A 144179-nucleotide genomic window follows, 5' to 3' on the forward strand; every position below is an offset into this window, starting at 1 on the left:
GACTAAGGCAAGAAGATTATGAGTTCAAGGCCAGCTTGTGCTACACAAGGAGTTTAAGTCTAACCTGCGCTTCATAATGCTATGTCTTAGAAAAAAAGATGAACTGAATATGGTGGCTTATTCTTATAATCCTACGTGCTCAGGAGGCAAGAGAATGGGAAGATGGAAGTCACCCTAAGCAAGTTATTAGAAAATGAAAATAGGGACCTTGTGGCATGTACTTGTCATTCAGCTAAGAAATAGGCATAAATAAAAGAATTGAAGTCTGAGCTAGAGTGAGCAAAGAGTGAGATCTTATACCAAAACTAACAAAATCAAGAAGGGTATGGCTCAATTGGTAGAGTGCCTGCTTAGGAAGTACAAAGATCTGAGTTCAAACTTCAGTAACACCAAAAAAGAAGACTGTAAAATGTGTGTGTGTGTGTGTGTGTGTGTGTGTGTGTGTGTGTGTGTGTGTGTGTTTACACAAGGGTCCATGTTTGTTCTAGACTCGGGGTCTTGGGGCTTCCCCTGAGCATTTTGCTCAAGGCTAACTGTCTGCCACTTCAACTACAGTGCCACTTCCAGTTTTCTGGTGGTTAACTGGAGATGAGAGTCTCACAGACTTTCTTGTTCAGGCTGCCTTTGAGCTGTGATTCTCACTTGTCAGGTTCCTGAGTAGCTAGGGAGAACAGGCATGAGCTACCAGTGCCTGGAAAATTTATATGTATTTTACTGCAGAAGTAAAAATTAAATTAAGTGTATAAAAGAAATTCAAAGAGTTATTGCTTTTCTAAACAAGTAGTGGTTTAGACTTTTGATTGTGTCACATAAAATGTATAAATTTTAAATTCTCTTTGAAGTAGTTGCAGGAAGGATTGATAATGCTGACTGTGAATACAATACATCTCAATCAGGTCACCCCTTTCAGCATTCTCATCCATTGCTCCTAACTCACCCTTCGCCTCACTTTTCTTAATTTCCTAGGATATACATTGGATTCTTCACTGCATTCTCCCCTCTTCTCTTCATTGTCCTACCCTTTCCCCTTGATCCCACCCCACTCCTTACAAGTTCCCATTGCTAATATTTATTTTGTTGAACTTTGACTTTGCCCTTTTAAGAGATTATACTAATTTAGGTCTCTCTTGAATCTACCATTTTTCAGTTAATACACATGTTTTCACTTGCATACTACCTTATGCACTTATTTAATGTATTTACTTAAAAGTTTATGTAAATTCTAGCTTCCATTCTAGCTTCCCAAAACATGCAACCTTTGTCTCTCTGGGGGTAACTTATTTCACTTAAAATTTTCCCCAGGTCTTTCCATTTCTTTTCTCTTTTTTGTGGGTTATGGGGCTTGAACTCAACCCGGGCACTGTCCCTGAGCTCTTCAGCTCAAGGCTACCACTCTATCCCTGAGCCTGGGTAATGTGCCTGAGCTCTTCACCTGAAGGCTACCACTCTACCCTTGGGCCAAGCCCTACTTTCCTGTTTTCTAGAGGTTAAATGGAGATAAGAGTCTCAGGTCCTTTTGTGCCCGGGCTGGCTTTGAACCTCGATCCTCAGATCTCAACCTCCTGAGTAGTTAGTATTACAGGCGTGAGCCACAGCACCGCTCAGCTTTTCCATTTCTTTTCAAATGATATGATATTATTCTCTCTAATGGACAATTAAAATTATAGTTACCTTTCAAAGGGAGAACATTAAAGGCATGTATTTTCCAGAGCACACAGGTTTTCCTTCTAGCCTCCTGCAAAATCTCACTGTATAATTTTATAACAATTAACCTTTTGGATTATAGTGGGAAGGAATGTACACAATGATTGACTTGCCTTTATGCCTTAGACATACAAAAGATGCATATATAAAGTAGATGTGTGTCTTGGATTACCACTCCTGATTTAATTGGATTTGGTATTCTAGTGTAATTATACTAACTTACTCTTCCACTCTCAACTGAGACAGTGTGTATGATAAATTCTTGATCATTTCCTCTGCAGAGAATATGAATACTGCTTTGAGGTTGTTTTTCCTACCATCATGTATCTGCTATGTGCCCCTTCAAGGAGCACTGTGGATTCTTATGACTATTATGCCTTCAAAGTGTTTAATTTGTACCTTCCTAAAAATGAGAGGAAAATAGGTTTAAGATCTGTTAAAGGTCTTGAGATAGAATGATGTATTAAAATCTGGCTGTTTGTTTTAAATCATTTTTAAATCAGTACAACCTTTCTTTCCAATAGTAATGGTTGTTGAATTCATTTTCATTTGCATTAGTTATTTTGGCACAGAAGGTAATTAGAGACATCCTTCAGCATATGCATCAGAAAATCCACACTAGATTTACTGGAGAACTAGCTGAAATGACTAACCGATGTTCCATAACTCACTTATTTCTGTGCAAAATGTGATGACATCGCCAAAGAGAGCAAGATTCCAGCCCCTTTCTTCTTTGCCAGGGAGATACATGATGCAGAGCAAGTTCATTGTTTACTGGTTACCAACTTGTCTGAGTCTGACAAAACAGAACCCACTAATATTTAAGAAATTAACCAGAGAATGTTCTGTTACTTACAGGAAGACAGCAAGAGACAAAACAAGTCATTTCCATCACATCCAAGAGACCCCAAAAGACAGTTTCCCCACCCCTTTGTATAGAGTAGGGTCTATAGAACTTCAAACTACATTGTGGTTCCAATGAAGAGTGGCCTGGGTGGTCTAGACAGTTCCTTTTTATTCCAGAACGTCGCATTTTAGCATATCCTATAGTTATTCTTGAGAACTCCAATTTTGAAGTGGGAAGGACTGGACTGGTTTGAAGTCATCTGAACAACTGTCCCACATGTAGATTATTGTAAAGCTGGTCATTCTAAAACCAAGTTTCTACTGAAATGTTCAGACAGCTGTCTTTCTGTATTGAACTCAAATAATAGCAATTATAGTTTGGAAGGGGAACTGGTTTTTAAGGGTGCCTTCTGAAATGAAATTAAGTTGAGTAACTAAAGCTTGTTCATGAAAACAAATTCAGTGGTTAGCTGTTGAAAATAAAGGTGTAAGCCTGGCCCAGTTGCTCGGCCTGTAATCCTAGCTATTCAGGAGGCTGAGATCTGAGGATCAAGGTTCAAAGCCAGCTTGGGCACAAAAAGACCTGAGACTTTTATCTCCAGTTAAAGTCTAGAAAACAAGAAGTGGGGCTTGGATCAAGGGTAGGACAGTAGCCTAGGGCTGAAGAGTTCAGGGACAATGCCCGGGCCAGAGTTTAAGCCCCATGACCCATACTCCCCCCCAAAACACCCCAAAAGAAACAAACAAACAACACACACACACACACACACACACACACACACACGCACGCACACACACAAACAAAGGCTCGGCGTGTAGCTCAAGTAAAAAGGTTCCAGCAAAGTCAGAATGTCGTCAATTTAAGCATCAGAATTCCTTGATAGAATATGTGAAGTCAATTCCATCTGTGCCTACACTGTATTCATGTGTGAATCCTGTGCGTCTCATGTATTAACTCCTTGGTAACAAATGATACAATCCGTGTGTGTGTGTGTGTGTGTGTGTGTGTGTGTGTGTGTGTGTGTGTGTGTTAGGTTCTTTTTCTGGAACCAACTGGAATTAAAAGAGGGAGGTGATTGTGCTGGTGCTTGGTTCAGCCAGCCACAGAGAGAGGGTGGAGCCTGGAAAAGTCCCAAAGAAAACCGTCCCCCACCCCCACCCCGGCCCTGCCGCTGCTGTGTGGAGCCCTATACAGGTCTGCTGCAGGAACCATGAGGATGCACTGAGGTGAAAAAGATCTGATTACTTTAGGGCGGTGTAAAAGCTCCTGGAGAGTTGAGGCCCGGAAGAAGTCCTTGGCAAGGCTTTGACAAGATTAACGGATTTTAGCAGGGTTTTGACAGATTAACCGCTTGGAGACAAGCCCCGCCCAGTTGGGGGCCGGGCCGCTCTTGCGTACGCGCTTGCGCCCGCCCTCTCGGCTCTGTGGGCCTGCCTCTTCCGGTCACTTTTTAGGGAGGCGGAGCAGCACCGATATCATGGCGTCTCCGGATGTGATGTTTCTTGGGAAACTCAGGTAAACCCCGCGTGAGCTAGTGAGACTAAGGGACAGAGCTGATCGAGCCTGTCCGGAGAGGTCGAGCTAGGAGGAACGAAAGGAGCGAAGGGGGGCAGGACCTGGACTAAGTGAGAGAGCGATCGCTGACTCCAGAACCCTGACCCTTTCCAGGGTGTGTCCTGGACCGCCTCAGGCATCCGCGGACTTCGGAATGTGAGGCAAGGAACAGGTGGCCGATTGGAGAAGACCTGCTATTTTATTTGAGTGTAGACAGATGAGGTGGTAGGAGTTGTCCTTACCGTGCGGGAGGCGAGGTTTCTCTGCCGGGCACCCCAGCGATTTCCTTGCTCTCAGGGGCACGGATAGGGCTGAGGTGGGGTGCGCCAAGCGCGCTATCAGTGATACTACCGTGTGGACTTTTCACTCTTTCAGCCACAAAAAGCATAGGGCCATCCTGAAGAAGGAGAAACGAAAGAAACGTCGGCAGGAACTCGCTCGATTGAGAGATGCAGGTAACAGATCGACGCCTCACCCTGATTTCTGTTGGGAAGTAGGTTCCCTTAACTCCTGCTCAAACTTGATGTCTTCTTGACGTCACAAGGAACTCCGTTCCTTTATCGGCTACATTGCCTGGCTGCTATGTTTCCAGTGTCAGAAACATGGGGTGCGAAGAGGAGCGGTGAATTATTATGTGTGTTTATAATGTATTACAGTAGTTAACTAGACCTTGTATACTGTGGTATGTTTTAATTTTGCAACAAGAATGCAGGGCTTAAATTTTTTGACAGATTTCCCCTAAAATTTAGTAACGTATGAAGCATTCTAACTTAGGCTGCTGCTAGAATCCGGGAGTTAGTTGCAACAGACTTCTCCAGGAGGCAGACATCAGGATATATTTGCAGGCTAGCTAGCCTTTGCAAGATAAAAAAGTTCCTAAGACTATTTCAGCTAACGAAACAGCTGTACAGAAGGCACAGATAGAGAATCGCGTCTAAAGCTATTATCAAGGCAAAAGCACAGGATACTGATTTGAACAAAAAAGTAAAAAAAAAAAAAACGCTGCAAGTGTGTCTCGATTGATAGAGCATCTTGGTAGGCAGACATGAGGCTCCAAGTTCAAGCCCCAATAATGACAGAGACTGAGACCGGATCCTTATTGTCTCAAACTATTTACTAGTAAGCTAGTTATTTGAGTTCTGAAACTTAACTTGATTATGAAATAATACACTTCAAATTAGAAAGCCATAGGAAATTACATGTGAGTACAATGCAAGTGTATGTTAATGATTTTCACAACATGGGAGTTTGGAATGCCTCTATTACTGTTGCACTTGAGTTTGGAATTTCCCCCCATTAAACTACAGGAGAATTGTCATTTGTACACCTGGCCATAATGTCATTTGGCCTTCATATGAAAGAATCTATTTTTTATGCTATGTAACTGCTTAATACAATAGAATTCCCACTTAGTTATACAATTACATGTAGTTATAAATGCAGATGAGAGCACTGAAAAAGTCCAGACACTGGATTCAAGTACTAATCAGGAACCTTGAAAAGTATAGCCACAGAATTTTCATGTGCTATTGGAATTCCCAGGTGACTAATTTACTAGCAGCATTTGAAATATTTAGCATGTGTGTTACCTGCAACCTGTATTAGTACCTCTCTTTTAGTAGTTTAAAATAGTTCCTCCATGAAAGGACCTCCAGGATATAGAAACAAAAGCCATATAATGCGTGGTTGTTGTCTTTAATGTACTATGTTATCTCTCATCTCTTTTGCTGTCCCTTGGTTATTTCATATTGTTACAGTATTTCACCTGGTTATCTGATATATTGGATATATGCATATTTTGTTATTTGAAGTCGGATAGGGAAGGGAGGAAAACAAGATGAGGGGTGAGGGTGGGGGGGGAAATGGGGCCCAAGACATGAGAAAGGGTATCAATGTATGTGAAGTAATGCACCTTCTATCTGGTGAATATAATGTAACTCTTGTATTAATTACAATAAAATATATGAAAAAAATAGTCCTCCACTAGAGGCAAGACTTAGAGTTGGGTATGAGAGGAAACACAAAGGTAGGCTGGATTTACTGATGCTACTATAATTCTTGAAGTTCTCAGCTGTTTTACTTTGTTCACTTAATCTTTTATTTTAACATACCATTTTTTTGCCAGTCCTGGGCTTGAGCTCAGGGCTTGTACTCTGTCCTTGGACTTCATCAAGGCTACAGCTCTACCACTTGAGTCTCAGCACTACTTCCAGCTTTTTTCTATGTATGTGGTACCAAGGAATCGAACCCGGGTCTTGGTGCATGCTACACAAACACTCTACCACTAGGCCAAACTCCCGGCCCAACATATCCTTTTTTTTTAACCAACAATCTCTTCTCTTTTTTTTCCGTTCCTTGTTTTAAATCCTCTAGCAGCCTATATTTGTGTTGTGTTGATTTTTTTTTAACTTTAGAAAGTCATTTTAGAAGTGTCATGGAAAGTTAGGTAGATAGTATTCCTTAGCAATATATCCAACAGAAGGATCTAGGTCCCTGTCTACTTAAGATTATATAGTGAATGGTAGATCTAAGACTCGTCACCTTTCCTTAGTGGTGCTTCATGAACACTGTGAACTATGACTGTAGCACACACTGTATTTATAAACATTACCCCGAAAGTTACAAAATTGATTGCTGATATAATAGTACATGTTACTCTAACCCTCATGATTTTTTTTGTCACTCTTGAGGCTTGAACTCAGGGCCTGGGCACTGTCCTTGAGCAAGTTTGCTAAAAGCTAGTGTTCTGCCACATGAGCCACAGCACCACTTCCAGCTTTTTCTGTGTACGTGGTACTGAGGAATTGAACCCAGGGTTTCGTGTATGCTAGGCAAGCACTCAACCACTGGGCCACATTCCTGGACCCCTCATTGTTTCTTTCTAATCACTTGGTATCAATTTTGGATGATTAGTCATTATTAATTGAAAGAATTAATATTGTACTGTTTTTCCTCCTTATTTTTATTGACCAAGGATTTACAATACTCAGTTTAATAATACATTTGAATTCCTTTAGGCATTTCACAGGAAGATAAAGAAGATACTTTTATTGAAGAACAAGAGGAAGAAGAAAAGATGTTGGAGAAAGAAAGGTCAATGTTAACTGAAATAGTTAAAGCAAACTCGTATATTTATTTATTTTAAAAATAGCATCAGCCTTTGCTAACTAGTACACGTTTTCTCTCTTTTTTGCCAGTGTTGGGGCTTGAACTCAGGGCCTGAGCACTGTCCTTGGGATTTCTCAAGGCTAGCACTCTACCATTTGAGCCACAGCACCACTTCTGGCTTTTTCTATGTTTGTGGTACCAAGGAATTGAACCCGGGTCTTTGTGCATGCTAGGCCATCACTCTACCAATAGGTCACACTCCTGGCCCTAGTACAAGTTTTCTATATAAAACTTTGTAGAAAATATGTCTTACCTCATATGAACTATTTAAGTCTTTAGCTGACAGGCTAACATCTGATGTTATCTTTTGTTAGTGGAAGTATTTTTCGTGGTCTTTGCTAAATGCTGTTTTTCTAGAAATCAAATTACTTAGCAAGTACAAAAAAAATGACAAGATCTTCAATAAATGTAGCACTACCAAACTTATTCATTGTTAAGAAAGTAAAAACGTCAGCCCGGTGCAGTGGCTCATGCCTATAATCCTAGTTACTCATGCCTATCCTAGATATTCAGGGCACTGAGATCTGAGGATCAAGGTTCAAAGCCAACCTGGGCACAAAAGGACCTGAGACTCTTATCTTCAATTACTTCAGTTAACCTCTAGAAAACAGGAAATGGGGATTGGCTTAAGGGGTAGGGCTGTAGCCTTGAGCTGAAGAGCTCAGGGACAGCAGTACCCAGGCCCAGATTTCAAGCTCCCTGACTGACAAAAAAAATGTCCTGTGCCCATATATTTCAATAATCTGATATTCATTTTACAAGTTTTTAATAGATTGCTTTTTTAAAAAATGTTGATAATACTGGGGTTTGAATTCAAGGCTCTGTACTTATTCAGCTTTCATGCTACCACTTGAACTATTTCTCCCCTTCCCTGCTTTTTGCTGGCTATTTTGGAGATGGAATTTAGTGAACTTCTTTTATCTGGATTGGCTTTGAACCATTATCCTGCAGATCCATCTTCTGAGTTTACAGAGAAGTAAACACCCAAACAATGCATTGTTTTCTTACTAAGCAAATAGTAGTTGGTGTGGATATAGAGCTCTAATTCAATTATTTATCCATAATGAATAGTTTTCTACTGATTGCTCTCAGGTTATAATGGCTTTTTACTGTTACATAAGAAGTTACATAAAACATGTACATGTCTTTGGCAATTAACCTATCATAGCATTAGGAAAAAACAAGAAAGCCTATAGAATAGGAAGAATAATGCTCTCAGAATGTGAAAAGTGAAGTTTCTTTTGAAACTTGTCATGTGCCTTTTTGGCAAATGAGAATCACTGTGATCACTTTCATGAGAAGGTGGTATACTTATTTTCTTATGTGATGGCTATGATAGCTATTTCCACCAGTGAAATTAGAAATAACTCACTATTTTCTAAGAAGAGAGTTGCCTTTTCACAATCTGTTGTTAAGGACTGGAGATACAATATAGCTCAGTGTTCATATGTCCTAGTTCCTCCCCACACTTAATGATACTTTTACCTCTATATGACTGTATGTGTGTTGAGGGTGAGAGGATCTTTTCTGATGTTTAATCAGTCCAAAAGCATGTCATTTTTGGTTTTGTTTGCTGTCTTATCTGTGTGTGTGTTTGTACTGTTTATGTATGTGTATGTGTGTACATCAATTTCTATTTCTTCTTGTTGATTGCTTTTTATATTAATAGGCAAAAATTACATGAGCAGTGGTTGCTGCGGGAGCAAAAGGCACAAGAAGAATTCAAAATAAAAAAGGAAAAGGAAGAAGCAGCCAGAAAATATCAGGAAGAGCAAGAGGTAAATTATTAATCCAATAACCAGTGAACTAGTTAGTAATTAACCAAAATAGCACCATATTCAAAGTATATCATCATATATATGCATGAAAATGTCATGATAAAGTCCATTATTTTAATTCAAGGAGTTTCCAATTTTTAAGTATAATTTCTTATTTTGTAGGTGTTGTAAAGAAAGTAATGAGTATAATTCATGTTATGTAATGAGTATAATTCTTTTTGGACATTGTTACCCCTTTCTTTGCTTTCCTCCAGTTTCTCCCTCCAATTCCTGCCCCTAAGTTGCACAGTTCATTTCCATATAGTATATACTGAATACCAGTGACTGCAGTTACTCACCCTTCATCAATGTCATCCTCCCTGTACTCACCTACTGTTTTTCACTCCATTGATCTTCTCCCTCCCCTAATCATCTACCCCTCTCGGGTAATGCTAATTTTAGCCTTCTAGTATTCATTCTGTTAACTGTCTGTAATTGTTCAAAACGGTGGCACCAGGGAAACTGTGTATACCATAATTGAGTTAGTTTGATTACGTATTATAAAGGCCATTATTTTATACAATTAATTTATAGTGACAAAAAATGTTAGACAAAGTAAAATGGATTCATGAGTGTTAAAAATGTTACACATTTTTAGGGGCAGGAGTTTGGCCTAGTGGTAGAGTGCTTGCCTGGCATTCACGAAGATCCAGGTTCAATTCCTTGATACCACATACATAGAAGTGGTGCTGAGGCTCAAGTGGTAGAACTCTAGCCTTGAGAAAGTCCAAGGACAGTGTTCAGACTCTGAGCTCAAGCCCAGGACTGGCCAAAAAAATGTTACATACCTTTAACTTTAAAAAGCAACATTTGCCAGTGTGGTGGCTCACACCTGTAATCCTAGGTACCCAGGAGGCTAAGATCTGAGGATGGTGGTTCAAAGCCAGCCCGGGCACTAAAGAATGTGAGAGTCTTATCTCCAGTTAAACACTAGAAAACAGGACATGGTGCTATGGCTCAAGGGGTAAGGCAGTAGCCTTGAGCTGAAGAGCTCAGGGACAGCGTCCAGGCCCAGAGTTCAAGCCCCATGACCAACCAAAAAAAAGCAACCATTTTAGCAATATTTTTTTCCATTCCTGGGACTTGAATTCAGGGCCTGGGCACTGTCCCTTAGCTTCTTTTTGCTGAAGGCTAGAACTCTACCACCTAAGCCACAGCATTACTTCTTTTTTTTTCTCCTTCCCCCGAGTGGTCTATTGGGGATAAGAGTCTTATGGACTTTTCTGCCTGAGCTGGTTTTGAATTATAATTCTCAGATCTCAACCTCCTGAGTAGCTAGGATTACAGGCATGAGCCACTGGTGCCCAGATTTACCAATATTTTCTTTTCAGTTTTTAGAAACTTCAAATTTTATTGCACAGTGCTATCAAGATATACTTTGTAGTCACAGATTCCCATAAATTGATGAAGCAAGCATACCAGTATCATGGTTTAATAAGATGTATAACAAAACAGATAGTAGATGAACATAGGGCATTTCCTCTCAAACCTAATTATAATAACACTTGGTGGACTTGAAGATAGAATAAGGAACATCCAAGAATCTGGAAGTAAAATGGTATGAAGCTAAAATCATTTCACAGGTTTGTATTTGTATGATGAGAATTTTACCTGTATTTTTAAAGTTTTCATTTATTTTCTCTGTTTATTCAATGATTTTAAAAAGCGTGTCTGAGAGTGAGGATGTAGCTAATTGTTAAAATGCTTGCCTTGCAAAGGTAAGTCCCTGAGTTTGATCTCAGGCACTATAAAAAGGAAAGAAGAGCCAGCCGCAGTAGCTCACACCTGTCCTAGCTAATCAGAGGCTGAGATCTGAGGATCACTGGTTCACAGTCAGCCCTGGGGTGAGATCTGATGATCCCAGTTCATAGTCAGCCCAGGCACTGAAGACTATGAGACTCTTATCTCCAATTAATCACTAGAAAACCGGAAGTGGAGCTGTGGCTCAAGGGCATGGTAATAGCCTTGAGCTGAAGAGCTCAGGGAGAGGGCCCAGGCTCAGAGTTCAAGCCTCGTGACTGATTAAAAAAGAAAAGGAAAAGAAATGAGTCTGAAAAATAATTATTCTCTCTTTTTAATCTTTTAAGAGAAAATTAAAGGAAAAATGGGAAGAACAACAGAGAAAAGAGAAAGAGGAGGAGGAACAGAAACTTCAGGAGAAGAGAGAAAAAGAGGTGATTCCTGTCGTGGGAGGATAGACACACCGCATGTCTTCTTGATGTGCACATTGCTGTATAATGGGTTTGCAGAAGCAGCTGGGTTATATCAGGGGCTTTTGGTTTCTTTTCTGTTTTCTTTTTGTTTTGTTTGTTTGGAAGGTCCTATGTTTAGTCTAGATATACATTAGTTTTCTTACATTATTCTTCTTTGGATCTGTGTAGTGACAGATGCCTTCAAAGTTTTCTTCAGTTTTACTCAATTTACCCTTTATACTAGTCATTGGTAAGTTTTTATATTTAAAGGGCAAGACAGGAACTACTTTAGGCTTTGGTGTTTCTGCAGCCTGTGTCACAAATGTCCAGCTCATACGGTGTACCAGAAGGCAGTAATAGATGTAGATAAAATATAAATGGCAGTGGTTGTAGTCCAGTTAAACATTTCTACAAAGCAGCCAGTCAGCCCCAGCTTTACACTGTACTTTTCTGAGATTTTGCTGATATGGTTGATTCCTGTAAAAGTTATTTTATGTAGTTCCACATTTATTTAGTTAATTAGGAATCGAATGGCTTATTACATATCGGGAAGAATTAATTGGTTTAAGGAAATTAGGAGCTCACATGTTGTGGAACAAAATCTTTTGTTGTTATTAAAGTTTGACTTATCTAATTTGGGCTATGAAGGCCAAATTAGTTGGTTATTTTAAATAATGTGTATATGTGTATCTTCTCTCTCTTCCAGGCTTTTGAAAAGGTTCATTTGATTTGTTTTGCTGCTACTCCTTACCAATGCATGTATTTAAAAGATAAAACAGATCTCATCTTTCTCTGGCTGATTCATCAGGATGTATTATTTTTAGAATATTTCTAAATTGGAATAGCATACAAGTAGATAATTGCCTGATTGTTGGGTGAAATACATTTGTTTCTATCTTAGTCATGATAGGGAACATCAGTCTCCATGACCTTTGTTGTCTATCAAGCATGTGTTCCCAGGCAGATCCTTGGCATACTTTGAGTAGTACCTAACATCATGCTAGATTTTTAGGGACACAAACACTATTTGAAACTTGTCATATTTTACAGAGAGGAATCAATTCCTATTTTAATGTAAAATATTCTTCATCAGTGATCTTGAGGGGACAAGCTCAGTCTAAAGCTAAGCCTTTTTTGTATGCTTTTATTCCGAAGGAAACCTTGTGAGTCACTAAGGAATGAATTGCTTCTGAGCATATATATAAGGGACTGTGTAGTGTGTGTTTCTGCTCTGTGCTCATAGATGGAGATAGACTAGTGAGAAGCCCCCAGCTAATATTGTTAGTGAACTACTTTTCCAGATCTGATGGGTGTTAGGGTACTGGTGGGAGATGCTAGATAATCAAAAGAAATAATTTAAAGTACAGTAAGATATGCTGGACACCAGTGGCTTATACCTGTATTCCTAGCTGAGATCTGAACATTGCCATTTAAAGTCAACCCAAACAGGAAAGTATGTGAGACTCTTATCTCCAGTTAACTAGCGCAAATCTGGAAGAGGAGCTATGGCTCAAGTGGTAGAGCACTGGCCTTGAGCAAAACAAAAGACCTCAGAGATAGTACCCAATACCCAGGCCCCAAGTGCACGCGTGCGCGCGCGCGCGCACACACACACACACACACACACACACACACACACACACACACACACGATAATGTTAAGTTCTATAAAGAAATGAAGCAGAGTTATGGAATAAAGGGGTACTTATTTAGACGATCTGATCAAGGAATTCTCTGAAGATGTAATATTTGAGATGATGTCCAAGTATAGAGATGTTGAGGAGAAGAGACTTGGCAGTTAAAAGATTGGCTGGGTACTTAACAGGAGTATTGGAAGAAGTGAGGACAGGAAGAGTCAGATTATGAAGGTTGTTTTGGATTTGAAGGAAGTTTGAATTTTATGGTTAAATGTAAAGGGAAGCCATTGAACAGTTTTTAAGCTAAAAGTGACCTTATACCATTTATATTGTTACTTCCACTAGAACTACAGTAGAGTTACAAGACTGTCACTCTGGATAGGAGATGATGGTAGTTTGGATAATGGTGGAGCTTATAAAAGATAAGTACACACATTTGAGCTATGTCCTAGGGCAGCATTAACAGGACCGTATGTGGTGGATTGAATGGAAGCAAGAAGGAAAGGGAAAAGAATGTAAGCTCACATTTTTAAAGTTGTTTTGTTTCAACAAATGGGCGAACAGCAGCATAGTTTACTGAGAAGTTTAGGTGGTAGGCAAGGGTACATAGAGGAGAACAAGAGTTCTGCTTGAGGGATTATGTAATGTTTAGTGGCAAGGTACATCCTAAGCACATATAAGGAACTGTGGTTGATCCCTAGCTCCATAAATAAATGAATGAATGAAAAGAAAGATGTCTGAAATTTGTTATGTTACCAAGACTCTTAGGTGACCAGTACAGTTATTAAGTAAATAGCTAGATATGAGTTATTTATTTCTTTGAGGACCTAGGGAAGAGAATTCTGTAGAACACACTAAAAATGTCATTAAATGTGAAACAGTAGAAATTTTGTGGAAACATTGTAGGACTTCCTTTGCCTTAATGAAAGTTTGATATTTGTCCTAAATCTTAATTTCTACTGATGATGTCATCCTTTAACTTCTGTTACATATTTGTGATGTTTAACCTAGCATTCTTTCCTAATGTTCATTAATATCTTAAAAAAACAAGATAATGGTATGTATGTTCAAATATACTAAATATTATTGTTACTGAGCTTTTATAAGATTTATTTAAACATTTTGTAATGTGTTCTATTCAATTTTCTATTTGAATAAAAATTCTAAGATACATATCCTTTGAAAGCTTTCAGAAGATCTGTGCTTAGAAAGAATATCAGAACCTGAAGCTTGTGTGTGTGTGTGTGTGTGTGTGTGTGTGTGTGTGAGAGAGAGAGAGAGAGAGAGAGAGAGAGAAAGAATTTGTGTGTGTGTATATATATATATGCATATATATGCATGTGTGTTTTCATTGCTCCACATGAGATTCTAACCACAGAAACCAGATATGATTTACCTGATTTTTGGGTTTTCATTAGTCCTGTGTTTGCCCCATTTGTAGGAAGCCATGCAGAAGATGCTGAATCAGGCTGGAAATGAGGTATTTTTAAAACCTTTCATTAAGAATTCTTAAGACTAGTACTGTGTCATTAGAACGATAAGTATGGTAGTGTTCCTTATGTAGTAGGCCTTGTAGATCACATCTGAATATCTGGACTCATTTTTGTGCCTCTTCAGTTTGTTAGAACATGAAAGTTTATTGATGAACAGAAATAAATGGAATTGAAAAACCCCACAGACTATACTTTTTTTTAAAGAATGCCTTAAAGTTTTGTAAGCCACATCACATCCTGTTAGCTTCATGTGTCACCTTGATTCAGAGTAACATCTCCATTTCACAGTGGTAGCCCCCTAAGTCTTGGGACAGAAGAGAAACAGAGGTGACTGGCCCTGGTGGCAGTACTAATGACTGATCAAGGAAAGTGACTGGGAAAGAGAAATAGAGCTTTTATCTCTGGACAATTTGCTTGTCAAGTTTTAATTGCCTGTTATAACTGCAATGTCAGTGTTTTAAAATGAAACCATCTTTGCTTTTGATGAAAATATTTGGATGTTATAAAATCAGTCTTTCATGGGCTTTTTTTATCACCAGTAAAGTTGTGGTTATTTTCAACAGTTGGACAGTATTGTCACCTGGCAGAACCCAGAACCACCCACGGATTTAAGAGTAGCGGAGAAAGATCGAGCCAGTTGTCCATTCTACACTAAAACAGGAGCATGCAGATTTGGAGATCGGTAACTAATTTTGCTTTTTTATGTCTGAATGAAGTGATTCAGAATGGTGAGGGATTTTAAGTTCTCTTTTTAGGCGGAATGGGTTTCAGTTTATAATGTTGCTCATAATGCATCTACTTCTCCATCTCCTCAGCTCTGTTCATCCTCTCCTTTCTCCAGCCTACCCCCTAGGTGGGCTTAGCTAAGAGTCTTCTTTGCATTCTGTAACCTTAGGAAAACTTTCTTGCCTGTTGGTTTCTTCCTGAAAAACAGTACGTACACTCAGATTCAAGAACACACCTAGATGCAAGAGCACATTTCTAGGTTCAAAAATTGGCATTAATGCTGAGTGTGATAGTCACCTAAACTCTCGATTTTAACTCCATCTGTGAGATGGGGAGGAAGTATAGTATTATCTGATGGGAACTGTGAGACTAGAATGAGTGAGGGCATGACAAGTACTGTGTGACCACTGATATTCCCTTATTACTACTGTCACTTAATCTCTGAAACATTCTTGATCTCTGTCCTTTCCCTGTTTTTAATAAGATATGTGGAAATCTGTTGATTTTTTTCAGTCAATAACCAAATATTTGAACACCTACTATATAACAATGGGGATTTTTTTCATAATTTGGTTAATTTATGAATGAACAAATCAAAGTAGATAAATATTGCCTACTAGTAAGTGATCTATCTGAGGCAAAATGATATTATTACTACATTTTATCATGAAAGAGAAGATCTAACCTGGATATTAGTGTTTTATTAATCCTAAAAGGGATATGAGCGGTGTGACTCATGGAAACTATATTTCATTTTCCAGGTTGAATCTATTCATTAATGAGTTATGCCATTAATGTTATTTCCTTTAAAAGTGTAGCTGCGTGCTCAGTGGCTAACACGTGTAAACTTACTACTCAAGAGGCTTAGTTCTACAGGATAGAAATTCAAGGCCAGCCCAAGCAGAAAGGTTCATTAGATTTCATCTTCACAATAACTAGCAAAAAGCAGGACTGGAGGCATAATTCGAAGTAGTAGAGCACTAGCTAAACAAGCACAAAGCCCTGAGTACAAACCTACTACTAAAGAACAAAAGGAAGAGCTATGTACAAAGGAAGAGCCATGTATGGTGGCTTACTACTGTAATCCTAGCTACTTAGGAGGCTGAGATCTGAGGATCACTGTTCAAAGCCAGCCAGTCTATGAGACGCTTATCTCCAATGAACCACCAGAAAACCAGAAGTGGCGCTGTGGCTCCAGGGGTAGGATAATAGCCTTGAGCTGAAGAGCTCAGGGATAGTACCCAGGTCCAGATTTCAAGTCCTACCACTGAAAAAAAAAAGAACGAAAGGAAGAAAGAGAGAAAAAGAAAAAAGGAGAAAAAGAAAGAGAAAAAAAGGAAGAGAAAAGGAAGGAGGAGAGACTGAGAGGAGGACGAGAGATAGGAATGCTCTCTGGCTTTCTTTTTCTTTTCTAATTAAAGCTTTCATGCATTTTTTTTGCCAGTCCTGGGGCTTGAGCTCAGGGCGTGGGTGTTGTCTTTGAGACTCTTTGTGCTCAAAGCTAACTCTCTACCACTTGAGCCACAGCACCACATCCAGTCTTTTCTGGGTAGTTTATTGGCGATAAGGGTCTCATGTCTGGCTTCAAGCCAAAATCCTCAGATCCCAGCCTCTTGAGTAGCTAGGATTGCAGGTGCCACTGGTGCCAACTACAATTTTTCTTTATTTTGTTCAGGTACTGTGTTTTTGATTCTGAATTTCAGCTTACTTATTCATGGTGGGTGTTCTACCAATTTAGCCATGCTTCCAGCCCTGTTTTTTGCCCGTTCATTGGAGCTAGAGTCTCATGAACTTTCCTTACCTGGCTTCAAACTTTACTCCACTGAGTGTTAGTCTCCTGAATAGTTAAGATTACAGACAAGAGCCACCAGTACCCAGAAAAATTTCTTTATATATTTTTTTCTTTCATTTCTCTCTCTCTCTCTTTTTTTGCTTAATATGTGGCTTAAACCCAAGACCTTGCACTCTTTGCCTTGGTTGCTTGGCTAGCACATACTATTAATTATACCTCCACTCCCCATTTTCATGTTTTAAGGAATAATTTGAGGGTAGAAGTATGGCCCAAGTGATAGTGCCATGAAGCACAAGGCCCTGTGTTCAAACTTGAGTATAGGCCAAAAAGAAAGAAAAAGAAAGGAAGAGAGGGAGGGAGGAAGGAAGAAAGAAAGAAAGAAAGGAAGGGAGGAAGAACAAACATGGCAATACATGCCTGTAATTCCAACTACTGAGGAAGTAGACATAGTGACATTATGGTTCTGGGCAGAAGTATGAGAACCTACTTGCAGAAAGGTAACTAAAGCAGCCAGGTGCGGGCACGGTGGCTCACACCTGTAATCCTAGCTACTCAGGACGCTGGGATCTGAGATCAAGATTCAGAGTGAACCTGGCACAAAAGGACTTGAGACTCTTATTGGCTACATGAAATAAAATAAAATTGAAATTAAGGAAGGGAGGAGAAATCAAATTATTGTGAACATATGATGCTTCTGACTAAATTATTTTCTTAATGATTTTTTTCTTTCAAAGTTATTCTTCCTTTACAGAGTTGTTTAGCCATCTTTGTTCCATTGTTTATGCATATAATTTTGAAAATAAGCTAATGTATATCAACAACAATTTCTGTATTATTTTAGTTGGAATTGCATTAAATCTACTATAGAGGATTTTAATGTACCCTAGGCAAAATTTAAACCATATTAGTTTTTATTAAAAAGAAATAAAAATGAATGGTAGGTGTCTTTGGAGAGACAAAGATTTTCCTGGCACCTCATTCTAAGTGTGTTTACCATGGTATCTTGGATAAAACACAGGAAGATGAACCCTAACGTTGATAGTTGGTTTATAACAGCTGATTTGCAACTTTCATGCAAATGTTCCTTAAAAAATGATCTTTCGTAAAGGAAACCTGACTTTAGTGTGAAAGAAGTGTTCTATGGAGGACAAAGGTAGTGAGGATGGGAGGTGCTCCCTTGAGTTAAGACAAAATGAGAATACAAACAGTGGAGCAAAATGGGGATCCAGGAAGAGGCCAGTAGTCACTTGACATTGACGAGGCACAGCAAGAGGCAGGTACAGTTCCCAGGACAGAAGGAACTGAGGAAGAATAGTTTGTACCTGAAGGGTCATTTAGATTCCCTGGACATTTCTCTATGTACATGGCCTTAGGGATGTTCAGTGATGTGTGTTTTCTGACCATTTGATAGTCCCATCAGAGTGATTGGTGACTACTGTGTCCTAAGTCACTGGTTCCCAAACATGGCTGACCATGTAATTGTAAGCACCACACAGGCTTGGCACCATAGCTTTAGATGACCTTTTAACATACAAATTTCTCCTAGCTGACTTTTTCCACACAACCATGAGGCTGGCCTTGTGAAGAAACTCAAATCATAAGAAACTCAAGTTACAATGCTTCCAGCTAAGTGACAATGATTCTGCCAGAGAGGGACTTTGGCTCTCTTCTGATCTTAAGAATCCTCATAAATAGAAACTAGAGCCAAGTCTGTTCAGATCTGAGTATCCTGTGAACAGATTCTTAAACTTGTTAAATTAGTTCCTTGTTTAATTCTGTAGTTGCGTCATACTTACATAATACAATTGTTACACAGTTTGAATCCTTTTTCTTTGTTCTTTCAATACTAATACTTTAGGGAATAAGTATAATTACCGTGTCTCTAATTCAGTTATCCAGAAGGTCATTTGGAAATAGAAAAATTCACATTAATGAATTTTTGAGCTGGGCCCAGTATGTGCTGGCCCCTGTATAGGTGCATAAATGTATTCCATTTCAGACATGGAAACTGAGTATGAGTAAACATTTGGTCACTTTAGAGCCATTATTTATTTTCCCAGTTCTTGCCATATTCTTTAACTTTCTTTATTCCTAAGTTATTTTTTTCTTTAAGAAAATCATTTTACTAATCTTTTTGGCTGTGTTGGGGTTTGAATTCAGGGCTTTACACTTAATAGGTAATCGACTGCTTGAGTCATGACTCCAGTCTTTTTGCTCTCATTATTTTTGAGGTAGGGTCTTACTTTTTGCCTGGACCATCATTCTCTTGTTTATGCTTTTTGCTATAGCTGGGGTGAAAAGCATGTACTATGTCACTTAGCTATTGGTTGAGATGGGGAATCTCACAAACTTGCTCAGGCTGGCCTTAAACCCTGAGCCTCCTGATTGATCTCTGCCTCCTGAGTAGCTAGGATTATAGATATGAACCCCTAGCTCCCAACTTATTTTACAGATTAACTGAGATCCTAACCAGGAAAATGTTTGGTTACTTAGAACTTGGACTAAGTATTAGGAGAAGGGAATAAGTAAACAAACTCATATAAAGGATTAAAAATAATTACTTGGGGTGCTGGGAGCTTGGCCTAGTGGTAGAATGCCTCTCTAGCATGCACTAAGACCTGGGTTCAATTCCTCGGTACCAAATACATAGAAAAGCCAGAAGTGGTGCTGTGGCTCAAGTTGCAGAGCGCTAGCCTTGAGGAAAAAGTCAAAGGCTGATGCTCAGGCCCTGAGTTCAAGCCCCAGGAATGGCAAAAAATAAAAATGATTACTCAGGCACAGTCTGGTCACCTTAGTTTTAGTCTGTGAAAAGAAACTTGTTAGAAACCTTCATAAAAAATAAATTAAGTTCAAGTCATTAGTAATGTTATGACCAGGCGTCAGATTAACTCATCAGGTTAACTCAGATCTACTGGGGCTATATGGCTTGATTAGTTGTATTTTCTAGGTTCCATTTCCTTCTCTGCAAAGTAGGGTTCTAGCACCAATAAAATAATCCTAGCAGGTTGTAAGGCTCAGAGGGAATAAAATGCTTTATCTTCCTGTGTATATAGGTGAGATTACAATACTTCCTTAATGGGAAATTCACCAGGAATACATTGTTCTCACATTCCTTTTGAGGGCCATGTTGTCATTTCATGTCTGCCATAATCTATCACTGCAATAAGTCTTCTTTTTCCCTATCATTCAGCATATAGAAATCTTTCCAAATGTTACTTAGAGACTCCAGAATGACATAGAACTTGGAAGTCATTCCTAATCTTACATTTTTTTTTGTGGGTCATGGGACTTGGACTCTGGGCCTGGGCCCTGTCCCTGAGCTCTTCAGCTCAAGGCTACCCCCTACCCCTTGAGCTATAGCCCCACTTCCCTGTTTTCTAGTGATTAATAGGAGATAAGAGTTTCATGGTCTGTAGTGCTGGGGCTGGCCTTGAACCAAGATCCTCCAGTCTCAGCCTCCTGAGTAGCTAGGATTACAGGCATGCGCCACCGCACCCAGCTCTAATTTTACATTTTAATGAAAAACTACTATCTTAGTCAGTGATAGAAGAATTTTCCCTTATGCTGAATTATGGCATCTGAGTAGACTTTTTTATCTTTCAGTTAAGTAAACAACAAAAACAACAGCAACAATAACTGTAGTGAGTCTGTCTCTTAAAATTTTAAGGCAAGGAGCCAGAAGTTTGGCCTAGTGGTAGAGTGCTTGCCTAGCATGCATGAAGACCCAGGTTCAATTCCTCAGTACCATATACATAGAAAAAGCTGGAAGTGGTACAGTGGCTCCAGTGGTGGAATGCTAGCCTTGAGAAAACCGTGCTCAGGCCCTGAGTTCAAGCCACAGGACTGGCAAAAAAATCTACACTTTCACGTTTGTTTTTAAGTATTAGACTAATGAATTTGCTTTTTTTCATATGTAGGTGCTCACGTAAACATAACTTCCCCACATCAAGTCCCACCCTTCTTATTAAAAGCATGTTTACAACGTTTGGAATGGAGCAATGCAGGAGAGATGACTATGACACTGATGCAAGCCTGGAGTACAGCGAAGAGGAAATCTACCAGCAGTTCCTAGACTTCTATGATGATGTGTTGCCCGAGTTTAGGAACGTGGGGAAAGTGATTCAGTTCAAGGTGGGCATGGGTGTGAGGAGGGGACTGGTGCACTTGACCCTGAAGTTCTCCATGCACCAGAGAGCTGGGGCCTATGCTCGTCACGTGGGTGGAGCTCTGTACTAATAAGTGCCTGGTCCCAGATCAGGCGTGCAGGTACTTTGGTCAATCAGTGTCACTTCATTCTTTCTCCCTTCCACTCCCACTCTGGGTGGTTCTATAGAGATACTACATGAAAGCATGTGATAAGCATGTATGAGCATGCTAGTTTTCCAAACACTAGGGGCAAGGTTGCAAGAGAACCTTCATTCCTTTAGTAACTTTGGACTATAGCTCGTTCTGGCATTTGAATTCTCTGTATCAGATAGTCTGTATGCTGCCATGTACGTCTTTGCTTAGACGACAGCGTGCCCCATCCTACCTCTTATGTACTTCACATGTACATATACTATGACTCAGCTCCACTCAGTGAGTATTTTAGCACATTGTGCTGATGGGGGTCTGTTTTTTCCTTCTGCTCAAAGTTCATTCTTTCTTCTGAAGCTACGTAAGACATAGAGAACTTGATTCCCTTTTTTCTTTTCTTAAAAACATTTTTATTCATCATCTACTGTCTACATAGAAGATAATGTTCTTAAACCATGGTTTGGGATAAAATATGCTAAGTGAAAAAAGAGGCATTCAAATAGCATATAATTACTGAAAAATATTCCATAAGACTCCTGCTTCTCCTGGAAATAATGAGATAAATTGTAACACAGAAAGACCTCATTCCTTGTCCATCATTTGGTCAGATCTGAAACTGAGTGACTTATAGTAGGTCAAGGAAAATATTCCATACTTTGGAGAAGAATACAAGGAAGTGGATTTTTTTTTTGCTCTGCTATAAGAAATGAAAGTAGAGAGTGTGGAAGAGACAAGTGACAGAGATATTCCTGAAATTCAAGGCCATTCTTTCATTTCAAAGTTTTAGCAGGCATTTACTATGCCAGGAGAAAGTAGGGGAAATGGAGGCAAAACAAGGGGAAAACATTTCCTCTTCTCCAAATGGAAATAAGAGGAAAGAACTCTGAAGGCTATACTTCTAGCAACTACTTTCAAGATTTTAAAATATTCTTGAAAAGATTTTTCCCTTTCAAACTTTATTTCTGTTGGATGCCCCTCCCTGCCTTTTTACTCAACAGAAGCAGTAACCACTAAAATGGAAGTATTTGCTCATGCATACACAAAACCATATTGAAGCAAGCAGTGGCCATAGAAGTAATGTGCTTTGACTAGCCCTGGGTGCTTCACCATGCCACTTTACCACACAGAGTGAAATTGACCTAATGCTAATATTTCTCCTGAATCATACTGAGTGTATCATACAGCGCTGGTGTTGCTTTCGGAATTTATCGACATCCAGAATGCAGTTCAGTGGTAGATTACTTACTATACACAAGGTTGTGGGTTCCATTCCTAGCACCACCAAAGAAATAAAATTAAATAAAAATATTTATTTGTGTGTGTGCTGGTAGTGAGGCTTGAACTCAAGGTTTCACGCTTTTTGCTGTACCATTTGAGCCATAACCTCCACTTCCAAATTCAAGAGAAATTATTAAAATATGAAAAGAAGAAAAACTGGTTAATGGAAAATCGTATCTGAAGTAGTTAACAGACACTAACCATATTTTTTTCCTTTTGATTAGAAACCTGGTAAGATGGCTTAGTTTATACTAATCACATTGGCATTTATAAGTGGAAAGCTATTTAGTATATTTAGAGTAGAAAATATTTCAGAACATCAAAGTAATGATCAAAAACTAATAATAGATCTTTGAGAGCCACTGGATTAAATATTTTTAAGCTTTCTGACACAGTTGATTGACATGGATTGCTGAGATTCTTTAAAAAAAATTCTTCCTTTGAAGGATAATGTTGCAAACTGCTCCCTTTTGGATGCTGTAATAATAGTACTCTGAAACAAATGTATAAACTTAGAGATTCATTTTAATGATTAAAAACTAAGCATTAGTTGGAATTTTTGAGGATATTTTCATAAAATTTGTCATTTTTAAAGACATATGATGAAATAGTCAATCTTACCAGTAATAGGGACAGTATATGTGAAAATGAGCGATTCACACTTGCCTGCTAAGCATGCATACAGTGTGTTAATCTTGAGAGTAGGTAAAGAGTGTATGTTAGTAAAGTCACTTCAGAGAACAGTTTGGCACTATGCAATGATGTGGAAACCCACAAATCAGAATGTTCCCGATTATGCAGACTGGAGAAGTCCTTAGATCCATAGCGACACATTCAAGGATGTCACTGTAGCCAGGCATTGGTGGCTTACTCCTGTAATCCTAGCTACTAAGGAGGCTGAGATCTGAGGATTGTGGTTCAAAACCAACCCAGGCACTAAAGAATATGAGACTCTTATCTCCAATGAACCACCAGAAAACTAGAAGTGACGCTGTGACTCAAGTGGTAGAGCTGCCTTGAGCTGCAGAGCTTAGGGATTGCACCCAGGCCCAGAGTCCAAGCCCCAGGATCGACAAGAAAAAAGAAATAGAAAATACAAATATATATCACCGTAGTACTGTTCTCAGATGAAAAAGTTGAAGCACCTTGAACAGCCATAGCTAGAAGAGTAGATGTTTCTAAAAAGTTGGCAGGAGTTCAGTCAATAAGTTTGCATGGTTTTGTCTTAGGAAAATATAGGATGATATTTATATACAATTTAAAAATGTGCTAAGCAATACTTTGCTATTGATGCATATACATGTTCCTTTGCATATGTATACATAACTGTGTATATTGTGTTATATAACATATATGTGCATGTGATACATATTTCTGGCATGCATATTGATGTATATATGCCCATATATGTACACGTGTATAATTGTATCTGTAGATCTACACATGAATATGAATGTTTACATGTGCAGTGTGAAAGCTACATGCAGCCACTCTTTAATGCTTACTTAAGTTATAAAGGAGCCAGAATAGGATGGGAAGATTTCATTTGGGTCACTAAGGTTTTACTTATTCCAACACTTTCAGTCAACTTGGAAAAAGTGTTAAGTCTGGGTTGTACATCTCTGAACTTTAGAATAGTCTCTATTTTTATGCACATGTGAGACATTTCATATCTATGGACAAAGCAATCCAGACCTAGATCAGTAGGGATCAAATCAATGGGACAAGTACGCCTAATGCAGTCAACAGAATTGCAGTAGTAACTGATTTGATATTAGATCCATAACTACTTTTAGAAATGTTAGCCTGGGGGCCGGGAGTTTGGCCTAGTGGTTAAAGTGCTTGCCTAGCATGCATGAAGACCTGGGTTCGGTTCCTCGATACCAAATATAGAAAAAAAAAGCCGGAAGTGGTGCTGAGGCTCAAGTGGTAGAGCTCTAGCCTTGAGAAAGTCCAAGGACAGTGCTCAGGCCCTGAGCTCAAGCCCAGGACTGGCAAAAAAAAGAAAAAAAGAAATGTTAGCCTGGACAAAATACATATGATGACAAGATGTTTTCTTTCATTTCTTATGATCACATGCCTCATTGTTCCCACAGGTTAGCTGCAACATGGAACCTCATCTGAGAGGCAATGTCTATGTTCAGTATCAGACGTAAGTATTTTCAATGTACCTGTCTTTGTGTTTTATCATAGAAGTTATGTTGATTCTGTTGGTGTCTGAGATTTTCTCACTGGATATCTAGCCTTTAGATACATGGCATCTTCCAAAATGTAAATATTAAGAGCAGATAGGAGGCACTTGAAAAATAATACATTTGATTTTATTCTTTGTATAATTAAATATTTTGAATCTTTTATATTATATCACATATATATTTTAAATTATTCATTCTTTCATTCCTTCATTGGGGCTTGAACTCAGGGCCTGGGTGCTATCCTTGAACTCCTTTGCTTAAGGCAAGCAAAATTACCACTTTGAGCCACAGTTCCACTTCTAGTTTTCTGGTGGTTAATTTGTGATAAGTGTCTCAAAGACTTTCCTGCAGGCTGACTTTGTTTTCAGTAGTATTTTATTGTCAGGGTGATGTATAGAGGGGTTACAGTTTCATTTGTCAGGTAGTGGGTACATTACTTCTTGAACATTGATGCCCCTTCCTATGTTTTTTCTCCTAGCCCAGGCTGGCTTTGAACCATGATCCTCAGATCTCAGTCTCCAAAGTAGCTAAGATTACAGGCATGAGCCTTCAGCACCTGGCTATTATTATATATTTTAATAATGAAAATGCAGACTGAAAAAAGATAACTAGGATAGAGAATATAAAATATAAAACTTAAAAAGCCAGACCTCAAAGACCCAAATAGTCAGTATACATTTGGTCATCTAAGAGAGTAGCTACGGTGTATGTATGTATGTATGTATGTATGTATGTATGTATGTATGTATGTATATATATTCTCTTGCCATTTGCCTAGATGGCACCATGGCTATCAGTTAACCATTGAAATGAGATGAACAGCAGTGTTAGATGAGAAAGCATAGGCTCTAACAATGTAAAACACTTCTGTTTTAACGGTGCAGTCTTTTGGTTTAAGAGGCTTTTACTGAAGCCAATTTCCATGCATCAGGGCCTGGTGCTAGTGGCTCACGCCTGTAATCCTAGTTACTCAGGAGGCTGAGATCTGAGAATCACAGTGCAAAGCCAACCTAGGTAAAAGAAAGTCCCTACAAGACTCTATCTCCAATTGAGCACTCAAAAACTAGAAGTGGCTCAAAGTGGTAGAGTGCTAGCATGAGCAAAAGAGCTTAGGGACAGCACCCAGGCTCTATCTTTAAGCCCTATGGCTGACAAAAAGTAAAAGACGACCATCTCTCACAGGGTAAAAAGTTTCCTGAAAATTGTGAGCTGCAGGGAGCTGACTGCTTTAATTAGGATGACTCCTGAGGCAGTAGAAAAACTGTGAACCTGGTGGTCCAATAATACATGAGTAAAATGGTTAATTCACAGTGGGTTTCAGCTGCCTGTTAGAATTATTATAAAGCACATCCTCTGGTTTTTGGTTCAAAGGGAAGAAGAATGCCAGTCAGCACTTGCTTTGTTTAATGGACGATGGTATGCAGGACGACAGCTTCAGTGTGAATTCTGCCCTGTTACCCGGTGGAAAATGGCAATTTGTGGTAAAAACAATCTATATGGTGATTTTGTCCCAATTGTCTCACTCCATACAAATTTATTCCTGAGGGGAAGGGATGAAGCCTAGCTTGCCTCCTACAGTAGATGAGCAGCGCTGTTACAAATGTAAGGCTGCTGCCGTTTCCACATGGAACAGATTTTGGAGGTCACTATGCATTAGGTAGCCGAGGTTACAATGTGTCCATTACAGAGTTGGGATAAGAATTTTAGGTTTCTGCTCCTCAGTCCAGGGCTGTGTGCCTGACAATCCAGGAAGCCTGAGGAGTGTGTGTGAAGACAACTAAGTTGTCCTTGTCAGTTTCAGAGGTGTTTTCCATTCTTTGGTGCTCTTCTCTGGAGCTGTGCATTTCTATCTTTATTCCTAAGGAATCTTCCATCATCTTTGCCGTCACAAACATTATATACCAATAGCATTTCCTGCCTTGCCTGAAAGCATGGTCTTGTGAATGAGAGACCACCGGTGTAGGACTAGGATCAGAAGTTCTGTGTCCAGTGCATTCAGTTAGAGGGATTCATTGGAGAGTAGAAGCAAGCCAGGAAGCGATTTAGCATTATGTAACCAGTAGCTTAGAAGGCCTAGTCATTTTCTCATTTCTAAAATTAGGAAACTCATGCCAATGTGAAAGTTCCCCAGGTGAAAAGACACAAGGCTTTAATGCCTCAGGGGTGTACCATCTGCTTCTTTTCACCTGCATTTCTTGCTCTGTGTTCTCATCTGCTTAAAGCTTGTGAGTAAAAGGTACATGAGTCTTTAGCAGCCTTGTCTTAATGAATACCGTTATTGAAATACTTCATGGGCTGGGTATGGCGGCCCATTCTTGTAGTCCTAGCTACTCAGGAGACTGAGATCTGAAGATCATGCTTCAAAGCCAACCAAGGGCAGGAAAGCCCTGTTCTCCAGTTAACTACCAAAAGAAAAAAACCCTAGAAGCGGATATGTAGCTCAAAGTTGTAGGGTGTTAGCTTAAGCACAATAGCTCAGGGACACAGCCCAGAGGACCGAGGTTCAAGCTCTAGGATTGGCACTAAAACCAAACAACAACAACAAATAAACAAAGCCCAAAACAACAAAAAAGTCTTCATGGTACGCTACTGCAGGAAAATAACAAATTTGAAGCCAGGGGAGTTTATGTAATGAGATCCTGTTTCCATAAACCAACAAATGATTAATCAACCATTTATGAAGTGGGGAGGATTTCAGAATTCCTGGCTTCTGAGTTGCAGATGAGACCTTATGCTCTAAGTTTTTAGACTGGTGATGGAGAAGATGAAATTATTTTCTTCTTTAAGGCAGGTGCTTCTGCCAGTTTCTGGGATTGCAGTGTAATTTCAGTGAGGAGTTTTGAGTGTGGCTTTGACCTCTCCAAATTAGTGTTTAAAAAAGGTCATAGCTTTGTTGTTTTCTCAGTGACTAGCAGTGTTAAACTTCTAGTGTGCTCATTATTGACCATTGTTATTTTGGGAGAGATATATGTTGTTTAATCATGGGGCTATTTTTTTTTAAAGATAAGCCTGGACAGTTTATTTGAAAGCAAAAGAAAGGCAGCAAAAGAAAGTAGCAGAAACTCTACATCAGGAGAGGGAGCTAAAGAGGAGTTCCAGGTCCATTTTTAATTAGGATATTTACCTTTTTAATACTGAATCAGAAAAGGTCTTGATATATTTTAGTATAAGGACCAACCACAAATGTTTTCTCCCATTCCATAGGTTTCTTTTTTACTTGTAGTTTCAAAAGTAGTATTTTAACTTTGATTAAGTCTAGCATTATTTTTCTTTCTTTTTGGTTTGTGCTTTTTAGGATCCTATCTAGAACCCCTTTGCATACCTTAGGTCACTTTATTTGCGTATGTTAAGTCACTTCATTTGAATAGTTCAAATAGACTTAATTTTTAACATCATCAAATAGTTTAAAAAAGGTTTTAAAGCATATATTAATGGTACAAGGGTTTCATTAGGGTAGTTCCATAGTCAAATTGCTTTAATTAAGAAGAATCTTTGGTAATAAAAGCGCTTGACAAATTCATGCCATTTGATCAGTGAATATTATTCCTTTTCTCTCTCTCTCTCTTTTTTTGTTGGTCATGGGGATTGAACTCTGGGCCTGGGCGTTGTCTCTGAGCTCTTCAGCTCAAGTCTACTGCCCTACCCCTGGGCCTGGGCGTTGTCTCTGAGCTCTTCAGCTCAAGTCTACTGCCCTACCCCTGGGCCTGGGCGTTGTCTCTGAGCTCTTCAATTCAAGGCTACCACACTACCCCTTGAGCCACAGCATCACTTTCCATTTTCTACTGGTTGGAGATAAGAGTCTCATGGACTTTAGTGCCCGGGCTGGCTTTGAACTGAGATCCTCAGATCTCAGTAGGTAGGATTACAGGTGTGAGCCACTGCGCCTGGCCCTTTTCTCTTTAAGTAGAAACAATTCCTTACCTGTCACAGGCCATCTTTTTTTGTGGTGCTTATCCTGGGGCTTGAACTAAGAGCCTGGTGCTGTCCTTCACTTTGTTTTGCTCAAAGCTAGCCCTCTACCATTTCAGCCACTCAGCCACTTACAGATTTTTTCTGAGTAGTTTATTGGAGATAAGAGTTTCATGGACTTTTCTTTCCGGGCTGGCTTTGAACCACCCTTCTGAGTGGATAGGATTGTAGGCATTGATTGCATCATCTAGTTGTTTTTTTTTATGTGTAATGGTCTATTTTTTTATTAAAGGATTTAACATTGATTTTTACATCATATTTCAAATGACATATTTAACAAACAAGTATTCAAGAAGGGAATCTCTATATACAATCACTGGCAGATTTTAGAACATAATTGAAATTAGGCTGAGGGTTTGTATGTCATATTACTCTGTATTAAAACGTCTAGAGTCACAAATTTTTATGTCTATGTAGTTGTGTTTATATTTCCAGTACCATGTCCATAGCATTGGGTACACAATTATTGAGTCCTCGCTTTTGTACTGTTTGGATCTAATAGCCACATATTAAGGATACCATGCGCCTTTTGTTCCTTTGCTCTTGACTTGTCTCACTCAACATGATTCGCTCTAGATTCATCCACTTCCCTGCGAATGCCATTATTTTATCTTGTCTATTGGCTATGTAGAATTCCATTGTGTATATATACCACATTTTCTGTATCCATTCATCTGCAGTAGGGCATCTGGATTGTTTCCATCACCTGGCTATTGTGAATAGTGCAGAGATGAACATAGCTGAGCAGGTGTCAGGATAGATGCCCAGGAGTGGTATGATGGGATTGGCCATAATATAATTTTATTGTTATTAAGGTGTTACACAGAGGGGTTATTGGAGGGGTTTGGACAATATCACCCCTCCCTTTTGCTTTCCCCCAGTTTCCCATCCCATCCCTGCCCGCAAATTGTGTAGTCCATTTTCCACATAGTTGTATAATGAACTCCATGACCAAATTTTTGCTCCCTCCCTTGGCTCCCCTCAAAAGCTAGATAAACGAACAAAACAAAAAGCAATAAAAACACAAAGCAAAAGCCATTGTTGCCATGGCCAGAAACATCAAAACAGAACAAACACTTCCAAGTTTCCATTTCCTGGAATTTGTTTGGATAAATAGTATTTTCAGTGTTCACAGGTGATATGCCTTTGGGATCTTCTACTAGGGGGATCCTCCTTTAGTCTGGTCGGGTGTGAGAAGCCATCCATTTTAACCAGTGATTTGCCCTGCCACAACCATGCCCCTTTGCATGCTGCATGTGGTAGGGATCCTAAGGCCTGGCCATTCACCGTGAATTAGGAATCTTAATTAGTGCATGGTAAAATCTTGAGGAAGGTAACGTGGTCACCATTTGTTCAGTTGCATTCTGATGATACACTCTTCTAGTTAATTAAAATGTCTGGCTTGCTTCCACTTCCTTTTGGTAAGAATATTTATAATCTATAGTATTTATAAGACCACGTTTGTAAACGTGGGAACCAAACTGTAACCCAAACCTATGTTGTTCCCTTTTAAGTAGCACAGAGTTCAAGCCCCTCCAGACCTCAGAAATGTATCTTCTGAATAAGGTAACGTGCCCAGCTCATAAAGCATAGTATAAACTGTGGTTTTCTCATCCTGAAGGTTTATTTGAGATCCAACAATGTCCAAGAGGGAAACACTGCAACTTTCTTCATGTGTTCAGAAATCCCAACAATGAATTTTGGGAGGCTAACAGGGACCTCTTGTGTCCAGATCAGACTGGCAGTTCCTTTGGTAAGAACTTGGAAAGGAGAGAGAAGGGGGGTCACCACGAAGAATATTATAGCAGGTCAAGAAGAAGAAGAAGCCCTAGTGAAGACAACACCTACAAGAGAAATGGGGAGTCTACAACTAGAAAGAGGAGTAGTCACCGGGGGAAGAAACCTCACAAACACTCAGCAAAGAGTCATGGGAGGCACAGTTCACGAAGTAGAGGAAGGAAGAAGGACAATAGTCGTAGCCCAAGCAACCAGAGCCACAGCCGCAGAAGCCACAACCACCATAGGAGCCACAACCACCACAGGAGCCACAATCACCACAGCAGTAAACACCACCAGAGCCAGAGCACGAGCCAGAGCCAGAACCGCAGGAACCGTCAGAGCCGGAGCCGGAGCCAGAGCCAGAGGAGCCAGAGTCGGAGTCGAAGCCCAAGTCAAAGCCAAAGCTCATCTCCATGCAGGGATTAGGGTGGGGAGGTCAAAACCATTTAGAGACCCAACTCCAAATAAAATGTTTATTCTTTAATGATGTCTATCACTATTACTATTACTATTAGTATGTAACTGGATAGTGGGCAGTGAGTGCACATCCGTTTGCAAGAATATGCAGTCTTACCTCTGAGACCAACAGTTGAATAAAATGTAGTCGTTTTTCAAAAGAAGTATAAGCCAGTCACCGGTGGCTCACACTTGTAGTGCTAGCTATTCAGTAGGCTGAGATCTGAGGATGAGGGATTTGAATCCAGCATGGACAGGAAAGTCCATGAGATTCCAATTATCAAAAAGCCAGAAGTGGAGCTGTGACTCAAGTGGTAGTGTGCCAGCCTTGAGCAATAAAGCTCAGGGACAGCACCTGAGTTAAAGCCCTGGTGTCAATGTGTACACCTGTGTGCATGGGCACACACACACACACACACACACACACACACACACACACACACACACACACAATTAGGGATTGGACCTATATGCTTCACTCTACATTCACACTAACTAGGCCCTATCCCTTCTGCTATTTTTTTTAGGTCAGTTGTGAGGCTTGAGCTCAAGGTTTGGGTACTGTCCCTGACTCAATGTGCTCAAGAATAGCGATCTACCACTTGAGCCACAATACCACTTCCCTTTTTTTGCTTTTTGTTCCAGACTGGGTATCCCTAATGTCCAAGATGGCCTCAAACTTACAGGCCTCCAGCCCCACACTGCCAGAAGGGCTATAAACTACAGGCAGGCATTTCTACACCTGGCTGACGATTTCTAAGTTTGATCAAGAATCTTAGAATAATACTGGGAGATGAAGAAAAAGCTGATAATATTATCTGCTCCCCATGCGGGAAATGGGAGTAATAAACTCCAGTGTTGGTTGCTGTTTATAACCTTTAATACTTTGGGAGCTGGGAGAATATACAATCCTTAGAAAATGGTTCTAGGTGGGCAAGATGGGTGCTGATTACTATTCTGAATATGTGGCTGAGGCCCATCTAAAACAGACGATAACAATGACTTGAGGACTTCTCATTGCCAGGCATTGTTTCCAAGTCCCTTTGCCTGTTGTAAAGTTTACAGTAAAGCAGAATATTCTTAATTTATTGGGTGAGAGGGGGAAGGAAAATCTACCTTAAAATTGAGATGTGGCTCCTCTCCCTTCTGATGTCAATGAGTGGGAGCTTATAAAACCTCTGCTTGTGATAAGTTGGGCATAGAGGCTCATACCTGTAGGTTCAAAGTCAGCCTGGGCATTGAAGTTCATGAGATTTATCTCCCATTCACCACTAGAAAATGGGAAGTGACTCTGTGGCTCAAGGGGTAGGGCAGTTGCCTTGAGCTGAAAGAGCTCAGGTACAACGCCGAGGTCGAGTTCAAGTCCCACAACTGACAAAAAACATCCATCTTAAACTTAGCGGTAGCTATATGGGACTGTTGACTGTGCTCCTTCAGTACATAGGCGATGTGAATAACCAGATGGTTTCCATAACTTTGATTACCTGAAATAATCCCAGTTGTTTGCTCAGAAAGAAGTCAACTGCATCGAAGTTTTAAAAGTGGCATTTATTAATTGAAAGTGAGTGGATTAATATGTTATGGGCAGCATGGAATTCATGGCTGTAATGGGCTGTAATGAACTTGAAGTACATGAAAATTCCTTAGATCTGTTATTTATGTGCTTATAATCATCACTGAATTCAAATGGGGGAGGGGTGTTAAATGGTAGGAAGTGTTAACATTTTATTGAAAATGAAAGATTCTTCCTTCAGCAGATCTCCACAGTAGGACCAACTTTTAGAAAGAGAGATTAAGAACACACTACAGTGTTTATATGGTGAACATTTATTACAAGTGGATGTGAGAGGACAGTGTTCATGTGGTCTGAATGTTGTTTACAATCACAACAAAGCTTGATCCAGCCCAGCAATACAAGTGAAAGTGTGAACATGAGGACATGTTTAGCTGATATATGAAAGTGACGCCAAACAGTTACACAGCTTTAAAAATAGAGCGCCAGCTAGTGCCATTTTACTTCATTCAACTCTCACTTTGTAATATGAAAGGTTTTTAAATTTTTTTAATGTTCTGATTGCTAGGCAATGCCATAGAAGGAAAGGAAGCTGCTGTAAAGGGATTTTTTTAGCACTTCTTAACTGTAAGGAAGCAATAGAGGAGCAAAATAAATTTGGCTTTAACAAGCACCCCAGAAGGAACACTGGTACAATGCTGAGAAGAACCTTAACAAATTCTTGAAGAGTCTGTTACAAAATTCCTGGCAAACTGATACTCCCACTTTATTTTAGGCTATCAAAAACAAATTAAATGATTAGAACCTCAAAATAGTAATCTCAGGAATCAAATGTGCCTTGGCCTTTTAACCGTTATGTGCTATTATGAAACATTCTTTGTTCCTTATTTGATCATAGTACTTAAGTTTCAGTGTAAAACAATATCGATACCATTCCAATCTTATCATCTAAACAACTGATGCTCTTTTTTAAGGTATGGATTGTCCAATATAGGTCTTTGGCAAAAATTTTATTTTTTGCTTAAAGTCTCAGTAGTTCAATTTTAATTCATTTGATCTGTAACTTGTCAATCCCCTTTATCTTCTCCGTACGGAAATGGTGCCCTATCTACTCTTTGGTTTCATAATACCAGCTTTTGCATTCGAATTTGAGTTTTCTTGGTCAAAAACAGTAGTAAATATATTTTGCATGATTTGTTTGAGATAAGTTATCCAGATATAATTCTCATATGTGCACATAACCAACTAAGAAATGAATCTCTAAAATATCCCCCCCCAAAGGTATCTTTTTCTATTATCTTCCCAATGCATAATTTAAGTCCCTTAATTTATCACCTTTGATTCACCAATGTTCCCTTTAAAAAAATTGTGTCAGGAGGCCTGAATGAAGCAGCTTAGCAAAAACAGTTAATACTGACAAGACATCATATTATACCATTAGCTAACATGGACATGAAGGCAGTGACCATCTACAAGTGTGAAATGCCACAAGAAGTCATCAACAAGGAGAAGAATTATGTCAGTCCAATTTCTTCAAGAACACTACGTGGGGTTTCAGCTTCCTGTGGAGGGAAAATGTGAGATTCTGGTAAGCAGATCCAGGGAGGGCCTCTTAAGTAGGTGAAAAACGGACATGAAGAATATGCCCCAGAAACATGCTTCTAATGACCAGCCAGTTAGTTCACTGGCCCAAACGTTGCAGGCCACAGAAAAGACATCTCCACATTTATTCCATGTCTACTGTAAATCCTCCAATGTCTGGGGGCACCATTACTATAACACACAAACCAATCAAACCCAATGCAATGCACAATGGATGAAATCCATGCAATAGGAAACATTATCTTCATGTTAAAATTAAAAATCTCCTGCAAGTAAAAAGCAGCCTCCCCATCTCAAGCTCCCTATAACCACTTTTTTCTATGCTTTTTTGTTTCATGGATTTATAGAAATGTCTTCCTCTTGAAATTTTTACTTGAATGTTCACAGGAGCAATATTTTAGAAACAAGTGGCCTTCCCAGATCTTCTCAGCAAAGCCACCTCTGGAAGTTACATAGAGAAGACACTACTTTGGGACAAAATTTGCTCAGCCGGGGATCTACCATTTAAGTCTCACTTCCAGCCCAGTCTTTTCTGGTTATTTTGGTGATGGAGTCCAGCGAACTTTTCTGCTTGAGCTGGCCTTGAAACATAATCCTCCAGATCTTAGCACCCTGAGTAGCTATGATTACAGGTGTGACCCACTGGCACCTGCCTCCAAATTCCAAAGGAAGACAAAACAAAGTTGCTAAAAAAAACAAACAATTTCTAAAGTGACTAACTTTGCATATGACATTTTTTAAAAAAGTATGCAGATTGACTTTTCGGAATTACTAGAACTTTTGTAATTAAAAGGCAATATTTTATTTTAATGGTGGATATCAATGTCAAATTGACATTCAATAACAAACTTACTTTTGCATCCTAATTGTGGTATAGCACAAAACAAGGAAAAAATCATATTAAATAATAAATTCACATTACATTAGGTTTAATTGCATATAAGGCACTTTACAGTGTAGCCATAAATTACTTAAACTCTGATCTACTTCTATAGTTGGAAATCAAGAATAACAGTATTACTTACCTTCAGATGTTGAGGTTAAGAGAATTTAGGTCTCAGTGCCTGATTTATAGAAAATGCTTTTAAAAAATTAGCTGATAATTGAAAACTAAATGAAGGCATTTTAGTATTTAGTACTAAATTGAAATATTGTGAGCCAAAAATGTACATAGTGACTTATTAAAATGCTTCTGTAGTAATGGAAATCTGGGTGAAAGTGAGGTTTAGTGAAAAAAGGTATTTATTTACGGCCAGTCCTGGGGTTTGAACTCGGGGCCTGGGTACTATCCTTGAGCTTTCTCAAGGCTAGCACTTTACCATCTGAGCCACAGCACCACTTCCAGCTTTTTCTGTGTATGTGATACTGAGGAATCAAACCCAGGGCTTTGTGCATGCTAGGCCAGTACTCTACCACTAGGCCACACTCCCAGCCCAAAAACGGTATTTTTAGCTCATCTATATATCCTTCCAAACTGAAATTCCCATTCATTCAGGCTATAAATTTAAAGATGGTGGATTAAAGAACAAATTAAATATCACGAGAATACAATCAGTGAACAGTAAAAAAGTGTGGCATTCAATGGTCAGTTTTTAAAAAGCCAAGGAGGAAAAAAAGAGATAACTTGTTAAAAATGTAGAGATTTAAGGCATATCAATGAGATAGATAGAATATGAAGCTTGTCTGGTATCTGGTTCTAATAAAACAATCATAAAAGGTATTTTCTTGAGAGAGCTTGTTTGGAGGTTCTAGCAGGGGAGCGCAGCTACTCGTATACCCTTGACCGAAGACCGGTCCTCCTCTATTGGGGATGGTCGTCCTCTTCGTCCGAGCGCACAGCTTCGGGAGGGACGTTCAAGAGGACACCCGCCTAGCCAGCCAGATCAGCCGAATCAACCCTGGCGATCAATGGGGTGACAGATGTCGCAGCCAGATGGCCCTCACATCTGGCCAGGAGTTTGGCCTAGTGGTAGAGTGCTTGCCTAGCATGCACAAAGACCTGGGTTCAATTCCTCGGTACCACATACATAGAAAAAAGCCGGAAGTGGTGCTGAGGCTCAAGTGGTAGAGCTCTAGCCTAGAGAAAGTCCAAGGACAGTGCTCAGGCCCTGAGCTCAAGCCCAGGACTGGCCAAAAAAAAAGATATTTTCTTCCAGACAATTAGGAAAATCTGAACCAGATATGAGAATTACTGTTAACTTTGTTGGAGGTAGAATGTTAAAATAGGAGGATGTCTCAGGCTTGCTCTAAAATTCCAGGGTAAAACTAGAGGGAATGTTGTTGTAAACAAGTAGAATATATTGATGGCTGGTGTCGCTGTATAATGTGTAGACTTCTCTGCATTTGAGTCTTGAAGCTTTCATGATAGGTTATTTTTTTGTGGGTCATGGGACTTGAACTCAGCCTGGGCGCTGTCCCTAAGCTCTTCAGCTCAAGGCTATTGCCCTACCCTTGAGCCAAGACCCACTTCCCATTTTCTAGAGGTTAACTGGAGGTAAGAGTCTCAGGTCCTTTTGTGACCGGTCTGGCTTTGAACCTTGATCCTTAGAGCTTACCCTCCTGAATAGCTAGGATTACAGGCATGAGCCACAGCACCCGGCTCTTACTTTCATTGTTTAGTACTACATTTGTACTCAGGGCTTTGTGCTTGCTTAGCTAGTGCTCTACTACTTTGAATTAAGTTATTTTTAAAGAAAGTCAATGGAAAAAAGCAACCCTCTTAAACTCCATGTATGCAATATTCCATTTATATCTTTACTGCATTTTTAATCTAGTCACTTCCACTTAATATTAAATAATTTTAATTTTTTTGCCAGTCCTGGGGCTTGAACTCAGAGCCTGAGCACTGCCTGTGGGCTTTCTTCAAGGCTAAGCACTCTACCACATGAGCCATAGCACCACTTCTGGCTTTTCTATGCATGTGGTTCCGAGGAATTGAATTCTAGACAAGCACTCTACCACTAGGTGAAATTCCCAGCCCCCAGTTTTAATTTTTTTAATGCAACCCTTAATATGTTAAAGCATGACTTGAGTTGTAAACAGTTTACCCTCTCAGTTGATTTTGGTAAAAACAGCCCAGAGCTATTTTGTGAAGCTAATCAGTTTTCTACTATGTATTTTTACTGCCTAAAGTTTTATATAGAATTTCTTGAGAAAGAATCATGATACTTTTTAGACATTTATTATTTAAAAAGTTTCCTTCCTAAAAAGCCTAGTTTCACTTATACACTTTATTATTTTAAGACTGTTTAATTTTTACAAATTGTTTATAAAATGTAACTTTCATATAAGTTCACACTAAAATTGTAGTTCAAAATTATTTAAGAGAATTATTATCTAAAGTTAGTAAAATCAGAGAAACAGAAAGTTGAATGGTGTTTACCAAGGCCTCGGAGAACCAAGAAATGGGAATGGTTGATTTGATAGGTATACGCTCACTTTTGTAAGATGAAAAAGTTCTGGAGATTTAGTGCACAACAATGCAAAAAAAAACTTAACACTACTGAGCTATATACTTAGCAGTGCTTGAAATGATGAATTGAATGTTAAATGTTTTAAAATCACATTTAAAAAATTACCTGGAATAAAAATATAAAATGTTATTTATCAAAAGGGATGAAGAAAAGGCCATTCACATGAGTTGAAATACATGCAATACTTTTATTTTAGACATGCAAGGAAAGCTCTCTCAGAGTCTGCTAATTTAAGCAAGCAGCTGTATACAGATAACCACGAAAAAGCAACATTTTGTTACAGCTCAGCACACAGCAACCAAAGCAATCAGATGGGAAACAAAGCAAATTTATTTCTGCAGCATTAAAACCAGATGAACACTGTACTGCAGGACAGAGAAAGGAATGGTGAAAAACAAATGACAATGAAAGACCAATGTTTCCCAATGTTTCAAATGTAGTACAATGCAACAAGAATGGTAAAAATGGAGATGACTGATCTGCATACCTGCCTAATACTAAGCTTGCTCCAAGCACATTTTCGAAGGTCTTCTTTCAGTGGTAAAGTAGTATCTTTTAAAGTTATCATTTGGCACCAAATTACTTAACTCAGGCTTTAAATTTCTTAGATCTAATTAATGAATTGGTACTTTTCCTTTCACAATAAAATACGCTAAAAGTTTAAAAGCATATACCATATTGATCAAAATTAAAGTTTTGGATGTTCAGAAATATACAACCCTAGTTAGCCAAAAATAAGGATTTAAATGGTGGTTTATATTAGATAGTTATTAACTAATCAAATATACAAATTTGGATATTGAAAAATGAATATTAGATGTTTTGTACTACAAAAATATTCTGAAAGGGTTACTACTAAGACTTGCAGGACACTTGACTGACATAGCTTTCTGATAATTCTCAAAGGGACTGTTCAAGCTGAATGCATGGCCCAAGTAGCAAAGTGCCTCCTAAACAGATTGTTTGAGTTTATCATACAGCACAAACCACTGAATAAATGTGACACTAATCAGCTTCTTAGAAATTGAATGTTTTAACCTGAAATTCCTTATAATAGTACAGATCACACGTACTTTCTTGTATCATTTCCAGATTAAGTTTTTACAGAATACATCAGAACATATTGCTTCATACAGACTTTAGTCATACTAAATAATGTCTTTTGTGGAACTGAAGACTAACCCACACTACATATTACGATATTGCTTATTTTGGACCAAGTGTTTAGCTATATATTTTAAGTCAAATTTTCTTTGGTAAACAGTAATGATTGCCAGGCTTTTCTTGGACAATTAATCCAGATAGTTCATTAATAATTACACACATGTGTTTTGATGAATATTACTCAAAACACAGCCATATATTTTCAAGAAAAAAATAAATCAGAAATAGAAATCACATACAGAATGAAAATTAAACAGCAAAGAGATGTGTGAAAAAGGAGAAGAATACAATAAAAAATGTGCTGGTTCTAGAATAGAAGCTCTGTTATTATTTTACAAGACAATAAGTCACCAAGCTGAGGATATTTTCTTTCATAAGTATATCAGCTCTCTATTTCCTCTGGTATTTTCTGCATACTCGATGAGTAGTCATTTAGTACACAGGGACATTAAAATATTCATGACGTGGCTACAAAAGAAATGCATATATTCTTATACACAATATACAAACTAAAATAGACACAATCAGATTTCTAGAACTTAAATTTAATAAAAATGTAAGGGTTTGTTTACTTTTGTTCTTTGGTTTATGTGACTAAATATTTAGCGTCTTTAATAATGCCCAGTTCATATTTGTATTTCTACTACAAATTTCTTTATGTAATGGTAAAATAAATGTTGTCCTGTATTTACAAAGCAATGTCTTTTCAGTGTAACTCAATAATGAGCAAACTGAAAATTCAATTTGAATATTACCTTTTAACAGTGCCCTAAGTTGATTAGGATTTTATTACCAAAAGTAGAGATATAGAGGGAACTCTTCCCCAAGAAAAAAGTAGAAATAACAAAAATCTAGGAGTGTGACTTTCAGACTAAGTGTACTAATTTTTTTTTAAAAAATCCCCAGTGATCCTGAAGAATTTTCTGAACAGATTTGTTAAGGTGTCCATGCCTGCAAATTTATCTAATGAGATGTTTCTCACATCAACAAGGAAAAAGGGTACCGTGTGGTGAAGGTCTTAATTTGACCCTAGAGAGTTGCAGATGGTTTCCTGGGACTTGAACAATTCCCTGAAATTAGAAGCAAAGTTCTGAACAAATTTTCCTCAGGAGAGGACGCACCATTCTTCAGACCATGGAAGGAATTACACCTTCATTAAAAGGCTGTGAATCCAAGGTTAAAACTGTTTATATCAGTGTTTTGAAAGTATCCTCATTTTAACATTTATTCAAGTTGTAACTTTGAAGTATTAGGCTACAAAAGCAGATAAATTGTTTCATTTTTTTTGCCATTCCTGGAGCTTGAACTCAGGGCCTAGGCACTGTCCCTGATCTTTTGTGCTGAAAGCTAGTACTACAGCTTTTTTTTGGTGGCTAACTGGAAATCACAGACTTTCCTGACTCCTGAGTAGCTAGATGGGAGCTACCTCACATTTTAATTTTTTCTTAAAAGAACAGGATGAAAGCTTATATTAGATAGTTCCTAAACAGGTTCCTAAACATCCTTAAAAGATAGCTTCCCTTTTTCTTTCACTCACAAAAAATTCCACTATAGTGGAACTTTTTAAAATTTAAAACTCAAGTATTTAAAATAATCATATTAATAAAAGCTTCATTTCCACAAGAAACTTTCATTTTTCATAGGAAAATTATATTCCTATACCAATGACTTTAGCAATTCACAGTATTTAAGGATTTTTTTCATCAAGGAGCCTCAATCTATTTTAATAGTCTATATAAAAATAAATTATAAAACACTGTAAATTATATAAAAAGAACGCTATGAAAACATCAACAAGAAAAAGTAGCACTCTTCCCTTGGTATTGAATGTAATAAGATTTTTCAAGCAATGCTATAATATAAACAACAAACTTAACACAATTATAATGACAAACTGAATTCACATATCCTACTACATTTTGATGCATGTCAGTATTCCAGCACGTATTCTAGTTTGCTTTCTTACACCAATGAAAATGCTTGCTGTGATACATATTCTCTGTATTCTGGAGAAAGAACAAGAAAAGTCTGTCAAATTACCTTTCATCTAAGTATCATTTCTTTGCCTTTATATTTTAGTTTTTAATCGTTTAAAAATGCATGTTAATTTAATATCACATCAGTTAAAAAAAACAAAAGAGAAAGATGGTTTCCCAAACAGGGCTGAGTAAAGTCATTCCTCTCTAAATAAAACTTTTATTATGAATGAGGACAGAGTTACAGATTCTTGTAAAATGTGATCATTCCAGGCATTGTCTTCACTCTTTATCTGACAGGTATTTCACTGCCTATGAGTTGATGGTAATCCAAATTATTCTATATAGCAAATAATCTAGAATCCTGTACTTAAACAAAAAATTAGCATCCACCAATTGTGAAAGATACTCTTCTTAGTAGGAAACCCTTCTTTAATGGGAAAACATCCTTCACAAAGAAAAGGAACCCTAAAATGCACAGAAATGATAATAAATGGTATCTACTTCTAAGTTGTATTAAGTAATTCCCCACTTTAGAATGCCAGGCTGTGAAGTTCCACTATAAATGTCTTAATGGTCATCTAACTTTTAAATCTAACTTCAAGGTATGTAAATATGCCCTTAATTAAGGATTTTTTTCTCTTACATATGCAACAATAGTAGATTCAGTATAAACTCTAGTGATCTGGGCCCTTATAACACTATTTTTTCAGTCATATTATAATAGTATGATTGATAATAGTATTATCATACTATTTAAGAATAACAGAATTCTTCAGTTATAGTTTGACATGAAGTCTGTCATAGTATATAGGAACTGTGCAGCACTATTTTACTCTTCCCATAGACATGGACACAGGCACTTTTGGAAATCATAAAGGTTTTATTTCTTTTCTTTTTTTGCCAATCCTGGGGCTTAAACTCAGGGGCTGGGCACTGTCCTTGGGCTTTCTCAAGGCTAGTGCTCTACCATTTGAGCCCCAGCACTATTTCTGGCTTTTTCTGTATATGTGGTACTGAAGAATCGAACCCAGGGCTTCATGCATGATAGGCAAAACACTCTACTACTAGACCACACTCATAAATGGTATATTTCTGAATATACCAAAAATGCCTGGGATTTAAATTAAGGAGGAGTAAGGGACAGAATCATAATGTGGAAAAAAATAGTGCAACTTTTATATTGGACAAATATAACCCACAAGTTGCCTTTAATACACATTTTTGTGCATGTGTGCATGCTCGTGTGTGTGTGTGTGTGTGTGTGTGTGTGTGTGTGTGTGTGTGTTTACTAGGATTTAAACTCAGGGCCTCATAATTGCCAGGCAAGCAGTCTTACCACTGAGCCCCATGGCCAGCCCTTTTTTCTGCTGGTTGTTTTTGAGATTCCTGCCAAGTCATGGACCTAAATCATGATCTGCCCATGTCAGACTCCCGTGTGGCCAGGATAATAGGCCTGCACCATGTTTAGCTCTCTATTGAAAATGGGTCTCATGAACTAACTGATTAGGCTGGCTTTGAACCTCGAGCTCCCCAATCTTGGCCTCCCTAATGACAAGAATAATAGGTGTGAGCAATTGGTGCCTGGCTTTGACAGATTCATCAGACATGTTTTTTTGTTGCTGTTTGGGTTTTTTTTTTTTGGCCAGTCCTGGACTTGGGCTCATGGCCTCAGCATTATGCTTGGGTTTTCTCAAGGCTAGAGCTCTACCACTTGAACCACAGCACCATTTCTGGCTTTTTCTATGTATGTGGTACTGAGGAATCGAACCTGGGTCTTCGTGTATGCTAAGCAAGCACTCTACCACGAGGCCAAACTCCCGGCCTCAAGTGTATTCTTTTCAACCTGAAATAAGCCTTTAGCTCTGGGAAATTCTCTTGCCCTTCACTAATTTGCTCCTTTCTAAATTTATTGCTAATTATCAACTCTCCTCAGGTTATCTGTCCTTCCTTCCCTAGTCCCCTTCTCTAGATGATGTTAGCTTTCAAGGACAAGAAAAGGACAAGAATTTGCAATTTTTCTCATCTAACTCATGAATTAAAAAAAACTACAGCTTTATCTTATTACTGCTTCATAATAAAGGAGAAAAACTTTGACCTAAACCAATGCATTTTTTTGTCAGTTGTGGGGCTTGAACTCAGGGCCTGTGTACTGTCCCTGAGCCTCTTTGTGCTCAGGGTTAGTGCTCTTACTACTTGGGCCACAGTGTCACTTCCAGTTTTTTTAGAGGTTAATTGGAAAGAAGAGTCTTATGGGGACTTTTCTGCCTGGACTAGCTTTGAACCACAATCCTCAGATCTCACCCTCCTGAGTAGATTGCAGGCATAAGCCATAGGTGCCTGGCTTAAACCAATGCTTTTGACTCCATTCCCATTATCCGTCCCAATATAGTTTATCTCACATTCATTCTTATTCTTATTCTTATCACTCTCACCATCAGCATCTTCTCCTTAGTACATATACATGCATCTTCAACTTTCCTCTGTGTCAAGGATAACTTTGTTCTTAATTCCCTGTCAAAAGGATCAAATGTAATGGGAACTATTGTATAAGAAACACTGAAGACAGGAATTAAGTTATATCTATTCTCAAAACCACCTACCTTCCCAAGAAAAGTAAAATTGTATTACCATAACATGCCCTAGATATTCACCATAGTAGGCTCATGATTCACAAAAGTCAACAGTGGAACGCTATAATTATCTAGATGCTTAAGTCTCATTGAAAAGAGAAGAGCTTAAGTAAATTTATGATACTTGTACTGTGTATAGAGCTAGGAACAAACATCTAGTCTCTTTGTTTCTAGTACCCAATGTATAAGGTACTCTTGTTTGTCCTTGATCTTTTAGAACATAGTAGTAGTTAGTCCTGTGGGTTGTCCCTAACAGAATTGTGTGGGGACTCTGGAACCCTATTCATTGTGCTAAAGGCCTAAAGCATCAAAGAATATTCTAACTTACCAAGATCTACTTAGAAAAATGAATTTTAATAAAGAGAAGTGAACTCTGTATGTGTGTGTATGTGTGTGTGTGTGTGTGTGTGTGTGTGTGTGTGCCAACACTTTTTTTTGGAGGGGGGGCTTGAATTCAGAGCCTTGCACACTCACATAGCTAAGACTGAAACCACACACCTGCCTCCAGTCCAGAATTTAGTTGGTTAACTGAAGATGGACCATTACACATTCTTTTTTTTTGTTCTGCTCTGAACTGTAATATTCAGAGCTCAGCCCCCTGAATAGCTAGAAATTCAAGTGTGAGTCACTGGAACCCAGTTAGGAGTGAAGACACTTTTAAAGATACCTTTTGGGTAACAGGACTCATGGGGTCAGTCTTATTTCATGAGATTTTGTGAATTACTAGTGGTTTTTTGAAAAAAAATTACATGAGCCACAAGTGAAGAATTAGGTATTTACACCAGATGATGTCTTAAATGGCGAACAGCAGACAGTACTTTATGTCCTGCACATTTATTTTAATAAAGTCTACCTTAGTTCTACCATGCTTTCATTTGCACTGAAGCATTTTTTCCATTAAACATTTGCAATACTGAATATGATGTTTTAAACTTAAGGAGAGGGAGAAACTTAAACATTTCCACAAGTAATTAAAGTTAGCTAATACACTACAACTAGTCTTTTTTTCTTCATTTGATATGCCTTGAGTACCTTTCCATACCATTACAAAGAAAATGATCTTATTTTTCTTAGCTAGGCTTACAGTTGGATGTGTGGCTATATTGTAATTTTCCTTATCTTTATTTCCACTGATGGATGTGTGGGTAAGTCCTAATAGTTTAATATTATATTGAGCCTATGCTCATATATACACTTGTATATTTCTGTTGTATAAAATACTTGTATGTGTTTAATGGGTCATATTAGGTCATTAATAGGTACACAAAACTCGCCCTTCAAAACAAAATACAAGTTTATATGCTTACAAGTAGGACAAAGAATGTTTCTTATCCTTGACAATCCAAGAAGAAATGAACAAGCAAAAAGTTTAGTTGGTTTCTCTCATTTATGGTAGCTAGAGTGAGCCTAGAAATATATAAGTAAACAGATTGGGCAGTGTACAAGTGGTTATAAGTGAATTAGCTGAAGTACAGTAGACTCTTCAAGCTTTGACAAAAGTCAAAGTCCAACAAAAAGCACCAGCAAATGGGTACTTGCAAGAGGAGGGATGGATCAAGGAGAAGTGAGGCAGGGAAGGAGAAAGTAGTCAAGAACTCATGGTATATACCACAAAATTAACAAAACTAAAGGAAAGGGTAGGTTGAAGGAGGGTAAGAATGGCAAAGGCAGAAACTGCTGATCTAGATGTACTGAATTCCTAAACTTCTTTGTTAAATTACATCTTCTACAACTATTTAGATAATAAACAAATTAAGTGTTAAGCCGGGTGTGGTGGCTCATGCCTATAACCCTAGCTACTTAGGAGGCTGAGATCTGAGGATCCTGGTTCAAAGCCAGCCCTGGTACTAAAGTCCAAGAGACTCTTATCTCCAATTAACCCACTAGAAAACCGGAAGTGGTGCTGTAGCTGAAGGGGTAGGATGGTAGTCTTGAGCTGAAGAGCTCAGAGATAGTCCCCAGGCCCAGAGTTCAAGTCTCATGACTGACAAAAAAAGAAAAGAAAATATTAAGTGTTAAAATTGGTATATTTGCAAATAAAAAGGTTTTGTTGATGTTTTAATTAATTTGCATTCTACTATAAGGAGAATTTCTTTCATCTTACATTTTTCACCTTTCATTTTTCTTTTTTCTGTGAATCACTTATTCATTCCCTCTGCTAGTTTTTCTTTTCTACTGGGCTGTTCATCTAATTCTATTACTGTTGTCTTAAAAATAATCACAGGAATAACTTTACTATGTTCTATTAGCTGTTCCGACCTTTTATTGTAAGATATACATACGAATTAATTTCTCTGACAGTTGTATTCTTTAAAAAAATCAGAAAAGTTTCAGCTTAGCAAATACAATTCAGACTTTTAGGAAATATTTTAAGCAGTACTATGTTTGTCTTAAAATGTCGCAAATTAAACAAAAAAAATTTCAGTCATATAACTTCAAACTCTAAATATCCGTGCTAAGTAAATCCTTTAAAGCTAACAGAAGGTGGGTGTGGTGGCTCACCCCGGTAATCCTAACTACTCAGGAGGCTGAGATCTAAGGATTAAGGTTCAAAGCCAGCCTGGGCATAGAAGGACCTGAGACTCTTATCTTTAATTAACCTCTAGAAAACAGAAAGTTGTGCTTGGCTCAAGGGTAGGGAGGCAGCCTTGAGCAGAAGATCTCAGGGACAGCACCCAGGTCGAGTTCAAGCCTCACAATCCAGAAAAAAAAAAACTAACAGTACAAAAGAATAACAAAAAAGTCTATCTCGACAGCAAAGGAAAAGTCTGTGTATAAATTCTAGTCATTTGATCTATTTTTCCTTTAAGGAGGATTGAATTCCTATGGGAGATGGAGAAATCAGCAGAAAATTCAAAAGTGTTCTGCTTGCCTGCAGGGTAGATTCAATTCTATTTCTACATACAAACTCAATTTCTTAATAGAAACAAACCGATCTGGTTGTTGTTGAAGAAATGAGATAATATGGTGGTATCCCACTAGCTTTGCTATGGGTTCAGTTCTAAAGTCAACCATAGATTATCTCCCGAGACCCTGTTTATAAAATAAGTCATTTCAGTGAATCACAGGAGAGATTAGACATTTATGTATTTTTTAGCAATAAGTCCTTCTTTCACAATTGTTAGGTTTCTTCTCCCTTCTTCCTTTTGCCTTTGTTTTAGTCTAGTACTAGATCATGAATTCAGGCCCTGTAAACTCTTGCAAATCAAGGTTGGTCTTTTTTTCTGGCTTTTTGCTAGTCTCACATCACAATTCTCACATCTCAGTTTCCAGAGAGGATAGAATTACAGGTATGAGCTTTTTGCATTTTTTATCAACTATTAGCCAATTATTTATACTGTAAACTACATATACTATTGAAAAGACACAACAGTCTATAGATGTAAATGGAATTTTTATTCCATGGTGTTAAAGTAGGGTTTTTCAACTCAGACACAACTGACAGTGGAGAAAAAATTCCTTGTGTGTATGTGTGTGGGGGGGTGTTCCTGTGAACTGTAGGATATTCAGCAGTGTCCTTAGTCTTTATCTATGACAGGTCAATAGTGATGTGCCCAGCACAGCTCACTGTATCCTGGGAGGATACCACGGCCCCTCTTCCAACCCAACTTCTGAGTCAATCTACTTGGCTTTAGTTGGTAGATAAAATACTATTCTAGTGGGCTTGCTTGCATAACAATTTTTCTATAACACAAATTTTTATTTTTTGAAAAAAGCAACAATGGAAACAAATTATGTCAGTAAGGGAAAAAATCTAATTTGGAAAAATTTCTGCTCTTTTCAGGTCCCAACCCAGAGCTCATGAACTGAAGTAAGTCAATCGAAGTATTAAAAAAAGATTGGAAAATGGGAGACCACAAAATAAGAAAAAGAGTGCTATGCAATAAAAGTTTATACTTTTTTTACTACTATGGGCTAAAAATGCATTTATTACTCTGGGCTTTATCAAAATATTGTGAAATCAAATTTAAAGTTATTGAATATTTAAATTATTTCAACTTTCTATCATTATAAATAATCTAGAGTAGGGGCCAAGAGTATGCCTAGTGATAGAGTGCTTTCCTAGCATGCATGAAGACCTGGGTTCGATTCCTTGGTACCACATACAGAGAAACAGCTGGAAATGGAACTGTGGCTCAACTGGAACTGTGGCTCATTAGCTTTCTCAAGGCTGGTGCTGTACTAGCCCTATTCAAGCCCCAGGACTGGCAAAAAAGGAAAATGAAAAAGAAATAGTCCAGAGAAGCAAAAGCTGATTCACAATGAGCTAGAAAAGAAACATCAAGGGGAGAGGGAATTTTAAAAATTCTTTTAGGAAAAAGACTAAAGTATACAAATATTTTTATTCTTTCTGTCACTCCCCTTCTGGATTGTACATTTTGAACAACAATGTAACAAACCTCATCTAAAATTTGTTCTATCAGGCCCTAATTCAGTTTATCTTATTTATTATTTATTCTTTGTTAGTAGTGAGGCTTGAAATTCGGGCTTGGGTGCTGTCCCTGAGCTCTTCAGCTCAAGGCTAGTGGCTCCACCAATTGAGCCACAGCACCACTTCCACCAACTCAGTTTATAAATAACAAAGTTTAAAATATACTAGAATAAAAGACTACAGCCTTGTTTAAATTTAGCCTGGTGAAAATAAAGGGGTTTAGGGCTAAAAGGTTTTACTACTAACAGTGGCAGTTACAAAGGTATTAGAGGAGTTGTCTTATTAGAGCAAATCCTAAAACCAATTCTATCAAAATAGGCTTTTGCTAACATTATTGTACATATTTAAAAAATACCTAACCCTTAAAATAATTTGAAGCTGGGCTCATGCCTATAATCCTACCTACTCAGAAAACTGAGATCTGAGTATCATGGTTCAGTGCCAGCTGGGATTTTAAAAAAAGTCTGTGAAACTCAACTACCTCTAATTAGCCATACAAAAAGCCAGAAGTGGAGCTGTGGCTCTAGTGGAAGAGCCATTTTTTGCCTTCAGCATAAAGACTCAGGGACAGTTCCCCAGTGAGTTCAAGCCCCAGAACTAGCACAAAAGAGAGAGAGAAAGAAGAGAGAGAGAGAGAGAGAGAGAGAGAGAGAGAGAGAGAGAGAGAGAGAGAGAGAGAGAGAGAGAGAGAGAGAGAGAGAGAGAGAGATTGATTGATTCTGTGGTTTTTGTTTGGAGATTGGGTCTTGCAATATAGTTCATGCTGGTCTTGAACTAGAGATCCTCCAGCCTCAGTCTCCCAAGTGCTACAATAATGGGCATGCACCCTCCAGCCCAGGTAAGAGGTTCTTGAATTTGACTAACATATCCCAATATTTCTTTTTTTGGGTCCAGTCCTGGGGCTTGAACTCAGGACCTGGGCTTTATTTCTGAGCCTCTCTGTGCTCAAGACTAGCACTCTACCACTTGAGCCACAGAGCCACTTATGGCCTTTTCTGTTTATGTGGTACTGAGAAATTGAATCCAAGACTTCATGTATGCTTGGCAAGCACTTACTACTAAGCCATATTCCTAGCACCCCAATATCCTTAAGTAACAATATTTATCTTAAAAATAAATCATTTAATGCTATTATTTAATATTATTAATATTTACTTAAAATACTTTTCTTAGAATATTAAGTCATAAAGGCTTCCTTATTCTTTTTTTAAAAAATCACTTTTTATCCTAACATTTTTACCTTTCCATTTTTATGTGGTACCATAGATACTACTTTAAAAAAATACAGCATAATACTAAGATATATCATGTAGGTCCAGCATCAAAACAAATCAATTTTAGCAGTGGTAATTCTCCATAGAGTACCATTTTCTAGACAGACAGATAAATACCTATAAATACAGTAAAACTATTCATAATGTATAACATTTAAAAGTAGAAGCAAATTTTGGGCTGCCTCACTAATGTTCCATTTCATCGATTGCTTTAGTGAGAAATAGTACCAACAGCCAACAAAGCTCAAAGGAAAAAAAACCACCACAAATTTCAAAATAATGCTGTTAGTATAAAAAAGAAAGTTTGACACATCTCCAAGCGTGGTCACTATCATCATGCAGCTATCCATAAGGGTTAAAGCCCAGTGTCCGGGATTTAAGTATTTGATCTACACAGATCAAGCCAGGACTTGAAATCATCTCAACGTGCAACAGTCGTTTTTTGCATAGCACCCCATTTTACCCATGCCACAAAAATGGTAAATTTAGTAGTTACCAATAAATAAGTTGGGGGGGGGACCCAAAGAGACTAAAGCCTTAGACTGTTCTTTATCATAAGATATCCTCAGACAAACCTCCCCATTCTTCATTCTGGCTCTATAAAATTAAGGAGTAGAGAAAAACTGGTAAGTGCCCAACTTTACAGAAAAAAAGCCACACCATTACTCCCTTTGTCATGTATGTGTTTGTAAAATAAATCAAATTGCATTATATCTCACCCTACCCACACACAGTCTAGTTTAGAATAGGTATGGGGGGGAAACAGTCCCAATATTGCATAAAGAATCAATTAAAAATCTCAGCATGTCCTACCTTAATAATTTAAGAATCAACAATAATGCTGGTGGTATGCTAAGGTAACATGTTCTAAATTTCAGCAAACATTAAAAATTTGATAATAGGCCAATTTCAGGGCTTACCTCCCAAATTTAATTATGTATTCATACAACCAAATAACAAAAGTGATAAGAGTTCAGCCTAGAGTGGCTAAAATAACTTTGTATATCAAGTCATTAAACACAAGAATAAAGGTGTTATTATTAAATCATAATGTCTACTGATATGTTAGTATTTGTGATTGAAATCATAATCATTTTATGTTCTTATTACTAAGCATAATATACTAATAGAAAATCTACGTTAGCTACTAACCATTTGCACTCTTCCCATAAAGATGAAAGACTATGTATAACATATCTCATTAAAAGAAACTGGGTAAAAGGGAAAATCTCGAGAAAGTTTACTTATAGAAAAATGTCTTATAGAAAGGCACATTTCACAAATGAAAAATTAAAATCAAAATCATTCTACAATTTGCATATACCGTTTAGTAAGCAGACATATATTCATTGTAAAATCAAAGTCATCTTTAGAGCTTAGAAAAAAGGCAAATAAAGGACTTGATGCTATATAGAAAAGTCAGTACACATGAAAGATTAAAAATTAAGCAACTAATCCTTCTACTGCAAGTTTAAAGCTTTATTTACAATTGTACAAGACGAATCACTCCAGAATATGGACTAACGGAATACTATACCCTCAACTAAAGGACCCCAAAGCAATTACAGATGTATGCTTTAAAATGAAGGCAACAATAAATGATTTAAAAATATTACTTACATCTACATTTCCAATGAAAATATTACCTACTGATAATGTGGACAATATTAATTTCTTGCCTAAGAAGTCAAATGTGATCTATACTCTCATAGCAACATTTGTGTCCTCTAGTGCACTCATATTAAATATATACTAGTTATTAACAGCATCACTGTCATATTATATACAGTTGTCATTTCCCAGTAGCATTAAAAATAATTTAGGCACAAGGAAGTATTGGTGCTATATACATTTCTCTCTAGGAAACAAGCAAAAGTTGAACTTTAATGATTTAAAAATGCTTTAAAAGCAAATGTAGTTAACCAGAAAATTATAAAATATTTGTAATACCAGCTACTGATGGTAGGAGGGTTGATAACACTTCACATTTATAGGTACCCTAACTACTTTGTTGTTAAGTACAAGAGATCATTAAATGTACAATGTATTCTAACTGCTATTTATACTCTAGTTTCTTCTTCCTCACCAAGAATAATAGTAAAGCAATTATACTAGAAAACTAGTTGCTCTTCTGTAATTTCATTCTTTTAAAGCTTGCCATTGCCATAATAAGAGAAGCACTAAAAAATTGAATTAAAAGAGAGCAAACTGATTAACAAATAGGCACTGCACAAGAAGAGGCTAAAGTAAGTTGGATATAGAAAATACTTTGTTTCTGGATTTAAAAACGAGTAAACTGACTAACCAATATACAATGTTAAGTTAGTTGGATGTAGAAAATGATACTTTGAGTTTAGAAAATGAACCTGTGGGCCGGGAGTTTGGCCTAGTGGTTAAAGTGCTTGCCTAGCATGCATGAAGACCCAGGTTTGATTCCTCGGTACCACACACATAGAAAAAAGCCAGAAGTGGTGCTGAGGCTCAAGTGGTAGAGCTCTAGCCTTGAGAAAGTCCAAGGACAGTGCTCAGGCCCTGAGCTCAAGCCCAGGACTGGCAAAAAAAAAAAAAAAAGAAAATGAACCTGTGGGTTAAAAATATTCAAAAGGGTTTTTCTCTGTGAGCACAGATACGTCCTTAATACTTAATATATAGATGTTTTGTATATTTACTAAGCTCTTCTCATGTTACAAACTTTCTATAAGACAACAGTCACAGTTCATTATAATTTAATTTAGTATCTAAATCAGAGTATCATCAAAATTTAAATTTCACAACTAGAAAGTATACAAGCATCAAACACATGACCAGCACAGGATGACAGTGGAAATTAGAAAGGGAAAGGTTGTTATGGTTCTGGAATGTAGAGATTAAGAGAAGAAAATAAGAAGGTTAACAGAAAATAGTTTATTATTTAAGAGGAACAAAGAGCAATACAAATACTTTTTTGTTTATTTGACTAACACAAAATCAGAGAATTCTCCAGAAAGTCTAATCTGAAAACACTAACATTTGCTTGGCTACATTTACACTTAATGGACATGAGGTGAAAATAAGAATCAATTTGGAATGAAATGTCATAATTTCACAATCAACTTCAAGTTATCCATACTAATGAAACATGTGCTTATGTTAAGTGACTCCACACAATGGATGGAGAATTCTCAACTATTGTTACTTTAGGCCAATCATTTCCTTCCTTACTGTAGGTTAGAAAACAGTGTTTTAGGGCCCCAAAATGGGCTATTGAGAATAAGCCTGACTAATAATACAGTATTTTCGAAGTGAATCATCCATCCATAGATAACTGAGTTGATGTGACTGACACATATTCCAATCAATAAACTGCACATACATGCCAAGCATGCTGAAACTACTGAATGATTCTGAAATGAAGAATGATCACTGAGATTTCCCTAGCAAGAGCAAAACATGCTACCATCTAGTTACAAAAACAAGTAGCTTACCTCTTGCAGTAGATCAGCTTGTTCAATTGCTTTAAGGACATTTTTCTTGGATGTTTCCTGAACTTCCCCTCCCAAAAGAAATTCATCCAAAATAAAATAAGCCTTCTCAAAATTAAAGATGATATCAAGTTCACACACCTGAAAAGCAAATCAATAAATTAAGGCCAAAAACCAGAACCCTGTTAAACCTTAAGCCAAAGATGCTGATTCATGATCAGGTATGGAATAAAATCTAAGCAGAACAAATCAATCTTACTTGTTCTAAAAGTGGCAGTCATGCTACCATCACTGATTTCAGTAAGCTTAATTTTTGAATTTCAAGTACCTGTGAACACAATGCCTGTAAGATATATAATACCTGGATCCCATATCTTTCCTCTCAGCATAAGTTAATAATTTCTGACTTAGAACTTATATTTAATACATATTTTCCCTTGATAATGTGATTGAACTATTAGCCAAATCTTAGTTTCTATACTAAGCATTTTCAGAATATTAATGTTTGAAATAAGACTCTTCTCTATATTACTAAAGTTCATTCTCAGCATTCTTGGAACTTAACTGATAGATGCAATACCTTTTCCCTAGTTAGAATCTTCAAGATAACCAAATAATAAACTTCTTTGGGAAAAAGATGAACAAAACACTACTCACACTCCCAAAGTACTTGTCAAGTAATTCCACATAACGATGAATTATTTCCAGGGTAATTAATTCGTTGTCCTGATCCTCAATTGCACAGCAAAAATACAGGCTAGCGTATCTATAATAAAACAAAAATGGGGAAAAATGTCATACTAGTATCACTCTTTCTTTCCTTCTCTTTCTTTTTTTTCTTTCTTTTTGTAGGTCATGGGCTTGAACTTGGCCTAGGCACTGTCCCTGAGATCTTCAGCCTCAAGGCTACTGCTCTATCCCTGGGTCCTGGGCGCTGTCCTTGAACTCTTCAACACAAGGCTACTGCCCTACCCATGGATCCAAGCCTCACTTCCTGTTTTCTAGAGGTTAAGTGGACAGAAGAGTTTCAAGTCCTTATGTGCCCAGACTGGCTTTGAACCTTGATCCTCAGATCTTAGCCTGCTGAGTAGCTAGGATTACAAGCGTGAGATACTACACCCAGCTTCTCTCTCTCCCTTTTTTGGTCAGTTGTGAGGCTTGAATTCTGGGCTTGAGCTCTGTACCTGAGCTCTTCAGCAAAATGCTAGCACTCTACCCCTTAGCCACCATACCACTTCTGGTTTTCTGGTGGTTAATTGGAGATTAGAGTCTCATGGAGTTTCCTGCTTGGGCTGGTTTTTAACCATAATCCTTAGATCTCAGTCTCCTGAGTAGCTGGGATTACAGGCATGAGCCACTAGTACCCAGCTAGCATCACACTTTCTAAATACATTTTCAGGTCCTACTATGAAAAGCCTCATGCTATAAGCAGGTTTATTTCCTCTTTTACACATTATTTGAGTAACATGTATGTAATAAAATACAACTATGGAAAAAATGTTTCCCCAATCATCACATATTCTATATATATTTTCATGTCCTACTGTATAAAACCTCGCACTATTGTATTTGGTTTTTTTCATATTAAGAAAGTAATACATGCATTAGAGAAACTGTTAAGAGCATAGGCAGGCCAAAAGAAAGAAAAAATAGTTAATCACATCACTAGAAAAACCAAGCCCATCCATGTACCATTATCAATATCATAGAAGAGAACAAACCATAGAATTTTAGATATTTGTCCTATACCTTCTTGTAGTTACAAGGCATCACCTCTAGGGGGCACTAGTATCTTACTTTTAACTATGGTTTTTTTCTTTTTTTAAGATTTCTAGGATTGTAAACTTCAAAAACAGATCCAAGTAATTATAGAAGTTAGAAACAAAACGCAGTCCAGAAAAAACTGAAACTTGTCCTTAAAATTTCCAAGCTCTATATTACTGAAATGAATTATACCAGAAGGAGGAAAAAGCCTAGGGAACTTCAGTCTTCAAATTAGGATTCTGATACATGGGATTGTTTCTGCTTGACTAAAAAAATAACAAAAAAACAAACATTAATGAACAACCTTGTGGTTTAGCAATCTCTCTGAAGGAGACTAAAAGAACATTTTTAAAGTGGTCTAAGTGTATGTAAGGCTTTTGAAAAGAAAGAAAATAAAAACTTAATTCTAAACAAGTCTCAATTGGGATTATAATTTTCACTGAAGAGCACTTAAACATAATAGACAGTTGCTACTCATAACACTAGTGCAACATAATATATAGAAAAATACACTCACCCAGAGTTTAAGGAGTCAATGAATTCCAGCTCTTTGCTATAAAGATAGCCTCAAATTTATACAAATAGAAACAATTTCAATATTATCTAAACCATTTTATTTCATGTGATTTTTTTCCAGTGCTCAAATCTGGCACTCTACAGTTGAGCCATCATTCCACTTCTGGCCTTTTGGTGGTTAACTGGATGCAAGAATCTCATGAACTTTCCAGACTGGCCTGGTTTTAAACTGCAATAATCTGATCTCAGCTTTCTAAGTAGGTAGAATTACAGACATGACCCACTAGAACAAGTTCATGTATCATCTTTAAGGGAATAAACATGCACCACTTCCAAATTTAACAAAGTGCTTCCTCTCTTTCCAGTCATTATACAATTTTATATGATGAAAAGAAAACAGGATAGTCCAACTGCTCATTCTCCCTAAGCAAGAGTCTTTAATAGAATTTGGAGAAATTGATGCAAATGATACACATAAGATTTCCTAAACTCAGAAAAGTGACATGAAAATGGTTGAATAAAATCAGATATGAGTAGCTCAAATGGACAGAATACCAGACAACTCTTTTACAGACCTTACTAATTTCTGAGAAAAATTCTTTACTTTTAAGATTTCCCTAATGCTACTGTTTAGACAATTCAATGTTTACACCATCCTCACTTCTTATCCACAGTACTGCCTTTTGGAAATAAACATTACATGGACAGCTGCCAATGACTCAGGCCTGGAATCCTTGCTACTCAGGAGACTGCCATCTGAGGACTGAGGTTTCAAGTCAGCCAGAGCAGACTCATCTCTAACTGACCAGTAAAACATCAGAAATAGAGGTGTGGTTCAAATGGCTGAGTTCCAATCATTGACAAGTGAAAATGTGAGGCTCTGAATTCAATCCCACGTACTGGCCACAACAAAAAAAATTAACAAAATAAACAAGTATCAAAGGTCCTAAGTTGTACAACTTAAAACATGGATGTAAAAATAATCAAGACAACCAATATTATTTTAAAAAATGTAAAACTTCCCCCAATGCTCTATTTTTTATTAAAAGATTTTATTAACACTGATTTTTTAAAGCATATTTCAAATGTCATGTTTTACAAACAAGTATTCAAAAAGGGAATCTCTATATGCAATCACTGGCACATAAATTTTAGAACACAATTAAAATTAAGCTGAAAGTTTGTATGCCATAGTACATATCAATTTATATAACTGTCTATAGAGCATATATTTTACCATAGATTTTATGTCTATGTAGTTATACTTTATATCTCCAAGTTCGTGTCAATGACCTTGACTATCCGAATACTGAGTCATTGCTCTTGTACTGTTTGGATCGAATATCCACCTATCAAGGAGACCATGAGCCTTTTGTTCCTTTGCAGACACTCTCTACTTTTTGTTAGTTTCTTTTCAGTGGTAGGGAATGAACTCAGGGCCTAACTATTCCTCTAAATGTTTACTTTTCTTAAGGATGGAAAAGGAGACATCAAATTAAAGAAGTCTTCCTTTTAAATGAATAGATAATAATTAGGATGCTAAGAGGTACTACTGATTGAGTTTTCAATAGAACTAAATGTTAGCTACAGATTTTACATACATCACCATTTTAATCTTCAAAACAACCTTATGAAATATACCATTATTATTTACAGGATTAAGTAATCTGCTCAGGACATAAATTTGACCCAAGAGCCCAAGTTATACATTAAAAACCATTGTTGCTAAGCATATTAAGATAATATTGAATTTGGCACAAATAAAATATACTCAAAACAATATTTTTAAGAGCTTTGAAGAAGTTTAAAAAAAGTCACACTAATTTAGTAAAAGATTACCAAGAGACCCTGAATTGTACTCCTTATTCTTAGGATGAAATGGCTTTTAAAAATTAAATAATGAGTTCATTTTTTCCTCTTAGTGCATATTTATAAGTCTAAATCTGAAATATAATTAATACTATACTAGTAAGAAGAAAGGTATGTTTGGATATTTTTAGCACAGTGGATTAAAGCTTACTCTAATTACTGGCACTCAGAGAACATCTGAAAGCGCCTATTCTTATATTCAAAACACATGACTTCTATACAGTCAGCTAAATATCAGCTGACTGTAGATGAATATAACTGTTCTCAGTACCCCACTGGTATGCCATTAACCCCCCCCCCACTCTTTTTGTCGGTTGTGGCTCTTGAACTCTGGGCCTGGTCACTGTCCCTGAACTTTTCAGCTCAAGGCTACTGCTCTACAACTTGAGCCACAGAGTCACTTCTGCTTTTCTTATGATTCCCTGGAGATAAGAGTCTCATGAACTTTTGTGCCTGAGCTGTCTGTGAACCACGGTCCTCAGATCTCAGCCTCCTGAGTAGCTAGGATTACCGGCATGAGCCAACAGCACCCGGCTTAAAAATCCTTTTGCTAGTAAAGAACATCAATAAGAGCCAGGCGCAGTGGCTCATACCTGCCTGTAATCCTAGCTACTCAGGAGGGTGAGATCTGAGGATCAAGGTTCAAAGCCAACCCTGGGCACAAAAGGACCTGAGACTCTTACCCCCAATTAACCTCTAGAAAACGGGAAATGGGGCTTGGCTCAAGGATAGGGCGGTAGCCTTGAGCTGAAGAGCTAAGGGATAGCACCCAGGCCTAGTTCAAGTCCCATGACCCACACAAAAAAAGAATAGCAGTAAGTACCCTTCAAGAAATTTTCAATCTAGTAACTTGAGGATGTATGTATTTTTTTACATTAAGAAGCTTTAACTCAAGGATTCTTCCATAAAATGCTGAAGAGAATCAGAAACGCATATACTATTCTGTCTTCAAGGCATCTTCAAGAGTATTTTAGAGTTGAAGATCAAGGTCACAAAGCTAGCTAATGACACAGACAGAACTTGAACCTTTAGATGTTCAACCTGTTTCCAGCTGTGTTATCCCTGTCCCCTTTCCTCTCCTTGTCTGAAGGGGAAATCTGTATGTTAAATACTCAGGATGAAGCATTTTGGACGATGAGACACCTGCTGATACACACAGAAAAAGTACCAGTTCAGAATTTCTCAGGAGCTAAACAGCAATTGCCTGGCTTAAGAGGTCTTTTCTTCCAGATAGAACAAGAGAAACAAATCACCTGCTAATAATAACAAAGCAATATGTCATTAAGTGATAAGATGAGGCTTGCAGGAACATATAGAAAAATATGAAACATTCCATTTTTGTATATGAAATATTTCAATGAAGAAACCATTTTTATTAAGAGGCTTTGACAAAAATGTCATCAGGATAGTTTCACCTTGATTTTTTTTCCTGTATGTATGGACCAGTACCGGGGCTTGAACTCGGGGCCTCATGCTCTTCTTGCTTGGCTTTGTCACTCAAGTCACATCATAACTTCCAGCTTTTTGCTGGTTAACTGAGGATAAGATTTCCTCCCATTTCTGAAAGGACTAGCTTTGGACTGCAATTCTCAGATTTCACTCAGCCTCTTGAGTGGCAAGTATTACCGGCAATGGCCACTAGCACCTAGCTCCCTTTATATTGTACATGTGTGTATTCAAATACTCAAGGCCAGAGCACTGTCCCTGAGCTTTTGTGCTCAAGGTTAGCACTGTACTACTTGAGCTACAACTCCAATTCTACCTTTTCTGTGGTTTAATAGAGAGAAGTCTCCCAGACTTTCCTGCCTAGGCTGGCTTTCACAATCCTCAGATCTCACCTTCCTGTGTATTAGGGATTACAGGCATGGGCTATGGGTGCCTGGATCCCTTATAACTCTACCCAGCGAGAGGCTCAGTGGCACCAACCAGCTCTTTTCCTTTTTTTCTTTTAACAGCTCATTTATGGGCTGCTCTTCCTGGGATTTTCTTCCTCCACACCAGGGACTCCTCTGAGTGTCTACAAATAAACTTAAGCCTCTTGTACCTATTTTTAATCTGTCCCCAATCCATGTCTATGGGTAGTTCCTACCTCTTCTGTGCTCCACAGTGAAGTTCCCCAAAATAGGCTACACATGCTGTTTCTCTAGTGTTTCAGGCTTCACGCTAGTACACAAGAGGTCTGTCTCTACTACTCCACTGGAAATGTTTGAGCAAGGTACACTTGATGAAATGCTATTATAAAATGTAATAGTGTTCCTTCACTTTCCCTGAATTTACGTGACATCTGCCATTAGTGCCTGATTTCCAAACTCTTGCTTCCCCGACTTGACTAATACCGTATTTACCCTTGGGTTTTCATTTTACTCTGCAGGTCCCTTCTTAATCCCTTCTGCTTGCTACCTGAAATATGATTATTTAACACTTCATGTCTAATTGTCTCTGGAACTCCATGACAATGCTACCCACACACCATCAGAAAGCCAGGCATTTCTTAATGGAAGTTACACAGGCATCCTATGGTCAAATTAGCTTACTACTCACCCCTCTTGTCCAAATTTGAAAAGTGGGGCTCACCTCACTCCTCCCCTTCCTTAGCTGTCCGCCCCCCCACTTCTGGGGCTGACCAAGGCTTATCAAACTTTCCTAGGTGACTCCTCTCTTTTACAGTCTCTAGTTTCAGGAATTCATTGTCATGCAGTCCCTTGCTGATCCTGCAGGTGCCAGTCTTCGTTCCTTGGTTCCCTCACTACCACCTTAACTGCAGTCTTTTCAGAAAGACAAATATAATCCTTTTACACCCTTATTTAAAGCCTTTGTCTCGGGCCGGGAATCTAGCATAGTGGTAGAGTGCTTGCCTAGCATGCACGAAGACCCAGGTTCGATTCCTCGGTACCACATACATAGCAAAATGCCAGAAATGGTGTTGTGGCTCAAGTGGTAGGGCTCTAGCCTTGAGAAAGCACAAAGACAATGCCCAGGCACCGAGTTCAAGGCCCAGGACTGGCAAAAACAAAAAACAAAATAACTCCACCTATGTCTCCACACTAGAGATTTGAACAGTAACCTTGTATGAATCATTAGCATGTTACCTTGGACAAATGACTATTCTCAAATTTTCATGTCTTAAAATATTGAAAATTAGTGAGATGTTGCTGGTTCAGGCCTGTAACCCTAGCTACTCAGGAGGCTGAGATAAAAGAATTGTGAAAACCAACTCTGGGAGGAAAAGTCTGTGAGACCCATGTCTCCAATTAACCAATAAAAAACCATAAGTGGACTGTGGCTTAAGTGGCAAAATGCCAGCCTTGAGTGAGAAAGCTCAGGGACTAGGCCCTGTTTTCATAAGAACAGCTCCACTTATTGCTAATTTTGGTTAAGGTTCTACTCCTGCGCAAAGATTATTCAAAGGCATCTCCAAGCTCTTCAACACTATAATTTTTCTAAACAAATGCTATATTAAATGCTAGACACAGAATCAACAAACTGATTAAAATTATTCTACAATAAAGATAATCCCATAGAAATTATAGAACTCTATGTCCTTAAATCTCTATGGCTTCTTCTGGAACCTCCTATACCAAAATCCCATCTTGAAGTACAATAATAAAAAGAAAAAAAAGAGGGGGCTGGGAGTTTGGCCTAGTGGTAGAGTGCTTGTCTAGTATGCACAAAGACCCGGGTTCGATTCTTCAGTACCACATACATAGAAAAAAGCCAGAAGTGGTGCTGTGCCTCAAGTGGTAGAGCTCTAGCCTTGATAAAACCCAAGGACAGTGCTCAGGCCCTAAGTCCAAGCCCAGAACTGGCGAAAAAAGAAAACAAGACTTCTCTCCCCTCCGTGCATTCCTTACTTTTAATTCTCTGGTATCTGGTGAAAAAAGAAATTTTGTTTAACTTGCGTGGAATAATACTGAGAAACTTAAGGCTGTCACAGTTTCAGATAGCAATAAAATAAAAATGTGTAGTATTTTTAAACCTCAGTGTTAAAAGACCAACCTTTTTCAACCATACCTTTTGCAACATCAATATTTTAAGAAAATCTATTGTTGGTAAAATATCTATCATATCTCAGCATACTACCACCACCACATCAACAAGTGTATTTCAAATTCATAAACAGAACCTGCATATACACAAAGTTTTAAGCATCTGCATTAGTGAAATGGTCTATGTTCACAAAATATTTATATGGAAGGTCCTAAAAGTTACATAGAAGGCATGTTAAATACCAGATATAAGACTTGTAGAGAGAAAGGATCAGATACTATGCTTGCCTGAATTCAAAGAATTACTTACATAATTTAAAATACTGACCTTATTTGCCCCTGCAATAAAATGAATTCGCTGAATTTTTTTTCTAAAAGCACAGTCATTTGTCTTCAATTATGTAATTAGATTTAAAATGGATTTCCTTGATGTTATCATTTTAGTATGAGCCACCAATCAAAACAGCAGTTATTTGAAAACACAAAGCTTTCCTTTAAGCCTAGTTCATCCAAATATTTATTAATCATTATTTATAAATCTCATTCAGAAGTCTGCAATTTCCCCCTTATAAAAAACCTACCATTTGATTCCATTTCACCCTTCTGATAAATAAAATTTATACCTTTTGTAAACAATCTTCAGATCTCGCCATTCAAGGAAGCTGCACATTTTCGGTTTGCGTGCTAAGACGGTTTGAACAAGTTCTCTTGTGATCTTTTTCTTTTCTTTGTCTGACAGTGGGACATACCATTTCTGCAGTCGAAGCTTTCCCTGGCGACTAAAAAGCAACATAAACTGCATCTGTTAAGATAAAGAAAATCTAGATTATACACAATACATTGTTGAATCAATAGCAAAGATTAAATGTTTCTCAGAGAAGCTTTGGGGGCTGGGTGTTGAACTGACAGATGGATTCCTAACCTTCAATATCACTATGCCAGTTAAAACAGCAGGAAATTATTTTAAAGTCTTCCTACTAAATGCAAACCTTTCCCTCCCTTCCCACTCCACTGTAGTTCACATACAATTGGAAAGGAATATGTGGAAATTAAAGACAAAACAAAAAAGAAACAGGTAGTAAGTTAGAGTGAAAATTCAGAAGAAAAAAGGTAACTGTGGTCATTTAAGAAACTATTTTCTACTAGTTCCATACACTTTCCACTCCATATACGTATCAAAAAACAATTACAAACATCAATTGTTTTAAGAATATTTGGAAGAAATAGGAGGACCTGCAATTTTCTACTCTGAAGTTGTTCTAATTTCAGGCAGAATTACTTGCAGATTGACTACTTATCACTCAGAATGCTCTTTTCAATTAACCCTAGCATATTTTAAGCAAACCTGAATGGTATTCCGTATCATATCAAGCAACAAGAATTTCACAAATATACAGGTTCTTAATACAAGCTTGATTTTCATGTTTGCATCTCACACATAAAAAATTTGCAGCACAAATACCCACCCAAGAAAAAAAATGAATTACTATAATCTGAAAAAAATACAAATGTTAAAAAAAGCCAAAATGAGTTTATATACATATATTCAGACATGTTATATGAACTATGAGAAACAATAAAAACATCTAAAACAATAAAAATAGCATTTACAGATGAAGTGGATGACAAGTTTAGTGCATTTTACACAGAAGCTAATTAGTATGGATTTAGTATTTGGAATCTGTAAGTCTGTTGATTATTCTACACATTTTTCTTTCAAGGGAAGCATTTTGTGCTTAACCTAGTCATCCCAACTACAAACAGAAGTGTTCTTTCTACAAAGCTAATTCAAAACCAAAATTCAGTGGGTATTTTTTTTCTTGTAACCTTGTAACTTCCTTTAACAATGTCAGCACAAGTCAGAGTCAAGCCTGATAGTTGGTATTCACCACACCATCTTGAATTTGAACACGGGGAGGGTGAATTAACACAAACCAATGTATAAAACGGGCTCAAAATTTTGTCACTTTTTTCCAATAACCCAGAAAGCCATCCACAAGATGAATGAAAATTTATGACATGGCAATTTAACTTTCATAAAGTTAAAATGACCTTATCAATTTACTAAACATGCACGAGTAGCACAACAATACACAGTTATTATTCAGGGAAAGCAAAGTGCTTCCCATATAAAGTCCTGAAGATAGCGGCATTCACAAGGGACAGCAAGTGAAGCAGCAACTGGACATTTAATCAAACCGGTTAGCGGAACTTGGAAAAGAATGCACCCTGGATTCCTAGACTTTGGTGAGCAGAAGAAATGAGGGTTAGCCAGCAGTAGGCTCTAGGCTATGGGTAATAGGGTCCTGTCTCCACCCCTAGCACTTTGTAGGACGAAAAAAAAAATTCAAGATCTGCTCTTTAAAATAAATAATGTGCTGACATGGGACGAAACCCGGTGGTTCAGACTCAAATATTTCTTTCCTCCCGTTCAAAATCAGTGCTTTGATTTTGCCGCAAATTACAGAGAGCACCATGATTCCCCGAGAGTGGTACTAAAACAAACAAAAAAACAAACAACAAACAATGTGCTCAGACTTGGAGTGGGCTCCCGTCCAGCGTTTCTTGGATCCCGCTATCTCTGTGAGTTCCCCTCCTCCCGGGGCCACACTTCATCCCTGACCGAGCCTCGGAGGTGATGGGCAAAGAGCGGAGCAGACAATGGCATCCGCCGCCGCGCAGGGGGCGCCAAGAGTCCCCGGCCGCCGCCGCCCCGGGTCGCCGGCCCCTCCCCAAAACACCCGGCAAAACTTAAGGCGATTCCAGAACCACAGGTGCCGCGGGACTCCCGGGGAACCCAGGACCAGACCCCACAACAGCCAGCGCCACGCAGAGGACGCCGCGTGGTGCGGACACCCATAGAAGTGAGTTGCGGGGAGCGGCGCCCCTGTGGCGGGCCGGGCGGGCTCCGGGTGGGGTCCTCGAGGTGCGCGCGGGGCGGCGGGGGGCGCGCCCCACCATCTTTGCCTCACTCCCCACCTCCGATACCTCGGCGCGCCCCTTGAGACTTACGGCGGCAGCCGTTCGCGGACGCGACGGAGCTTGACCGGTGGCGGTTAAGGGGAAGCCCCTGTCGCCTTGCTGTGGAAGCGAAGCCGTGTTGCCGTGGGGAGGGGATCCACTTCGCTGAGGGCCGGCTTAAGTGGCGAGGGGAGGGCGAGCCAACAGACCCCGCCCCAGAGGCTGGACCAGGGAGGAGCTGGGATGGCGGCAAACTGAGGGGCGGGCTAGGCAACACGCGCGAAGTACCGCCACGGTAGCCAATGGCACCGAGGGCACAACGGCTGTTGCGTAATCTGAGGAAGCTCATTGGTTATGTCGTCAGCAAGAGGCGGGGTGATAACAGGAAACTGGGACACGTGACCCGGAAGCGGCTTCTGCCTCAGCCAACGCGCCTGCGCTGTGCTGCTAATGTCTCCGGATCGCTCGCGGGCAGCTGCCCGGGCTCTTTACTGTCATTTGGGAAGGGTTCCGCGGCGCCCTGAGCTGACCCGGTGGTGCAGGGTAGGGTAGGACAGGCCAAACTGCATAGAGCCAACCACATTTTAGTTCACATGACTCTCAGTCCCACAGGAGGGTAGAGCGGGAAAGTGGGAGGGGTCGGTGGTGACGGTAGGTGGAGAAGAGCTACAACTCTGGGGAAAACAACTCAGCCTTTTCGTGGAGCTCGGGCTAGCATTCACATGGAGGCCCCTCCTTTCCAACGCATTGCTGCAGCTCTAGCACAGACGCTTCCCGCCCCAAACCTTTTTTCTGTGCTGGCCTCGCTCATCCTCGGTGCTCAGGGCTACATAAGTTACTGTCTGTTCTCTGCTGAAAAGCTCAGACAGCACTTCATCTTGGAGATCCCGCCTGAGCTGCAGTTTAGCCTTGCCAACGATGCAATCTGCATGGTTTGTCCTTACCAATGTCTCATTTAAGAAACCTCACCCTAAAATGAATTCCTCTTTCACCTACGTGCCCATGAACCCCAATTTAGCAGATCTCAGAGATTTTTTTCATTTTGCATCCTTAGCTAGTTTCTTCCTTGGCTAGTAAGACTACGCAGTGATAGATTGATTAAGCACGGTAATGCTGAGCCACTGCTGGACACGCAGTAGATGTTCATATTTTTTTTAAATGAGAGAATGGAAGAATCATCTAGTTCAACTTATCTTTTATAGATAAGAGGAGAGGAGTCCCACGGGATTAGGTGACCTTGTTTGTACAGCCATGGGTTTCTCATATCAAATGCAATTCATTGCTCCAGTCACCCATGTTCTTAAAAGGAAGCTACCAAGTTGCTTTTCTTGGAACATGCCCTTTTTTTTCCAGTCCTGGGCTTGAGTTCCGGGCCTGAGCACTGTCCTTGGACTTTCTCAAGGCTAGAGCTCTACCACTTGAGCCACAGCACCATTTCTGGCTTTTTCTACGTCTGTGGTACCGAGGAATCGAATCCGGATCTTCATGCATGCTAGGCAAGCACTCTAGCACTAGGCCAAACTCCCAGCCCCAGGGGTCATGCCCTTGTTTTGCAGAGCTTGCTAAACATAGTCACCAGAATTTTTTAAATGACTAAGTATAAAAGAGATGCTAAAATCTTCATGACGCTAAGGTTACTCAATTTGAAAGAATCCTTTGTCAGAGATCATTCGTTTTTTCAGTTACAATATCTGTAAAACTAAGATGGTATATAATAGGAACTTTAGGGCATTTTTGATGGCCTAATGAGACAAAACAAAATATATATAACATCTCCCCTTTTCAATACTAGTATGCTGCTTGGAAAGTTTTCTAACACGCATGATTAATGTGTGCTGGAATATTGAATTAGTCCACAAAAAGCAGAGTTGTATTACTGTAGTTTGTTAATATCCCAGCCATAACTTCTATTTCCACCTAAACATGCTCCAGAGCTGCTCACCAATGTCTTATTTCTCCTTTACTACATGAAACGCATGCCATTAGTTCAAAGATAGCTTTTATATTACACAATGAAGACTGCCCTTTTAATTCCAAATGCTGCATCCTTCTCTCTTTCTGTTCAAAACTTATGCCCTCAGATTTCCCGATATAGCCACTTCCAAGTTCAAATTCATTAGACGTGCTCCTAATGTTGCTCTGTGACTCTGAAAATGAGGACAGGGGAATTGATGACATATTGGCAATCTCATCTCTGTGTTCTTACCAAAAAAAAAATGAGGCAGGGGTGGGGGGGACAGAGGAGAAGGAATCATGGGAAAAATAATTAGCAGCTGAAAGCAGCTATTACATAATTTTGGCTGCTTATTAATTTAGCAGAAGGAATGCCTTATTAAATTCTAATAGCAACAGCAAAACCGCAAACAACCTAGCAATTAACAGTGCAGGGCCCATTATTTTGTTAATATGTTCTCTTTTGGCAAGTGTATGAGAACAAAATTTATAGAAGCAGATGGTTTTTTTCAGTAGATTATAGATGGTTTATTCCCCGGTCTTAGTATTAAGTGCTAATTGTGAATTCCCTATGAAAGACAAAAAAACCCACAGTTGCCATCTTTGTTAGTAATTAACTGACATGACTTTGATTCCCACAATTACCAAATTGTAGGCTTTGTTATATCCATGTTTCTTCTCACCTAGTATCTTTGCCATCTGTCATGTCAATAGGGGATATGTTTGAATCTTCTGTTTCTGGTTTTCAGGATGATCCTACTTTCTTGTTGTTTAACAAAAAATATAACACAAAAATATTAATGCAAAAACCGTGATTAAAAAATTAAAAAACAAGATTACAGACTTTTTTCTTAAAGTTCTTCACTGTCAGTTAAGGTAAATGCAGATTCGGGGTAAAATCAGGATTTTATCTCTCAACAATAAAAATTTCATATTCTATGCAATCATCCAAAGTTGTCAAGAATACTTTCATTTCCTTCTGAAAATACCATTAAACCAAAAAAAGGAAGGGAAATATTTAAAACATATCGCCAAGTTGTCAATAAAAAGGGTCATTAGAGCTGGGATATAGCTCAGTGGCAAAGCACTCACTTAGCAAGTGCAATGTCCTGGTTTCAATCCTGATACAGGCTTTTTTTTTGTATTTTTTAAAAGGACGATAGGTGGGTCATTAACACAAGGCTGTCAAAAAGGATGCCATGTTCACTGTCAACATGCCATTTTAATACTAAAAATACAAACACATATAATAATGAGATATGAAACATTTCTATCCCATTAAAGTGATCAGCTTTTCCTTAGACACCAGGAAGTAAACTCCAGAAGCAATGATGGATAGCTTTCCAGGAACATAATTTTGAAGTAGGTTTATAAAGGTAATTTTGTTTGTTTGTTTTTTCTGGTGGGTGATAGGGCTTAAACTCTGGGCCTAGGCCTTGTCCCTAAGCTTTTCAGCTCAAGGCTACTGCCCTACCCCTGGAGCTACAGCCCTACTTCCTGTTTTCTAGTGAATAATTGGAGATAAGAGTCACCTGGTCTTTTTATTTATTGTAATGTATAGAGGGGTTACTGTTATATTCTCCAGATAGTAAGTGCATTACTTCTCACACATTGATACCCTATCTCATGTTTTTGTCCTCATTTTCCTTCCCCACGCCCTCCCACTCATCTTCTTTTCCCCCCTTCCCTTTCCTATTTCAATAAACAAATAAATGTATATACAATATGCCAGGTAAAAAAGTCAGATACTGTAACAATATGAGATTAACCAAAGGGCAACGAAAGAGAAGAGAAATAACATAGTACCTTAAGAACAGCAATCACACAAGATAAAGCTCTTGTTTCCATATCCTAGAGATCCTTTGATTTAACCTCATCCTATATGGCCTTATGTATCTAGATTTTGCACTAGTGTAATCCTCTGCTAGGAGAATTCTAGGTGTGTATTAATTATTACAAATTAGGGAAAACATTCAGCCTATGTTCCTTTGGGTCTGGCTTACTTCACTTAATATGATTTGAGTCTCCCAGTCTTTATTGGGTCTCTATTGCCCTGGCTGGCTTTGAACCATGATCCTTGGATCTCAGCCTCCTGAATAGCTAGGATCACAGGTGTGAGCTACCGCGCCCAGCTTTGCTTGTGTTTTTATAGATCTTTATGTAAGTGTGTGTGTGTTGGTCCTGTGATCCTGGGACTTGAACTCAGGGCCTGGTGCTGTCCGTTTATTTATTTATTTATATTTATTTATTTATTTATTTATTTATTTATTTATTTATTTTACCCAAACTAGCACTCTGCCACTTGAGCCACATCTCCACTTCTGTCTTGGTAGTTAATTAAAGATAAAAGTTTCATAGAATTCCTTCCCTGGGCTAGATTTAAACTGGGATCCTCAGATCTCAGCCTCCTGAGTAGCTAGAATTACAGGTATGATCCACCAGTGCCTAGCTCTATGTAAATAAGGATTTTTTTTGCCAGTCCTGGGACTTGAACTCAGGGCCTGGGCACTGTCCTTGGACACTTTTTGCACTAGGCTAGCACTCTGCCATTTGGGCCATAGTGCCACTTCTGGCTTTTTCTGTGTATGTGGTTTGGGAGAATCGAATCCAGGGCTTCATGTATGCTAGGCGAGCAAGGTACCACTAAGTCATGCTCCCGGCTCAAAAATAAGTTTTACAATAGTATAATAAGGTACATTAAAATTCAGTTTCTTGATAACTGCATGTTATAGACCCTATAGAGTGCCTTTATCCAGTGTACAGATTATTTAGAAACTCCTAAATAAGAATACCTATTAAAGGAATTTAGTATTCAGTCAGGTATATAATGTATGTTCAAAAACAGTACTCAGAGATTGTGATTTTTAATTTCCAAAGATAAAGTTGTTTCAAGGAGAAAGATAGTTTGAACCAAACCATTTCAGAATAGATAAAAGTTGTCACTGCCAAAGTTCTTAGCAATGAGCTAAGCAGAAATGTAAGATATATGCTCTATCTTTCTTGAAGCTTGTTTTTATACCTTTGAATAAAATACAGGAAAGTTGTTATTCTTCTAGTAATAATAGGGAAATTTTCAACCTGGGAAATTTTGTTCTCTAAGAGACACTTGTCAGTGTCTAGAGACATTTTACTTATCACACCTCAGAGGATATGATGTTACCAACATCTAGTTGGTATAGCCTAGGAATTCTGCTCAATATCTTCTGATGTATAGGATAGCTCCCACAAGAAAGAATGGGCTAGCCCCAACTGCCAGTATAGCTAGGTGTGAGCAAGCCAGGGTTAGTCACTGAAAAGGTTAATCTGTAGTAAAAGGTCTTTTAGAGACATTTCAAGAAATAGAGAAGTACTTTCTCATTGAATATTTGGAGATACTATTCTTTAGGGTAATAACAATACAAAAATGAGTAGGATATTAACCTAAGTCATTAACTCCAAATACAGAATTTCTTCTGATGGAGGACTCAAGTATTTTCTAGGGAATGGTCAGAGGAGCAGTCTAGTCTCATGTATGAACATACTGTCTTTTAGGAAACATAGAGTTGATTCATAGAACTTTAGATTCCTGTGACTGACTTTTAAAAAAAATCATACTTTCCCTCAAGACTCTCTAGGACTCTTAGGCAGAAGCTTTACATTTTGTCATTCTTCTGTTCTTGTTGTTGTTGATTGTAGGCCTTGAATTCAGTGCCCCGGCAATGTCCCTTGGATTTTTCCACTCAAGGCTAGTGCTCTATGGACCTTTCTTCCTTGGATGTCTTCAAACTTCGATCCTCAGATCTAAGCGTTCTGAGTAACTAGAATTACAGATATGAGCTACTGCTCATATCACCAGCTTTTCTATATCATTCTATTGAAAAAATTCTGAACTTCAAAAAGTTGTAAAAAGGGGTTACAATTTAACATGTCCATCTAATTGACCAGTGCTTCTTTGGTCAGAGTTAACCCTTCTACCACTTTTCCCCATTCTAATTGTTCCCGCCTCCCAGACTCCATCTAAGTACATAGCAGTGTAAGAAAGAGAGATTCTCACCTAGTGTGATTCCCATGCCAGTAATCTAGCTACTCAGGAGGTTGAGATCTGAGGATAATGGTTCAAAGCCAGCCCAGGCACTAAAGAATGAGAGAATCTTATCTCCAATTAACTACTAGAAAACAGGAAGTGGGGCTGTGGCTCAAGGGATAGGGCAGTATCCTTGAGCTGAAGAGCTCAGGGAGCACCCAGGCCCAGAGTTCAAGCCCCATGACCCACAAAAAAAGAAAGGAAGAGAGAGTCTCTATGTTTTAAACAAACAATTTGAAAGGATGTTTTGACTTGGTTCTCAAGATGAAATGCTTCCAGAGTTATTTAACCCAACTAACTAGACTAGTGATTCTAGAAACTTGTCTTTAGGGATTTGAGTTCAGAAATTGCTGTGCCTCATTTTTAAAGCAGGTCTGAGGTGAAGCCTGAAAATTTTATTTCTGACTTATTACCTACCAGATAATATGGGTGGTATTGGTCTAGAGGCCACACTTTGAGAACTACTATTATAAATCCAAATGGAAAGTTCTATTAACCTGAAATTAAATCTATATAAATAATGTAATTTGGTCACTATATGCCCTGTACAATATAATATTTTCTAAGTTATTTTTTTCCAATATACTGGAGATTGAATACAAGGCCTTGTTCTTGCTAGGTAGGCACACTAACACTTGAACCATGAAACCAGCCTCTTTTGCTCTCATTGTCTTTTTAATAGTTTCTCCCTTTTGCCTGGGCCAGTCTGGAGCACATTCCTCCCATTTCTACCTTCTGCATAGCGGTTGACAGGCACACACTACCAAATTCAGCATTTATTAACTGACATGAGCATTCATGGGTGTTTTGCCTAAGTTGTCTTTGATTGACAATTCTCTGGATGTCAGCCTCCCAAGAATCTACGATTGCAGGCAGGAGCCAGTGTGCTCAGTTTGTCCTATAAGAATCTAAGGGAGAAATTACTGTGCTTAGAGAAACCTGAAGGTTGCACCATAAATATCATGCTTACTCACAAAATATTGTGCAAGTACTTATAGCAAGTAGGAACCACCTCTGAAATATGTTATCAACAACTACAGACATGAAGCAGGAAGACAGAAATTGAAAGGGAACAACTGGATAGAATCAATGTCCCTGGGTAAGGAAGAGACCAGAGAGTAGTATGAAGTAATGACAATCTGTCATTTTTCTTTCTTAGCATTTAGTTAGACTCTGCACCTTAGCCTACTTTGCAGTTAGCTGTGTTCATGGAACTGAGATTGAAACCAGGTTGGTTCATATAAACCTCCCACAGGAAGTCCTCTTCTTCCTGTCCTCCCCAGCCCTTCCTTTGTCATTTGAATGCTAGCACCCAGGTGCCCTTGAGAGTCATAGATCTCACACGACTGAGTATCTTAACTTGGGTTCCTCAATGACTGCATGGAATCAACATAACCAAATCACTACCATTATCATCACTTCTACCATCAGTATACTTTAATTCAATGAGAAAAACCCCTAAAAAACATTGTATTAAGCCACTGATTTTTAACAAGTCGGTCTGTTACAGCTGCTAACATCACTGGCCAAGCAGTTGCATACCTAGTTACAAAGACAAAGTGATGAGAATACCAATTGATTTTTCAAGTGAATAACACTTTTCCTGCCTTGATTCTAATCGTGCTTTCTGTGCTCCTTCATAAGTCTCCCTCCTGTGGATATTTGAAGACAATTGTGACAGAAGTCCGACCCCAGAATTTAAGCTATTCATTTATCAAGTAGCCAAACAAAAAATGAGAAAACAAACTTATTGAAGCTCTTCTCTACATTTCCATTATAACACCTAGCATTCATACCAAGCAATCAATAAAGCAAAAAATAAAAGAAATCAAGCTAGCTGCTGGTGGCTCATGCCTGTAATACCTAGCTACCCAGGAGGCTAAGATCTGGGGATCCTGGTACATAAACAGCTCAGACAGACAAATCTGTGAGACTCTTATCTACAGTTAACCAGCAAAAAAGCCAAAAGTGGAAGTATGGCTTGAGTGGTAGAACATTAGCCTTGAGTGAAAAAAGTTGAGGGACAGACCCCAATTCAAGTTCCACACACATGCATGAACACACACATACAAACAATCACATGGTTGAGATTGTGTGGAGGATGTAAAAGAGAATAAAGAGAAATGTTTGGGTTTTGGTAAAGTAAGCATAATTGGCATCAATCTCTTAAGAGTCCTGAAACAAAAACTTCTGGTTTTTGTGACCAATAATGTATCTTTACTTTCTGTCTGCCATAGGAAAAGTTACAGTATTTTTTCTAAAGTTTATCAATACCACTTAGGCTATATGACAGACATTTTAAATAGTATATTGAAAAAATCCTTAGCACAACTACACATATTTATTTATTTATTTATCCAGTCCTGGGCTTGAGCTCAGGGCCTGAGCACTCTCCTCAGACTTTCTCAAGGCCAGAGCTCTACCACTTGAGCCTTAGCACCACTTCTGGCTTTTTTCTATGTATGTGTTACTGAGGAATCGAACCTGGGTCTTCATGCATGCTAGGCAAGCACTCTATCACTAGGCCAAACTCCTGGCCATAGTTACACATAATTTAAATATAACAAATATAGAAAAACATAAAAATTTAAAAGGTCATTTCATTCAAAAACTTCATTTTTCAAGGGAGGAAATTGAGGCTCAGAGATATTACCTAAGTTATTTAAGATCATACTACTAATTAGTAACATGAGGAGCTAAGACTGCCACAGTATGGCATCTATTGTCACTAAGACCTCAACCATTATCATTGTTGAACAAACTATAAAACAACAGCAGTGTAATCCTAGCTACTCAGTAGAACTGAGATATAAGGATGGTGGTTCAAAGACTATTAGAAAAGCCTATGAAATCCTTATTTTCAGTTAAAAAGCAAGAAGCCAGAAGTGGAGCTGTGGGTCAAGTGACAGAGCACCTATCCAGCAAAAAAGCCAAGTGAGAGCACAATATTTTGAATTTAATTCCTAATGTGTACACAAAAACAAGAAACAAAAACTCTCAAAAACCATATCCACTTTACTTGTCCTCAAAATATATATTCTTTTCATCATTGTAAATGTTTATTTAATATAAAAATATTCAAAGCAAAAGACCTGTTCCACTGCCCTTTACTTATATATGGGTATTTCATTGTGATACTTTCATACATACAATTTATCCGGATGAAATTCACCCCTTCTATCACTTTTCTTTATCTCCTCTCTGCCTTTTTGAAATAATTTTAATAGGCTTCATTGTTCTCTTTACAAACGTTATCTAAAGTCAGCCATATTCACCCTCTTTCATCCTCTCCTTTCTATCTTCCCATTAATACCACTCCCAGACATAGCCTGTTACATTCTTGGCATTCATTTCATATATATTAATTGTACTGAGGATTCACTGTGTATTAAGAGGTACACATGTCTATTGTATACTTTAAACAGATTAACATGCTATTATTCTCTTTCCCCAGACCTCCTTTCTCCTAATTTATTCAACAGCTTTTGGTGGTCAAAACATAAACTCTTCAATCTCCTCTTTGGTTCTACTCACCAACTGAAACCCTTATAATCTCCAGAATTGTGCTGTATCAACACGTGTTTATTTAATAACTAGTTCAGTACTTTAAACAAAAACTCTTTAGTCAGATGAGCACAAGTGGCTCATGCCTGTAATCCTAGCTATTTTCAGGAGACTGAGATCTGAAGATCGCTGTTTGAACCCAGCCTAGGCAGGAAATTCCAAGGAACTGTGACTAAAGTGGTAGAGCGTTAGACTTGAGCAAAAGAAAAGAAGCTCAGGGACAGGGTTCAAGCCCGAAGACTGGCGAAAAAAATTTAAGTTGAATTGAAATGCCAAAAGAAGATTTAATAATGCCCTGCCTTATTACTTCTTGATTATTATCATCTTTTCTGAAATATTTTCCTCCTTTCCATTGACTTTAACATTATACTATGTCACACCAACCAATACACAGGACTTTCTTTCTTAGCCTCTTTCCTCTACTTGATTCCATTTCAGTTACTTCTGTACATAGCCACTTGACTGTTTTCCTAAAACACAAGACATTAGACACGTTGCTTAGAATGTTCCAAGTTCTTTATTACTTAATCCAAGTACTCAAGCTTGGGCTAGTCACTCACTGAGTAGTAAGGAAAAACAGTAACTTGAACATGGCAACTTCCAACAAGCTCATATGAAATAATGAGGCGGGGGGGGGCTACACTTTACAATTGACAATCCCAATTTCAGGAGTGTTTCAAAGTGTGTGTGGGGGGGTGGATAGGCAGATGGACAAGATGCTGTGGGACATATGTAGGAGAGCACACAGAGCTTCTGTGTTAATGATAAGTGGTGGGGTCAAAGAAAGACTGAAGAATGTAGTGCTTAGGTTAAATTGGAACCAGGGGAACGGGAAAGAACTTAGCTAGGAGAACACAGGAAAAAAAAGAGTTTTGCATGAGGAAAATAGCATATGATAAAACAAGAGATGAATGTACAGCCCTCTTAAGGACATAAATAGAAAGTGATTGTGGCCAGAGTGTGCATGAATAAGGATGAGTTTGTAGGGGATAGGACGACTGTATTATGCAGGGCTTTTCTACTTTTTTGTTCCCTGCTACTGAGGCTTGAATTAAGTGCCTATACTCATTTAGCTTGCTCATGACTGGTGCTACACTTGAGCCACATCTCCAGTCCAACTTTGTACTGCTGAATCGGAGGCAGACTTTTCTGTTCAGGCTGGCTTTGAATCTCAGTCTTCTAATTTCAGTGTCCCTAGATGGTAGGATTAGAGGAGTGAGCCACAGGCACCCAGATATGCAGGACCTTTCAAACAAGGTTAAAATGTCTCAACTTGGCACAGGATATTACAGTTATTGAAAGACTTTAAACAAGGACAGTGTCATAATCACTTTCATGGTTTTGAATTTTGAGACAAACATTCTGGATGAAATGCATTTAATTGTAGGATCTGAGTTAGTTGTAGATAAAATATACACATTGAACTGGATTTTAACAGAAGCAGTCTAAAAATGATTGGAATTATTGGAGAAGCAAAATGTAGACTGAGATTCCAGGAAAACCTTCCAGAACAACACAGCAGAAGTTGAGTGCCAGAAAGCTGTTGCCTCTGCTGTGATCAATGAGCTGGAATATTAAGACTCTGTTTCCATATAACTGCTGGCTCCAGGACTATCCTTTCTCTGCCATGATCTGAAAATCAGGGACCTGCTGCCAATAAAGGGATTTTTTTTCACTCATGCAGCTAGGGACTGGACACTGGCTTCCATCTACAATGTTGCCGAAATCCAAATGCCTCCATAAATCTCTTTGCCAACAGAAATAACACAATAAAGGCCTCCTTTTCATGAGACATCCCTTCTACTTTCTAAATATTGCATGAGAGTCCTTGATTGTTTCATCCAAATCAGAAACCTACCTCAGGAATATAGTTTTTAGTTTCCTGAAAAGAGCACTATAAGAAAGTAGGAGTGGAGATCCCATAATAGCCACTGAAGACTAGAGGTCAAGACACTACTTCAAAGGTTGTTTAATAATTCATCCAAGAGGTGAAAGTAGCCTGAACTGGAAGTAAAGAGATGAAGGTAGTTTGGAGACATTTGGAGGTGGGATTGATTGAGGAGAATTGCTTTGGATGAGCATAATATCAAGGAGGACAAAGGAGAATGACTCCCTGAGAGAGAGAAACTAGGAGGAATACAAGCTGGTAATGAAATGGTGAGGTCATTTTTCAACTTCCAAAATCAGATATGTGCATAGGGTGTCTAAGTAGAAGTGATGATGCAGTCTTAAAGGCTTTGATGTGAGGTTTGTGCAGAGGCTAGACATTTATAAGTCAGCAGTATAGAACTGATAAATAAAGCTGAGTTGCTGGATGAGGTTATTCCCAGAGAATATATACAATAATAACATTTTAAGTGTACTTCAGAAGGCAAAATTCTAAGTTGTTCCCACGACATTCTGTTTGATATGACTGAAATGATTATGTTAACTAGAAAAGGGGAATTTGCAGTTATTATTGAAATTGCTACTCAGTTGATCAAATGATAGATTATCCCAGGAACCCTAATGTAATCATATGGAGTTCTCTAAAAATAAACAAATGAATACCCCCCATGATAGTCTCTGGCTGGTAGAAGTCAGAGAAGTTTGAAGCATCTTTTTGTACCTGTATTGGAGCTTGAACTCTCCCTTTATATTTTCACTCAAAGCTGATGCTTTACCACTTGAGCTGTACTTCAACTTACTTCTGCCTTTTTTGTTATTTGATTAATTTACTTCATTGTTATCACAGATGTGAAATATAGAAGGATTACAAGTACACAAATCAGGTAATGAGTACATTTCCTTTCATACAGTGTCTTTTCCCTTCCTTCATTCTCTCCCAGGCCCCCCTCCTGTCACTACCCATGAGTTATATATAGTTCACTTTCATCTGTGTCCAGTGAACTCCGCTGCCACACTTTTTCACACTCCAACCCTTCCAGAAGTGTACTCTTGAATACACCATACACAAGGTAAAGGAGACAGAATCATCAAAAACTAATTAAAAAAGAACAAAGGGGCTGATCACTGCTGGCTTACATCTGTAATCCTAACTACTCAGGAGTCTGAGATCTGAAGATCATAGTTCGAAGCTAGTCTTGGCAAAAAAATTTCCTGAGACTTTTATCTCCAATTTACCACTCCCAAACTGGAAGTGATGCTGTGGCTCAAGTGGTAGAGTGCCAGCCTTGAGCACAAAGAGGAACAGCACCAAAGCCCTGAGTTCAAGTTCCACAACTGACAAAAAAGATAAGAAATAAAAGAAGTCTCAAGTTTCCATATCTTGGAATTTCATTTCGGTATGCATATCATTTTATGTAAATATGAAGAGGCACTTAGGCATTGTGCCTTTGTGTTTCTCTCCTAAGAGAGCCTCTTTTGGTCTCAGTGTATAATTGATCATATCCTAGTTCATTTTATATCGAATTTCTGCATATCAGAGAGAACATGCACCATTTGTCTCTCTGAGTTTGGTTTACCTCACTTACCATGATTTGTTCTAGTTCCATGCATTTCCTAGCAAAAGCGATTATTTTATTCTTTCTAATGGCTTTGTAAAATTCCATTGTGGATAGGTACCACATTTTTGGATCAACTCATCTATTGTGAGACATCTAGGCCATTTCCATATCTTGGGAATAATGTGGCAATGAACATGAATGTGCAGGAATCTTTATCATATACTGGTTCATGATGTTCAGAGTAGATATGCAGGAGTGGTATGGCTGGGTAATAGGTAAAGTCATACGGAAAGTTTTGTTTTTTTGAGAAACCTCCAGACTATTATACAGACTGGTTGTACTAGTTTACATTCCTACCAACAGTATAGTAGTGTTCCTTTCCCCCTCATATCCCCATCAACATTTGTTGCTGTTTGAATTCCTAATGTTGACCAATCTTTCTGGGGTAAGATGGAATCTTAGAGTTGTTTTGATTTGTTTTGTCCTTTATAGCAAGGGATGATGAGCATTTCCTTGTGGGGTTGGGTTTTTTTTTTTTTGCCATTTTTACCTCTTCTTCTGAGAAGTCTCTCCTTAGCTCCCTTGCCCATTTAGGGATTGGTTTATTAGGTTTGGGAGGAGTTTGCCCAGTTTTTTAGCTGTCTTACTAGTTTAGTAACTATGGTCTTAGCTGTGCAACCCCTTTTTATTTTGATGTAGTCCTTGTCAAGTCTCTCCCTTATCTATTGTGCCCCTGGGGCTCTGTTCAAGAAGTTTCTACATGGAAAGAATACTCAGGGTGGGGGGAGGGAAATGGGTACCAATACATGAGAAAGGGTGGCAATGTTTGTGAATTAATGCACCTTCTAGCTGGTGAATATAATGTAATCCTTCTATTAATTACAATAAAAATATATGAAAAAAAGAAAACTCAAAGTGTATTCCTGTTTGTCACCATGTACTAATATCAATAAAAAGTGGATCAAAGATCTTAACATCAGATTCAATACTTTAAAACTACTACAAGACAGAGTAGGAGAAAAATGAGAACTTCTGGCTTTTTTCTGAGTAATTGGAGATAAGTCTCAGATTTATTTGCTCAGGATGGCTTTGAGTCACAGTCTTCAAGTCTAAGCTTCCTGAGTACCTAGGACTACAGGTGTAAGCTACCAGCACCTGCTTTTTGAGGCACTGCTCAGTAGAATTTAAGAAGAGAGTGTTTTTCATTGCTGAGATGTAGGAGGCCAAAATATGAGAAGCCTCTAGCAAGTGAGTGAATTAAACTGGTCAGTGACAACAATAACATCCCCAACCTCCCTCCCTCCTACACCTACAAATAGAGAGTGAAACATCAGTTGAAGCTTTGATTTTTAGCCTTGTGGGACCTGAGCAGAGGCCTCAGCTAATGTGTCTGAATCCAAAGAAACAGGGAGAATCAATCAATATTGTTTCAGACTGGCATGTTAGTGTTAGTGTATTACACATTAACAGATCAGTTATCTATTGCAGAAGCACAGGAGAACATCCAGATGTATGAAGAGTCATAAAGCTAAAGGAAAGAATACAAGACCAAACACTTCTCCTGACTACAAAGTTAGCTCTAGTTATTAGTATTTAGTGCTTATTTTTATTTGTACTTATTCTCTTTAGAAACAATCTAAATTAAGTCAATATTAAATGCTAATGCTTGCTTCTTCCCTTCCATCCCTTCTTCATTCACAGTAAATATAACTAAAAGTCTTGCTTGATTCCAAAACTCAGACATTGTTGCTTCATGTTAACTGCTTGCCTAGGAAGCACATTCGTCTTGTGGAAGAGATAATGAGAAAAACTGGCAATGCCCTAATAAACTCTAAATTAAGCATAGAGAATGTTGAACAAAATATAAGAATCAGCATATTTTTTCTACTTATTGATCATTAGTGTTAATGAAAACAGCAGCTAGTGGCTTTGTTCCTGTTCACTTAGAGAGTATAAAAACAAGGTAAGCAAGTGATTAGGTAGGTTAATATGAGAATTCAGTTTCGTTCTGATAAATGGAAAAATTTATTTCCTAGCCTCTTGGCCTTGGATGGCATCATCTTCTCTGGTCTCTGGCTAATTTTAAGCCATATTGTTACAGAAACTGTGGGACTAGGATCAGAACCTACTAACAGCAATGAAATTGAACGAATTACTTTCTTCCAAAAGTATGTTGCAAATAAGCATAAAGGATTAATGTCTGATGAAGGAACTGAAGTTTATTCTTCATAGCAGTGGAGTAGGGGGTAGCTATAACAGAATACCTAAGACTGAATGGATTAAACATAAAAAAAGAGTTAGGAGTATAACCCAGAGGTACAGTGCATGATTAGCACACATGTGGTAATTGCTAGCACCAAAACACAAAGATGACATTAATAAAAATTTATTTTTCATGGTTCTGGAGGCTGGAAAGTTCAAGTGTTTGGAAAGATCTCTCTTCTTGGGCTGTGGACAGTCATCTTTTTACTGTATCCACACAAAGCAGAAAGACAGAGAAAGAGGAAGTATGCTTTCTTGAGACTCTTCATAAAAGAAGGGCATTCATACTAACATAAGACTTCAATCATCAAAACTTAATTATATCACAAAGGCCCCATTTCTAAATATGAATTTTGAGGGGACATGAACATTAAAGCCATAGCATAGAGAAAGCAACATGAGAACAAATTTTATAGTGAGAAGGGTTGAGGCTCTCTAAAGAGCTCAGATTATAAAAGACACATAAAAATCATTGAAATAAAGAGATAGTAATCAAAAGATTCAAAGCACAAGAACAGCACAGATCTGTGACAGTAATGCAAGAAAGCTTAGCTAAAAATAACCTTGAATTTGTAGGTTCACTGCTGCAGTGGAATCTGTTTTGTTTGCCCAGTATCTCTCACTTTTGAAAACAGTAACCCCATTCTTTAGGGAAACCATTCTCTCCTGCTACCCCATTCCAATGGATGAAAACTAAAACAATGGGCTTGATATCTCAGTGGTAGAGTGATTGTCTAGCACATGCAAATCCTTGTGTTGGATCACCAGCCTGGATAAATAGAATTAACTAAAAAATAGTAAGTCTTTGGCTTTGGAACAAGAATTTTTTTAAAGATCCATAAAATATCATCAATATTCTATGGGGAAATAGAATTGCTTTCTGAAGACAAAGTTCTCCAGAGACTTAACTCAAGATTTCAATGTTAATTCTCTACTAAGAAAATCAAATGGATAATGTGTAAACGAGAGAGAGAGAGAGAGAGAGAGAGAGAGAGAGAGAGAGAGAGAGAGAGAGAGAGAGAGAGAGAGAGCGCGCGAGAGAGAGATTTGTGATCCTTTAAAACCCAATGTGAATTTACTAAGACGATATCACAAACAAATCTTGGTTCCTTTTGTAAAATGTTTGTTATGTTAGTAGACCAAAGGAATTTCTTCAATATAAATATTTGTATTTTTTTTTGTCAGACATGAGACTTGAACCCAGGGCCTGAGCACTGTCCCTGAGCTCTATTGCTCAAGACTAGTGCTCTGCCACTTTGAGCCACAGCTCCACTTATGGTTTTCTGGTGGTTAGAGGTAAGAATCTCATGGACAGTCTGAGCTGGATTCGAGCCACCATGATCAACACTCAGCCTCCTGAGTAGCTAGGACTACAGGTGTGAACTCCCAGTGCCAAGAAAGTTTCTGTATTTGTATACAGACATTTTCAAAGCTTGTCATGGAATCTTTGTGGGAAAGGTAAAGAAACTGGATAGATATGGTAATTTAGCAGTATAGCCACTCTATTCTTAGAGTTATCAAATCTGGAAAATGTTGTCACAATCAAACAACAATAGCCCATAGCCCTGTTGTTTCTTGAATGTTTTCTTACATAATCTTTTTCAAAAAATATTTTGTAGGGCCGGGAGTTTAGCCTTGTGGTAGAGTGCTTTCCTAGCATGCATGAAGACCCGACCCAGGTTTGATTCCTCTGTACTACATGCATAACAAAAAGTCAGAAATGGTGCTGAGGCTCAAGTGGTAGAGCTCTAGCCTTGAGAAAGCCCGAGGACAGTGCCCAGGCCCTGAGTTCAAGGCCCAGGACTGGCAAAAAATATTTTGTAGTGCTGGGTTTTGAACTCAGATCCTTATGCTTACAACCTGAACCACACTCTCAGCTTTTCTTTTCTTCATTTAGCTTATTCTCCAGACAGGGTCTCATGCTTTTGCCATGGCCAGCCTCAGAACTGTAATCTTCCTACCTCTGCCTCACTCATAGATGGGGTTAACAGGTTATCAGGCCCAGCTCAATATTTCTTTAAGAGAAGCCTCAAACTAGGTATTGGTGGTTCATGGCTGTAATCCTAGCTATATATGAAGCTGAGATGTGATGGTCACGGTTCAGAGCTAGCCTGGGGAAGAAAGTCTGTGAGACTTTCTTATCTCCAATTAACCACAAAAAATCAAGAAGTTAAGCTGTGGTTGAAGTGGTAGTGCATTAGCCTTGAGAATAAAAGATCAGGGACAGTGCCTGGGCCCTGAGTACAAGCCATAGGACTGTCACCAAAAACAAAGTACCCTTAGATATTGTTTGAATAAATCTAGGTGTCAATATGTGGAGAGTAAGCAATGGTGTGAATTAATCAAATGACAAGATCCTCAGTGGCACTGGACCAGAGATGATGTACCAGCCATCTTGTACCTTTTGGAATAAGCTAGGATAAATGCATAATTGATCATGTTTATTAAAATAAAATTTAATTATGGTAAGCTTCAGTATTTTATCCTTGAAAGCAAAGTTAAGGATGTAAGGAGAACTAGCTAAATGGAAGTAGGTAGAAAAAAGGAATTGAGGGCATTAGAGGCCACAGCACAATGAGGCTGCAAAATAATGAAAAAACCAAAACCTCAAACCAAATGATTCCTAAGCTGTTTAAACAGAAAAACAGTATGCTGGCTGTTCTATGCTTTAATAATGAATCTTACTATACTTTGATTTGTTATATTCAATTCTGGGAAACATATTTCATAAGGACATAGACCAACTTCAAGGCCTTCATCAGAGTCATATCATATACTGTTATAAATCATGACATATGCGCACCAGCCAAAATGAGTGAGGATGGTTTGCTCAGGAAATAAAATATTCAGGGACAAAAGACTGATGTTTTTACAGCATTTAAAGAGATAGGATAGGATATAGGATTCTGTTTAAGTTCTGAGAAGAAAAGAAGGATCAGTGCATAAAAGTTATAGGGGAGTAAATATTGTCAGATAAAATAGAAATACTATAATCAAGAAATCTAATAACAACAGATGCTGGCAGGGATGTGGCCAAGAGGGATCACTACTACACTGTTGGTGGGAGTGTAAACTTGTTCAACTACTATGGAAAGCAGTATGGCAGTTCCTCAAAAGACTGAACATAGAGCTCCCCTACGACATAGCAATTCCACTATTTGGCATTTACGCAATTGTCCTGAAGCAAGGACATACTAAACCCATTAGTACAACAATGTTCATTGCAGCACTATTTACCATAGCAAAGATATGGAACCAACCCAAATGCCCCTCAGTAGATGATTGGATCAAGAAGATTTATACACAATGGAATTCTATACTGCCATCAGAAAGAATGACATTGCCCCATTTGTAAGGAAATGAAAAGACTTAGAAAAAAAATCATATTAAGTCAAGTAAGCCAGACCCAAAGGAACATAGGCTCAATGTTTTCCCTCATTTGTCATAATTAGTACAAACCTTGGACTCTCCTAGCAGGGGAGTACAATAGCTCAAAACTTAGATACATAAGGCCATGTAGGATGAGGCTAAATGAAAGGACTTCCAGGATATGCAGAAAAGACGTATATAATGAGTGAATGTTGTTCTTAATGTACTATGTTATTTTTCATCTCTTTTGTTGTCCCTTGGTTATTCTCATATTGTTACAGTATCTTACCTTGTAATCTGGTATATTGTATATAAGCTTATTTGTTTATTTGAAATGGGAAAGGGAAGGGGGGAAAACAAGATGGGGGGTGAGAAGAGGGAAATGGGGACAAAAACATGAGAAGGGGTATCAATGTGTGTGAAGCAATACTCCTATCTGGCGAATATAAATGTAACCCCTCTATTAATTACAATTTTTAAAAAGCAAAAAAATACAAGTACTATGTAATAATTAAGAGTTTGGAATTAGAAATAGGTGATTTCCTAGTTATTGGAGATGGTAAAGGAAGGGCTGATGAGGTACAACCTTAGGAGAAAACTTTAAGTTCAGGCATTCCCAAAAAATCCCCCAAAGTCTGCTTCAAAGTCACTGGTTTTGTGTGTGTGTGTGTGTGTGTGTGTGTGTGTGCACATACACGTGCAAGTGTGTGTTTCTCTTAACACAAAAGAACTGTTTCATATGTTTTGTTTCTTAAGTCTACAATAGGGACAATGAGATGGAAGTTAATGGAAGCTACTGTCTTGAATTTAAGATCGTCCCCATAACATCAGACATTCAACTTCTCTAGGACAGGATTTTTTAAAATACTTCTTCAGGTCTCTTATGAAAATATCTTCCTATTTTATACCTTAATTGTATTTGTGATTTAACATCAAATTGAAGTGATTTTCTTCCATATTAAAGTCTTTGCTTCAATGGCTCTTGTTTCCATACTGTAGACATTTCTTAATTTTGAAGTAGAGAATCATACCTTTGCACTACTACTGACTAAAGGTATTGTAACTCCTTGCAGTGATTTCCATCATTGCAAATTCATAGCCAGTAAACATATTTCTCATTCTCATGCATTTTTATCTGCTAAGACCTTTGCAGTGCTGGAAATAAAATCCACGGCCTCCCACATGCCACCGAAGTGGTCTACTGATTTACACCAACAGCCCAGGATTTCCTTTTGGAAGATATTTGGTCTTTGTCACAAAAGGCTGAATGATCGTTTTGGAGCATCATAGAAAACAGTGTATGCGCCAAGTCAGATTAACCCAGGCTTTAATCTTGGCTCTCCAACATGCCCAGATTGCTTAATTTATCAAGAATTCAAGTTTCCACATCTGTTAATTGAAGTTAATAACATAAATATTTCCAAAAGTCATTTTGAACATGAAATAAGATAAAGTATACCAAGGACTTACTATATTTGCTTAGTATGTAATGGACACAAAATTGAACATGAGTATCATTAATTATCAACAGACCAACTTTCCGACAGCTGTCTTTAGAATAAGATAGCAATCATTTTTTCAACACTATAATATTTATGTTTTAAAATGTTTGGTGCCAATTGTCCATTTATTTCTCTAACCTAACCTACACCGTTGTAGCTTCAGAGATTATGATAAATTTGTTAAAATTGGTATAATGTTTGCCAAGTCTAAGACAAGTGTAGACTCAACATTTTTTTTCCTACCTTTCCTCTGTTTAGGTCTGAAGCCATGTAGTTTTCCAAAAGTACTTTGGCCAGAGAAATCCAATTGTCAGGTTCTTGCCTCTGCAGCCTGCCTTCTCTAACCAAGCCGGGGGCACTGACTGTTTCCTTCCTACACTTGCAGAAATTGGCCTCCTCTGTTTGATTTGAAGTCATGAGTCTGGATCACAGTGAGCGGTACACTCTGCTTAATGAATCATTAGTAGAACAGAGAAAAGAACAGACTCAATTACATGCTGGGTTGGTTAACCAGCCTTTCCCTGAACATTGCCCTGCTCCAACCTACGCTAAAACAGGGAGGCTTTTGTATAGCAACTACTCCCTCACCAATAGTTCTGTCTGTTGAACCTAAGACCCATATTCTACATTCTTGATTGATTTTAATCTGACTTGGCAGCTTTCTTAAGTACTGCAGCCATCTGCAAGCAGGAATAATGAGGGCTTTGTACAAATAGCGTCACTGCTGGGCTCCCTGTCTCATTTTTTCCCTTTTCTCTCTTCTTGATTATGGGTTCTGTCACCTGCAGGTGTTACACTCCGGGCAATGACCCTTCAGAATTAGACTCTAGAAGCTTGCTTAGAAAATGATGAGCCCAAGGGAGGGGGGGTAATGACAGATAAACAAATAATTAGGTGATGAATAGTGTTGTGTCCTTTCCCTATGCATGTAGAATAGCGCCAGCCTCAGAATATTTTAATTGTCTGAATGAGCTCCATTCTTTTAGACCACAGTGAATTTGAAGCTATGGAAAACTTCTTTGGTCTTCAGGAAATATCATGCCTTTCAACCCATCAGAGAAACCTTCTAAATATACCTCATTCCACAGCCCCTCCTATGGCAAATTGCCATCTACCTACTGCTTCTCTTCCAGAGATTCTTTATATGCAGGTACCCTGTCTTTTCATTTCCTGCATCTCAGACCTACCACAGTGCCTAGAAGTTAGCAAGACTGCTCAATCACTCTTGGTTGATTGAGTAAGGGGAAAGTTGAAGTTCAACCTTGATTAATTACAAAAATAATTACCGAATACCTGTAACATGCCAGGGGAGCCAGATAATCAAAAATACAACATATAAATGTGTCAGATAGTGAGATATACTTAAGAGGCAAGGGGAAAGGAATAATAATGGGAGCACACACAATGAGTACATTAAAAAAATCAGGAGATAATAAATAGCCAGAGAGAACAGTGCCAGAGAGGTGTCATGGGGATTAACATTTTGGATAGAGTAGTTAGGAAAATTCTTAGAGTGGCTGGAGTGGAGTAAGCAAGAAGGCAAATGCTGAGATTAAAGAAAACACACAAGGGGGAAGATGCCACACTTGCTGGCTGTAAGTATAGGTTTGTTCATAGATGATTATGACAATCAGAGAAACCTTACCTATAAGTCCCTAAATGTCAATGGTTGGAAGGAGGAGAAATGCGAGAGAAAGGGAGTAGGAAAATGAGAGACTACAAAAATTAACAATCTCATGTACTTGATGTTATTCCCAGGTAGTGAATTGTAATCTTCAAAGCATGATTTGCAAGCACTCACACAGGAAATAACTGAGCTTTAAGATCTGGGATTGGGGTCATGAAGAACATCATATTGTGTGATTGAATTTCCTTTTATAGTTGTCTTCACTAATAATGTTAGGTTAGTTGATAAAAGTAACATGGCATCAATAATGGATAAAGATTTCTATAAAGGGCTGGGAGTTTGGCCTAGTGGTAGCGTGCTTGCCTAGCATGCACAAAGGTCTGGGTTTGACTTCTTGGTACCAGATACATAAGAAAAAGCCGGAAGTGGTGCTGTGGCTCAAGTGGTAGAGCTCTAGCCTTAGAAAATCCAAGGACAGGGCTCAGACCCTGAGTTCAGTCTCCAGGACTGGCCAAAAAAAATTTCTATAAAGCATTTAGCAAGGTCTTTGTTTCTTGTGAACATGATGAACACATTCTACATAGTTAAAGATGGGTTTTTTTCCCTTTTGTCATGTTATTGATTGTGATAAAATTCATGAGACACAAACATGTCCATACTAATGGTTTTTCTTTTTCTTTTTTTTCCCTTTTTATTGGGGGTGATGGTGGTGGTCATGGGGCTTGAACTCTGTGCCTGGGCACTGTCCCTGAGCTCTTCAGCTCAAGGCTACCATCCTACCCCTGGAGCCACAGCCCTACTTCCCATTTTCAAGAGGTTAATTGGAGATAAGAGTCTCATGATCTTTAGTGCCTGGGCTGGCTTTGAACCGTGATCCTCAGATCTCAGCCTCCTGAGTAACTATGATTACAGGTGTGAGCCACCACTCCCAGCTCTAGTGATTTTTCTTAAGACAGGGTCTTGCTCCATAGCCCAAGCTAGCTTCATATTCTCAATCCCCTGCTTCATCCTCCTGAGTGCAGCAATCTCAACTGTGAATTACCACACCAAGTAACTTTAGTAATTTTAATGTATATAATTAAAAGATTAGCTCAGTAATATAGCTTACAAGCATGAGACCCTGGGTTCCACTGTCTGCACTGAAAAATAGAAATAATGATGAATGTGTACAATTCAGTGGTAATAAAGTATCCTTCCTTCCTTCCTCCTCCCTCTCTTTTTCCTCTGTCTTTCTCACCCTCTCTTCCTCACTCATTCTTCCTTTCTGTTGCAAGACCAGGATTCGTCATACTCTGTACTTGACAATTTGCTCATTGGCTGGTGCTCTGCCATCTGAGTCATGCCTTCATTCCCACAAAGTACATTTTCAGTGTTGTGCACCTCTCATTACTTTCTAGTTCCAGAACCTATCATCACATTAGTAATCATTTTGATTCCTCTGTTCCTTCCAGTCCTTGACAAGGACTTTCTGTCCCTGTGGATTTGCTTTTGTAGGCAGTTCATACAAATGGATTCCTACAGTACTTGAACTTTGTTTTTTGCATTCATATTGTAGTATGCGTCAGTACTTCATTCTTTTATAAATGGCTGAATTGTATGAATAGACCACAGTTTGTTCATCCATTCAGTTATTGATGGATATTTAGGTTATTTCCATTTTTTGCTCATTGTGAAGAGTACGGGCATGGACCACTGTGTAAATGTTTTTGTTTGATTTTCTGTTTTCAGTTCTTTTGGGTAGGACTAGAATTTGCTGGGTCATAAAATAATTGCTTTGTTTAGCCTTTTGAGGAACCACCAGACTGTTTTCCACAGTAGTTTGCAATAGTCTTTCTCTATATCGCCTCACACATTTGTTGTTTTCAGGTGTTTGATTCTTGTTTCATAGCTATCTTAATGCATATTAAATCTAATAGTGATTCTTAAGCTACATTTCCCTAACTAGTAAGGCTGAACGTTTTCATGGGCCTCTTGACCATCTGGACCTCGTCTGGAGCATTATCTATTCATGTTCTTGACACAATTTCTGTTGGGTTTTCTTTTGGTTGCTGAGGTGTATATTTTTATATTAATGATATTAGATCTTTGTCAGATATACAGTTTGAATGTATTTCCCTCTCCTCTCCTCTCATCTCCTTCATTCTTCTTTTATATGCATGTCTAAATATCCCAACAGCAAAAGTTCAGATGAAATGACTCAGTGAGAAAAAGTCTCAAAGGTTTTCTATACCAGTGAATGCATTAATACATACATTGCTCAAGGTTAACTTTAAGGAGTTGGTTTTCCTGCAAGAGTATAAGGAGGAGCTAGAAGGAAGAAATGGCTATTTAAGATATAAACACGAATATAAGCTACTAGTGTTTCTTTCCCCTTGACATGGCAGCCATGGCCTTGAGCATGCAAGACAAAAATACTCTACCACTACCTGCAGCCCCAGCTCCGGAATTCTGATCATTGCCAGGACAATACTCTGGACAAAGTAGGTATTACCAATATCATCAAGTAGCCCTTGCTACAGGGCTTTTCAAAAAGCAATAGGCCAACAAATGCCCTAAAGGTACTTGAGTATATTTCCACCCTCACATAAGAAATTGCTAAAAATTCAGCCACAGCACTATGTCTCCTAAATTAACAAACTCAAGAGTCACTGGTTATCAAACATTTACCTCATTATAGTGCTTGATCTCCTCCAATCTTTTTTTTCCCAGTCCTGGGTCTTGAACTCAAGGCCTGAGCACTGTTCTTGGGCTTTCTCAAGGCTAGAGCTCTACCACTTGAGCCACAGTACCACTTCTGGCTTTTTTCTATGTGTGTGGTACTGAGGAATCGAACCTTGGACTTCGTGCATGCTAGGCAAGCACTCTACCAATAGGCCACATTCCCTACCTCAATCTCCTCCACTCATAGGAGCAAACTTCAGGAAGAAATTCCCCTGTCAAACTCCCAGGCACATGTACTTCATTTAATCAGTGAAGCAAGAGAGGAGTCAGGGTAGAAAAAAACTATGACAGAAACAATATGATTCCAGAATCAACTTTTCTATCAATTTTTTACAACTTTAAAATCCATCATAATGTTTATATGATGTTTTTTAATCTTCAATATCATAAGTATATCAAAGAACAAGCCAATTACTTTCTAAAAATTATCATAAAGTAAATCATGGAATTCAACTCAAACGTTAACTGTGTATAACATTTATGAGTCCACAAGTTGCAAATGAAAAATATGAAAATGATAATAAAAATTATTTGTTTCCAATGGAGTCTGTGCTATTGCAAAATCGTGTTCATCACATTCTTTTCCTTGTGACCTGGCTAGTTAGCATCTGTTGTTCACATAAAGAGCATCTCCCCAGGCTTCACTTTCTCCAAATGACTTTAATTTTGACATTTTAGCTTCTAGCAAAGTTGCGGCTCTTAGCCAGACATGGACATTTTTGTTTAAAATTGGCCTAAGAATATCTGAACAGCTTATCAAATTCCAACATTCACCACATACCATTTGCACAACGCCTTTCACTACCCCTTCAACATATCAATAGAAGGAGAAAGGACGTTGATCAAATGTGTAAGATCATTGTTATTTCCTGGCATTACAACTCATTTAAACATCATAACAAATATTATAACATATTGGCTGTTGGAAAACACAAGTAAGTCATCTGTGTAATGTTGTACTTTTTTTTGTGGGTCATGGGGCTTGAACATCTGGGCCTGGGGTCTGTCCCTGAGCTCTTCAGCTCAAGGCTACCTCTTGAGCCACAGCGCCACTTCCCATTTTCTAGTGTTAATTAGAGATAAGAGGTTCAAGGCTTTGTAGTACCCGGGCTGGCTTTGATCCCCAATTCTCAGATCTCAGCCTTCTGAGTAGCTAGGATTTCAGGCATGAGCCACCACAACTGGCTTAACTATTGAATTGCAGTTAACTATTAAAAACTTCTTAATAACCAGCATTCATATTTCCAAAGCATATTTCTGTCTCAAAAAAGGGAACTTCTAAAATGCAGAGTAAATTTTAATTGGTATATTTAGAGAAGATGACTTTTTTTTTACAAGCAACACAAAACATCAAGTTAGTATAGAGATACTGGATAATTCTAAAACAAACTAAGTGTTAAATCCTCAGGTAGAAAACATCAAATTGTCCTCTATTACTCTCAGTACTATGCATTTCCAAATTGTTTTTTGTTCTCTTGGAGTTGTTTGTGGACTAGAATGTTGGTGTTTGATAAGCTATAAAAATAAGTACAGATGAGGACAAAAAAATCCTTACTAAATATTTTTGGAGTGCTGAATAACAATCACCTCTTTTTGTCAAACAAAGAAGATTTGAGAGTATTTCATGTTCTCCCAAAGAAATCTGATTTCCATCCACAGTCCTAAGTCCAAAAAGAAAGATGAAATGACCCAGAGAAAGGTTTTGAAAAGAGTATATATTTTACATTCTATATTTTTGCACTATACCTCTAAATTTGCAGGAATTAGCATCATGATCTGGAACACTGCTACAGTTTTAATTAATATGTGAATATCTTGCATGCTATTTTGATTACCTAACGTAAATCTTGGGTCTCCCTATTATAATGTGGAATGTTCCAGCGTAAGTGGGTTTGTGTTTCGGAATTGCTCTTTTTTCCCTCATTTTTTCTTCTTTTTTATTTAAAGAATTTATTAACATTGATTTTTACATCATATTTTAAATGACGTGTTTAACAAACAAGTATTCAAGAAGGGAATCTCTATATACAATCACTGTCACTTAGATTTTAGAACATAATTAAAATTAGGCTGAGGGTTTGTATGTCATAGACACATATTAATCTATGTAATAAAACATTATGTCTGTCGAGTCATTCATTTTATGTCTATGTAGTTGTGTTTATATTTCCAATACCGTGTCCATAGCATTGGGTACGCAAATATTGAAATGCTAACTCTTTTGAGGAGTGCCTTACCACCTGAGCCATGCCTCCAATCCAGCATTTTGTTACTTAATTGGAGATGGAGTCTCACAGACTTTTCTGTTCAGTTTGGCTTTAAACTGAGTAGCCAGGATTACATGTTTGAACCATTGATACCTGGCTGTCAGTGATATTTTTTTCTACTTATCTGATTCCTAGTCTTCAAATTTCTTTAAGTGTCCCCAAATTCCTGCCTTAGTTATCAGTCTCTTCTGTTAAAAGAGCCTGGAACTTGTAGTCACAAGAATGCTCTAGAAGTTGCTTCCTTATATGGCCTCCCTTCTTTTATGATAATAAATTGGAATTAGTATGTGTCCCAGGTTTTTGTTTGTTTTCCTTTTCCTTAGAAGCAAGTTGTGCTCCCCCCACCTCTCTCTCTCAGAATTTGTCAGGAAATACCCAGGTTTGCATTCACGTATCATGACTACTTGGACTCAAATATCTGTATGTGTGTGTAGGCCACGCCGGGGCTTGAACTTTGGGCCTGGGTGATGTCCCTGAGTTTTTTTGCTCAACACTAGGACTCTATTATTTGAAGCACAGCGCCACATCTCAGGGTTTTTTTCTCTTTCTTTTGGGGTTAATTGGAAAATAAGATTCGCATGAACTTTTTTGCCTGGGTTAGCTGTGAATTGCCATCTTCATATCACAGTCTTCTGAGTAGTTAGCATTACAGGCATGGGCCACGAGCACCCAGCCAAAATTGCATATCTTAACTAAAGTCTGGACCCAAGTGATTAAGAGAAAAACATTCATTTGTTCATATCATTGTTTAGATATTGTAAGAACTCATTCCTATTTTCTTTAAAAATAAATATGAAACTAAGACAGCCTTCATTGCATGGCTAATAGGTTGCCCTCATTTGAGGGCAACATTATATGATTATATTCATAATCATTCATAATCATTTTAGGGAAAGGCTTTAGAATTCTGTAAAATACATACACCAAAAATCCAGCCAGGGGCCAGGAGTTTGGCCTAGTGGTTAAAGTGCTTGCCTAGCATGCACGAAGACCCGGGTTCGATTCCTTGGTACCACATATATAGAAAAAGCTGAAAGTGGTGCTGAGGCTCAAGTGGTAGAATTCTAGCCTTGAGAAAGTCCAAGGACAATGCTCAGGCCCTGAGCTCAAGGCCAAGACTGTCAAAAAAAAAAAAAAAGAGCTTTGGGCCGGGAGTTTGGCCTAGTGGTAGAATGCTTGCCTGGCATGCACAAAGACCCAGGTTCGATTCCTTGGTACCACATGCATAGAAAAAAGCTGGAAGTGGTGCTGAGGCTCAAGTGGTAGAGCTCTAGCCTTGAGAAAGTCCAAGGACAGTGCTCAGGCTCTGAGCTCAAGCCCAGGACTGGCAAAAAAAAAAATCCAGCCAGCAGTAAAAGGCTCAAACTATAGAGAAAAGATGATAATTCTACTGAGAAGGAGCCTGCTTTGTGTGAACAGACCCACACGGTAGCCAGTCCTGATGGGACAGATAGGACAATAATAGCTCAAATACAATTCTTCTACTGCAAGTTAATCCATTTCATTAGGAATTTGAACTCAGAGAGAACTAGGCATTTTTTCTCATTTTTATTCTCCAAATAATAATATCACATCTTTGAGCCAATTTTATTTAAAGTTCTCTGTAGCTAAGACTGCTATAAGCTACAATACCCAGCAGAGTCTTTTGTATGTTGCGAAGAAATGGCAAAGTATATTACTTTTATGATGCAACCCCAATAATCTCACCCATCCTATTTCATTTCTATTTAAATAGGAGCAGAAAAGAAAAAAAATATTGAATTTCTCAGCCATTCCTAGTCTGTGAGCCATGTTAAATTGTTTTGTTCCTCAGTGAAAAGTGTTTTCATGACACATATTTTTAACATAGAATTTTATATAATGAAGCATGAATGGCTATTCAGGATAAAAATGTAAAAAAAATTAACCAACCCTGACATTATTGCATTAATTGCTTGAGAATCCCTTGGATAAGTAATAGAATTATTTCCAATGTTTCCTTGAATAGACTAGTTTGGCGTGAAGAATCTGTTATCATAGTTAGCAGAGTAGATGCACTCAAGGAAATATTAATCCATGCCTATTTTTGTTATTATAATAATATACATTTTCTCAAGAAATTAAGGACCAAGGCATCCATTCTAGAACCCTCCTGCAGTGATGTTAGAGGTGTGATCCTTTTTAGTGACGAGAATGAGATGGTTTGTGAAAATTCTTTGTGAGCTAGAGAGTACTTTTCCTATACAAATGAATGTCATCCATAGTGTATTGCTTATTTATAGCAGGTCAAAATGAGACACCTGAAGGTTATTCTAATTTGGGTTTCTTTCCCACTGTTTCCATGATTAAGGATATGGATACGGAGAATTAACTGAGGAAATGATGGCAAAAAAGTCTGAGTGAAGGGAAGGTCAGTATTAAGCAGGTGAGGGAGGAAGTGGAATAAAAATGCATGATGTGTTATTAAGTCAATACCTGTGGGCAAATGAAGCTCAGAACTCAGCATCTTTCAAATTACTCTACTGAGGATGGGGAAGTGGAAGTGCCTAGCCATTGATTTCTGTCCCCCTTTGGTTAAGGGCTGCCATTGGAGGTGATGACCATCTGGCCCTTTGTGAATATTCTGGGCCTAAGCTAAGCAGCTCTGAAGGAATTGGTGAAAGGGCTTGGCAAAGATGTTGAGAGACACTGATGGTTGTTGTAGAGGAGGAGCCGTGTATATACAAAGGATGGTCTTCTCCAATAGCTGCAGGTGAACCTTTGGAGTGGGTCAAGGATCCTTGGGACCCGGCAGGCTGTTTAGTTAAGCCAACCATCATGTGTAGACTTATTTGTAATGTCAAAAACAGATGCGGGGAGCTAATTTGTGCTGTCTGTCTTGGCTAGATCGATCATAAACACTGCACAAGGGAACCAACCTAGGTGAAATCTGTTTCCTTTCATACTGTGTGTTGATATCTGTATTTCTTATTTCTAGATGTCAAGGTTAAAGTACTGGCCAGCCTCTGCTGTTTTGTAAAATGAATTGCTATGGTCTGAGAGACTGAATATTCTAGTATCACTTAGACTAACCTTGTGTTTTCATTAAAAATATCTATAAAGGACAATGTCTATAAAGGAAAATACTGATACCCAGGCTTCATCTATTTGTTTGTTTAAACTAAACATGCATAAGTAATACAATAGGGATTTCATTGTGACAACTCTTTGCCCATGTACAGTACTTTGAACAAGTCCGCCACCATTCTCCCCTCCTTCCCTCAGTTTTCAAACTGTTTGTTGAGTTGAATCACGCTCTCTATATGTGTATGCACATTACATATATATGTATATGTGTAACATACTTAACCTCATAATATCTCTCCCTTCCTCATCATGAGGATTTCTCTAGACCATATTTCCCTTTTATATTCATGTCCCATTATTCTTTTTTTTTGCCAGTCGTGGGTCTTGAACTCAGGGCCTGAACACTATCCTTGGGCTTTCTCAAAGCTAGAGCTCAACCACTTGAGCCAAAACCACCACTTCTGGCTTTTTCTATGTATGTGGTACCAAGGAATCAAACCCAGGTCTTATTGCATGCTAGCCAAGCACTCTACCACTAGGCCAAACTCCCAGCCCCATGTCTCATTATTCTTATCATCCTCCTCCTCCTCATCATCTTCATCATCACCACCATCATTTTAAGTCCAGATTCCAGAAACAGGCTATATTGAGTCTTTTGAGCTTGGCTTATCTCAACATGAGAATTTTCAGATCCATTCATTTTTCTAGAAATGACAAAATTTCATTTTTTTTATGGCAGAGCAACATTCCATAATATATACATATATTTTCTTTCTTTTTTTGTCAGCACTGGGCTTGAGCTCAGGGCCTGAGCACTGTCCTTGGACTTTCTCAAGGCTGGAGCTCTACCACTTGAGCCTCAGCACCACTTCCAGCTTTTTTCTATGTATGTGGTACCGAGGAATCGAACCTGGGTCTTTGTGCATGCTAGGCAAGCACTCTACCACTAGGCCAAACTCCCAGCCCTATACATATATTTTCTTTATCCGTTCATTCATTATTGGGCATAGTTTGGCTCTTGTGAACAACAATGGACACAGGTATGTAGATATCTTTTTGTACTGATTTTCTCTCTTTCGAGTATAGGCTAAAATGTGGTATGGCAGGATCATAAAATACATCTTTTTTATCATAAGGTATGTTTATTTCCATTGGTTGGGAAATCTGCATGCTGTTTTCCATTCCCCCTTTTAAAATAGAATTCCTAGAAGCAAGGCCAAGGCTGTGTGTTTACATGTGCAGACATGTTTATAATGATTCACATGATTCTGCATTCAATCAAAATTGAAATTCTATGACTTTGGAAAAACTGTGAAAGCAGGTGAATTTGAGTATAGACTTCTGTGATTTTCAATAAGTAGCAGTCTGACTTGGGGCTCAGTTTCCTTATGGTAAAGAGAATTAAATAGATTTTTTAAAATCCTACTTTCATGGGGCTGGGAGTGTGGCCTAGTGCTAGAGTGTTTGCCTAATAGGCATGAAGCCCTGGGTTCGATTTCTTGATACCCCCTACACAGAAAAATCCAGAAGTGGTACTTTGGCTCAAATGGCCTAGAGCAAAAGTGCTCAAGGGCAGCCCCAGGCTACAAGTCCCTCAGGACTGGCAAAAAAAAAGAAAGAAAAGAAAATCTTACTTTCGTGCCAAGAACATAGCTGGTGCCTAATCAGAGTCAGATTTTTATCTTCCCAGCACTGGGCAACTTGTTCTTAAAAGTAGTGCTACCGTGTCATGTGTGGGCAGAGAGGGTGGAGCCATAAGAACAAATGGATAGAATTGTTACACTGTCAGAAGTTCATGCAAAATATTGTAACAAGAGAAACACACAAGAGCTCTGGAAATGGAAATAGGAAAACCACTAAAACACATCTGTCTGTGTTCCTTTCCTTCTGGAAAGAATTTAGGATAGTAAGAAAGCCAGTGCCTACCAAAGTTAAATGGAGACAGTAGGGTCAGCCTTTCTCCCATAGATTATATGGAATTCAAATCCCTATTGGAAATGTCTTCAAGGATGAGTCACATATTTATCAGGGAAGTTTTATAGCACAGTACATTAGGTTAAGCGCCCTTCTCTGGGTTGCATGAGTTACCTTTCAAATTAGCAATCTTATAACTAGTGGTGTATTTATTAGTGGACTGTTAGTTTCTCAGGGGTAAGACTGTTCATTTATCAGCAGATCCAACAATTACAAAACTAATTAAGCCAAAGATGGCATCATTGTGGTACGACTTGAGGCTGTTTCTGCCAACAGGTGATATTGTCCTTTTCTTTCTGTTTCCTGAGTGCTGATTGTGCCCAATTAGAGAAGAGTTAAATGCCAGGAAGAGGGGTGGGCGTGTAGCCTAGTGGTAGAGTGCTTGCCTAGCATGTATGGAAACTCTGGGTTCAATTTCTTGGTACCACATAGTCAGAAAAAGCTGGAAGTGGTGCTGTGGGTCAAATGACAGGGCACTAGCCTTGAGCAAAAAGTTTCCAAAGACAGTGCCCAGGCCCTGAGTTTAAGCCCAAGGACTGGCAAAAAATACCAGGAAAAACAGAATCCTATACTCATTTTGCTTCCATAAAGATTGCTAGACTTCTTGTTAGGGTGGCTTTTGTAAGAAAGATGGAGGATTAGAAATGTTGGTGATGCCAGGCGATGGTGGCTTATACCTGTAATTCTAGCTACTCAGAAGACTAAGGACTTAGAATTTCAGTTCAAAGCCAAAGGGGGCAGGAAAGTCTATGAGCTTTGAGTCTCCAATTAATTGCCCCAAAGCTAGAAGTGGTAGAGTAGTTCAAGTGATAGAGCACTTGCCTTGAGCAGAAAAGCTTAGGGAAAGCACCCAGGCCCTGAGTTCAAACTCCAGGATTGGCAAATAAAACAAAAAGTGTTAGTGAAGGAATGGAGAAATACAAAGAAACCTTTCCACACTGTAGGTAGAAATACACAATGGTGCAGCTACTCTGGAAACAGTATGCAAGTTCATAAGAAATTAAAACAGGAAATGGAGCTGTAGCTCAAGTGGTAGAGTGCAGCCCTTGAGCAAAAAAGCAAAGTGAGATTTTGAGGCTGTGTATCAGCATACATATAAGTAAAATAAAACTTAAAAAAACAACAACCAACAATGTTCCCATGATCCAGTAGTTCCTCTTCTGGGTAAGTACCAAAGGGAAGTGAAAACAGCCTCTCATAAATATCTACACTTATGGCTTCACTGCAGTGTTATTTACCATAACTAAGAAGTGCAAATGACCCATATCCATAGATGGGGGTGAATGAATAAGGAAGTGGTGTATTTATACAATGGAACATTATTCAGCCATAAAAATGAAATTTCTGTCATTTGCAACATCATGAATAAGGTTTGGGGACATTATGAAAAGTGGAAAACATTGTGATGCCACATTTGTGTGTGTGTGTGTGTGTGTGTGTGTGTGTGTGTACACGCATGTGTTTACATGCACATGCTGGTCCTAGGGTTTGAATTCAGGGACTAATAACTGTTCCTTCACTTTTTCACTCAAGGCTGACATTCTACCACTTGAGCAACTGCTCCAATTCCAGTTCTACTTTGCTGGTTAATGAGAGATAAGACTCTCACGGAACTTTTCCTGCTTATGCTGGCTTTGAACAGTAATTCTGAAACCTCAGCCTCTTGAGTAGTTAGAATTACAGGCAAGAACCACCGGTGCTCACTTTAAATGTCAAAAAAAAAAAAGAACAGCAACAAGCAAGGACTAGTTAGTTTCAGTGAAAGTTTACAGACTTTCAGTCAAGGAAAACAGATGCCTACCTCATTGGCAAGTCAGCCACACAGGGAAACACAGTGAGGACAAGCTCATTTTTTTTGCTAATCGTGAGGCTTGAACTCAGGCCCTGAGCACTGTCCTTGAGCTTTTCTCAAGGCTAGCATTTTGCAACTTGAGCCACAGCACCACTTCCAGCTTTTTCTATGTATGTGTTACCAAGGACTCGAACCCAGGTCTTAGTGCATGCTAGTCAAGCACTCTTCCCACTAGGCCAAACTCCCAGCCCAAGGACAAGTTCATTTTTTAACTGGGGCCTATTCTAGGCATGGCCCCTCATCAATAGCTCCATCTCCTGGAAGTGTGTTAGAATTAAAAATACTCCAGTTTCACCCCCAAACTATCCAGTCAAGATCTCTTGGGATCACTAAAGTTTAGTAATCAGTTATTTGAATTATTGTTACTTTTTTTGTCTGTCCTATGACTTGAACTCTGAGCTCTTCAGCTCAAGGCTAGCACCCTACCACTTTGAACTACAACGCCACTTCCAGTTTTCTGGTGGGTAATTGGAGATAAGAGTCTCACAGACTCATGCTGGGGCTGGCTTTGAACTGTGATCCTCAGATCTCAGCCTCTTGAGTATCTAAGATTATAGGTGGAGGCCATTGGTGCCTGCTAAATCACAGTTACTTTTAAGAAGCAATAACTAATTCCCTAACAGTGTGCTAAGTAGAGGCGCCTATGCTTTTCAAACCAGAGGCAACTGATTTTAAAGAATTCTGCCTGGACAAGAAACTTTAATTCTGTACTTTTCAGATAATGATGTCAACGTAGCAGGGCTAATTAATTGTGAATGGTTACTTGCAGTGAAGGTAGCTTTTATTTGTTGAAAACTACTGGATCTGCCTTGAAGCTGCAAGTATTTTCTCCATAACCTGCTGGGAAGATGCCTCTATCATTTTTCTCCAGTGAAGATGCTGAAATTGGTGTGAATGCAATGAAAGCTGCGATGCAGGTGGAAATTCAGAGACAGTTTTTTCATCTTGAAAGCCACATTTCCAGATCCACAGTTTGAGAACAAATTTTTATCTCCTGTGATCATGTGAAGCATTGTAAGTGCAGAACACATATTAGAATAAAAAGAAAGAACAAGGAAAACAATCGAAGGCTGCTCTTGAAAATATTCTGATATTTTCTTCTTTGAGCTGTGCATAAACTTGCCATTAGGAAAGAAACTCAATAAATCCCTAGCAACAGCAGCAGCAGACTCTAGACTGGCTCAAAATATCACTAATGATCTTCTGGTTTCAATCGCAACTGAATGCCTATTTGTACAAAATTGCAAATGAGTGGTATAGTAGTTCGAAGAATGCAATATGTGGTTATTAACTATAGTTACCTTATAGCATGTTAAATTTCTTGCATTTATTCCTCTATTCTTACCCAAACCTTTTAACCAGCATCTTTACCCTCTGTCTTCTCTCTTGGGAATCACTCTATTTTATTTTGGAGTTCATCATTTTAGATTCCACATGTGAATGAGATTCCATGGCATTTGTCTACCTGTCCTGGCTTCATTCACTTAATATCATGTCCTGTAGAAGTACCATGTTGTCACAAATAGCAAGATTTCCTATTTTTAAGACTGAATGATAGTTTGACTATCAGTTGATAGACACTTACATTGATTCTATATCCTGGCTATTGGAAATAATGCTGAGACAAAAAAATGTTTTAATTCATCCTTACTGTGCTCAGTGTGGAAGACATGCAAGAAAATCTTGGGTTGTCTGCTGGCAAGGATGTGAATTAGTAACCCATTTTGAAAATAATTTGGTATCATCTAGAAAAGCAAAGATGACCTCAAGTTCACACTAATTCTGCTCTCTGTGTTCTAGGAGCTATAGAAAATAGTCATTGTAGCATTATTGAAAATCACAACAGAATGGAAACAATCCAATAGCCCATTGACAGGATAAATGATTAAGTAAATGGTGATATTATTCATACAATAGAATAGCTTAGCCCTGTGCTCACAAATGAACTTGAATTTCTCCTACCAATGTGGATGAGTAGCACAAGGATACTATTGAATTAAAAGTCACAGAATAAGGAATATAAAAATGTGTAATATTATCATACATTCAAATGCAAGCAGCATTCAGTGAACATGTGTATGCTTCACACTGTTTATTAAATGAGTGGGAAATAAATAATAATAACAAAATTCAAGGCAGTAGTTACTGCAGGGGAATTCAGGGGGACCTTAGAAATGTTAATAATATAGATATTTGGTTTTTGAATCATTCTGATAAATCTTATATCAGTAATACACTCATTTAATTGTATGAGCCAGATCATGATAGACTTTGTTTGTTGGTTGAGACAGGGACTTGCTATGTAGCTGAGTTTGGCCTGGGACTCGCTATGTATCCCAGGCTGGCCTCATACACCAGATCATCCTACATTAGCCTTCTAAATATTGGTATCACAGACACACACCACCATGCATGGTGCTTGTTCTATTTTTATAAATTGTATTTTCCACTCCAGTTTTTTCCCCCATATTTACTGATCAATGAGATGCACTTTATAAAATGTCCTCATTGTTTAAAATGCCCTTTCTGGTTAATAGCTTGCTAACACTTTGCTCTCATATTTAATAAAAAATTGCTTTCAAAAGATGTTTTGCTTTGTTCTAATGGGTAGTAGAAACAGTAAAGCCTAAGGAAGAGACACGCACTGGCAATATTTCCAGAGCACAGCCCTGCAGGAAGAGGTCTGACTTCAGTGAGATGGTTCCTCCTTTCACACAGCTCAAAGCTGAGCTAAGCTGAGCTACATGTTAGTGTTCCTTAGCCCCACCTTTTCCTTTTACAAATGAAGCAATGGAGCTAGAGGAAAGTACTTCTGTTTTTTTTTAAAGCCTATTATCGTTTCTGCACTGTCATTCCAATTGCATGGTGGAAATTGTGAGTGAAACATTCAAAAGGGCAGAGCATTTCAAGAGGAGAAGCAGATGGCCCTATGAATATAAGGTTGTTTTGCTCTTCTAGGGCATGGCTGGGTTCTCAGCTAAGTGTGTGCTCCTAGCACTATTCAAGAAACACTCAGTACATTGTTCAGCTGTCACTGGTCAGGCATAACAGGCAAGGACATATGCACCTATAATCTCAGTCCTCTCCTCTTCCCTCTTGACCCCAACAGGTGCAGCCAGTGTAATCCAAGTGCTTGGCTAGAGGTTTAACTCTGGAGATGCCAAAACATCAGGTTTCACCAAACCTCCCCCCCACCTTGCAACAAAACCCCAAAACAAAACAAAACAAAACAAAAAGGCACAGTAGTGAAAAGTTAGGAAAGGATTTTTAACCAACACAGCTTTGTTAGGAAGACAGAATTTCAATCCATCTTTGGGCGATGGACATAACATTTAGCATTAAATTGAGTTAGGGCAGAGGAACAGAAGCAGTTAACATTAAGCAATCCTGGTGAAATGGTGGCCTGAATGATTATTATCTTAGTTCTAGCACTGCAAGGTGGTTTGGGGAAGCCCTTATTACTAGGGGGAACAATCTGGTTCTATGAGATGATTCTTCTCCTTGGGGGTTGATAGGATCTGAGGGTGACCTGCCTGAGTAGTTCCACTGGCCTTCCAGTCTGTAGTGGACAGAAATTTCAGGACAATGACTGATAGTTCTTGATGCCCATTTGGGGTCTGGACCAGCATATTGTAAAAGTCAAGAGGAAGATAACTCTGTTATTCTCCTTCAGCCTGGAAGGCGGGATGAGATAGGTTAGGGATCACCAATTCTTAGACACTTTTGAACTCTGCCTTCAGTCAGAACAGAATGTCTCACCCTAATGTTTTAAGAGAAAGAAAACAGATACAAAATAAAGATAAGGCACCAGGCTCTTCTCTTGCTTTCAGTTAATATATGGGCCCAAGAGTCAGAGCTTTTAGCAAAGCAGTTCCTAAGTAGCTATTATGCTCAGGGCTTCTTAGATTATGTCTGCAAAGTGCAGAACCTGCTCAATGTCCTGACTTCTTGTAGTCTTAGACTTCTGCATGATAAACCAACACATCCAGAGATTGCTGAGGGCTAGAATTGATAAGTATGATGATTCAGTTCATCTTTAAAGCGGTACACATATAACTCACATAAGAGTGGCTGGTAATTCCACCTCCCAGCCTCAAGCCTTGCCATTGTTTTGATTTTTTTTAATAAAAGGGAAAATGGAAACTCACAAGTTAACTTGCCCAAGGTCACATCTTTGAAAATGGAAGAATCAGGTTCCAGTTCAAAGCTGTCTGACTGCAGTGTACTGTTCAAATTGTACCCTTCTGTCTATAATCTTATCATTGTCAATGATTAACCCTGCTTCTTGTCACAAAATAGCATTTCCTTTATACTAACTTCTGATTTTTTTCTTAGTTGTTCCTGGGGTCTGAACCCAGGGCCAGGACACTGTCCCTGAGCCTTTTTGTGCTTAAAGCTAGTACTCTACCACTTAAACCACAGTGCCACTTTTGACTTTACTCAGTGGTTTATTGGAGATAAGAGTTCCACAGACTTTCCTGTATTGGTTGGCTTTGAACCATGATTCTCAGATTTTAGTCTCCTGATAGCTAGGATTACAGGCATGAGCCACTGGCACCCAGTTCCTAACTTTTAGTTCTTTACCAAAAATAAGGTTGCCAGATTAAACATGTTGGCATGATAATGCCAAAGTTATTTCTTATTTAAATTTAACTGGACATCCCTTTTGTAGACTGGATCTTAATATGTATCCTAGACTGGCCTGGATCTTGAGATCCACCTGCCTTAGCTTTCCAACTTTTGAGATTAGAGTCAGTTTTATAAACATTCTCTCATTTAGTTTGTGGACTCTACCCGAAAACTCTGAAGAAATTATTATTCCTAGAAAACTTCTCCCCTTTATAAGGTAAAGAGAAACATACAGAATAAGTTGACTGCTAAGTAAAGACCTTAAAGAGGTCTTCTTAGTCATACTTGTGAGTTAAGGATTTGTCTCTGTTCCTTAGGAGATACTGGAGAACATGGAAAGAAATCTATATTGTAAATGGAGGAGGGTTGTGCTACTGGCATTTAGTGGGTGATAGCTGTTGTAAGCCTCCTATAGTGCACAAGAAATCTCCTTAAACAAAGAATTATCTGGTCCAATTGTGAACACTCCCAAGGTTAAGAAATCTTACCTTGAAAAATCACTCATCAGGATGAAACAGAGTGGCATGTGCCTGTAAACCAAGCAATTTGGGAGGTGGTGATAGAACAGATTGTGATTTGAGGCCAAGATGGGGGAAAAGTTAGCAAGATCTTGACCAGCAAGCCAGGCATGGTGGGGAATACCTATGATCCAGCCATGCAGTAGATAGAGACAGGAGGGTTGAGGCCTGAGGCTGACCATTGGCAAAATGAAATAAAACCATTAAAAAATAACTAAAGCAAAACTTGGGGTGAAAATCATTTGGTAAGCGTACCAGCCTAGCAAGAGGGAAGACCTGTCTTCAAAATCCCAAGACCACTAGAAAAAAAAATCCCTCACCAATCACTACAGAAATCCCTAACTTGAATTTGTCTTGAAAATCACTTAGTATAATAAAATAGCTTAATTGTACTAAGTCAGAATATGTAAAAAAAAAGGCCGAAATTCTTTTTTTGGAGACACTCTATTGCTATGCAGTTTAGGCATATCTTAACCTCCCAATAAACTGGGATTATAAGCATGTGCTACCACATTACACTGGATGCTCTCTCTCTTCCCCCCCCCTCCCGCCCTCCCTTTCTTTTCTCTTTGTTCATTCCTTTAGCATTACCAAATTACTTCCGCATAAATCTTGTCCTTCTGTTTCCCAAAATATAACACTAACACTACTTATTTATTCAGACTAGTTAACTCACAATTATGGATGTTGGTGGCAGCAGAAATAAATTTAATTAAACATACTTTAGTGGCATGTATTGCAATAGACTTTTGATTTGCCTCTGTGCCTTTAATCATGATTGTTGAATGATATTCTTTGCTTGTTCTAGTGTCTAGGTTAGAAATAAAGCAGGCTTGGTAATCAGCCTAGGCATTAAGCTGAACAATATGGATGTTGAAGCTTGTTGGGTGTTGATATGTTCACGTTTGAGCTGATTTGTATACACACAATGAAGATATACTGCAGTCTTGTCCCTGCTCACAGTCAGAGGCTTGGTTGGTCACAAGTGCTGCTTTCTGCTGTTGATCCTGGCGAAGTACTTTCACTGACCAGTTGGGAGAAATGTGGGCAACTTGCCTTTCAGCTATTTGCTGTGCTAGCCCTGTCCTCCTTGATCTACCTTCATGCATTTCCCTCAAGTTGGCCATACAAGCACACAAAATGGACTCAAGCCTTCACTAGTAAGTAAATCAATTCATACAGATATATTTTTTAAATTGTATCTTATTGTCAGGATAATGTATAGAGGGGTTACAGTTACATTCATCAGATGGTGGGTGCATTACTTCTCAAACATTGATACCCCTTTTCATGCTTTTGTCCCCATTCCCTCCCCCACCCCCTCGCAAGTACAGAGAATTTTAACTTCAGTTTGTAGCTTTAAAAATGTATCCAAATTTATCTTAAGCTCCAGATGTAATAAATGAGCAGCATCTTATGATTCTTTTCTATCAAGTACTCCTAGAGACAGGACACACAAGATAAATGCCAACTGCCTTTGTCCAGTTGCCCTATGACTAAATATTAGTTGCATTTTGATGTAATTATTTACAAAAAGAGAGTTTTTGTCAACAATGACAACAAAAAAAGACTAAAGACAAAATATTCTAAAAGTGATTTGAATCTTATATATGATATCCCACTAATATTTTTAGTTTAGCACCATCTGTTTATCTGAAATTAAATTTCTAGCAAATGGTCATGCCAGGAGATGCTGTTTTTATATTTATGTGCAGCTGAAACACAGAATAATAAAAATCTGCTTGAGTTGAAGAAATATGTTGGTAAAAGGTTTCCTTTTTTAATCTGAGTTGGCTGAGAAAATGACTTTTTAATCTCGTGGCAGCCGCTTTCATTTGGCTGGTTTTCAGTCTAAATAGTTTATGCTGGAGACAGATCATTTGTTTTATATTTGGAGGTAATATAACAAACAGTGCCATTGGAGCTAAGAGGAAGACCCAGATAGCACAACTATCTTATTCCCCCATTAGTCTATCTTTCTAATTATTTTTTGGTTTATTTGCCTGACACAAGTGACATGCAATAGGTCTGTAAATTAAAAGTACAAGTGGCAATTTGCATTACCACCCAGTTGCTGTGTTATTTTTATACTACTCTCAGAAAGTCACAGCCTACACATTAATTGGCATTTGTTTATAGGAGGAAATAATGGTGGCTTGTGAAAATATGACTCAGTGGAAATGGTTCTAGTCACACTGGCTTACAAATAGAATCAATGTGCTCCCTTTGGGTACTCGGGTGACTCCACTGGGAACCTGGGATTCTTCCCAACAGAGTGTTAATTAAAGACAGCCACCTCTTGCCATCTCTCTCACTCCAGCAAGACTTCAAAATCCTCCAGCCGCCTCTTTAATCAACAACATATATTGGATGTCTACTTTTAGTGTGAGACACTACAGCTACCAACCCGATTTCAAAGGCAGCAACAAGAATGGGGTTTTATTGCATTACTTCAAAGTCAAGGCACCTAAACCTACTTTAGAAATGCCCTTAAGATCTGCCATTGATGTGCAGTCATTGCAATGTCCCATGTAAAATGTGAACTTTACCCAATTGGGAGATCTTGCCTCTTTGTATTTAGACCCCAGCATGTAGAACATAGTTCTCATTATGTGTATTTAAAAAAAAAGTTTCATGCGTGATACTACAAAATTACATTAGTGTACCAATATCCCTTAATACTAACCCTCCCAACAAAACCCAATGCATTATTTTGAAATGTAGAGGCCAGTCTCCAGTGGTAAGCCTCACTCTGAGGTTCATTCTTGGGGCTGGGCTTACAGCTCCCTGATGGGGCATTTGCATAGTATGCACTAGGCTGTGGGCTCTACTTCCAGCACTGAAAAACCAAACCAAACCAAACCTGTTCTTACTTAAACTCTGGGTGATCTAGAATTGGGTTAGTATTCCTGGCACTTTGTGTTGCTGCCTGACACTCAGTAAACACTAAATGAATAAAGAAATGAATGACACAAATACATACATATTATTAGGTGACCAAAAATACAAAATGTATTTGCCTTGCCTAATTATCCTTTTGCTCTGTATTGCAGTCTTATAATTTCAAATCTGATTAAATAGCACCGCTATTTAATATAGAGGTTATTTGTTCAGCCAGCAAGCAGAGGAAAATTAGCATCTATTCAACATACCAAAGAACTAGATTAGTTTCATTCGGTGTTCTATTTTTAATACCAATTATAAAATATGTGCATAAAACAAGTGTATTTGTTAATAATAAAAATTACCTGTATTAGTAGAAAGAAATGTGCATTCAAAAATAGAAGGTCTGCTGGGGATGTAGCTCAGTAGTAGACCACATGCCAGCATTTACTAGGTCTTGAGTTTGGTTGCCAGCACTACAAATTACAGATTTAAGAAAACTGGTATCTAGAGTTTAAGTCCCAGGAACAATAAAAAAAAAAGAAAGAAAGAAAGAAAAAAGAAAACCGCTATAATCAGAAAATTGGAAGTGGAGCTGTGGTTCAAACTGGGTAGAGCACTATTCTTGAGGAGAAAAGCTGGAGGACAGAGCTGGAGTGTGCAAGTCTTCTACTAGAGCGGCCACAGATTCGGTTCCTGGAAAGAGTTCACAGTCCTGGCTTCCAGGTTGCCACCCTCTTCCTTCCTCCTTACCTGAGGAAATATCTCCATCCTATCTGATTAGCAACCGGTACTTAAGACCTTCCTTAAGCTTAATTAGCTCGTTAGTGTCCTAATTCCAAATATACAATGCAAGTTGGGGCTTCTGTCTATCAATGAGAGAGGAGAACAATTGAGCCTACAGCCCTTGGAACAGATTAAAAAGGATGCTCTAAATCTAGAAAAAAAACCCATAAGTTACTATAAAAACTCCAACTTAATAAAAAAAAAACAGTGAAAATATTGAAAGAGGCGACACTGCTCAGGATACACTGTATTTATAAACTGCTTCCGTGAATGGCAACTACTTAATAGTAAAAATAATTAGGTTAATATTAACTTTTAAATTCATATCTCAAGAACAGTCGGTCAAGTTTTACCTGGAGTTTGAAAATATCCTAAAGTGGTTTGTGGTGTGTATAAAGTCACTATAATCACCCCCCGCCCTATGCTGCCCATACACATGCACTCATATTAGAGAAGGAAAAAAAGAAAACAGATCCTGTTTGGTGTTGATTCAAAAGTTGTGATCAGTTTGCAAATAGATGCTGAGTTGTTCATATATAATTTGTGTACTTCCCTGTGTATGGGGTATAGATTAATCAAAAATAGCTCATAAAAGAAAGATAAATCAGAGTGATGCATTTAGAACCAGAGATAAACTACACCATTGTGCTACTGCGCCAGCCTAGACAAGCAGGCTACTCCTCTTTTGTCCTTTCTAGTTCAGAAAAATTCACAAGAGGTTAAAATCTAATGAGTTGTAATCTACAAAGAAGACTAGCCTTCTACTTGGTTATAATATTATCTTCCCGAGGTGTAGGCAGAATTGCAGACACAGTTGAAATTTCTGGCTGACATTGCTTGAAGCTGTATGAGCCTGGTAACTTAGTGGCTGGAGGCTAAAAAAGCCAGGTTTCCAGGGAGAGAAAGAAATTGTCTGGGCAAGGGGCGCTGTGTACTCTAGGCCAAGAATTTAGCCAGAGTCCTTTTAAGAATGGTGCCAGTTTTAAATTGATTGTAGACAAACACTGTATTGTGTTGCAGGAGGTTCCAGCCTCACAGGGCACAGACTTTGAATCTCTGCGAATAAAAATGCTGGCTTTCATAGGTGATAGATGGAGCTGAAGGGTGGGGCAATGTATTTGTGCCTCTTGATATCAGTATTCTTCCTAAAAACAATCACAGCTAAGGAGTTTCCACTGTGTAAACTTTTTCACTGTCCAGTGGCTTTGTAGAGTCCTTCTAGGTTCATGAATGGGGCAACTACTCAAATTCTGCAAAGCCAGGATGACCTAATTGTTCCCAGCACTCCCATATTATGTTTTAACTTCCAGCAGAACATATTAACAAACAGATCATTAACAGCAGTCTCCATTTGAATGTCTTCAATAGTCAGGTAACTACCACAGGCAAATGGAAATCTTCTGGTCCCAGAGGTGCTGATGTTGTTAGCCATTATGTTGGTATTTTTGTTTATTTTTAACAAAAATATAACTACCTGTTTATTTATATGGCTATTGGGGTACAACACTTACATGAAATGGTTTTAAAGTAAGCTTTGAAGCTCTCTGCTATCTCTGTACTGCTTTGTGGAAAGCAATGATGTGATGTGGTGTGTGTGTGTGTGTGTGTGTGTGTGTGTGTGTGTGTGTGTGTATACTGTGTCAGGAACTCAGGACCTTGTATTTTGCTTGGCTTTTCTTCTCAAAGCTGGTGCTCTGCTACTTGAGTCACCATTCAACTTTCAGCTTTTTTGCTGGCTAATTGCAGAAAAGACACTCATGAAGTTTTCTTTCTGGCCTGGCTTTTAATTGCTGTCCGCAAATTTCAGCTTCTTCAGTTGCTAGTATTACAGTTGTGAGCCACCAGCATCAGGCAAGTGATGAGCTTTTAAGTTGTGGCCGTTGTTGAAAGTCTGATTTGGTGTTTGTGGTTTCTGTATGTGTGCAACGAAAACCTCTTTCTAGACATTCATGATCACATGAGGCTCTAGATGTTGCTAAATTTCCCATAATCTCTTTACCCTTACGTATCCACTGACTCTCAAAAATGTCCTTGGACGACCAGACTTAAATAACTCTTCAGATTATTAGAAATGTAGTTTTAGACCCCTTCTTCCTGCAGTCTGCGGTATAGTTGTCCATTGGTACACAAGAAAAATATGCTGTAGGGCTTCTTATGGCTACCAAAATCTTTGGCTATCACAACATGCAGATGCTTAATCCCTTTTAAAAATGAGGAGTGGGAGAAGGGAAGTGGGAGAAAAACATGGGAGGAAATGCATTCACTACCTAATATATGTAACTATAATTCCTTTGTACATCACCCTGATGAAAATGTTAAATTATAAAATGACCTGATGTTTGTGTACAACCCATACGTTCCCTCTTCTATATTTATACCATCTGTAGTTGACTACTAAAATACCTACTACAATGTAAATGATGTATAAATAGCGGTTACATCATATTGTTAGGAAATAAGAAGTAAAAAAATCTCTTCTTCAGTACAGATGAATTTTTTCTGCATATTTTTTGATCTGAGCTATAGTAGCTTTGGTTCTGCAGGGCTTATTGTGTATGCTAGCAGAATCTGCATTTTAACAAGATCGCTAAGTGATTATTTACATACATTCAAATGATTCAGCAAGTTGGGCAAAGGTAATCATTGATGGATTTCTCTTTTTAAAACATCTACTTGGAACTGCATCCTCAGCGCCATGGTACTTCTTTTTTTTAAGATAATTGAATTTTTATTACCTTTTAGTAGTTATACAAAGGGGTTTTTCAACATGTCAGTTTGTGAATACAATGCATCTTGATCAATGTCACCCCTTTTATCACCCTTCCTCACAGATCTTATGAAATAAGCCTGAGTAGCCTAGCTAGGACATTCAACAATTTGCTTTTAGGCCAAAACCTTCTTTTCACTGAGGTCTTTTTGTCTGGATAGATACCAAAGAGCAAATTGAATGGTGCATCTGTGTGTGTGTGTGTGTGTGTGTGTGTGTGTGTGTGCGCGCATGTGTGTGTGTGTGTGTGTGTGTGTGCATGTGTGTGTGTGTGTGTGGTGGAGGGAAATAAAGTAGAAAACACAGCACTTTTTGCTGGAAGAAAATAGGCAGACTCCATAACTATGTGAGCCAGGGAACTGTGAGTGGGGTGTGTAGGGAGTAACTAAATAAGCATGACAATAAGCTTAATAGTAGTAGGTAACTGTTGGTAGAGGGCTTCCTAACATCTCTTGACAAGTAGAAATACCCGGGAGATGGGGGGAATTTCTGTAACAAGTACCTCAGTTATTTATACCCATTGGAAGGATCCTGTGTGTGCATCATAAATTTCCAGTGCTTAGTAGGCCTACAAGATAGTCTATCATTTTACTGTTTTACAGTGGAGAATTTGCATAACTTGCCAAATATCAGACAGAAGACAGAAGATTCTGGCTTAAATTTAATGTAAGCTCAAAGCTTTCATTCTTTGTTCTCTCTTATAGTGGCTGGAAATTTCCCTTCCATCTTCTAAAGAGCCCAACACTTGAGTCTATCAAAGTGAAATGATGATAGAAAGATTAATAACTGCAAAGGTGTCAAATGTATTATGTGCATAGGAGCATCACAGGAAAGTGAGGATCCAATAGCCCAGTGAGATTTAGGTATTTCTTAGGAGAGAGGGAAATGGGAGAAGTAGGCAATTTAGAAGAAAGTAAATGAATTTTAAGGAAAGTGAAGATGCACTCTGTGTGTGTGTGTGTGTGTGTGTGTGTGTGTGTGTGTGTGTACTGATGTACTGGTACTGAGGACTGAATGCAGGTCTGGGCACTGTCCCTGAGCTTCTTTGCTCAAAGCTTGCACTCTACCACACTACACCTCTACTTCTGGCTTCTTGCTGGTTAATTGGAGATAAGAGTCTCACACAGGTGCTTGGCTGCTTGGGCTGGTTTTGAACCTCAAACTTCAGATCTCAGCTTCATGTATAGCTAGGATTATAGGCAGAAGCCACCAGCACCTGGCTAGAGACAAGATTTTTTAAGGCGCCTGAGGAATGGTCTGGGAAAGAGTTCATGTGGGCTCTGGGTATCAGGTCAGCTTTAGCTTCCCTGCTTGCCACTTGCATCTAATCTCCCCCACTGGATAAGATCATCACCTGGAAGGAATCACCAGCATGGGATAGTTTCTAGAGGAGCTGCAGGGACAGCACCTTCCTAAGAGCTTTCTATGCATTTTCAGTTTGAAGTAATCAATATAGCAAATCACCATCCTTTGGGACATCGGTTTCTTAACATCAACATTGTCATAGCACCATCAAGTCCTGGGGTTATTGTACTTGGAGCACACTCTGGTTGCCAAATCTTGTTCTTTGTGTGTGTAGGGAGGAGAAATGACATTTCTATAGAGGTTCCTTAAGCTAATCTAAAATTATGACATCAATATACATGTTTGGGTGGGTTTGGACAAATAAATCAAACTGCTGACTTAACAAAGATGCTCCTCTCCTTCCTCTCTCCTGTGAGTAGTGGTCAGCAACCCAGAGTAGGATACTGGTCACTGGAAGGGGGAGAAGTATTCTCTGGGGTGGTTGAGAATTTCTGCCTGCCTTGGTATTATGGTACTTTCCCAAAGTGATATAAAGCACATTTTGCTTCTGCCCTCTGAAACCTTATTTTGTTCCAATAAATCCCTAGAAAGAAAATAGAGCAAATTAATATAGCAATGCTAAGTAGTGATAGTAACAGGAATAGAGTACCATCTGGTATATTTGAATAATTGTCAAGGTTGGCTTTTCTTTAAATACTGCTTATTACTCAGTCCACCCATATTAAATGACTAGAGCTGGAAGTCGTCTGCTGGTGATGTGTTGCTATTACAAGAGTCAATTTGCATATTAAGTTCCTTGACTTGGGCTCGGTTTGGGAATCCAAATGTAACATTAGACCTTCAACTCTATTTCGTCTTCAATAGTCGGTTAGGGCTTCCTTTGTGTATTTCTTTCAAAAACTACTGAATTCGAGCTGGGAACCAGTGGTTCATGCCTGTAATCCTAGCTATTTAGAATGCTGAGATCTGAAGATCGCTGTTTGAAGCCAACCCCAGGGCAGAAAAGTGTGTGAGACTCTTGTCTCCAATTAACCAGCAAAAAGCTAGAAGTGGGGGTGTGTGACTCAAGCATCAACCTTGAGTGAGAAAGCTAAGGGACAATACCTAGTCCCTGAGTTTGAGCTCAGTACACACACACACACACACACACACACACACACACACACACATACACACTCCTCAAAACAAAAACATAAAGAAACCACCCAAAACAACCACAAATACTACTGAATCTGGTAGTTTTCTCTGACAATGGTTTTCCATGCAGAGTGTGCGAAACCCTCCATTATCATCTTTGTCATGGCAACATTTTATATATAGTTTATTTATATATGTTATATATACATTATATTGTCTATGCACATATAGTTATATATAATTTATATGTATATTCATGTATGCACATATGTTGATATATGTATGCACAATGATATATAGTTATATACATTATAATATATGTGCATATAGTCATAGACACGATAATATATATAACCTGATACTATAGTAGCAAAACCTGTGTAAAATTTACCAATAAATTCTATAATCATATTAGTGTTAACATTTTTCAAATCCCTATCCTTGTCTCCCAAATATTTCAAAATATTTAGAAATATTTCATGCAGTATATGATCCTTTCCTTCCAGTATCATGTCATCTGCTCACTTGGTCAGATTGCCTCCCTCTTTATCAACTCAATTTGTGTTATATAGGAGTATGTACTGCGTGTCCTAACAAAAGACACAAAGATGACGAGTTTTATCCCTTGTTCCTAACGAGTTTGCTACCTTTAACAAAGGTGTTGAGCATTGTGATTCTTGGAGAGTATATGATTATGTTGCTAGGGGTAAGGATGGGGAAGATGATTGTGATAGTGGTGATAATGATTTTGGTGATGTTGATTATGATGGCCAAAAAGGACAAAAGGAGAATAGTCTTATTTATGGTTGCAATGAGAACAAAATTGGACTTGAAGGATTCTTCTTTCTATCTGCTATCTGCTAATTGGACACTTTCTTCCCCCTAACAGTGATTCTCTTTCTTTCCTATTTTCTTGCTTTTGAGTACAGATTAGAAATTCTTTTTAGTGAACCTCAGCATGTACTATGATTCTCAGCTTCCTAGGATTTGAGCCTTAGGAACAGAAGGTTTTTCTTAGGTCCCTGCCACTCTTCTGTGTTTTGGTCCTCAGTACACTGCAAGCTGAGAAAGCTGTGAGTCATGATTTGCATATGGTGGGATTTCCTCCCCTCCCCTCTATCCACATGCCTGCCCTGCCATCTGCTGCCACTCTCAAGGTTATGGAGCAAGAGATGACACAGGGAAGGGAAAGGAAAACACCAGAAACAAATAAACACTGTTTTATAACAAATGCAGAAATGTGATGTATTTTCTTATTAGAAAAGCAATTTGGATTTAGTACAGAGGAAGCCAGAAACTGAATTACAAAAGGCCAAATCAAACTAAAATACTTGTATATTTTTCCAAATCTGTATCCTACATCAGTATAGCTAGCTATCAAACAAAATGGGAGCATTACCAAATCATTTTGTGACCCTTTTGAAAGAAACTGACTCATGAACATCTTTCTGTCAGTAAATATATCCTCATACTAGCCATGTTTAATGTTCAATGAGTATTTTCTATATAAGGCATTATTCCAATGACTGCGGTTTATGTTGTATATAAAAATAGGTAAGACAGCTTCTGTTCTCTAGTGGGTATTACATAATATTTTCCCCTCTCTAATGTTTAGGTAATTTCCATATATTTGCTTTTATAAACCATGTTTGTGATGAATGTCTTCATAGCTGAGGCCCTTGTATATATTCATAATTTTCAAATGATTATGCAGCCTACTCTCTGCCCCTCTGGGTCCAATCTTCATACTTCTCTGCTTTGCTCCGTGGAGCACATCCGATCTCCTACTGGCAATAGTAAGCTTACACAGGACAGTGGAGGAGTACAATGGCGAATGCTGGAGAATATATTCTGACTCTGATCTTGCTTCCTTGTGGATTGTCATTAACTGAATCCTTAGATTGGTGGTTTTGGTACTTGCACAGTCTTGTCTCAGAGTTTCCTTCTCAGAGAGCTGCTAATACCAGGATGCTGCACCATTCTTTCTTTGTTTCCCTTAACCTTATAGACTGTTCTTCATTAAACCTTTCTCGCGTACCCCATGTGAGTATGCCATCTGTTTCCTGGCAGGACTCTGGTTGAGGAGAGGATGTTCCTATTCTTGGTGTATTCTGCATTTCTGTAACTGCTCACCTGTTTTGGGAATCTAGGATGACTCATGTAGAAAGCTTCCTTTTCCCATTTGACTTAAGACTCAGATACCAGTGACCATTGAGCAGCACATCCTATGTATATTTTTCTCTTGGATCTCTTCCTACCATCCTTGATGGAGACCTATCAACCTAGGAGGGAGATTCGGCTGGGAATATAGAAAAGAAATGAAAGAGTTTCAGCCCTCCCCCATATAACTTTGACCCCAGGGAAATTTCACCTTCACCTCATTCTTGATGCTATGCTCCTCACTGGAGTGAAGAGTAGTTGGGAAAGCTAGTATAGGTATTTCTTACCCTTTTAATTATTTGTCTGAGACTAAGACTTGAGCTCAGCATCTGATGCTTTACACTCTTTAGCATGTGCCTTATCTCCTGAGCCATGCCTCCAACTCCTTCTTATCCTCTTAAATATTTACCTCAGAAAAAATTGTTTCTTCCGTTCTCTAGACTTAACACATAGTATGGTATTCTTATTAAAGAACCACAAATATATTTTTAGATCTTCTAGGTTAGATTAAAGTCTCCTTATACTATTTCTTCAGTGATACTATCTTGGGCTACAGCCTTGTGTTTTGAAATTTTCAGGTCAAACAGTCTTTTTCTTCACACTGGTCCTTGGATGTTCAGAATGAAGTACCTGTTGTATTTCTTTTGTCTACATTCTGTTTGATGAAATTATTAGTAAAACTACTTGAATGGTTAAATGTTCTTCAGTGAGTGAAAGGAGACCTTAATTTTTTAAAAAATTGTACCACGTTTAGTTTTGCCATGCTCTTGCTCCTTTTTCATAAGAATTAAAAAATAGTATATACTGATTATTCAGTGGAGAAACTTTAGTGTTATATGTTATTTCCATATGTACATTATATCTCCACACTATTTCCACATATGTGTGTTATGTATATTCTATGTATAGTCTTTATTTTCTAAAACCTACATTGTGGAATTCAAGTTCTTAGTGGTGGGCACTAGAAGGGGCTTTCAGCAAGATCTGAATTAAATCTCATTATGCCTTGAATGTACGACTCTCTTTCTTTCCCTCCCTTGCTCTTTTCTCCCTTTCTTCCTTCCTTTTATTTTTTTCCAGCATGTTAGGTAAGTGCTCTACCACTGTACCATATTCCTAGCTTTCCTTTGCTGAATCACAGTCTTTCCCACCTACCTCTCACCTACTTCACAAGACTGAGAATTAAATGAGGTGATGCCTTTGGAAATAGTCGGGTGCAAGATGTGTAGCTGTGGTTGCTCATTCTGTGTTATTTATCCTCCCCACTGCCAGTTCTTCATCTCTCCACGGCTGTTCACCCCTTCCTTTCCCACTTCCTCTTCCAGTTCTATGTCTTTTCCTTCCTCTCTCCACTTCCCCTTTCTCCTCCCCGTCTCTCTCTCCTCTCTAGTTTTCTGATTGGGGGAGTAACATGTAGATAAGAAGAGTGAAAAGGAAAGTCATGAGCATGTCAAATGGTTTCAATTCCCCTTGCAAATGGATCATAGGTGTATAGGGAATTGTTCTCAGAAGGAAAACCACCAATCATAAAAACAGGTTTCAAAAGACTTTTCTAGTAAATACTAGGTATTTTATGAATTCTCATATTGGAGCATTAAGGTCACATACACACACACACACATACACACACACACACACACACACACACACACACACACACACACGCGTGGTGCCAAGCACTTGGTAATGTTCATTATTTTTTCAGTTTTGAAAAATGCCTGTTCAGTGTTCCAGATTAAAGGTTTTTTTTTCCTGGTGAATCAAAAAATATCCTCTCAGAGGGATTATATAATATGTCAAATGGTCTTATCTCCTGGAAAGGGGCTGGCTAGCTAACAGGAGTCAATTCAGACTTGGGAGTGAAACTACTTTATTATCTGATAGAGGCTATTCAAAAGGTTAGCTGGAGAAATGCATTGCAGGTTCTTTGCACCACAACGGAGACTTTAGTCTCTAGTCTCTATTCTTATAAATCCTTAATATAACAAGAAAAACTAGATCTCGCCTCCCTCCCTCCCTCCCTCCCTCCCTCCCTCCCTCCCTCCCTCCCTCCCTCCCTCCCTTCCCCTTCCTTCCTTTTTTCCTTCCTTCCTTCCTTCCTTCCTTCCTTCCTTCCTTCCTTTCTTCCTTCCTTCATTCCTTCCCTCCTTCTTGTGTGTAAACTGGTCTTGTGATTTGAACTCAGGGCCTGGGCACTATGCCTGAGCTTTTTGTTTTTCCTTTGCTCATATTAGCTGTCTACCCCTTGAGTCACAGCCCCTTTGTAGTATTTTGTTGGTTAATTGGAGGTAAGAGTACCACATACTTTCCTGCCTGGACTGGCTTTGAACTCTAATTGTTAGATCTCAGCTTTCGGAGTAGGTAGGATTATAGGTGTAATCCACCAACACCCTTTCTTTCCTTTCCCTCATCTGTCTGTCTTTCTGTCTGTCTGTCTGTCTGTCTCTCTGTCTTTTTATGTGGTTCTAAAGATCAAATGTAAGGTCTCATGAACGCTGGTAAGTGCTTTACCATGGAGTTATACTGCAGCCTTATCTTAGGATCTTTTAAGAATTTGTCCCACTAAAAGGACAGAAATTATCATTTTCACTTATATTTGTATTATAGAACATTTATATGTATATTATCAATATGTAAGTTGTGAGGAATACTCAAATAGAAATACACAGGGGCTGTAATATTCATACCTAGGCTCTGCTCCATGATTTCTTCCTCTCCCATCACAGTAACTGCTCTTCTCAGTTTTGCATCCCCTTTCTTGAAAGACAAAATGGTTTTTGCTGCAAACATGCTTAGAAACTTGGTTTAGTTTTGCCTGTTTTGGAGCTGTATAAAGTATCATCATGTTATATATTATTTTTTTAATTTTTTTGATGATCCTGGGGCTTGGGCACTGTCCTTGGGCTTTCTCAAGGCTAGCGCTCTACCACTTGAACCACAGCACCACTTCTGGCCTTTTCTGTGTATATGGTACCCAGGAATCGGACTCAGGGCTTTATGTATGCTAGACAAGCACTCTGCCACTAGGTCACACTCCCGGCTCCATTATATGTTGTTTTGCTCATGCTTTCAATACTCATCAATTCCACATTGTTGTGTTCATCAATTATTTGTTCCTATAACAAACACCTGAGAGAATGAATTTATAAAGAGAAATAGGTTTTGCTCATAGCTTTTACAGGATCTAATCCATGAATGCTTGGCCCTGTTGCTTTGGGCCTGTGATGGTGTATCATAATAGGAATCCATGACAAAGTAAAATGGCTTATGTTGGTCTGGAAGCAAAAGAAAGTGAAAGGGACTTTGTTCCCACCATGTTTTTCAAGGGCATTTCTCTAATACCCTAAAAAACCTCTCACTAATTCCCATATCTTACATATTCCACCTGCCTTCCAATAACACCAACTTTGGGAATCAATCTTTATGACAAGAACCTCTGGGGGACCCTTATGATTCAGATTACAACAGTAATCTGAATCATAAGTTCATTCCTTTTTATTATTGCTCTTACATTCTATTTTGGTAAATATACACAATTCATTTTAATTACTTTTTACCCATAGTCTTTTTTATGAATATTTCAGTTATTTATTGTAGTGGGGTCTTTGTATTATAGTCTTGTTAATATAAATGAAAAATATGCTGATGAGAATTTTTAGTATTCCTCTGTCATATTGTCATAAATCGTAGATTAAATTGTCTAGTGTCTTTTTGAGCTTTTTCTGTTTCATCATTCTCTTTTATCAGCTAAAGAAACTCAGATGCAGGAAAAATATAAATGAAGCCCATGCTCCATTGTCATTTTTGCTATTTCTACTCCTGTCAGCTCCAAGACCCACTAAATCCTTTCTTGGTTCTTGTCTGAAAAAAAAGCCTTTCATTCTGCTACCAGAATTGGAAAGATATTTATTTTGATCTCACAAAACTTTTGATCGAGGAAGCTATGTGTTATAATAAAAATAATATAAGCCCAGGAGACAGGAAGACCTGAGTTTTTAAATGCTGGCACTTGTACTAGGGTTAATCCTGTACAAATCACTTTATTGTGCTAATCTCCATTCCTGCATCTGTAAGATGGAGATAGTAGGCCAGGTAAAATATAAAAGGCCCGGTCATCACATAAAATAAGGAACATGGTCATAGAGGTGGAAAACATTATCTTCAGCAGCTTGTAGATGGAGATGAGAGGATGGTGAGTTCAAAGCCAACCTGAGCTATATTGCCAAACATTGTCAATAAATAAACAAGCAAGCAAATGCATATGGCATAAAGGACAGAGGAGGCTCACAGCCTGCTGAGTAGAACTCATTTTCATAATGTATAACCAATTCACGTGGAATAGAAGAGCTCACTTCTGGCTTGTGCACTTTATGATCCTTGTGAACGTGGTTCTGATTGAACAGAGAATGGTAAAAGTTTTCATAACTTGATGGCAATGTAATGGCTTGATTTTTCTTAAGATGTCAATTTTTCTTTCCCAAATTTACCTTTTGGGTCATTTTTCACAGTTCTTTCATGTTGGGTTCATAGCACCAAATTTCTTTGTACTTCCTATTTTGGCAGGCAAAGAAAAAAAAAGATCATAGTATTTGATCATTGAGAAGAATCTGCTAGATTCTTTTGGAAAAAATATGTAATTAATGTGAATTCATATCATAGTCAGTAAATATATATTTATGTATTTAACCCAGAGTCCAACACATATGTGCATAGTGAAACATAATCTCTACTACTATGTTATGTCTACTACTATGTTGTGAAACCCATGTATTGGTCTGGGGCTCCATGAAAATTATGACTTTCTCTTTCATATTCTCTACTCTATCCTTAGTGCGCAGGTGCAATGTCTGTAGTCAATAGGTGCTCAATAAGTACTTGATGAATGAATAAGTAAAAGAGCTGCTTGCTTTTGTCTTTTTTCATTGCTCTAATCATACTCATTTTGCTTTCCAGAACTTGAATAACAGAGGCATGGCTTATGATGATTAGCAAGTAAATATTGTCCTTTTGGTATATCTATTTACAATTTGAAGTATTCCTGGGAATGTTATTGTTATTATCGTTATCATTGTTATTACTATCTTGTGGTGTCAGTGATGGAATCCAGGACCCCAGTGGCAAATATACACTCTGAGTTATATCCCTAACTCCACATTTTTTTAAAAAAATGATATTTCATTCGTGTGTGTGTGTGTGTGTGTGTGTGTGTGTGTGTGTGTGTGTGACTGTCCTTGAACTCAGGGCTTGGATGCTGTTCTTGAGCTTTCTCAAGGCTAGCACTCTACCGCATGGGCCGCATCACCACTTCCTGCTTTTTCTGCATACGTAGTGCTAAGAAATCAAACCCAGGGCCTCTTTCATGTAAGGCAAGCACTCTACCACTATGCTACATCCTAGCCAGCCTACTGTATATATTAAAGATATGCAACTTGATGATCTGATATGCATGTATGAAGCAGTCACTATAATTGAGACACTTAAATCTATTACTCGATAGTTACTTTTGTTAAAAATTACACAAGAACATTTGTACGTACCTTTTTATATACAGTATAGAATTGTTACCTGTAGTCACCATATTGTGACTGAAATTTGTGCATGAAACTTTTTACTTCTTGATCAACACATCTCCATATCTTTCTCCTCTTACCTCCTAGTATCTACTATTCTGTGCTCTGTTTCTGTCAGTCTGACCATTTTGATTCTACATATAGATGAGGTCATATAATAGTTGTTTTTCTGGGTTGGGTTATTTTACTTAGCATAATGCCTATCTGTTGCAAGTGTCAGGATTTCTTGTACCTTTAAAGGCTGAGTATTCCTTGTATGTATAAACCATATTTTCTTTATCCATGCTTCCATTGATAGATAAGCTGATTGCATATCTTGGTATTGTGAATAATGCTGTAAGGAAGATAGAAAGGCAGGGTATTTCTTCAAGATACTGATATCAACCTCTTTGGATAATTTTCTAGAAGTGAGATTGCCAAATCATATAACACTAAATTTTTTTCAAGTAAACTCTATCCTGTTTTCTATAATAGCATCAATGCAGTTTTGATTTACATTTGTTTCCTGAATAATAATGTTGAGCAACTTTTAATATATCTGATGGTCATTTGCTTTTCTTCTTTTGAAAAATGCGTATATAAGTCCTTTGCTCATTTTTTTTGGTAGGTCATGAAGCTTGAACTCAGCCTGGGCACTGTCCCTGAGCTCTTCAGCTCAAAGCTACTGCCCAACCCTTAAGGCAAGCCCCACTTCTCATTTTCTAGAGGTTATTTGGAGATAAGAGACTCAGGTTCTTTTGTGCCTGGGCTGGCTTTGAACCTTGATCCTCAGATCTCAGCCTCCTGAGTAGCTAGGACTACAGGCATGAGCCACCGCGCCTGGCCTTTGCTCATTTTTTAAGCTGAGTTATTTGAGGACTTTTTTTCATTGATCTTAATAGTTTTTGTATATTTGCCTTCCTAGAATTGTATGAGTTCCTTATTTATTTGAGATTCTGATTTCTTTTTTTATTGTAATTAATAGAAGGGTTACATTATATTCACCAGATAGAAGGTGCATTACTTCACATACATTGATACTCTTTCTCATGTCTTGGTCCCCATTTCCCTTCCCCCACCCCCACCCTTTAGAGATTCTGATTTCTTATTAAGTATATAGTTAACAAATATTTTCTCCATTCCATAGGTTGCATTTTCATTTTAATTATATTTGATTATATTTCCTTTGATATGTAGAAACTTCTTATGTAGGTGTACATGTGTGAGTTTGTTTCTGGGCTCCCTGTGTTGTTGCAATAAGGAATTTGTTTTTATGGATATCATACTAGGACTTTCTTTTTTGGAGGGGACTTTATGATTACTGATTCGGTCTCTTATTTTTTAATTTGTCTTTTTGGTTCAGTCTTGGGAACTTAAATAGATATTTACCCATTCTTTCTAGGTTATCCAACTGGTTTTCTTCTGTTTATGTGTCAAGGTTCTTAGTATTTCTGTGGTTGGAATGTTTCCCTCTCTCTCTCCCTCTCCCTCTCTTATTCTCTCTCTCTCTCTCTCTCTCTCTCTCTCTCTCTCTCTCTCTCTCTCTCTCTCTCTCTCTCTCTTATTCTCTCTCTTACTCTCTCTCTCTTATTCTCTCTCTCTTATTCTCTCTCTCTCTCTCTCTCTCTCTCTCTCTCTCTCTCTCTCTCTCTCTCTCTCTCTCTCTCTCTCTCTCTCTCTCGCTCTCTTTCTCTGTTAATCATGGAGCTTGAACTCTGGGCCTGGTAACTGCCCCTAGCATTTTACCACTTTGAGCCACAGTGCCACTTCTGGTTTTCTGGTGGTTAATTGGAAATAAGAGGATAAGAGTATCACAGACTTTTTACCCAGACTGGCTTTGAACTGTGATCCTCAGATCTCAGCCTCCTGAGTACAAGCCTGAGTCACTGGTGCCCAGCTAGAGTGTATCTTTATTTGTGTATAATTTTCACTTTCAAGACTTCTTACTTTTTTTTCAGTTTACCTAGAAATTGGCCAATTTTGTTTACTTCTTCAAAACCCATCTGTTTTATTGATCTCTTCTATTTTATTTTAGTCACTATTCTATTTATTTCTGCTGTAGTATGCTATTATTTCCTTCCTTCTGCTGACTTTAGGCTTAATTTGTCCTTCATTTTCAGGTTACGTGAGGTGCCTACATTTTTCTCTGTTAGTTTTGTTGTTGTTGTCCATGTCATGATATTTCTTTTTCTTTAATCCATTTTTCTCTGATACATTGGTTGTTTAGGAATGTGCTATTTTATTTCTACCTTTTGTAAATTTGACAAATTTTTCTTCTCTTATTGACTTATATTTTCATGCCATTGTAGATAAAAAATGACATTTAATAGCTCAGCACTGGTGGCTCACACCTGTAATCCTATCTACTCAGGAGGCTGAGATCTAAGATTCTCAGTTCTAATTCAGTCCAGGCAGGAAAAGTCCATAATACTTTTAGCCCAATTAACCATCAGAAAACAAAAAGCGACATTATGACTCAAAGTGATTGTGTACTAGCCTTGAGTTGAAGAGTTCTGGGACAGCAAAAAAGGAAGATATTTAATATGATTTTTATCTTTGTAAATTTACTGAGTCTTGTTTAATGGCCTTACATATAACCTATTTTAGAAAATGCTGAATTTGCACCTAAGAAAAATGTACACCAGTGGCTCTAACTTATGATGGTTCAGCTTATTATGTTTGACTGGGACATGTGGATAAAGTGTACCCACACAACTATTCTGCTTCTCACTTTCAGCATAATATTCAACTTATCACATAGGATATTCAACCTTTGATTCTAAAATACACCTCGTGTTATAGCATGGTAATATAAGACTTCTGAACACATTTAAGCTAGGATAGGCATAGCTATGATGTTTGGAAAGTTAACAGTATTAAATGCACCTTTAACTTATGCAGTATTTTCCATTTGGGATGTTTATCAGCACATAACCCAATTGCAAGTTCAAGAGCATTTCTATTCTCCTGCTGCTGGATAGAAAGTTCTGTACATGTCTGGTTGGTTCATTTGGTCTATAGTGCTGCTTTTCTATTGATTTCCTGTCTAGATGATCTATCTAATGTGAAAAGGAAGGTGATGAAGTCTCAAAGGAGTGATAGCTTGATGCTAATGAGCTAATGGAGACGGTGAATCTGTCTAACCCTTTGGTTTGTCTCTCAGCCTGGAGGCTCTCAAGGAATAGGACAGCACAGCATCTCTAAGTAGAATTAGTTTGATCTGATACTTTCTGCTGACAGCTTACTGATAGTCATAGGCGGAAGGAAAGATAATGACATAATTGTGCAGGAGAAAAGAAAGTCCTAATTCTGGAACCAAAGCAACCACAGGAGAAAAGAAGCCTGAATGGAGAGTCCCCAGACAGCCAGAAGGAAGCTAGATGAGGATAAGCATTGCACAAAGAAGTAGAGCATCCAGCAGGAAAAAAATCTACTCTATGTGCCTTTTTTTTAGCATATGGGATTAAATAAAGAAATTATTTTCTTCCAGAAGCTTCAAGTTGAAGAGTAATAGTCTTTAACCATTCATTCATCCAACAAATGTACAGCACTGCTTGTAGTCTCTTTTTATAGAAGGATCTGTCCTAGATATGAGGTTATAGAAAATGAGAGGACATGGCTGGAACTGGTGGTACATACTTGTAATCCAAGCTATGTAGTAAGCCAGCTTTTGCCAGTCCAGATAAAAGCATAAGACAATATATGAAAAACAGCCAGGAAAAACCTAGGAGCCAGGTTTCAAGTGATACAGAACCCTGAGTAAAAAACTGTTAGCATTACCAAGAAAAAGAAAAGAAAGAAGAAAAGCTGAAAAAGCAAAGAAGACTATTTTGCCTAAATACAAGAAGGCAAGTACTGACATTTCTTGAGGTGGAGACGGATTCTGGTAGAGAAGGGAAGGTTTGGGGGGTAAAAGACTTAAAAATGATCTGTCACATAGATTGCTGAGTACATAATTGAATCTAGGAGCCTGGGGTTTAGAGAGATGTCTGAATTGGAGATGTAGTTGAGACAAGTTAAAGTCATGGATATGTAATTTAAACTCTCAACACGGGATACAATCTTGAAGGGAAAGACAGAAGAGCCAAAATTGTGTCTTGAAAATTTCCAGGAAATAAAGAAGAGAAACAAAGAAGACTGAGAAATAGAACAAACCAGAGTGATGAAAACAGTCAAGACCAGGGAAGAGACCTGGACATCAGCTAAAACACATCAAACAGAGAAGATTGTAGATTGTGAAAGTGACTCTTCTAGGTCACAATAAGTTGTTGATTCAGCAATGCAAAAATCAATAATGAGTGGACTGTGGAGAGCAGCCATGGCAGACAGCTTTCTGTCACTATGACAAAATACCTGAAATAAATCAACTGAACAGAGGAAAGGTTTACTTAGCTCTAATGCTTTTGACCCTGATGAGAGGCAGAAAGAACATCATGTAAGGGATGTACATGATGGAGCAAAGAGTCTCACTTCATGGTGGCTAGGAAGCAAACTAGAGAGACAGGAAAGGACCAGGGTTCTAATATCCCCTTCAAGAGCATACCCATCAATCACCTAATTTCTCTGCATTCTTAGAGATTCTGCCATCTCCCAATAGCACCACAGGCTTGTAGCCAAGCCTTCAACATATTGACCTTTGGAGGATACTTTCAAATCATAGCAGCAAGTTTATGGAGAAAAGGAGATGAAGTAAGGATGGCAGAAGCTGGAACTATTTGGAGAAAAACATCCTCCTGGAAATTAATTTGGCAATACATTTAAAATAAAGAAATCAAACCTATAGATTCACAAATTAAATGTTTTAATCTCTATTTTATAAATGTATTCTCCTGATTCAATAATTATAAGAAGGTTTTAAATTATATTTTCAGAAAAAAAAATCCTAGAACTAAGTAGTCATATCTACTTGGGAGGGCAGAAAGCTGCAGATCAGTCAGGGATCAGTGGAGAAAACTTGTTTTTCATCTACTTGGCATTAGTAGCGTGGCTGGAATGTTGGAGGCTCTCTTGCTACTTTATCTAGTGGTTGATACTGGCTGTTAGCTCAGACCTCGGCTAAGTTACTATCTATCCAACTATAGTGCCTACTCATGGTTTCTCCATGTGTCTTGTGCTTCCTTACAGGATAGTGGCTTTCAAGCTAAGAAAAGACAAGATTATTTTGGGAGTTTCAAAAGAGTCTGTTTTCATCCTCCATAAATTGTGTCTGAGAGCAATCTAAATACAGTATTGGTGGGTGCTTTTGTAAGATATCTAGCTGATTTTTGTATAGTCAATATTAAGAACAATGAATCTCATGGAGAGCAGATGAAACAGGAGAGTTGACTTCATAACTGATGGCTAGAGCAGAGAGTTTTACTTGGCGCTTGTTGGATTCCAGAAATTCCAGTTATAGTATATTATATCTAAAGGCCTGGCAAAGAAATAAGACCAGGAAGATGACCAAAGTCATCTGTATAGCTCTGTAGAATAGCTACAGAGCTATACAACTCCCCTCTGGCTGTTTCTGATTGTTAGTAGATGGACCCAGATGTGTGTGTTGCTGAGGATGTCCTGGCATGCTGGGAAGGATGAATATAAGAACTATGTTGGGATTCCTACTGGACATGTTATGGAGGTGGCCATTAAATGAGTCAAATGCCAAGTGAAGTTGTGCCCATAATTCCTGGAAGGATCAAGCTCTACATCTGAGAAATCATGTTTCATTGTTGATTTGCAGCTAAAAGGAGCATATACAGAATTCCAATCAGAGCTCATCTGAGGTGCTCCCAGTAGACCCATAATGAATTAAGTTCCTGTTACTTTTTAACCTGACACAAGATGTCACCATTGCTCCTGTGCTTTTAGCAATATCGTATAAAGTTAAACAGCAATGAAAGTTTGACTCCTTGGTCGCACAAGTTTCCCCCTCATCTCAAGGAGAAGAGTGAATGCATTCTGTCAATGAAGTTTATTACTCTATGGTCCATTCATCCATTCAAGTCAAAGTATTTACTGCATAAACACTTACTTAGTTTTTTCCCTCATACCAGCTGTGGATCAAAATTAATGTCTCTTTGTGAACACTTCATAAAGAAACTTTGGCAGAGGCGACTGTAAAACAAGACAAGCTGACATTTTTATAGGATGACTGGAAAATTACCTTTCATGCTTTAGTTTTCACTTTACCTCTGCTACAGTATTTGCAGTGATCTCTTGCTACCATGCTTAGTTTGATGCCAAAGTAGAAAAAATAAGACATTTATATTACCCAGTGCTACGAGGTAGAGTGAGTTAAAAAGAAAAGTATTGGAATAATGAGATATCAGTGGAAATGTTGCCAAGATAAAGGAAGTTGCATTTACTGAATTTATTCCACACACAGCACTACATACATGTGATTGGAAGGAATATTTACCATAGTTTTTGGAGGTTTGGTGGGCAGCGCAAGATACAGCTTAGTGAATTGTGGGATTTGGGGAAAGGAGTTGCATTGCTCGATAGTGATAACTATCAAGCATCTAGTGTTCTTCCATGCTATGATACTTTCTCTTCTCTGTGTAAAAACCTAAAGAATTTCTGTTTGTGAAGTGCCAGATTATTATTCTGCTATAGATTTTCATGCCAAAATATCAATTGATTCAGGGTTATGGAATCAATGGTTTATTTCTTTATTTTCCAGTATTATAATGATTGTCTAACAGGAGAAACTACCTCAAAACAATATGATTCCAGAGATTTATAGTGAAGAAAATATGTATGTGTTAATAGTTAAGGAGGTATTTGCCATGGATTAGATATGAAGTGTTCCCACAAAATGCTTGGTCTATAAATGGTGGTACAGTTGTCTGTTGATTGGATCATGCCTGGTATAACTCCATTAATGGATTAGTCCTTTGATGAATTGCCATCTGAATGAACTCTTTGGAAGTGGGGTCTACTTGAGTAGGGCATTGAAGGAAAACTAAAGGGTTTGTCTTGTTCCTGGACCCATCTTATGTCTGTCTTGGTCTTCTTCCTGGCTGCCATGAGATGAAAAGCTCTTCTTCATTTCACTCTTCACTATGCCCTCTCTACCATGATACTCTGCCTCATCACTGGCCAAAGAGCAAAGAAACCAACCAACCAACTTCATTAAATTGTTTACTCAAGTATTTTTGGACAGTGACTAACACAATAATTTAATTTTCTACTTACTAGTCAATCTATATTAAAATGTAATTGAACTTTTATAACAACCAAGAGGACTGGGGAAAAAAGTACATGAAACAGTTAAATTAGGTAGTTTGACAAGAATTTTTTTAATAAAAGGACTGTTTTCAATGATGTAGGAAGAGTATGGGTAAACTACAAGAAAGAATGCATAATGCAGAAGCTAAGGATATATATATCCTGTGGAAAGGTTACTGCCATTAAGTCTGGAGGACAAAACAAGAGAGGTTTGTGGACCACCCAATAGGATTTGAGACCATCACTAAAGGAATGGAAGAAGCCTCCAGGTATGATGTAAACACTTCGAGGAAACTGGGACATTAATTTCTGTTCTAAATTTCTCTCACTTCAATATTTACTGTTTTCCAGTTCAACCAAGACTATTTATTTGGTCCTATATGTTCACCATCCTAGAGCACTAACAGTGGATCTGAGGGGAAAATGGAAGATGAAGAGCAATATTTCTTCCCCCTCTTCTTGTCCTGTTCTTCTTGATCTCTTCTTTCCTCTCCTTCCTTCCTTCCCTACTTTCCTCCTTCTCTCCTTCTTCTTCTCTCTCTCTCTCTCTTTCTTTCTTTCTTTCTTTCTTTCTTTCTTTCTTTCTTTCTTTCTTTCTTTCTTTCTTTCTCTCGTTCTCCTCTTTCTCTTCCTTCTCCTCCTTCATCGTCTTTTTCTTTCTTTTTCTTCACCTCTACTTACAGTTTCTGTGCTGATTAGTTTGAGATAATAGTCTCACAAACCACTCCTTGGGCTAACTTCAAGCCTCATAACTTAGTCTCCTGAGGGGCTAGAATTACAGGTGTGGGTTATGGGCAACTGGCATGCTTCTTCTTCTTTTAATCACTGCATTGTATTTAACATTTATTGGACTCGGAGGTAACATTACATATGTTTTCCATAAATAAATAGGAATAAAGTTTAAGGAGCCATGAGGTAGAAATAGAAACAAGTTCTTCCTCTGCTATTAACACGTCAAGTCTCCTTGGAAAAATAATTTCAGTCTTTGTCTCTTTATCTATTACTAGAGATAGCAACAGAAATCTGATGTGCCTCTTTTTTAGGATTAAGTAATATGATATATATATATATAACTTAGCATATATATATATATACATAAAATAGACTTAGCACACATACCTGATGCTTAGCAAGGACTTAGTAAATACATTTATTTATTAGCAAGGGCTCTATAAGAGCTTGGTTTAGTGGAAACACCGTGTGTGGGGGTAAGATTTGTCAACCAATGGGCCTCATTATAAGCATGAAGGAGCCTGAATGTTTCACTAAGGATCCTTATGTTTGTGTAGGTATTTTAGCAGTAGCCTTTCACTTACCTGAAAAGTAAATAATTGCTGGTGTTCTCAAAGTCAAAGTGGGGAATAGATTGATAGAGTATTACTATTTCAGATGTAATGACTTGAATTAATTCTCTCATTTTAGTGTAGCACTTTTACCCTCAACTGTGGCTTCTTATAAATAACCATGGATATCTTGTAATTAGACCATTAGTCCACAATCATCGCTGTTTATTTCTCTGTGACTGAACAATCAGGGCTCTTCTGACATATCGCTTTCAGAGGTCCAAGATGCCTCTAATTTTCCTGAGCCTCCTTGGAAATGGGTTTATGTCATTGTACAAAGAATCAAAGTTACCATTCAGAAGATCAATTTGAAAGTACAATATATTTTGATGGATGTCCTCCCTTTTGTCTTTGAATTGACTTTTTCTTGCTCTGAATTTGTGTGGAATCTTAAGTTTTAGCTTTATTTTAAATCAGTTCTCCTAAGCCATTTGCTTCTCTAGATGTCAAAATATTGTCTTGTATTTGCTGTTATTTATTATCTTATTCTTTTTGACTATATGGCCTTTCTGAGCAAGTTTTTCCCTGCCATTTTTAATTCAAAGATTTCCATGTTGCCTTTATTTTGTATTTAAAAATTAGTGGATGCTCAGGAAAAAACTGTAAGTAGAACAATGATGTTCAGCTTCTCAGGGTCACTGTTTCCTAAACTGTTACCTTCTGAAGATATTTGGAAGCCCCATTTCATCATTCAAAGTTACATTCTTCTTAGCTATATTGACGGTCCCTCAGACATATGGCCCATTATACACATTATATTACATATTCTCTCATTACATTCTACAGTCCAGTTCCTTTATTACTGAGAAGATTGGACATTTGCTAGATAAGGGTTGGAATGAATAGATTTCTCGTCTTTATAGAAATGCGGTGACATGTCTCCCAAGGTATAACTAGAACAATGGGTAATGACAAGATTTTCTGTAACCATGGATGTCCTGCAGTCATTACTAAATCACACTCATTGTTTACCTCCACCTGCAATTAAACAAACAGGACTCTTGCTGTTAACTCAGATTGCCCATTGAAAACACACTTCCAATTATAATTCTCTTTTCAGAAGTCAGGCTCCATCTTTCAACTTCAAATTCAGCCATATACACACGACAGGACTGAATCAATCACTCTTCTTGGATAACTGCTGAAAATTCATGATGAGAATAAGAATGGAAATGAAGATGACAATGTTATACACATAACCAAATATCCCAACGGGACAGTTTTCCGAGAATCTGATATTAGATCTATTATGTATAGTCCTATTTCATTCAATTGACCATAATATTTGGGATAAACCTGCAGAAAACATTGATCTACATAGATTTACATGCTTTAGGATCATTTTCAAAGTTTGTGAATTTCATGATAGCTTTCTCCAGAGTAATTAACAATGGATTACCAGTTTAGTGAATATTCCATTTGACAAAATTAAACTGGTTGACCACTCATCAATTCACTTAATTTCATACTCCATCTCCTCATTTGTAATGTAGTACACTATAAGCATATTAAGTACAATTTTACAAAACCCTTAAACATCTGTATTCATATTAAACCACATATTTTCTTTGATATTTCCTTTCTTTTAGTGGTTCTGGTATTCCACCCCCCCAATTAGCCAGACTCCATTTATAATGATCCATTTGAATATAGCTAAAATCTACTATATCATTAAATTTCAGATAAGCAAAATGCATCACTGAAAAAGAATTTTTTAGTGCCAGGAGATACATTTGAATTATTCATTTTCTCAGAATGCATGTTAAAACCTCTGTTTTTACAAATCTAGCTCTTGCTTCTTTTTAAAAATGATTTTTACTTTTCTATATAATATATTTACTATATTTAAATGATATTATAACAAAAATGAAGACTCCAAGATTCTTAGGTTCAGTTAAAACTATAGGCTTGGGGGTTACTTTCTGATTCTTCTTGATAAGGAATTACATTGAATTTGATTTCTATATGGATTACAGTTTTCCTAAAGCAAGGGATAGCAATGCAAGGAGTGATGAAAGAGAGAGGTTATTTCAAGGATAGAAGGAAGCAGTATTCACTGGGGAGAACTTCTACTAAAAGGGAGCTTTGCATCACTAGTTCAAAGTACTAGTGAGCAAAAGAAGCATAGATATTAAATATCACACCTAGAGAGCCTCTGGATGCATCTCTAAAGAAGGGTGAGCCCTTTGTTCTGTTAAACTTGGGAGTTTATGTCTAGTTTCTGTCCTCATCACTCAGGTGAATGCTCCAACAATTCCATGTAGAACTTTAATCGATAATTGTACTCCCCAAATCATTTGCCTTTTCTATCAAGAATAAAAGATAATACTCCTGATCTCATTTATCCTATGTATTATATTTTAAGAAAAGAAATTTTACTCCAGAAGGTTCAAATCTCTAGCAAATGTGAAAAAAATTCTCAAGAATGTTATTATATGAAAAATATCGGACAAAATCATTTGGAATAGCTTCTTTATTCTCACTGGTACTCTCAGGACAAAAGATATACACACATTTTTTCACTCTGATGAAATATGTAGTAACTTTATGCCAAAAAGCCTACAATCTAAATTTAGTACACAGGCTATATTCAGAAATGTAAATGTTTTCTCACCTCCTCGTGATAAATGTTCCAGAAAACAACTCACTTAAAAAAATTGCCAGTGCTAGGGCTTGAATTTAGGACCTGGGCTCTTTACCTGAACTTTTTTTGCTCAAGGTTGGTTAGTACTTAACCACTTGACTCACATCTACTTCTAGCTTTTTAATGGTTAATTGAAGAGTCTCAGGGATTTTCCTGCCTAGGCTGGCTTCAAACCACAATCCTCAGATCTCAGTCTCCTTAGTAGCTAGGATTGTTATTTGTTTGGGTCATTCTTTTAATGCTGAGGTAGACTAAAGCCAAAGAGTAAGGAAAAGTGTTGTTTCTTCCTTATATCGGCATTAAAATTGTGTAGACTTTTACAACCTGACATAATTCTAAGCGTTTGATTCGAAAACTATTTAAAAGTAGTTATAGGAAAATGTTTTACTTTTGTTTTCTTTACTGTGGCATTCCGTTTTATCCCTTCCTTAGTGAAACTGTCTTTAAATACAGTGGAGTAGTTAAAAACTAGTTCAGAGAGGAAAAATCCTTTTAAAAGGTTTCTTTTAAGAAATTGATGGCACCTTCCTTCTGATACTAGGCTAGCTATGTTCCAACTAAGAAATCTTAATTCATTTTTTGCTAGGTATAGTTTATTGTGCATATATACTACCAAAAATTGCGAGTCACTAGTTAGACCAAATTGTAGGTTCCTGGACAGGACCCATGACTTATTCATCTGTGTAGTCTCCAGACATAGCACTGTGTACAACTCCAGTTTAATTCTATTTCTCATGTTGAATCCAGTAAACCAGAGCAATTGTCCAAAATCTTAACATTAATTGCCTTTGTTCTTTAATATCTTTGTAAAAAGATGGCAGGAAGGATGGCCCTACTGGCATGAAATGACAGCTCTCCAGTATGATGCTAAATGAAAGGACCTCTAGGATATGGAAACAAAAGCCATATAATGAGTGATTGTTGTCCTTAATGTACTATGTTATCTCTCATCTCTTTTGCTGTCCCTTGGTTATCTCATATTGTTACAGTATTTTGCCTTATTATCTGATATATTGGATATATGCATATTTGGTTATTTGAAATTGGATAGGGAAGGGGGGAAAACAAGATGAGGGGTAGGGTGGAGAGGAGGGAAATGGGGACCATAACGTGAGAAAGGGTATCAATGCATGTGAAGTAATGCACCTTCTGTCTGGCGAATATAATGTAACCTTTCTATTAATTACAATAAAAATGTATGAAAAAAAGAAATATGCATTGGGTGGGCTTGATAAACACATAAGTACCAAAGTTCCCATTGATTCCTATGCACTAATTGAAAGGACCATAGAGGGATTATATTAAGTTATAATTATATTAGTGGTTTACTAAATTTGCATGTCATATTTGGGGAAATATCTGTGAAAAGCAGTGATGTACATAATTACAAAAATATTTAAAGATAGTGTGGTGTGTGGTTTCCTTTCCTTTGTCCAGATACTGGCTCTTATATTTGCCCCATGTTCATGCAATAAATGGTTTTCCCCATCATTTGTGCATCATTGACTAAATAACCAGTAGAAATGGTTAGTAATTTTGATACAGGCCCCAAAGTTTTAGAAGAAGGAAAATGTGTTTTCTCAACTTGAATTGTATTCTCTCCATAAGTCAATATTTGAGGGCCAGGGGTTGGTGTAGGCAGCTATAAATATGACCATTGAAGACTTAACTACTCTTGGCTGGAAAGAAGGGAACTAATTCATAGACAGGGCAGATATCCTAGAAGGTCTCTAATACAATTCTAAAAAGCAAATACAAAAACCCAAAACAAGAAAAATTTGCCCAGAAGGAAAGTACAAAATGAATGGGTATAAGCACAAGGCAACCAATAAACAATACTTGCAAATTTATGGACAACAATTGAAGTGGATCAATGACTCTCATAAATATTCATTCATCTTGTAGCATAGGAGAAAAAAAGTCATCCGTCTTTTTTAATTAAAACCTTCTTTTCAGATCCAAGGCCAAGAAATAGCTGTGACGAGAATACTCAGCCAGCATTTATTCTCTTCTATGAAAACAGTTGGGGCAGTTTATGCAAAGCTAGATGAATACATCTCTTATACACCTGTGCAGCAAGATGTCACCAAATGAGCTTTATGTTACAACTCTGTGAATAGTGGGATTTCTTGGGAACATTCCTTCCCCCATCAAGAGAACAGAGGGACACACAGTTAGAAAATGTCTTTTATCAGATTTCTATTCCTTACCCTTCATCCTGGCTAGAACACAAACATGATGAATAGATCCTCAGCTGTGGAGCACAAGGTGACCTTGAGGATGACAGACAGTATAATAATGAATGAATATAAATAAGGGAGGTATCTGGGTGCAAGATGACACCACAAAGCTATCACACGGTCATTGTACTACTTCAATTACAGATTTTATGTGAGACCACAATAAACGGATGTCTTGGTTAAATTGCTTTCATCTCCAGCCTGTATAACTAGTAACTGAATACAAATCCTAACTAGCTAAGGAGTCTGTTTAATGGGGATCATGATGTGATTGACTGATAGTAATGGAGAAAAACAAAATTCAAAGGTGACAGGTGAAGTTTAGTTTTATAGCCTGTTCTCAGCCTGCATAAGGCCCTGGACTCAATCCTCTCACTCTCCCCTCTCCCACCAAATAGTCATGACAAGAGCCATCACTGAGACCAGTTGTTTTTATCTACTCCTAATTTCCCATAAGGTGAAAGGCAACACAAACTGATACACAAAATGGTGGAGAAATGAATGTGCTCTTAAAAAAATCCTGCACAGATCTTATGAAAAAAAAATGTGTCTTAAAGAACTATATGAAATAAAAATGATTGATGACATCTGATGCCATGGCAGAAAACTGTGGCCAGGTATAATAATGCAGATTCATTCAGAGGAACATGGGGGTACCTTTGACGTCCACCTTTAGCCAGGGAACTCTCTGGGGGTCTTACCAAATCTTCCTCAGACTACCTGGTGTCCTAGAATTCTTCAACCCAACCTTTCATACCTTTCTCTTTCACTCGGATTCAGATGTATATTGTGATCTGATGACCCTTTAGCCTATCTGGCTTATTCTCCATTTTCTCTCATGAGTATTTCTCTTTGCAAAATCCTTACATATTGTATTACATCTTGTCAACTACTTCTATGAGAAGCTGAACTAACACTTATTTAAAGGAGGGTTTGTTAGAAAAAATGCAAGTAAAAAACTACTGCATCTAAACGTTTTCTTCGTTCCTGTGGCTGGACTAATTTCTGTGTTCAATTTATGCAAGATGATTCTTTGGGGAAAAGATATGGGTTGTTAGGCTCTTATCTCTCCTTTTCTCATCTTTTTTAAAATGAAGAAAAATGGGGAAATAGAAATAACCACTTATTGCAAAATTTTTATGAAGGTACTTGGCACTTACTGTGCTTTATCCCCAATCCTGAGATACAAAAAAGGATGAGGAGTGAGATAATGTAGTCTATCTTATGCTAGGTCATAATATGATTGATAATATGAGAAAATAGAGAGGATCACAGACAGACCAAACTTCAGCATCTTTCACATGTGATAGGAATGAAGGTCGAGGTTTACATGAAAAAAAAATTATGGCCTAGGTCTCAAAGTAGGGTGTATCACTTTGCCTGCAAATTTTATTGCCCAGGAATTTGTCACATTGGAAACGAGGAAAAATAGAAATGGATTTGGGGAATAGTCAGTTCCCGCCCAGGAACTTAAAAGGGGAAATGTTTTCACTATGTGAATGTTTAGAATGCTCTTTAGTTAATTATGTCCAAGTGTAATTAATTTTCTTTAAATATCCATGGCTTTGCTTGTAGATTGATAAGAACCTTCTAATTTTTACAAATGAGAGAAACCATGCAGTATATGTTTCTTTGGGTCTGGCTTACTTCGCTTAGTATAATTGTTTGCAAGTCTTTCCATTTCCTTACCAATGGGGCAACAAATCTATGGCAGCATAGAATTCCATTGTGTATATATACCACATTTTCTTGACCCATTCATCTACTGAGGGGCATCTGGGTTGATTCCATAGCTTAGCTATGGCAAACAATGCTGCAAAGCAGATGGTTGTGCTGGTGTCTTTAGTTTTGGGCCTGGTTTGTGGTCATTTGGGTAAATGCTCAAGAGTGGGATTGCTGACTCATGGGTAACCTTTGGGGGAGCCTCCACGCTGCTTTCAAGAGTGGTTGAACAAGTTAGGAGAGGATCACAAGGGCTCGTTAGCTATATGAATATAATCATATAAAATGATGCTTATGGAAATGAACTCCAAGAAATGGAAACAAGAGGTTTTTATTGTTCTGATTTTGGTTCTTTTTTCTTTGTTTTGTTCCCTTTTGTCACTATTTTTGATTTTTTGTATTATTTGTATTATATGTAAGTTTATCTGATTTGGGGAAGTGAATGGGAAGCACAGAAATGGGAGGGACAAATTGTGAACCAATTGAGCAGTGATACTCACTAGACACCAGTTAGAAATAAACTATACAACTTGGGGAAAGAGGGGGTCAGAAAGGGGCAAAGTGGAGAAAATGCGGGAGAGGGTGACACAATTAAAAAAGAAATATTTTCACTACCTGACTTACATAACTGTAACCTCTGTACATCACCTTTACAATAAAGTATAAAATAAAAAAGGGAGAAATTTAAGAAGAAAATGGACTCTGGCTTCCTTGAAGAGGATAGATATTTTTGTCTAGAAGAACTCAATACATTGCCTTTTCTTTATTAATACTCTGGCTCTTTCACTTTATTAAAAATCTATTTAAATGATATAGGATATAATAAAATATTTTATGGCAGGCAAAATGTCTTAACATCAGTTAATTTACTTGGAGATTTGTTGCACCATCAGGTATTCCCAGACTATTTTGAACAGATTGCACAGCTGCCTGATCAAAATTCTAATTTCTTATTTATAGGTAGATCATAGTTTCAATCCAGACGTTGAATGGGGGAGCAAGTAGTGAATTTTATCTTGTATTACAGGGGCATGTCTAGTGACAAGATAAATTCATTTTTTTCTAAAAATACAAGTAGATGACAAACCTTGACTATGGATTGGATCCTGCATAAAAATATATTTAGGAGCCAGGCATTAGTGGCTCACAACTGTAATCCTGGTTATTCAGGAGCCTGAGATCTGAGGACTGCAATTCAAAGCCAGCTTGGGCAGGAGGAAAGTCTGTGAGACGCTTATCGCTAATTAACTACCAAAATAACGAAGTGGAGCTGTGGCTCTAATGATAGAGCACTAGCCTTGAGCAAAAGAAACTCAGGTAGAGTGTCAGACATTGAGTTCAAGCCCTAGGATCAATACACACATGTGTGCAAACACACACACACACACACACACAAATGACACACACACACACATACACACACATGCACACACAATCCAATTTCCATGAATTGGAATAAAACAAGGGTATTTTGTGAATTCAAAATAAACTATTTCAATATAATTACCTATATTAAATAATGATATAAGATTGCCTTAGTAGTACATTAAGTAACTTTAACCTGAGCATTGTCACTTTAGGGGATGAGAGACAAACATGCATACAATTTCTCAATATTTCTTTTACTATATTCCTAGACTGTCAGCGCAGATTTTTCTAGCTTATATTAGCTGTTTGGCAATTTCAGTTATTTGATACCAATTGTGGCAGCTCTGTCCATATTGCTAACTATTGCATGAAGCCACGCAAATTCAGAATTTGATTAAAGATGACATTTGCAAAGGGATATCAGGGTAACCGAAAACATCATTTTATGTTTAATTCCATTCTACTTGCAGTTAACAAAACTCACTTTCCAGTAACACTTTCTGAATTCAGCCCTTTAAATTCAGAAAATAACTTAAAGGTCATCTAGTTCAACCTTTTCATTTCACAGTTGAGAGAACTGAATCTCAAAAAAGCTGGTGGATATAGAGTTAATTAGGTACATGTGCAGGTTAGAAGCTAAGTTTATCCATGTATCCTGTTCATTTATCCATCCATCCATTTTCCATTCATTTATCCATCCATGCACCTTACCCTCCAACAAATATTTGAGTGCCCACCTTCCATTTACTTGCATGATGTTGATACAATCATGAACCAAATGAAATATGGTTTCCGGTCTATTGGAAAGAGAAACATTAACTGAATGGTAATATGTAGCCATGAAGGAATGCTATAGTGTTTTCACAGCAGATAGAAGAGACTAACTGTGTCTGGTAAGCAAGGATGTTAAGGAAAGTTTGGTTTAGTTTACAAAGTATATGCTCAAATGCAAATTCTAATGTAAAAAGGAAGAATAATACGTTATGGAAAGCAATGTGCTATGATACAGGTAAGACATGTATGCATTTGAAATGGGCCAATATTATTTGAGTGCAAAGAGCAAATGAGAACACAATTCACCATAGGTCTGAAATATAGACAGGAGCTGGAGAAAAAGGGCATTTCTCATCCTACGTACTTGATGTAAGGATTCAGTTTGGGACCACTGCTAAAATTTTGCTATACTGGAGTGACAGCCAAGGGATAAACGTGAAAGTCCGAGGATGGTGCCAGCATCATGAAGGCTGAAAAAGAAATCGGTAAGGGAGAAGGGAGAAGGAAAAATAGTAGAGAGTGACTTCGATCAGAGCAGGTCATATGGAAATTTGTACTGAACCTTCCTTGTATGACTAACATATGCTGATAGAAATCTTAATATGTGTGGAAGTGTCACAATGAAACATCCCTTGTACAACTAATGCATGCTAATAGAAAATTAAAAAATTACTGATAAACTGATCTTATTTAACACATACTCACACATATCACATAAAAGAAACAGTAAGAAACCTGGGCTGCAAAGTCTTAGCTGAACAGATAATATAGGGCTATTTACTTGTGGGTGTTACTATTTGAGTGAATTTAAATTGGATTTTTGTCATGCATAACTGAAAATGTCAATAAGTGTGATTCTAAAAATGTGATGTTCATCACTTGTTTATCAATTAATGAATGTTGAATCAAATACTTTCTGTCACTATGTCTATATCCCAGGCTTTGTATCTCTATTTCAATCCTCTCATTCTCTAAACCTACATTAACTTCTTCAAGTCGTAGGAGAATCATCTTTCTGAACCTCCTCTAGTTTTCCTGTTGGTCCATCGGTTGTGTAAAATCTATTTGATCTTGTTTCTTAATGTTGTGCTTTGACTGTACTATTTTCTCCTTTGTATCTTTTCATGTATTGCTTCTCAAATCAACTTGGGCTTGTTTTTTATTGACATTAATTAGTTAAAGGGCATAATAAGTAGACAAACATATAGAGAATCACTGCATAGACTATATTCTACAGGACATATGCATAGTACATATTTCATGAGTTGAAAGAGAGACTCCCAGAGGTTTTGGAGATTATCAGAAGGGTTCTCAAAATGGGCGTCATGGGCTCAGGAGTTTGGCCCAGTGGTAGAGTGCTTGCCTAGCATGCACAAAGACCCAGGTTCGATTTCTCAGTACCACATATATAGAAAAAGCTGAAATTGGTGCTGTGGCTCAATGAGTAGAGCGCTAGCCTTGAGAAAGCCCAAGGACCGTGCTCAGGCCCTGAGTTCAAGGCAACAGGACTGGCAAAAAATTGGCATCTTATTCAATTTCTCCCGAGTGATAAACTTTTGGTCAGTATCTATGGCTGAGATACTGTGTATTTATGTGGCAGCCATAAATTTTGATGCCTGTAGTTAAAACTGGTGTGAAAAGCCAAATCTCAATCTTTAAATTCTGCACAAATTCAAACCAGAATGTTGGAATGGATTTCTTGACAAATAATGTGTACTGTGCTTTACTCATTTTTAATTTCTGCTTAAGTCCCTTTTTCTTCCCCTTAGAGTTTTGGTTGGCATCCATTGATTTTTTGTTTTTTTTCCTGTGGGTAGCATCCAGCCTGTAAGTAAGCAGCAATGCTTCCACCTATGACACAGCTGCATCTTAGCAACAAGATGTTCATTTTTTTCTTTTTCCCTCTAACCCAAGTTGAGCCCTATCTTATCCACTCCAACACCCTATAAACATAAAGAGCCCTTCTTTCATATCTGCTGCAAGAGAAGACAGACTTCAATCTTCTTTACTATTTTTCTTCATTTGTGCTTCCTCTTCCTCCATTGAACCCAGGGATTTCCTATGATAAGGAAAATGGTAAGGCCGAACATGCATTGTACCATTAGGTTGTACTCCAATTCCTTGGTCATGCTTCTTACACACACACAGAGAGAGAGAGAGAGAGAGAGAGAGAGAGAGAGAGAGAGAGAGAGAGAGAGAGAGAGAGAGAGAGAGAGAGAGAGAGAGAGAGAGAGAGAGAGAGAAGGAGGGAGGGAGGGAGGGAGGGAGGGAGGGAGGGAGGGAGGGAGGGAGGGAGAGAGAGAGAGAGAGAGAGAGAGAGAGAGAGAGAGAGAGAGAGAGAGAGAGAGAGAGAGAGAGAGAGAGAAAGCTTTCCTCCATTTCATATATGAAAATCTTAAGTTTGGAGTATTTAAAATGGCAGATTTGGCTTGATATGATGATTCACATGTAATCTCAGCACTTAGGAAACTGAGGCAGAGGATAATAAATTTCATGTTAACCCAGACTGGTCACAAGACTTGGTCTCAAATGAAAGATAGCATGGTCAAAGCAATTAGAATTTGCACACCCCTCCATACAAATGGAAGCAAGAAGTAGGGGACAATAATTCATGGAGGTGATGACTATGGAGAAAAGCTGAATTTTGATATTGGACAGACAGAAATTTGGAGAAACCCAATGACTCTTCAAATTAGAAACAAGAATAAGAAAGAATGGTGCAAGATTCACAGTGTGGCAACCCAGAAGGGGGCATAAATAGTGGATTTATGCTGGTAGGAGTTGTGGGCAGTAGATTATACAAAGCATACCACACATCTCTATAGAAATAGTTTTCCTGCACGGTTTTTTTTGAGGGGTGTCAGCTAGAGCCAGAGATACAAGCATATTACATTATCCAGTGTCAGCTTAAGCCCTGGATGTGCAGTTGAGCAAATCTTTTCAGAGAATTTCTGCCAGGGAAACTGTATTTCAAGCTAGCTTGTACTGATGAGCAAGGCAGCTGAGAGCTTCTCTAACTAGCTCCGGATCTAAACCCCTCCCACTAGTTGTAATACAAGGCTCTTTCCAAGAAGTACATAGACTAAGAAGACACAGAAAGAGGGGCTGATTAGCATAGATAGCTTGTGCGATCTAATACCTCCATGAAGATGATATTTTCTTTTATTGCTTTAGAGATAGGATCTTAGTATGTAGACTAGACTGGTCTTGAACTTGAGATCCACCTCCTTATACATCCAGAATGCTGGGATTACAGGCATATACCACTAACAGTGGATACTTCCATTCTTCATTTTTTTAAATTCACAAACTATTTATTTGAATTTGCTTATTTATTGTGTGCCAGCATTGGGGCTTGAACTCAGGGCCTTGCACTCTTGCTTAGCTTTTGCTTTGTTTTTTTTTTTAAATTATGTTTTAGTTTTTATTATCTTTAAATAGTTGTATTAAGGGGTTGCAATTCAACATGTCAGTTTATGCATGCAATGCATCTGGATCAAGGTTACCCTCTCATCATTTACCCCATCCCTCCCATCTCCATTCCATCCCCTTAAATTTCCCAGTTTTATAGGATATGCATTGAATAATATGACAACATGAGAATTCCATTTTTTATCTTTAAAAATTTTAAATAGTAGCTTCTTTTTATATATTTTTATTGTAGTTGATAGAAGGGTTACATTATATTCGCCAGATAGAAGGTGCATTACTTCACATACATTGCTATTGATACCCTTTCTCATGTCTTGGTCCTCATTTCCCTCCCCCCACCCCGCCCCTCATCTTCTTTTCCTCCCTTCCATATCTGATTTCAAAATAACCAATAAACATATATACAATATATCAGATAATCAGGAGAAATACTGTAAGAATATGAGATAACCAAGAGACAGCAAAAGAGATGAGAGATAACATAGTACATTAAGGACAACAATCACTCATTATATAGCTTTTGTTTCTACATCCTGGAGGTTCTTTCTATATGGCCTTATGAATCTACATTTTGTTCTATTGTAAATCTCTGCTAGGAGAGCCCAAGGTTTCTACTGATTATGACAAATGAGGGAAACCATTGAGCCTATGTTCCTTTGAGTCTGGCTTACTTCACTTAATATGATTTTTTTCTAAGTCTTTCCATTTCCTTACAAATGGGGCAATGATACTCCATTTTTATGAAGACATTTTGAGTTTTCTCTAACACATATTTTCACTACTTTTTTAAATATGTGATTTAATTTTTTTAGTTTTTCTTTTTAATTTTTATTTAGATGTATTCATGTTTTTGAGTCAAAGTCTTGCTGTATATCCTAAACTGGTTTCAAACTTTCCATCTTTCCTTTGATTATAGGGACTTACTACTATATTGAACTTTCAGTTTCTATTATTTCTTTTCTTATTGTATTATCCTCTATTATTCTATTATTAATTTTCTATCTTTTCTCTTTTTGAATTTTCTAATTTTTCTTTTGCTTTACCTTTCCATTTTCCATTTCTTAATTTCATTTTAAACATTTTAGTTCATTCTATATATTTTATTTATACATAAATTTATATTTTTATTTTCTATATTACACACACATACACAAAATCACTTTTTCTCCACCATTCCTGTTATTGTTAGTGTACAGATGGCTTTAGGTTTTACTTGATTTTCTATTTTTTCTTTATTTTTATTGTTCTTGCTTTTTGGATTCTTCTTTTTATGCAATACTGGTGATTGAGCTTGACATTTTCTGCAGTTAGGGAAGATGGTCTGCCACTAAGATACTCTTCTAACCTAGGTAAGAGAAATCATATGCCCATAATTATGCCTTAGTTGAACTGTGGCAAATGCATCAGCCTGAAAATGGGGACGGTTGCTGAGCATGGTGGCATATGCCTACATTCCTAGAAGAATTTGGAGGCTAAGTCAGAAACGTTACAAGTTTGAGGCCATCATGAGTTATATTAATGAGTTCAAGATTAGCCTGGGCTGTCTAGTGAGACCTTGTTCCTGAGGAATAAAACGAACAAAGTTCATAAAAGTCCAGCTGAATGACCTGACCTCAAACAGGCAAGACTAATGGGGCCTGAGTCCTGCTTCTGAGCATTCACCTCCATAGCAACAGCTGAGAGAAACAGCATAAAACCAGACACAAATATGAAAGACTTCACCACAGATTACTCTCATACACTTTCAGACTGCACATTGCTGACAAGACTGGAGTAGTAACCACAAAGAGCATAGCCTAGATTATTTGCTGTCTGCATGACATCTATTTGAATTACTCTAAGAACCCCATCCTTGTGAGAACTACAAAGAACACAGAACCCTCATTAGCTAGCATAATATGTACCATATCAAACATAATTCTAGTCAGAAACAAAGCAGGGACATAAGGAATACAGAAATACAAAATATATGAACAAAACAAGGGAATATGACTCCTTCAAAAGTTCATAATTCTTTAGTAACTGATTTCAAAGTCTGATGAAAAATGTGGATGGCATGTTGGATGAATTCAAAAGAATGATGTTAAATAACATTAGTCCAGTCAAAGAAGATACAAACACCTGAATTAATTAGGAAATATAATTCAATAAAACAACAGATGAATTCTGACAAGGTAACAAACTGAAATTTTGGAAATGAAAAGCTCAATAAATTATATTAAAAACCCATATTCTAAAGCCTCCATCAAACATAAGAGAGACTATCAAGGCTTGGAAACAAAGCTGATGAATTATGGCATTTAGACTAATAAGGACAAACTAGTAAGAATGAACAGAACATGCAACATTTATGTATGAGATATCATTAAATGATCAAAACTATAAACAGTAGTAATAGTTGAAGGAGCTGAGGTATAAGCTAAAGGCACCATTTATCTGTTCATCAAACAATAGCAGAACAAATCCAAAGTATTGGGAAAGATACAGGTATTTAGAACCTCAGATAGACATGACCAAAAAAAGCATATCATAGTTAAATAGCATATTATAGTTAGACCACCGAAGTTATAAGAACTATACATACAAAGAAAGTTAATTCATTGTATGTTCCCTCTCATATGTGATAACTAAAGAAAAAAAGTTGAATTGAAAATAGAAGCTTGATTATTAGGGAAGCAGAAGGGGACTAGAGGAAATAAGAGGGTTGAGGGGTGAAAGAAGATAGTAGGAAAGATCAAAGCACCATATACACATACACAACTATGCCACAATGAAATCCTTTAATTTGTACAATTAATATTATCAACTAATTAAAAGAAAGACTCAATTTATATCAGTATAAATGTTGAAAAGGGAAATGACCAATGTGTCATATAATGGAGAAGTTAGACAACTTATAAATCTTTGTAATATTGGTTTGTTTTAATTTTCCCATCTTTGCCTTGTTGGTGATGATTAGCCTACTTCCTTATTTTTATGGAGAAGGCTGAAATCCAACATGAGACACTGGATAGATGAAATGGAAAATTGTTCAAAATATATACTCATAGATTATTGCCACATGCTATGTAGATGTACATGAGGGCTTATATTCAGAAACCTAGTGAACATCTAGGATCTGTTGGAGATATACTTTGTAGTATTAAGAGGGCTACGTGGTCCCTGGTTCCTGACAAGAATATTATTCACTCTTTTGAATAGTTCTGCAGGCTGACAGGAACTTGAGACCCTCTATTCATGAATATATAGGAACTATGTGTGGTTCCTATTATAAGGAATCAGAGTTGGGAGGGTAACTTGCTGTTATACTATTTGAGGTCTTGCCAATTTTACCAGAGGTTAAGAGAACACATAAAACTAATTTTAGGCCTACGCCCCAGGGTTTCTGTACTTTTAAAATAAGCTAAGTGGGTTAGTTTAGTTCTTCCTGGCTTCTGGCTCATCTCTTCAATGTTACTTTGGGACTAAGTAATTTTCTTTCTTTCCAAATTATTTATCTTTGTTTTACCCCTGTAAGCCTTCCAAGTTTGATTAAAGTATATTACAGGTCTTTGGCTTTGTACTTGCCATAATTTCAAGTAATTAAGAATTAAACATTAGAATGAGTTGACTGTTTATATATTTAATTTGAGACTTTTTAATCTACTCTTTTAGATTGGTTTCCTTAGAACCACAGCCTGAGGCAAAGTGTTGGTTATAGAAAATATTGTAAGCATACTCTTTAGGAATGCCAGAATTAAGATAGAGAGGGGTAGGGAAAACTAAACAAGAAAGTGATTTCACTTCTTTTGAGAATGGATTTGGAATACGAATTATACTTTTGAATTGTCCCTTGAAGAAACTGACTCTTTCATACTTCTTCATCAGTAAATCTTTTTTTTTCTGCCAGTCCTGGGCTTGAGCTCAGGGCCTGAGCACTGTCCTTGGACTTTCTCAAGGCTAGAGCTCTACCACATGAGCCTAAGTACCACTTCTGGCTTTTTTTTCTATGTATATGATAATGAGGAATCGAACCCGGGCCTTCATGCATGCAAGGGAAGCACTCTACCATTAGGCCAAACTCCAGGCCCCAGTCAGGCTTTTTTTTATTATTGTATTTTATTGTAGGGATAATGAATCAAGGGGTTGCAGTTACATTTGTTAGGTAATGGGTATATTAATTCTTGAACCTTGATACCCCTTCTCATGTTTTTGTCCCCCTTTCCCTCCCTCCACCCCCTCCAATCATCTTGTTTTTCTCCTTATCTGTCTTTTTTTTGCCAGTCCTGGGCTTGGCTTCAGGGCCTGAGCACTGTCCTAGGGTTTTCTCAAGGCTAGAGCTCTACCACTTGAGTCACAGTACCACTTCTGGCCTTTTTTCTATGTATGTGGAACCTAGGAATCGAACCTGGGTCTTTGTGCATGCTAGGCAAGCACTCTACCACTAGGCCAAATTCCCAGCCCCTCAGCCAGTCAATGGCTGTGGAAAATTGGGTGAGATGTCTACCATCAGTTTAGGATAAGTCTTCATAGAAGGAGGAAAGCTGGGGTATTAGTATCTT

At 38.0% G+C, this 144179-nt stretch overlaps 2 protein-coding genes across 8 annotated transcripts; one reads left to right on the forward strand and one right to left on the reverse strand.

The window, feature by feature from the left end:
• Positions 1-3986: 3986 nt before the first annotated feature.
• Zrsr2 (zinc finger CCCH-type, RNA binding motif and serine/arginine rich 2) lies at positions 3987-30931 on the forward strand. 3 transcript variants are annotated; one of them, XM_090325671.1, is made up of 11 exons: positions 3987-4066; positions 4481-4560; positions 7123-7198; positions 8943-9051; positions 11178-11264; positions 14361-14399; positions 14976-15094; positions 20848-21061; positions 24601-24656; positions 26071-26180; positions 30290-30931. In XM_090325671.1, the coding sequence occupies exons 1-11, from the start codon at positions 4029-4031 to the stop codon at positions 30871-30873; spliced, it is 1512 nt and encodes a 503-aa protein (XP_090181797.1). In that variant the 5' UTR covers positions 3987-4028; the 3' UTR covers positions 30874-30931. The 3 variants fall into 3 exon arrangements, with proteins under 3 accessions (XP_090181797.1, XP_090181799.1, XP_090181798.1); XM_090325672.1 differs by lacking the exon at positions 3987-4066 and adding an exon at positions 4086-4266; XM_090325673.1 differs by lacking the exon at positions 26071-26180 and having other exon boundaries at positions 30290-30317.
• A 1783-nt stretch (positions 30932-32714) lies between these two features.
• On the reverse strand, positions 32715-63775 carry Ap1s2 (adaptor related protein complex 1 subunit sigma 2). Of its 5 annotated transcripts, XM_090326910.1 has the most exons (6): positions 63579-63771; positions 61190-61368; positions 53089-53197; positions 52435-52572; positions 43067-43145; positions 40489-40661 (listed from the first exon to the last, which is right to left on the reverse strand). In XM_090326910.1, the coding sequence occupies exons 2-5, from the start codon at positions 61366-61368 to the stop codon at positions 43104-43106; spliced, it is 468 nt and encodes a 155-aa protein (XP_090183036.1). In that variant the 5' UTR covers positions 63579-63771; the 3' UTR covers positions 40489-40661; positions 43067-43103. The 5 variants fall into 5 exon arrangements, with proteins under 5 accessions (XP_090183034.1, XP_090183037.1, XP_090183036.1 ...); XM_090326908.1 differs by lacking the exons at positions 40489-40661; positions 43067-43145 and adding an exon at positions 32715-33978 and having other exon boundaries at positions 63579-63772; XM_090326911.1 differs by lacking the exons at positions 40489-40661; positions 43067-43145 and adding an exon at positions 37648-39123 and having other exon boundaries at positions 63579-63773.
• Positions 63776-144179: the final 80404 nt, after the last annotated feature.

The sequence above is a fragment of the Megascapheus bottae genome, chromosome X (genome assembly GCF_031878675.1).
Source record: "Megascapheus bottae isolate mThoBot1 chromosome X, mThoBot2.hap1, whole genome shotgun sequence".
NCBI classification, from domain to species: domain Eukaryota; kingdom Metazoa; phylum Chordata; class Mammalia; order Rodentia; family Geomyidae; genus Megascapheus; species Megascapheus bottae.

What these genes read in the sequence shown, in the direction of transcription:
- Zrsr2 (XM_090325671.1), top strand. Translation starts at nt 4,029, where the DNA reads ATGGCGTCTCCGGATGTGATGTTTCTTGGGAAACTCAG. An exon ending in CGCTCGATTGAGAGATGCAG is followed by an intron (nt 4,561 to 7,122) that starts GTAACAGATCGA and finishes GAATTCCTTTAG; the next exon opens with GCATTTCACAGGAAGATAAA. An exon ending in AATATCAGGAAGAGCAAGAG is followed by an intron (nt 9,052 to 11,177) that starts GTAAATTATTAA and finishes TAATCTTTTAAG; the next exon opens with AGAAAATTAAAGGAAAAATG.
- Ap1s2 (XM_090326907.1), bottom strand. Translation starts at nt 61,368, where the DNA reads ATGCAGTTTATGTTGCTTTTTAGTCGCCAGGGAAAGCTTCGACTGCAG. An exon ending in CTGAAGATTGTTTACAAAAG is followed by an intron (nt 53,198 to 61,189) that starts GTATAAATTTTA and finishes GTTTTATTATAG; the next exon opens with ATACGCTAGCCTGTATTTTT. An exon ending in AAGCTGATCTACTGCAAGAG is followed by an intron (nt 40,662 to 52,434) that starts GTAAGCTACTTG and finishes TTCTTTCTCCAG; the next exon opens with AATACAGAGAATATGTATCA.